Raw genomic sequence first — 144,179 nt, 5'->3', positions numbered from 1 at the left:
TGGTTTGGTGGCCTCAGGATTGGGTCTCTGCTCTTTGTAGATGATGTGGCTCTGTTGGCTTCATCGGATCGTGATTGCCAACTCAATCTGGAGAGAGTGTGAAGCGGCTGGGATGAGAATCAGCAGCTCCAAATCCAAGACCATGGTCCTCAGGATGCAGTGTTCTCTACAGGAATGAGGTCCTGCCCCAAGTGGAGGAGTTCAAGTACATCAGGTCTTGTTCACAAGTAAAGGAATAATGAAGCGGGAGATCAACAGGCGGGTCGGTGCGGCGTCTGCAATGATGTGGACTTTGAATTGGTCTGTTGTGGCAAAGAAGGAGCTGAGCCAAAAGACAAAGCTCTTGATTTACCAGTTGATCTACGTTCCTAACCTCACCTATGGTCACGAGCTGTGGGTAGTGACTGAAAGAACGAGATTGCAAAAACAAGCAACTGAAATGAGTTTTCTCCACATGGTGGCTGGGCTCTCTTAGAGATAGGGTGAGAAGCTTGTCATTCGAGAGCGGCTCAGAGTAGAGTCGCTGCTTAGTTTTTATCACCTTCGTCTTTAATCAAAAGTGAAATCTTTTTTATCTTTCAATCTTTTGAACAGGTTGTGCATTCTTGTATTTTTTCTTGTCTGGACTACTGCAACACTCTTTACTCAGGCATCTACAATTGTGCACTTTCCTGTTTGTGTCACAGTGTGGTGTAGATGAGGACCCAATAGCAGGACGAAGAGGCAGGAGGCAGACAGAATGCAGGAATGAGAGTTTTAATTACATCTCACGAAAAAGAACTCACAGGGATGAAACACAGGAGACCTGACGAGGAAACACGACAGACGATGACAGTGAACAACTGAAACCAAGGTGTATAGATTCACTGAGGTGAACTAACAAGAAAAAGGTGAAGCAAATTAAAACCAGGTGTACAAACAAACAGGAAGCAGAAAGCAAAACATAACACACAAAGGGAAAACTCAACAAAACAAAACAGGAAACGAGACAAGACAATGATCCCATAGTGGAGTAAAATTAAACCAAAAACACACAGACCATGACAGTTTGCAGTTAGTCCAGAACTCCGTGGCACAACTTTTAACCGTGGCTAGAAAATGTGAAGATACCACCCCGATTTTAGCTTCTTTGCACTGGCTGCCTGTTTGTTTTAAAATTTAATTTAAGCTGTTATTGTTTGTATTTAAAGCTTTAATTGGACTGCCCCCCCCCCCCCAGTACATTACCAACTGCCTCCAAAGTTACCCTCCAGCACATGCTCTCAGGTCTGAGTGCCAGTCCCAGGTTGTGGTGCCTAAGCGAAACTTAAAACTAGAGGGGGCGGGGCCTTCTCTGTAGTCGGCCCCAGACTCTGGAACGCTCTGCCCCTCCATGTCCAATCTGCCTGCACAGTGGAGTGCTTTAAGTCTTGTCTAAAGACCCACTTTTATTCTCTGTTTTTTAACACCGTGTGAGTTGTGTCGTCCTTTGTGTCTTTTTATTTATTTTATCTTTTTACTTCATTTACTTTATCTTTTTCCTTGTGGTGGAGCTAAACAGAGAAACACTTGGTTATTGTTTTTATTTTATTCATCGACATTGCTGAATTTTTATGTGCAGCACTTGGGAGACATGTCTTTGTTTTTAAAATGTGCTTTATAAATAAAGTGGATTAAACTGGAGTGCTCCTCCGCATCGAGAGGAGCCAGGTGAGGTGGCTCAGGCATCTGATAAAGATGCCTCCTGGACGCCTACCTGGTGAAGTATTCCCGGCACATCCCACTGGGAGGAGACCCTGGGGAAAACCCAGGACCTGCTGGAGGGACTACATCTCTTGGCTGGCCTGGGAACGCCTCAAGATCCCCCCGGATGACCTGGCAAATGTGGCCAGGGAGAGGCTGCTTATCGGGGGACCCGACCCTCATTGTTCATCAGTCATTGGCCTTGACTGAAACTGCTTGTTGACGGAAAGTAAACAATGGAGCAACAATAAAATTATACAGTCTGGGGGTTTCTGTTTTTACTTTGGCGTTCAAACCTAATACAGTTTTCACCAGAATCTGCACAGTATCAGCAGCAGGAGAGTCAGCAAGCTTTTTAGCATGTTGTCCTACATCACGTCTTCTCTTTGGTTCACTGGATGGTTTGTTTGCTTTGTCATTGTAAGCAAACCACACAGGGTTGACTTGCAAGTGAACTGAGACCCCCGGTTTTCAAGCGACCCAGAGTTTATTTGGTCCACACCAGAGTGCCAGTGAGCGTTCACACTACTACTCTAAACAAATTGGACTATCAGTGGAAGTGGACCAGGGTTTGTTTAAAGCAGGCCAAACTGTTCTAGTATGAATGCATCCTAAAGGTATAAGGTGTCTGCACCCATTTGACAAAGCATTTTTATTAGTCCTTTAACCTTTCTGCTCTGCTCTTCTTGGTAGAACTTACCTGCTAGGGTTAGAACAATATAATGATTATGTGTTAATACCTTATTCATAGATTGATGTTTTTGTTCATGTGACATTGATTCTCCCCTACGTAAGATTGCGGTCACTACTACATTTTTGGCATATAAACAAGTGTATGTATTGTTAGATGTGGAAACGCTCATGTTTGTTGTTTTTTTTTATTTAACTTTTGAGATTTAAGAGATTTAAAACCTTAAGTACAGTAACCAAGTTAACCATTTAGAAAAGTTAGCACATTCTGGTCTGCAGTGACTGGTCCAAACGTCTTCAGTTTTCCAAAATCTCCTCATTCACAGGGTCTCCAGTGGGTTCCCACAAAGATGGAAGTGAAAGAGCAGACACACACACACACAAACTCAACCATGCACTTAGTCTAATTTTTATAGACGGCAACATTCACATCATTGACCTGCTCACTCATTCACTCTCTCATGTGGCAAAAAGTGCACATACGAAAACACAAATACCTCTCCCTCTATGTACACACGCAATTATCCTCCTCTTCACATTTTTTACTCTGTGCTCATTTGGTGATGTTAATGCAAGTAGGCATGTACAGTGTGCTCTAACTGAGGAGGGAGGGAAGGGTGTGTGTGTGTGTGCGAGTGTGTATGTGCTTACATTTGTGTGTACTTACAGCTCTTAAAAACCAATTAACAGCTCACAGCAGCAGCCGCCCCCTCCTCCAAATGAAGAGGTGAATTAAACATCACCAGGACCAGATGGAAAGAAATCAGAGAGAGAAAGAGAGATGGATGAATAATTGAAGACAGAGGGATCATAAAAAAGGGGGAAATAAAACTGAAATAAGAGATGAAATGAAATGTAAGAAAGCAGAAGTCAATTAAGGAGGCTAAGAGAGAGCTGCAGGGGGAAGGAGATAGGAAGACAGGGTAGGGATTGCTGCCAGTGTGCCTGGATGTGTTTTTGTATGTGTTTTTGAGCTTGTGCAAGTGTGTGCATTCTGTATGTGTGTGTATGTGTTTCTAGTCTTTTCTGGAAACGAATCAAACTCTAACACAACCTAGTTGTTTTGAGGCAGAGCAGTATAATCAGGTTGGCTGCAGCAGTTATGATTAGACCCCTCACTCTTTGACTAAGCTGAACTTCAGCACAACTTTGATGCCATTTTGTATGTATGCATGACATGAGTGTGTGTGTGTGTGTGTGGGTGGGTGGATTTGTGTGCATGAGAGTGCAAGTGGAAGGCCAGGAGCCAGTTTTTTTTTTTCTTTAAAAAAAAGGAACTGTCACACAGACCACAATCTAGTGGCAAAGTCACATTTTGTTTGTTTTTTGTTTTTTATTGTTGTTTTTTTGTTTTTTTTTCATTGTTGCCAGAGTTTCAAAAGAAGTATTGTTGCTTTTGTAGACATAATGTTATTTCTGGCATTAAAAAAAATCATACTCAGATTTTTAGTTCCCTATCATGGCTGGGTGAAGGCTGTAAGAAGATTGTGGTTTCTGTTATCTTAGTCTGTAAAATGGTTGAACGGTGATGTGGTGGTTAGGTTCCTGGATGAATAGTTTGTAACCTAATTAAGAAATGACCTCAGTTAGAGCTTTTCTGTGTGGAGCTTGCATGTTCTTTCCATGCATGCGTCGGCTCTCTCCATGTACTCCGGCTTTCTCCAAAAACATACATGTTAAGATAACTTGTGCTTTTTAAGTCTTCCTAGAAGTGAGTGTGTGTGCTTGTGGGCCCTCAGTGCTTTCAGACAGATACTGTTCTGGTCCATTAAGGACTCTCAGAGCTTTGATGCTTTCTTGCAAACACCAGTTTAGCCATAACCAAAGTAGGACTTTACTCCATGAAAGTAATTGCAGAAGCATAATGGCAAATGGGGTTGTTATCTGCAAACTTTCAACCTGTAAGTCAACAACATATATGTTGTTGACTTACTGTTTTCTCCTGTTTTCATTTGTTGGAAGACCAAGGGGTGGGAGAAAGTAGTCAGTCTGCTTCTTTTTCAGTTGAGTGTGCTGTAGTGGTTGAATTCTGCACCCATGTTACCTGGTTTGCTGGTCGATGACCCATCACGCTGTCCAGCAGCTCGAAAGATGGACATGTAACTCCACGTCCGGCTCCACTTTTGCCCAAGTCTTTTTTTTTTTTTTTTCACCATTACAATATTTAGGCATGAACAATTTAGAAAAAAAAAATCTAACTGTGATTTTTTTTGGACAAATATTGCAATTTGGTTTGCAATTTAATATTTTAAATTCCAGCTTCAGTTCAGTGTTTACTTAATGTATCAGTGTTCGGATACATTTATAACACGAGATGAAGGATTACCATGAGATGGCATCAAATTATGAACTCCTCTAAGGTCTAAAGCAGTGTTTCTCAGTTCTGGTACAGTACAACTGCCCTTCATGTTTTAGATGTTTTTACTTTACCACCCCTGGCTGCATTGAAAGGCTGATCAGCAGGCTTGCAAAGAACTTGATAAAAGTGGATGGAAGTTCATTAATCTGAATCAGGTGGGTTGGAGAAGGAAAACATCTAGTGTAGTAGTACTGAGGACCAGTATTGAGAAACACTTTTCTTAGAAAAAGATGCAAAATTGAGATATAAATGGCTTCACGAACTGTAAGATGCGACCTGTAGCCAAAACACTAAAGTCTAAAGTTTTCATTTCCCCTAGAACAGGTTTATACTTTTGTCCTTGTAGTAAAAACTAAACAGTCTAATTACTTACACCATAACAAATCATTTCTCTTTCTACACACAGACATATTAGTGCACATACAGGTGAGCACACTCCAACCAGCAGACAGAGATCACATATATGTCACTTCAACCACCTGAAAATCTGAAAAAATAAGTGTTTTTAAGGTCTTCCACTGAGGTGGAGATGCAGCTGAACGAGTCATTTTAGTAATTTCTGAGTCACAAGTGGATTTGTTAAACCGTGGACTCTGCAGGTGTGAAACCTGGATCTGGTGCTGTAAAACATGAAAATTCATAGCACTGGTTGCAATCAGTTGCTTTGTTTTCAATTGTGATTTTCCTTCTTTATTTTTCCTTTTTTTTTTTTTTTGGTCTAAACATGCCTGCTCGTTCAAAATTTGGTTCAGAAATCCAGCACGGTTCCCTGCCAGTGTGAAAAACCTGTCTTGTGTTGGGCCTGTGGTGGACTGGTGTCCTGTCCAGGTACTCTGCCTCTCACCTCATAGCAGCTGGGATAGCTTCCAGTTTAGAAGTAAACTGACAGAGACAGTTAGTCCTATCAGAAGCACCTGTTTTACAACAAAACACAAGGAAGATTTGGTTTAGAGTGGTGGTGCTCTCTATAACTGTGTCTACAGCTGAGTAAAAATCACTGTCACTGAGTATCAGAGGAAGCATTACCTCTGTTAGGAGTTTGTAAATCAATTTAGATTTAAACCTGACACATTTTAGATCCAGTTTATGTCTAATAATGAAGAAGCAACATTTTTGGCCATATGGAGCAAAGGTGTGGCGAGAGGACCTCACCTACTGTTATTCATGGCAATGAACGGATCACACTTGCTTTTTAAAAATCCACATTGAATTACCTCTTGAGGTACAGCTGAGGGTTTTGCTATAGACCCCACAATCCCCTGATCTAAATGTCTCTCAAAAAAGCAATGAAGGCAAATAATCTCACAGAGCCATGAGGCTTTTCCAGAAAGAGAAGACATAAGTCCACCAAACATCCATTTCATTGCATCCTAAACATAATTCTTCTTAGGGCAAAGGAACATTATTTTCCCTTGCATGCAATTTTGTGAAATAGATTCAATATGCCTCTGATTTAGATTAGAGAAAATTAGCCAGAGTACCATTTATCTGCTGTAATTTGATGAGTCACATCGATTGCTTTTAGGATCCTATTATGTTAACAGACCTTTGTCGATAAATGTGTTTGTAATTTATGACCCTTAATACATGAAACTTGACTAGATGTGTGGATTATAGAAGTACAAGGGAAACAGATTTTGAACTTTTTTTTTAATTTTATTTTTACATCTTAGGTCATAGTGTCAGCCTAAATATCCGTCAGTTAAACAGTCATCAGCTTACTTACTTACATCTGAGGATATTGTTGCATCAACAAGGATGAAAAGACAATCCCTAGGTTAGTCAAATTTATTGCAGAAACATCACAGCTTACAGCTAACCTTCATGTTTTAACTTTTGTAGCTCTCGACATCATTTTTATGCAGTTGCTAAAACAGAATCTATTGTTCTTTTTTTTGTAATACCTCTAATTATCTTTAAAAATGACCTAAACTATTTCCACACATGCATGACTGATCACTTCATTTAAACAAATATTGCTCCATTATCACTTACATGATTATACTGGTCTAACTAAATATCAAAACATAAGTATATCATAGCGTATATGACGTTTTCTGTTAGTAAGGCATAGGAAGAGACAAAAGATGCCATTCAAAGAGACGGAGCATCATTATCCCATGTGATCTTTAAGATTTCAAGGGCAGGGGTTGATCTCTACATTTTTCATGTAAGGAAGCTATTTGTGTGTTATTGTCTTTAAACTAACATTATGAAAAAGAACAGCATCTTTGCATCCCTTCATGCTGTGAATTTCTGAGTGTAATTGAGTATATTTGTGTGTATACGTGTAACAAATATTTGAAAGAGAGTGCATTTAGTGAATGTGTAAACGTGCATTTACAGTTTAGTAAATTGTGCTTGCCTGAGCTTTAATATGCGTGTGTTTGCTTGTGAATATTGTATGCATAGCTTTTTACAATTTCTGTGTCAGAGGCTGTGTGTGTCTGCATCTGCACATTTGCAACATCCCCATGTGTTTGTGTTCGTGCATGTGTGTTTGTGTGAGATTTTTACAATAACTGCCTGGTTTGCTCAGCATATCCTCTGCGGTCGGCATTACGCAGCTCCAATGTGCTGCTGGAAGTGTTTGTGAGGAGAAATAAAAGCAGCATTGGGTGGTGAAGGGACTCTGGGAAATCACGAAGCCTCTGTTTACAACAAACACTGAGCGGACTGGGACACAGTGGCAAAGTTCTGATCGCTGTGAACATCTCCCTGTGTCGGTCACGCTCAATCCTGCTCGCTGTCTTGTATGTACATCTATGTTAGTTTAATGTTGGATGCTTTGGATGCATAAAAGGTGCATGAATAAACAAGGCAGGAGTAAACATGCCTTCCCACAGGAATGATGCAGTTGGCTGTCTTGGCCAGTAACAAACAGATGTTAACTGACTTTTGTTATGCGACTAGAGGGACACATGGTTCTGTAATGTGAGACAAAACTGTAAGTAACTTTGTGTGTCTACACACCACTGTATACATTTACTCACCACAGATTTCAAAGCATCTCTGTAAGGAAAAGAACAGTTTTCAAAAATCATGATAAGATGAAACGATGCATTTAGACGTTTATCCGTATGTGTATGTGCTGTGTCTGATTTTGCTTCAGGAATTCACCTCGCCTCTCGTTGCTGTCGTTTGGGGGTGTTTTTTCATGCCAGCACTTTCTTTTCACATTTTCCACTCAAACACCTTCAGCATTGTGGCCCAGTCTCAAAGCAAAATGTGCAGTAGTCACGATACGTGTGCAAATGGACACTAATGCTTTTGTTCCAAATGATGGGAGTTGGCAGCTGGTAATTTTGGAAAATATGTTTTGATGCATTATGTTATTGTTGTGCTTGTTGGAAGTCATGATGTTTTCCTAACTCAAAAAATGGAGTTGTTAAGGCCTCGTCGTAACAGTGCAGTTTATAATACATCAGCAGTAGTGTGTGAAATCCAAAAGTGATATATCAAAGTGAAGTTGCTTTAAAACATCAGTGGTTGGAGCTCTGGCATAAAATTTAAAAAAGAAAAAAAAAAAAACAAACAAAAAAAGAAACTGATTAAGATGTAGTTTCAATCAGGTCTGAAACAGGACTGACTGAGGCTTTAACTGTGAAGAAGATAGAGAACAATAAGGTGTCTTATGTTTGAAATGCACTGTTGTATTTACCGTTAACCTTCATACAGAGCTCTATAAGAAGTGTGATGAGTATAAGAACATATTTCGTTATCAGAAACAGTCAAAAAGTTATATACAGATGTTCCAATGTTTAAAAAAAAACAATGAAATAAAGAAAAGATAAAAATAGAATTTAAGTATGATGATAGAACAGAATTAAGCTGAGCTTCATTACAGCCGACCAGAGCAGAGGAAAATGATCATGACCATATTCTTTCCTTTCCAGCAACTTTACCAACAGGGCCAAGCAAAGCAAACACAAACCAACACAAAACAAATTAACTAATTAATTAACTAATTACTTGCAATTATCAACAGCATAGCTACCTCTGCCATCATCTGTCATCCTTTTCTCTCTTTAAACTCTCTCTAGCAGTTTATCTCTGTCTCTTCTCTGTACACTTCACATCTTCTTCCTCTCACAAAATTGTATTGTTGTTGGTGTGTGACATGGTACTGGTGTGGTGCCACGCTGGAAATGAAACTCCAGAACAGAGTGGTGACTTCAAAATGAGTCAGACAAACACTTATTTCTAGTGTTGCCTTAAATCTAATCAACTAGTTATTGAAATTACCACCATAATGCTGTTGCATTTATTACTTTTTTTTCCCAATTCAATCTCAGTAGTCTCTTAATTTGGGTAATTTGATCATATAGTCCCATTTAAGTAAGATATTGTTACTTCCCAATCTTTTATACTAGATGAAACTACCTTGCTTCCTTTCTAATGTGATGGAAACATCAATAAGAGGATACAACACTGATTAATGTATGGGAAATGGGCCACATGCATGAAATGAGGACTTCTGCTTTTGGTTTATTATGTATAATTTGATGTCAAATCTCTTATCCTTTTTGTAAGACAAAGAAATTAAGTAGTTATACTAGAATAAAAGTGCTATTGCTTCCCTCCAGTCACAGAATATTCCCTTCAGCATTTCATTAAATGAAAGTGAATAAAGTTTCCATTCACAGCTTAACTGATGTTAATTTCCCAGGAATTGTTGAGCGAGTTTACCAATCAGAAGGTTTTAACATGTCAGATAACAAAATATCTATATTGATATAGTTTATCATGGCATTTTTCTCTAGGCAATATTGCCCAGTACAGCAGCTTGTTGCATGTTGTTGCATTGCTCTGAGTTCTTTGTAAACCACCTTTATGTTTTTGTATTCACTTAGATCATGACAAAAAGTTAAGAAAAGAAAAAGCTATTTAAGTTTCTTTGTGTCTAGAACTGAGATAGTTTAATTATTTCTATGTGTTTTTCCATTTGCATTCAGCTTTATAAATACATCCGTAAACTGCAAAGGTCACAAACAAGCTCTCTGAGTTGTTTTTATTCTTAATTTTTTTCTTAATAAAGCACTTCATGTGTAAACACTTTCCCTCTCCTCCCTCTCTCTTGCAAACACCTTTTTTTTTATTCTACCATCCACAGTTTGCCCTTTGCTGCCTTTTCAGAAATAGCAAATGTATGCACGCAGCATATATGATACAAAACAGCAGATATGCATGCAGGCATGCGTGTAAACATGGACAAAGCTCTCATGTACGCACACAGACACAGCGTGGCCTCTCCTGCCTGATTGTGCTGTGTGGTTGATGAAATGGGAGCGAGCTGTCGCCCAGAGGCAGAGCTGGAGCATGAATACAAGGAGAGGGTCAGCATGGCAGTTATTTGGGGAGGGCAGGGGGGCGTTCAGAGGATGAAGGCTTCAGGCTTTGGAGGTCTGCAGTTTAGGGTTACAAACCTCACAAACTGACAGTTCATTTCCACATAGTTTTGGTTTGCCTGCAGGAAATTGTATTTGGCTCCTGGCAGCCATATTGAAGGTCTTGCTGAGAGGAAACAGTGTCTGCAGTCGGCTGAGTACTGTGACCATGTCTAACATGATGACAAGACATCCCACTTTGAAGTCCAGGCAGTTAAAATGTCAACCAACCGTCTTGCTTTACAACCATTTCCTTCCTTTTCATATTAGCTTGAATTTCAACTGGAACAATGTATAAGAGTTTGGAACTGATTTGAGTGAGACAACTACAATTTACCGGTTGCTGCTACTTTTCTAGATCCTCGACAACTCTACTTATGTTTCTAGTCAAAGGCTACACAATATATCAAAAAGTCATCCCACACAACATCAATGTCGAAAAAATAGATGTATTTTTGAGGGCTAGATTCCAAGCAGTTCTGCTCAGTAGTGTGATGCTTACCACTGTCACCTCACAGCAAGAAGGTTTCTGGTTTAAGACTCCACTGGTTCTTACTCTGTGGAGGTTGTATATTCTCCATTCTCAAGCATTTACTCCCTGGATACTCTATCTTCTTCCCACAGTCCAAAGACATGAACATTATGGTGATTGGTGGCTCTAAATCACTGATGTGGAGCAAAGAAACAGTAGGACCGTGGTCCTCCTGGACGGGATTTGGACATCCCTGGGCCTAATTGAGCAACTGACTGGTCATTTGTCTCCATGTTTTGCCCATGTGATGGACTACTGACCTGTCCAGGATTTGCCCTGCCTCCTCTCATATCAGCTGGGATAGATGCAACCCAATTTTTTTACTCAAGGAGCTCCCTCTATACAGGCTCCATTATTTTAGCAAAATTTTGACTTCAGTCTTTGACAGATATTCATTTTAATGATATATTTTTATTCTGAAATCAGAACAGGGCTCTAATATTTCTCTATATTGTAAAACTTGCAGCAGGGAAAATGCTGTTAACATCCAGTGTATGCCATATCTGAAGAAACACCTACAGTCTGCAGAGTTTTCAGCTTTAATGCCAACAAAGCTTGTATTGTGCATAACATTTTTTAAAAATTTCAACTAGAAATCATGTGCCAACACTGCATACATAAATTTATGTCCTGGATCATCAAATCTCAGTTTTTGAACATTTGCTATGATTAAACAGTCATATTTGCAGTTAAGCTTCCCTGCTGGATTCAACCCACACTTTTCTGAGATATGACTGTCACTGAATAATAACACTTCAGTGCATATATAATGCATAAGCAGAATTCTAGATATATCCTACTTAAGTATGAATTGATAGGCTTTGTTTGATAATAGCAGTATTAATGTTAAAGCTGAGCCTGAAGAGGGAAAAAAATGGATAAAATTTATTAAAGGTGTCTTTGCCCTCTGACTGTTATAGCAATGGATTCTTTTACACTGAGATAAAGAATGTCATCCCTCAGGTTAAGGTTACAGAGATGTAAAGGTGAAGTGAAGGAGGAAAAAGAGGAGGCTGAGAGAGACAGCTGCAGTTGGAAGAAGATGTTGCAAGAAGTGAGTAAAAGAAAAAAACAAGGACGACAGTAATGCAGAGAAATAATGAGTAGGATGCTGGAGAAGTAAAGGCTCAGTGAAGGGAAAGGGAAAGGAAATATAGACAGAAAAAAAAGAGCAACAATATCAAAACGGGAGAGGATGGTTAATGGATGAGAAAAGACAAAACTAAGATGTAGGATAAAGACTTTCAAAATGAAGTGGGATTGAAAAAAGCTGAAGACACAACATGTATGATAAAATAGAAAGGCAGAATGAAATATGAAAAAGAAAAACACAAAGACATTACAAAGCTGGAAACTAAGCAACTGGAAGTAGAGATAGATGAGGAGTTTGAAACTAGAGAAAAAAATGAAGGAGGGAGAGACACTAGTGTTTATGTGAATTTGTGTGTGTGCTACAGGAAGGAGGGGGTAAAAGGGGTGAGTATCCCGTAGGGTTAATTACATCTCTGTTCTCTGTCAGTGTGGCTCTCTCTTCTGCGATCTGAGTCCCTGCTGCAGGCTGACATACCATACACACACACACACACACACACACATAGATAGTCACATAAATGCACTCAAACATATATCCACACACTAATAAAAAAATACAACACAGAAACACACACATGAACGCTCAAATATCACAACAAACAAACAGAAATTTTCCCTGTCTCCTTGCTTTAGTCTGTCATGACTTCTCCCTCACACACACACAGCAAACACAGCGTGTCCCAGGAGAACACGCCGTGTTCTATGTGGAGTTATACACGGAGAAGAGGGCCCATACTTGTAATAGCTGTTAATTTTGCATAAATCATGCACAACGTGACCCACATGTAAATCACTCATGTCAGCAGGATATCACATCCCAGCAGCTCCTTCTTCTTCCTCTCAAAGGCGGAACAGGAGAAGATCCAGTTTTCTTTGTTTTGTCTCTGCTTTTCTGTTTGTCTTTATCTTTTGAAGATGAAAGACGTAAAGACATATACACAGTGAAATATTCTGTATTTCTGTAAGAATATAGATCACTGAGCAAATATCTTTAGCTCTCCCTCAAAGCTCCTCTTTAGATGTCGGCTGCCTTTTGTTCTGTTTTCTGTCCAGATGATCCCACGCTGCTTCAGTAATGTTGAGGTCCAGACTCTGAGGAGGATTCATCACTCCATAAGACCTGTTACCACTGATTTTCAGTCCAGTTCTTGTTGCCTTTTCCTCTTGTTTCCCTTCCTTATAAATAGCTTCCTGACAGTCAATCTGCCATTTAGGCAACTCTGATACAGCTTTAGTGAACAGTAGATGGATCAACTAAAGGTCAAGATGGAATTTTTTGCTGGAATTTTATCCTATTTCATATGGAAATTTCAGATATTGTTTTTTTCCTCTACACAGATAACGCTTGAGGAATCAAAAATACAAAATGCCATTTTATGTCTGTCACAATATGTTATTGTTGGCATTTTCTGTAGATGCAGCTAAAGACCTGGGAACAAATTATGTGTCTTGACAGGGTGCAAGTAGCAACGTGCCCCCAAAATAGTTTTAAATTGGTTCTTTGGTAAATTTTCTGTTATGTGTAAACACAACACTGGTTCATCCCTTAAATCATGTGCCTTTTTTTATGTCCTTTTCTGATGTCCTTCCTTTATATATGGATACATTCTGGATATCTTTCAGTTATCATGTTATCCTGTGTCAGTAATGTACAGACTCTGACTGGCTGAATTTATCTTGCTGTTGGATAATTTTTCTTTTAGAAAATAAAACGGGGTTGAAATGTGGGTGATAAATATGTCGAACAATATAATGATGAGAGTTTTGCTTATGAAATTCAACATTATACCATGTAAAATGACTTGTGGTTGAAGGTGCATAGCGTATCTTCTCCAGCAGATTACTGCCTATTTGCCCGTTAAGAGAATTTAAGGTCAAAAGCAGTCTTTTCACCTACTCAATACGCTCAGGTAAATAAACGTCCCTGCTCTGTGTGGAGCTGCCAAAAGAATATTTTCTCTTCTATGACCTGTTTTTATGGTCAGTTTTACCTTTAGTTGCTGCCAAAAGAAAAAGGCGCATACTTGATGGATGACATGCAATAAAGGGGTTTTCTAAATGGATTAAAGCTGCATCTTATCGTTCAGTCATAAATTAATTCTTGTTGAGTTTAATAGAGGTCTCTGCATGCATCAGTGTGATGAGTCGGTAAGCCCTGCACTTTTCAAAAGTTGAATCACAAAATGAAATGTTTAATAAAAAGGAGAGTAAAAAGCTTTAAAAAAGCATACTTGCTATTAAAGCTCAGAAGGAGTCGGGGCATGCAAGGAAAATAGGTTTTGAAAAGATTTTAAACTTTAAAATCTCAGTGAATGCAAAACCCTTTACATAATGCAAGGATTTGAGCCAACAAAAGGGAATCTTTATCATGAATGAGATTGTATCTGCATCAGAGAACAAATTTCAACAATATCTCATCAGCTTAAAGTTTATCTAGAGCCAAGCGACAGGCTTTACCAAGAGTGGAGCACTTTAAAGCAGATTTTCCCTTTAATTTCAAATGAATAACACGGCTATTAGCTTGCAGTGATTGCAGTTGTCTTCTGGAGTCAGGATTCATAATAAAAGATAAAGAAACATCAAAGCCCCTCTTGTCAAGTGTGAAGATTCCTGCCTCCTGTAAAGAAGCCCTCCACACAAATAACATGACAAGTGTAATCCTCCAGACAAATCAGTAAATCTCCCGGTTGTTTGCACCTTTGTGGTTGAATCCCGCTGAGATGTGTCCCTGAGAGCCACGGCCTGCTTTATTAAGGAGGTTTTGCCTTAATTAGCTAATAGGATTGTTTTAACCATGATCCAAGAACAGAATAGCCCACGGGAAGACAAACAGAAAGTATGTGTGCATGTGTGTGTGTCTGTGTGTGTGTGTGCGCTGAGTCTCAATGTTAGACGCAGTGCATTAGGAACTCTGTGAGATGTGTGTACATGTGCAAAAGTGCACACATTTGAAGTGAGTCAGTGTTGCAAGTGTATCTTCTGCTTGTGTTTGTATGTCGGCACGTGCACGTGCATGGGATAGACTCTCTCTGCCTTAATTAACGTGCTTTCTTGCAAGACTTTCTCTGGAATATGAAACAATTTTACCTGATGATGCAAACGGCTGAAAACAGTGCCGGGCTTGTGCCTCGCATCCTTACCTAACACTTTTCTTTTTATGCGAGAGCATTAATGGAAGCCAGGGTTAGACTTGTAGTTTTTATATCTGTGTATTTTAGTGGCGCTGCAATTGCCAAAAGGCTTATTTTGCTGCGGGAAATGTGTGTGTGTAAGCAAAATCCTTTGTACTGTGTGATGAAAAAGCTGTATCACAGCTTGGCAATGATGTTCCTGTGGCACAACAGCCCGCGTACATGAACACACACACACATGCACGCACGCTTCACCCACATGGAGACAGGCATAAGCCTCCACTGAGTCCAGGGAAAACCTTGAAAAAAGTGGGCAAGGGAAACACAAAGCAGAGGCAGAAGACACAGAGGAATGACAAATATGCAAATCTGAGCATCGGAGCTCCGAGTCAAACCAAAAATTCAAATGATTAGAAAGAATTTGTAACATAAAATCTCATGTGCCTTTCTCTTTAGCTAATATATGTGTGCATAAATGCAACAACTTCACTCTCCTGTTTTACAAATTTCATTCAAACAAGATTCATATGAAAATACACTCCCAATAAAAGACACATACTAAAAAAGGAAGACTATAAAAAACAGCATATACTCAATAAAACCATGCAACAAATTATCCCTACAGCCACCATATGGACAAGCATGAGTCAATAACAGCAGAGAAGGGCTGTGTGGCTCGATACAAAGCAATAAACGATGGCAGCCCATGGCCAGGTCACAACGAGAGAAACCTAAAATTGATTTCCCTCTTTGTCCTTCTGTTGCAGTGTGGTGTGTTCGTTTCTCCCAGGAGCCTGCCGACCAGTCCGTGGTGCTGGGGGAGCGAGTGGTGCTGTCCTGCGTGGTCTTCAACTACAGCGGCATCGTCCAGTGGACCAAAGATGGACTGGCCCTTGGCATCGGAGAGGGTCTTCGAGGTGAGGGTAGGAAGAGAAACCCTGTAGTGATAAAACAATAAAAATGTGCAGGTTCACCCAGCTGCAGGGATCAAAGTGAAGCAAAGAAGAGAAATAACTGATACAGTTTTGGTTCAGCTTTGACATAAGATTTCTGATAAAAGCTATTATGGTTCAAAAGTGTAGGAGTTTTTGTACATTAAGGAAATTAACGCTGTACCATGCAAGAGACAGTTAGGAGCCAAGAGGCCTGTGAGTAGCAATCTGGGCAAAAATGAGTCCTGTATATCATGCTAAATTAGAGAAAATCCCTCACAGTGCTGACAAAAGCAGGCACACATTCGTATTTACATTTTAAGCCGACACACACTTCTTGAATGACTTACTGAGAGTGCAACAGTACAATACGCCTCACTTCAGAGATGGAGAAAGCATCGCATGCAACCAAATGTATGAGAGTCAAAGGGTCAAAGCAACAGCATATAATGAAGAAAATGCATTTTTATTCTTTTCCCTGTTGTGTTGAATAATCAGAAGAAACTTAAGAGATGCAAAGCAAAAGAAGAAAAGGTCATGAAGAAAATAAGAAAACCACTAAACTGAACTCACCCCTATTATTTCCAAAATTATGTGCTAACAAGCTTTTGGCTGCTGTAGCTTAGAGAATACTAACACTGGTATCATAACTGCAGTTGCTGTCGGACACCATTCTGACCAAGATACAACCCAAATAAGAAAATATAAATATAATAAATAAAACTTATCTTTAATTTGATGGCAAAAAACACATCTTAGGAGTTTTGAGAGAGAATTGTTGCCCCACCTCTGCCTGATAAAAGATTCTACCTGCTCCTGGCAGTCCTGGCTTCTCTTTCTTGTATTTTGTGTTTCAAATTTGGGACAGGGCCATTTTTACCACTGTGTAGCATCCCCTAGACAGAGGTGAAATTGGCCTTCTCACAACTTTTTTCAGATGTGTTGCTACCATTAAAAACATATCTTTTTGTCAGAAAAGTTGTTAGATACCCATTACCTTCTTTTGTGTTGTGTAAACCATATTTCTGACACTTTCAACTATTAATAAAGTGCATTATCACAAATAATCGGATGAACCTTCTGTTGTTTTCTGTTTTTGAATATCTTTAAAAACTAATGTGAATCAGACCGTTAACATAACTATGACAAATAGACTTAACACAAAAAGTAATTAAATTTGTTTGGTGGGTTATTTCCTAGTAGTAACAAGGCTTCTCAGCAATAAATCTTATATTGTAGGAAAGTCTGTTTATTTCCCTTTTAGATGGAAACACATTTGTAAGGAAAATGCATTTGTGGGATGAGCAGCAAGGTTGAGTATGTGGGAGCTGCACCATTCAAAACTTACCAAATCTTCTCTGCTAATCCAAATAACTGATTACGGAGTATCTCGATGGTCAAAATATTCAAAATAAATAAAAAAAGAAATTTCATCTTCTTCTACTCAATTAGTAGCTATTGAGCACTTTGAAAGCCTCACGATTGTATTAAATGTTTCCAGTAATGTAAATACACAACTGATTGGATCACTTCATCCAACATCCATGTAAACATGTCAGCTAGAATCACCGATCAGATTGATTTCAATCGGCTAGATCAAATACAGTATTTGTCCTTGTGAATATAACTAGTGTCCCCAGCAATGGCTGAAAGTCTACCTCTGGTAATTGCCCTGATTTATATTTGCTAGCGGAAGAAGTGCGTGATAAAATAGAGTGTAATACAGAAAATTTTGATCATTGCTTTTTTTGTCAATATTACTGTTTTTGTGATTCTTTGGAGCCAAAATCGACATCAAAATTTAATATACAGTGGTCCCTCATTTATTGCGGGTTCATATTCTGAAATCCGTGAAATTATGACCTTATTAATTTTTCACAATTCAAATGTATGTTAAGGCCCTATTATCCCTCCTCAGAGTGTTTATAGACCTTTCCCAAACTATAATGAAAATTTTCAACATTCTCACACATTATACACTCTCAAAAACCTACATATATTTAACAACATGAATTTCTTAAAAATTACTCACCCCGTAAAATATATTACAGCTTCTGCTGCCAATCAAGACACAAAACACAGCTCATTGATGTTTACCGAACCAATTAAGAAACAAAACACAGTGGGCTGATTCCTCCAGTAAAATTTGGACATACAATGGTTGAAATAGGATTTACATATACTTAAATATGCAGTGCTGCATACAAAAAAAAAAAAAAAAAGAAACCACAGAAGATGAACCACAATATGGTGAGGGACCACTGTATTTCACAGCCCTACATGTATACAGATGTATATACTTACAAATGTGGAGTCAATCAAATCTTGAGTCTATAAAACAGAAATAATTAGTTTTCTAGTATTTACTTGTGGCTTCTGGAGCCTCCTGGTGAGCATGTGCAGCTGCAGTGATATTCATATTAAAATCTCATTTTAGAGTTGATTGAGAGATTTTTGGTTGTTTTTGGAAAACTTAAATGCAAATCAGAAAAGGAAAGCAGGTCTTTGCCCTGGCTGTGTTTTGAAAAGAGATGATAACTTTTGGCAGTGGAGAGAGCACACTGGGGAGCTCTTTAATCCCACCAGCACATCCTCTGTGAAGGGTGCAAAGCTTTAGAGGAAGTTAAGAAGTTCTTTAGTGATAAAAACACTTTGTCTGGATGGCATGCTCCCTGAGTTAGAGGCTGTGGACATTTATTGTAGTGTCACTGTGGTTGAAATGCTTTTTGTGACGTCTCATGGAGGTTGGGAGAGTGCTGAAAATGGCATGTCCTGTCATTTCAGGGAAGATTGCTGCTTCTCTCTGTTGAAAGGAGCCAGTTGAGGTGGTTTGGGGGATCTAAACTGTATGCGACCGGGTCAGCTTTCATTGTATGCTTTTTCAGCTAATTTTCCAACATAAATGAACTCAAGGTAGACCCAGGATAGGCAGATTACATTTTCCACCTTTCCTGTGACCAGTTCAGGGTCCCCCAAGGGCAGCTGGAATGCAGCAGAGGACCCCTCTAAGCTATTTTAAAAACATTTAAGAAGGTTTTTTTTCCCCCCCGTTAAACATTTTACACCGGCCTGTGACTCATTCAATCAATAGAAAGGCAACTAATGAACCAGTTTTGTGTCTATACAGTACATAAGACAACTTAGCAGAGAACCTGTTATAGATCTTATCATTGTTACTAGCAGACACATAATTTGTTCCCATTCCTTTAGCCACTTCAATGAAAAATATGAAAGATAACAGTTTGACAGAGATTAAATAGTATTTTTGTACCAGCACGATGATTCCTACAAAGCTAGCAGCTGAAAATGTGGCATTGGTCAACATGGTTTTCAGTGTCCTTCAGAAAAGAAACTGGACAAGTGGAAGAAAAAAAATGTGTCTAGCCTAAGAAGCTATCCACAACAAATGAACAGTATCTGGCAGTGATATCCTTAAGGAATGGGGAAAACAAAAATAGTAAAGACTTGACACAGGACTTAGAGATGCATCTGGACCTTCAGCTGATCCATCTACTGTTCACTAAAGTCTCATTAGAAATGTCTCTATGGAGGAGTGACTGTCAAGAAGCAATTCCTAAGGAAGGGAAAAAGGCAACAAGAACTGGACTGAAAATCAGAGGCAACAGGTCTTATGTTGTGATGAATCCTCTCCAGAGCCTGGACATCAACATTATTGAAGCAGTGTGGCATCATTTTCAACAGAACAAAAGGCAGCAAATATCCAAAGAAGAGCTTTGAAATGTCCTTCAAGAAGCCTGGAGAACTCTTCCTGAAGACAACTTAAAGAAATGAAAGGAAAGCTTGTCTAAGAGGGTTCAGACTGTGTTGAAGATTAAGCATAGTCATGACCAGTCCTGACTTTCAACTTTCTTAGAGTTGCACAATCCTTGTTTTTGCCAAACTGTATTTCCATTTATGCATGTGCATGTTTTAATAAATTATTGCACCTATTTTCTGTATTTCTTCTGGCAATTTAGGAAAAAAGCCATCATCGATAATTTTCTCTGCTTTACTTTTTCTTTTTTTTTTTTTACTGTGCTCAATAAAATGTGACAGAGAAAAACTTAAACATTAGCACCCACACTTATTGCATTAGCTCTCACATACTTTCAGCTCTAAAGCACTCATCACATTTCTCAAAACAGTGCAAATTCATCCACAGAGATACATGCTGTATGGCACACAAAAACATCACATACCCATCCACCCACACGCGCATACACACATCAGCACAACCCACCACCCACACACAGTCATGCAACACAGTCACACTTGTGATAATTAGACATGTGATATGAATCTTGTGTTCAACTCAATTCAATTCACAAGTTCAGTAAAGGTCACAACGACACTGTCTTTCTCCCTTTTCTTTCCTCCTCATTCGTCTTTTAAACTACACCTTCATCAACACTTGCTCGCGTCCCTCGTCTTCCATGTTGCTTTTTTATTTCTTTCCTTCCTTTGCCCTCTCTTCCTCCAATCTCTTTCTCCTCCTCCGCCTGCTCTCCGCCGGTCGGTAATGCTCTCTTTGTCCTTGTAGCCTTTTGCGCGACTGGTCCCACTGACAAACACATTTGATAAACATGCTGTCCTCTTTGTCTCTTTTTATCTGCTTTTCGGCCATCTTTCACCACCTTCTGTCCATTTTTTAGTCTCTGCTGCCATTCTTCCCTTCATCGCTGACATATGTTCTCTTCCATGGGAAAAGTCTGCAGTTTGTTAACATTTGGACCAGCAAATAAAACCAATTTACTGTGGTCTAATGAAGTGTTGCAGCTGTGTCATATACAACATGTAAGCGCTTTTTATTATGTGCCCTGCATGATGGCTGTTTTTGACATTGTAGGCGTGCAGATTGAGCTGTAAATTCTTACCTGCAGTGTGCTCACCCACTCACAGGGAGAAGATCAGCCTTCATTCACACACTGAAACAGTGGCTGCACATCACCCAGTTGTGCATGTAAATATGAAATAAATCAGTTTTGAATACTTTTAAGTGTACAGCAACATGTCTAGGCTACATGTGTCAGTCAATACCTAACACACATGCTCATCTCCTCAGCACCTGGAGGCATCAGTGGTGGCAGCTCATTGTTCTTCCTCAGCAGCCTCCTCCTCCTACCCCTTCTCCTTCTCCCTGGGGTGCTTTCACCTCTGTGGTTGCTATGCTGCGAGGTGCTGGAGTGGATGATGTAATCTCCACTAATACTTTTGCCCCCCCACCCACCTCACCCCACTCTCCTTCTTCCCTCTCTGCACCCCAACCGCCTGCCTCCTTGGCTGCCTTTGCCATCTGAATCCATGATGTCATGTGAGGATCAGGCACGGAGGATCAGTGAGTGCCCCCTAGTGGGCCGTCACGCTCAATTATGTCTTTGTCTGAGAGGCAAGGGTTCAAACACATGGGAGTGTGTGTGTGTGTGTGTGTAATTGGAAGAAGGCTGTCTGTAGTTCTGCAGTTTGTGAATCGCACAGGAAATGTGGCATTTTTGTATGAGCAGTGATGTTTGATCATTGTGTAAAAACCCTGCAGGTGTTTATTTCTGAGCTGCTAGTTGTGTGTGCTTATGCATGCACCATTACCTTTCACCTGTAATGTTTGTATAAAGGACACACCATTACAATCTCTAGATACTGCAGTAAATGTAAAAAGGTCTTCAATACATACGAAGCAAACACTAAATGTCACCTGTGTAGTATGATTTAAAAAAAGCACTGACATTTTCACATAAGGACACGTCTCATTTGCTTCTCTCCTCCTCTCATTCATACAATACACTCGTCATCCAGCATTCATCCATTTTCTAAGAGCTTTCATATTTGCTTTATGTTGTGAACAAATCAGACAGAAGTCATTTCCACAGTTAAGCAGTGGACAGAAATGAGTCATTGATACTGAGTAAGAGAAAATAACGTAGATGTGTAACTGTTTCTTTTACACTTTCTATCCCTTTTCTCATGTATTTCCTTTTCCATGTAACTTCTAATTTTACATACCCTTTCAGTCAAAAGTTTACACATACTTTCCCATTAAATCTAATGTGAAAGTGTGCTCAAATTTTTGACCCGTACTGTAGATGTTCAGTAAATATATTTTAGATGAATAGTTTCTTAAAAGTACTGAGATGAATATGCCTGTGTACACTCAGATGGTTTAATTTAATCTGCAGAGCTTTCTTTTATCTTTAAAAACTAGCTAAAGTTGTGTTTGTAGTTTTGTTCTACCAAAAATACAAGAAATGAGTCGATTCTATTAATCAATGAGATGAAATTACATCAATTAGTAAATGAATAAAAAAGAGCAACCAGCATCCCTTAGTTAGAAATGATCAGTACTCCTTGCCAAACAAAGTTGGAAATTCACTCCCAAGAGCAGAAATGAAGTTGTATTGACATTTAACGCGTAGGTCAAATGGTAGACATATTGTGGAATACATTTCTAAACCCAAACTTAAATTCTAAACCAAACTAAAGCTTATTTTCATGTTTTTGCTCATGCTTCAACTGTTCACCAAATTTAATTAAATTAAGCTTTGTATCTTTTGTGTAGTCTTGCTAACAAACACAGTAATTGGGTACCAATATTTCCTCTGAGGAATCAAATCAGGGTGTCAGTTCAGCGTTCTTCAACTGAACAAGGGAAAACACTTACTTCAGGTTCAAGGACTACAGATGAAAATGAGCTCATCTGCTAATTCTGGCACCTTTACATTTTAAATACAAATTGTAATGTCCATGTGCATTGTCCCTTTTAAATAAACTGAATGAATAAAAATAAAGTTTGTATTATTTTTGTGTTGCCTATTGATGTTATGTTTAAAAGCAAATGTGAACTCTAATCTTCTGACTGGGAACGGCACAGAAATAGACGGTGAGTGTCCTAGTTGGAAGCTCAGGTTCATCATATGTGTTGTGTCAGAGTTTTTAAGTGGAAGAGAGATGCAATTTCAAGTAGATGGTATTTAAAAACTGATTTCATGATTTATTGCCACTGGAAACTTGTTATTTTAGAAATCTAAATGTAATATTCAATGGGTCTTTTTTTTCACTCCAACAATTATTTTACAACAGAAAGTCATGCTTTCCAGCAAAAAAAGGAACACAAAGTGTGAATCACGACTCAAAATAGAGCTCAAACACAACTTCCTGCAAATAAAATAAATCACATTGAATTTGAATTGAGTTTTTGTTTTACTGGCTAATAAATTAATTGCATCCTCGGTGTGTGTCTCCTGCAGCCTGGCCCAGGTACCGTGTGCTGCGAGCGCTGGACATCGGCCAGTACAATTTGGAGATCTCCAATGCGGAGCTCTCTGATGACTCTCTTTATGAGTGTCAGGCCACAGAGGCCGCCCTGCGCTCCAGGAGGGCGAAGCTCAATGTACTCAGTAAGTGAGCTGCACCTTCAGATACAGGAATTTAATTTTCTCACTTTTTTTTTTAGTTCCCTTTAAGCCTTTTCACTCAAATGAAAGGTGAAGTATGTCAAGTCAAAGAATACTAGGCTGATACGTTTGTCCTTGTGAAGAGCAGATTTCCTTAGCTGAGAGAATGAGCTCTTTTGCAGTCTGAGATGACCTGTGTGGTTACAGTTGATGTTCAGACTCTGGATTATTTTTAACATTTGGCATATAATTTTCAAGACTTATAAAAGAAACACGAAAAGCATAAAATATGTGAAAATGCGGTGCCAAAATGTGCCACATATGATGTGATATTAATAAGCAGAGCCATGAGAACATGTTGACTGGGTAAAAACTAAAAACAGCAAGAAGGTTAAAAGTCACGATGTACAACCTCTGGAGGAAAATTCTTGGGGAGCTTTTTGGGATGCTGCAATATCAAACAAGACAACAGTGCATTTTGCTGCTAAATAGCAAAAAATACACCTTTAGAAAAAAATAGAGGTAAAAATTGGAAGAAAAAAGAAAACACTTCTTAAGTCAATTCAACATCTTTTGTGATGTTATTAATGGCTGCGGTTAAACCAAAATCATAGATATTTTTTTAAATATTTGGATAACTTGAACAGCATGTGTATAAAGCAGCTAGGGCCATCTTTTATTTTTAAACCTGAATGCCCTTGCATTTAATTCAGAGTTTGATTTTGTGTGTCTGTCCTCCAGTCCCCCCTGGGGACCCGGTGGTGGAGGGTACGCCGGAGCTCCTGCTAATGGCTGGGACTCCATACAACCTGACCTGCATGACCCGCGGGGCCAAGCCTGCAGCACACATCCAGTGGACCAAAGATGGAGTCCCTGTGGAAGGAGCCCACCATTCCACGGTGACTCATACACACCCATGAACACATGCAGAAAACAGCATCTACACGTGCAAGAGGGAAAAGCCACGCATCATAAAGCACACATAAAACCATGATGAGTTTATTACTAATTAAATTAGATCAGCACGATGTCTCCTAATGGCTTTAAAATACTTTGTGACACAAATTCTAATACCCACAATCTGCTGCTCAACATCTATTCTCTGTGTCTTTGCTTTGTTGGTTCCCTCTTGACAAAATGCTAACATCTTAGCAGATGGAGACCCTTTTCATCTAGAAATGTGCTAAAAGTTTGTAAATAGATTCAGAATTTTGTCCCTTTCAATCAGATACACAGAAGCCCGCACTCAGTTAACACACTTATTTCCTACGTTACATTGATGGGGCATAAACATAGGTGATTATCTAAATATTCCATCAAGACTAAACTAATTCAGAGTAGAAAATGTAAACTTCTCGCAATGAAATGCAATGAAAAGGGCACATACATTTAAGTATTTATTATTTATTTATTTACCACAAAATAAATGAGAAATAAATAAGCAACTAACCAGTTTACCATAATGTAATGTCTAATTGTATTAAAGTGGTCAGTAAATATAGGATTCATTTAGTTTTAGACCTTTGTGCATCTCAAAATGTGTTATTGTGGGAAATGTTTCTTTTGCCTTTTAGGAAACACGCATTATAAAAGGAGCATAATTATCAAGCAAAGCACATAGATCATCAGCAAACTAAAAAAAAGTCAGTGAATAATTTAAAATATGTACATGTGTAGATTTTTTATTGTAGTAATTTAAGTATCGTACATCTACATAACTACTAGTATTTTTCATCAACCTCTGCAGATTTTCCTCTTCACTGTGAAACAGTTTAAAAACTAGTTTATAACCTTTTGCATGAGAATAGATGAATAAACGTTTCACATTGTGCCTTTGTGATCTTTTGAAAAGGACTCTAGAGTTGTGGCCTTGAAGGAATCAAATTCTCTTTTTTGACACATTACAGTTTGTAACTACTCGGGAAAACATAAATATGTTGTATTCATAGACATTTGCTGACTCCACTGCGGCTGAACAAGGCCAGGGTTTGTTTAATTTAAGTCTCACATGGTCCTGTTTTTCACTCCTGTCTGTATTTCATCTGTAACATAAAGAAAAACAAAATGTTTAGCAGTTGCCAGGCAACAGATAAGGAACAAATTAGGAGCTACCTGTTTCTTAACTATTAGTAAATGAGTATATTGATACATCATTGAGTGGTTATCAGTTCGTTAATGTCTTTTGATTGATTATAGTGACTGTGTTCTTCTTCAGAAAACTTGTAATAAATATTATCTGTCCATATGTTTAAATGTCATAATCCATGATTGTTGATTGTCAGATGATAACGTATCTATAGGCTGTTGTTTTCAGTCAGGCAGTGTGATTATATGGAAATAATGGCTGATGAATAGTAGAATGTACTATGAATAAGCATGTAACTCTGTAACCATGCATGTACCAAGTTTTTTGTAACATGCAGACCACATCGCATACATGAAATGTGCAATGACTGTCAAAAGCAAACAGGACAAGTTCTCAACTGCTATCTTTTGCATGATGGTACAAGAATTAGTACTTTTCATCATCCACTATTCTTCTTTCCCAAAACACTGTTGTTGCCAGATGCACACTGGCAAAATGTGCAAAGACGATTTCATCATGTGCAGCACATGCAAATCATATATGCTGATTAACTGGAACTTAAGCTGCAGCTGTGTGGCGAGTAGAGGAAGGAAAATGTGGAAATGTTTACAATTTCTGAGCTGGCTTTTGTTATATGATGGTGTTAAGTGACAGGAAGTGCCACCAATGAGTACTAAATTGTGTACGCTGTGACATAGTATATTGTTCTCTAATCCTAATAACTGTTTTTTATTTATTTGTTTAATCTGCGGAAAAGATTGTGCAGAGATTCATTTAATCAACAATCTTTCACCTGGAAGATCAGAAGGTTTAAGCTAATTATTAGTGGCATCATGATGTTAAAAGCTTTAAAGTTGTCATGCTGGGACAGCAAAGGAAATGTTTTTAGTAACATGACAGAAGCTCTGTTGAAATGAAATTTAGCAACATTGCAATCGTGAAATTGCTACCAACATTTTAAAGTTTGTCATGAGATCCTTTTGGAAATTCAACATCAGGTTGAACAAGAGTTATCCAGGTAGAAAACATGGTAGAAATGACTGAATAACTTGTGTATAAAGGCACGTAAATGAAGGGATTCTTAGATAAAGAATGAAAGATAAGTAAGCCTGTCTTCAATAACATCTTTTTAAGACATTCTTCCAGTCGATCAGAAAAGGTTTTGTCTGCATTCATGAGTTAAAGTGTTGAAGCATTCTTGTCTCCAATGGAAACACAACATCCCACAGTCCTTCCAAAGAAGAGATAACACGACATCTCCACATTTGATACAAACGCTAATGGCTCCAATAAAATGTGCTTTATTCTTTCAAGGCTAAAATGAAAGATCTCTTAAAAAAAGAAATATGGGAAGTTATGAAAGGTTAATTTATCTCTATTCAGTCTTCAACTGCTTTTTACAATCACACAATAGTTTAACACATTAGCTAAATAGAAGAAGTAGTTAACTAGATGCACTTGTGGAATTTTATATACACAGATAAATAATACCTGCACACCTATCTCTTAACTACAAGTTATTATCTGCATGTGGTGTGTGTAAAAACACTTCTTCTTCAAGAAGTTTTGCACGGTAATTCATTTTATGTTTGAGGTTACAGAGCAAACATATTTCAGAAACTAGTTATTCTCCACACAACTTTGAAGACCCACAGTTCCACAGCATGTTTTAACCCCCAAAACACCTCTTTTTCTTAACTGACAGACACACACACACACAAACAGGCATGTTTTAACCCCCAAAACACCTCTTTTTCTTAACTGACAGACGCACACACACATACAGGCAGGAATTGTACATGCTGACACCTTCTTTAAAATCATATTTTACACTCTTTCTTCTGCATTCAGCCTCCACAGGATCCCATTTTCTCTCCTACACACATGAAATTATGCCTGCACAAACATGCACACACACAGGCACTCTTATGCTTTAGTATGCACACAGAATGAGCAGCAAACACTGACTCACACACTCAAACACAGATGTTTTTACATCTCTCACAGATAAACACACATGCTCATACATATTACATGCTGCTCTTATATTTCTGTGCTGCTGACTACACATTTCTATGACAAAGAAAGCTCTACACACTTTCCTGACACATTTGGTGGCTACATTTTCCAAACACTCTGCCTCCTCACTTTAAGAAAACAGGGTTCACATTGGGCAGGAGAGGATTTATAGCTACTTTTTTTTATGACCACAACAAAGGATTTCTTTTATTATTGACTCATCCATCATCCGTTTTCTTCTTTCGTTTTGTCCCGCAGAGTGTCACAAACTTTTTATATTTATGCATTAATAATTCATACATCCTATCTTTATGGCTCTACTTTCTTTTGTTTTCAGTTCACGCTTTTTGTATGTCCTTTTCATCCTTCATCTCCCCTTTTTTTTTCTTTTTCTTTGTCTCTGCTGGCTTACCACCCGAAGTCCAACACTTTACATCCTCTGCCCTCATAACACTTCCCCATCCTTTTTCTCTGTTGAACAGGAAGTGCTGCCAGACAGAAAGAGAGTAACAACCAGGAGCTACTTGCCCATCAATGCAGTCGACACTGACAGCGGCAGCAATTTCACCTGCGTGGCCAGCAATCCGGCGGTGCCGATGGGGAAACGAGCCACCGTCACCCTCAATGTTCACCGTATGTTGCCCCTCGTCTCTGTGAGACTGTTAGGATTCATTCATTTTTACAGCTTCCATGGGTTTGTTGTTTTAGCCCCAGTTTGAGATCTAACTTTCACATAAAGCAGTTCAGCAAGTCAGTTTTCCTCAACATCAAGGAAACCCTCAACTTTTTGTGTTGTGCAGCTGATGAAAATAAAATAAGAGATTGATGGCAAGGAAAACAATTTAATATTTAGTCAAGGAGATCAATGTGTGTTTTTAAAGAAACTGTAGCTTAAAGATTAAACATGGGGTCATTCTGTATAAAACCAACTGGAGGTTTTGTTCTCAGTTTATTTCTAGTTGACAATAAATCCAAATAATCACAAAATCCCAAATCTTATTAAAGAATCCCTTATCAGGTTACAGCTTATTTTAAATGGGTTTTAAAAGGGCTTCTTAGCAATGTTTACTGAAATCTTCATGTCCCAGAATAAGCTGTAATGCATCATTTAAATACAATTTTTATCCTTCTTCCCATTACAAACTTGTTCTGTGCAGTTTCAAGGCTACTGGTAGTTTAATCTGGTCTAAACAGACCCAAGCAGAGACTCTACAATGAAAATTAAAACATTGCATCTTGGGAGACAAAAAGTTTGCATGAACATTTAAATAGATAAAGAAATTAAGCATATCTACAAGTAAAAACAGCAGAATGTGTATAAACTTTCAGTTTTGTATAATAAAAAATAAAAAATAATAAGAGATAAAAGATTTAATTAAGCTGCAGGTACCATCAATACATATTATTAATCATGTTAACCTTAAAATAAACCCATGAACGTACAAGTTATTGTGTTCTGAAAAACAGAAAGCAAAATATAACGGTTAAAGAGAACATATAGTCATTTATTAATAAAATCTTTTGTTTTTCACAACATTAATTAAATAAACATACATTTATAACTAAATATTTTCTACTAAAGCTGAAGAAGACGTATTGTGGAAGCAAAAAGGCTCCAAATCTTAAAAATGTCCCTATAAATAATTCAATGCAATTCACTAGTGAACAAATAAAAAAAAATGTCCTTGATAAAAAGAGTCTAAAGGAAGAAAGCTAATTATTGTGTTAATACTGTTTTTGTGCAAAACTCTACCCCCATTGTGGCGTATCCAGACAAAAGACAACACACAATGAATCTGTTTCTATCCCTGCACAGACCCTCCCACGGTGACCCTGTCCATCGAGCCTCGTTCTGTCCTGGAGGGAGAGAGAGTCACCTTCACCTGCCAGGCCACGGCCAACCCTCCCATCATGGGCTACAGGTCTGAATTCATATCTGCATATATGGCTCTAAGTGCAGATCAAGATGTGGGGAAGGCTTTGATGCTGCTCCTGCAGTGCAACATTAGGAGCATGATCAGATGATCAATGCCAATGGGTTTTCTTTCATCTCTTCCAGTCTGCTCGTATCCAGCCTCTGGAGCTGCTCCTGAATTGTAATTTCTGCTTAGAGAACAGAATTGGTGAAGATATTGAACATTTGTGCAGTTAAGCGCTGACTTTTATCCTAAGCGACAGCTCTGAAGCACTGAAGCTGCAAAAATGCTGGTTCTAATCTGAAGTTTGAGACTCCATCAGAGGGTCCCAGTGTGGGAGTACTGCCAGGTACTTAGGCACTAAGGCTATTGAGTGTGAATTAAAATGTCATCTAATGGAGGATGTGCAATATGGTGATATTTTTATCTAGATATCCAGCAGGTCAGAGCATAGACGTTAATAGGCATTGAAGCCTGAAAGAACTTCAGTTATAACATAAAAACATGGCAATCTGACATTTAGATCTTCACAGACATAAAGATTTGTGGTGCTTTCTAACAGTGTTAAATGTCATTGTGTTTGTCTGTCAGGTGGGCTAAAGGTGGCGTGTTGCTGGAGGGGGCCAGAGAGAGTGTGTTTGTCACCACGGCTGATCACTCCTTCTTCACCGAGCCTGTTTCCTGTCAGGTGTTCAACGCTGTGGGAAACACAAACGTCAGCATCCTCGTAGACGTGCACTGTGAGTAGAGAGCAAACATTCCAGAGCTGAGTGGGATTGATAGTAGTTCTGCAGTCTTTTTGTCTAAGGAAGGGCAAAGCATTGAGATAGTTACTACACATGATACTGGATTTATGGCACTTGATGATCAAAAGCACTTAAATTATTTCAGCAATATGAATATTCATAGCAGGAGATAAAAAGAAAATGATGTCCATTAGATGGATTAAAGAATAACAAGCACTTTGAACACATTTCCTTTTGTGATAAGAGTTCTTGAACTAAACACTTTCATCAAGGAGAATATGAATGAATTTTACTCAGCAGTTTGTAGAGTTGATGATCATCGTATCTCTCAGTCTCAGTCCTCTCTGTCTTTCAGTTGGCCCGATACTGGTGGTGGAGCCAAGACCAGTTACAGTGGATGTGGACTCTGATGTCACTCTGCACTGCAAGTGGGCTGGAAACCCTCCTCTCACCCTCACCTGGACCAAAAAGGGCTCCAGCATGGTAAAAACAAACCCTCAAATCCAGTGCTGACATTTGTATTTCAACAGGAAAGCATGTCTCAAATCTGTTAAAACTGTTAATTTCAATAAAAGAAAATGCAATTTTTAAGAAGTTATACTGGAAAACCAACCCTTATGGAGCTGATCACATCCATAGAATTCAGCCAAACATGCTGTACATTAAATAACCACACTTCATAAATGTTTGCTTAGTTGTAAAGATGGCGATTAGTAGTGAGGCTCGTGAATCTTTAATCCATGCCTAACCAGGAAAGCTTGAGGAAAAAAGTAATGGATCCTGCTGAGTGAATCAAAATGTTTTATGAATTAAATATAGATCTTCCTCCCTCCACTCCCCTTTTTCACCATCTCCTCCATCCTGTATGTCACTAATCTTCACGTCACAAACCCTCCGTCTTGTTCTCTGTGCATAACTGCCTACTTGTTCATGTGTCCTGTATGTATGCGCAGGTGCTCAGCAACAACAATCAGCTGCATTTAAAGTCGGTGAGCCAGGCCGACGCGGGCCAGTATGTCTGCAAGGCCATCGTGCCTCGCATTGGAGTGGGAGAGACCGAGGTCATGCTCACTGTCAACGGTCAGTTCATTTCCACTTCTGCTTATTATAATAGTGCTGATACTGGTAGAAAAGATCTTCATACACAAAACGGTTTGAGTCCAACTTGAAGGACGAATACGAAACCACATGGCCTCCATAATGTGTTTTATTTTGTATCACTCTGTAAGCTCCTTTTTCATTTTCAAGGTTGGCTTCTTGTCAGATGCATGTTCAAGTCAGACTTGCTACTAGTTATCTCCTGAGTTTTATTACCAGAAAACATCTAAATTTGCTTATGTGTGAACGATGGATGAGAGTTCACAACGAGGGATGATGTGCATGCTGGTAACAGCTGCTTTCTACATACAAGGTATATGTTTGATGTTCGATATTGTTGGAAGTTGAGAATTGCATATGATCTTGCATACTAATGTCATTATCAAAAATAATATCTGAGAAACTAGTTCCGTTTGCTTTACCAGAAATATGGAATCCTGCATCTATTTGCCCATATTTACAGCATTTTTGTGTTTCTACTATAACAACATAAGACAAGCTCAAACATCCTGATGTTTACTGGTTTAATTATTTAGCCTCATTTTGTTGATATCTGCTGCAGTTAGATTAAATAAATGCAACCATTTATATGACCTTTTTTATCTTTTTAATGTAAATTGGAGTTTTAATTTTGAAGTATATCAGGTTTTGTACTTATGTATGTATGCTGACATGGCAGATACCTCCAAATACATGTACAGTTGGAAGCAAAATTATTCAACTCCAACTGATATTTGGTTTATTGGTAGAATATTATAAATTAAAAAAAGTTTCATTTTCTTTCCATTGCTTCATAAAACAGCATCCCCCAATCTTCCGTAGCTTTTCCAGATGGTTTCTGTGAATATTGGAGATGAATTGGATGTGTTTTTAGTCCAGCTGGGGTTTATGTTCTGGGAATCTGGTACCTTCAATGTGAAGTATTTTACTGTCAGCTGAAACCTCAGCTCACCAGCCCCACCGGGTTTTTCTACCAGTCTTTTGCAATGACTGAGAGGGTTTTATCCAGCTGTGTTCTGTGGGATCTTGTTGCATTTGTTGATTTTTTTTCTTTGTGCCACACACAGGTAGTATAGCAGCAGTCCCTTTGATCATGAACTTGCAATATGTGTCTTCTTTTTTATTTCTAGAAAGATTTAATTTAATTTAATATCTTTTTTGTGTCCTTTTGTTTGCTTGATTGAACCTAGACCCTTCTTTAAGACACATTTTTTATGTAGTGAAATATATAAATCCAGATCAGAAAATATTGTGGAACTATAAAATCACTACATCAAAAAGCTGAGAGGCTAATTATCATGGTTGGCCATGTTTCAAATTTGCACTTATGACAAGACTTTGCCATGAGGCTGAATAAGCTTCAACTAATGTAAATCAGTAAAATCTGCCAGGTGTGTTAAACTTGCAGAAAACAACGTTGATTTGGGATTTTATTTTCGTTGTATAAATCTTGAAAGTATTACATTTCTAACAATAGCCTTAATATGTCCCCATCTATAGTATTAATATCATTACACATATGTAGATAACCCTTTTAACCAAAGTCAGTTAGTTTTAAATTAAATACTGTGGTTTTTGTTTTACACTTTTTATACCATGTTTTGCCCCCTGTGAGCTCCATTCAAGCATCCTTATGAAATCTTTCTATCTGCCACAGTGAATATCCATCTTTCCAGTGCAGATGTAAATGGGCAACTATACAGAATCTGCAAGTGACTGACATTAAAAGCCACTTAATGTGCATCTAGACTAGACTTGTGCAGGAGCCTAGTTTCTGTTGACCTGGCCTGATTCATTCCAGCCCATGCCAGACCTAAACTAACTATTCAGCCAAAAACACAACAATGAGTTCACAAGTTCTTTTTAAATCTTCACCAAATGAAAAAGTCCTCTGTGAGACCCCAAAGGGAAACATCACAATTCATCAGCACTCTTTGCAAATTTAAAAACCAAAAGCTTGGTGACTTATCACTCGGGCACTACTTCGCTTGCAAAGCAATATTTTAACTTAATTATATCACAGTTTTTGCACCATCCACTCCTTTTTAAAAGACTGACTGAAACACATGATGCATCATCTTAGTTGAGCTATTTATACCTCAGCAGAGCAAACTATCATTGTATATAACATCAGTTGGCACAACACAGCTAATAGTGCATGACAGCTTTTGCTGGGTTGAAACATCATTTGACACTTGGTTAAACTCTGTCTGGCCATAAATACTTATGGCAAAGCTCTGAATTTATAGCTCAGCATCAGATTTCCCCTGCTGGTATTACTGCTGCAGCACTGCTCTCATGTATGCATGATCAGATCAGATCATGCTTTAATTATGCTCCACACAGCAGACTTACACGCATGTAACTTTTATTTAGGCTCGTCTAATCGCTGGATAGGACACTGCGGCCACACATTATCTGTGTTTACACTCCTTCATTCACTGTGATAAAGAGCGACAGAACTGCTGTAAGCAGGTTTTCACTGACTTTGCTGAATGTGTCAGTGAACTGCAGCACATTACAGAGTCACCCTTCAGATTGCTTGTTTTTAATTGTTTTGTCATCATCATCTTTGTCAGATATTTTAGGTCATCCTTACATCAAGGTAAGGTGCTAACATCTTTTCACTTTTCTGTCTTTTTTTTAAATCAGATTCTAAATTTTTTGCTAATTATGGCTCAAGCTAAAAGCTTCCTACACGTTGCTTTATTTGGGATTATCCCAATATAAGATGAAGACAAGTTCAGTCTGAAAGTCATAAATACACTGTAATGATCTGCTGTAAATTAAATGTAGGTTTACAACAATATCTTCTGTAATTACATTAACAGTCAGTGGTGATGACTGTAATTTATCAGCTTTAAAGATTATTTCATGTTAAGAACATACCTTCACATTTGATAAAGCCTTAACACATGAAAGCAGTGAGCTGCTGGATTGATGATGACCCTCATGTTAGCACAGTCGGCTAAATGTAAAGGGATGTGTAACCCCTGAGGAAATACTGTGAGAATCAGTAATTGACTCGCTGAGTAAGCCTCTTTCAGGGAATACTTATGCTCTGCCGGTGCCACACTGATGTGATGGGATGCAATGATAAGTGAATATCGTGCATCGGTTTGAGAAAGTGTTGCAGAATTAGTTTGTTTATCGATTGCTACATAAAATGATGGCATTAAAGTAATACATTGTTTTTCAGTCTCATTTTTGAGAATAAATATAAACAACTTAAATGCAAAGCTATCAGATTTTATTGTCTTTTGCTAATAAGCTGGTAGATGCATCCATTCTGTTGCAGTTATTGTTCTATTGTACAGTTATGTGAAAAAGAAAATACACCCCATGATTCGACAGCTTGTAGAAACACCTTTAGCTGCAATAACTTGAACTCATCATCATTTTCTGTATATGATGTTATAAGTCTCATATTTGTGTGGAGGAATGTTGGCCCACTCTTCTTTATAGTCTTTTCAGTTCATTGAGGTTTGCTGCTTTCATTCATGCACAGCTCTGTTAAGGTTCAACCACAGCATCTCAGGTCAGGTTGAGGCCTGGACTTTGACTGGGCCATTGCAACGACTTAATTATTTTATTTTTCAGTTATGCTGTTTTAGATGTTTTGATCACTGGCAATTTTTAGTCAAGCTTTAGCTGTCAGACAGATGGCCTCACATTTGAATCAAGGACTGCAAAGTGTTCAGGTCCTATGGCTCCAAAACAAGATCAAATCATCAGCCCTCCACCATCATGCTTGACAGCAGTTTGTGTCACCATCCATGGGCATTATAGTCATATATTTCCATTTTGGTGTCATCCTTCCTGCAAACATTGTTCCAGAAGTTTTTTTGGTTTGTTCATATGCAAACTTAAGCTGTGCTGCTCAGTTATTTTTAGAGAAAAGAGCCCTCTTCCTGAAACTCTCACAAACAAGACGGACTTGTTTAGTCTTTTTCTAATTGCACTGTCATTAAATTTAACATTTAACATGATAATGGAGGCTAAATGCAGTTTTCATTGTGGTTTTCATTTGAGATAGTATTCACATTTTAAGACTTGGTAAAGACCTGGGGTCTCATTTATAAAACTGTGCGTAGGATTCTTACTAAAAGTGTGCTTACGCCCAAAACCGGAAGTTGGCGTACGCCATAAAATATTCTGATTTATAAAACCGTGCGTACGCACAGGTGCAAGCAATTTCCCCTTTATAAATCACACTCGTCCTTGAAGTTTGCGCAGGTGAATTTGGCTCATGTTCCGCCCACTACACGCCCACTTTCCACCATAAATGGTCAATGCAAAGTAGCTCAGCGTGTATTAAAATGAGCCAGCTGATCCATGTTGTGATCCATGAACAACGGCAACCGCAGGGAAGCGAACCAAAAAACGCAACTTCACAGAGGCAGAAATCGATGCATTAGTGAGTGAGGTGGAGAGTCGAAAAATTATTTTGTTTGGTAGCCACAGTAGTGGCGTGACAAATAAGAGTAAGTGTCGTGAGTGGCAACACATAGTTACCTCAGTTAACTCTGTGAGCGGGACAGAGCGGACCATGGCGAGATCAAAAAGAAACCATCAATGAACTGAGGGAAATCAGAACAACACTGCATAATTTGTGTGACATTATGTTCGACATTTCAAACACATTAAAAGAGCTTGTGAAACAGTGAACCTTATTGTCTGCTTAATCGCTGCATGACCTCCTCACGGAGCCGTGCCCCGTGTTGGAACTCCCTGTGTCTGGGAGGGGGCTGTGGGTGAGGGTCGGCATTCCGAGGAGGGGGGAGGCCAGGAGGTAGTTGGATGCCGTGCCTCAGTGCCAGGTTGTGCAGCACGCCACACGCCCTCACGATCCTGCGCACCTTTTGGGGATGGTACAATACTCTACCCCCTGACGCATCCAGACACCGCCGGCATTTTAAAAGGCCGATGGCGCGCTCTACAGTTGAGCGCGCACGGGAGTGAGCGGTATTGAACAGGGTCTCCTCTGCGCTCTGGGGGTTTGGGAAGGGGGTCAGGAGCCAGCGCCGGAGGGGGTAGCCACTGTCCCCTGCATTTCAATGAAACAGTGCATCAGTGGTCTGCATCTGGCTAAGCTGGTTGTCAATATAAAGTTATTGTCTTACCAAGAAGCCAGCCATGACGTACAGCGCCTGCCTGCAGTCTCTTCCCTACACTGCTTTGCGCTAGGATGTAAGAGTCATGTGTAGAGCCAGGCCATCGTGCAACTACATTTGTCAACATCATGTTGGATTGACATATGACTTGAACACTGATAGTATGCACATGCTTCCTATTGACATACATGAATTCATCGACATATGGGGCCCTTATAGCAATATGAGTGCAGTCAATTGCGCCGATTACATTAGGAAAACCGGACATTGCTGCAAATTGCCTTTTAATGTCGGCCTGTTCTCCTGCAATATAGGGAAATTGGATGTGGAAGAGTGTAGCAGGACGCATAGACAGCGGAGACGGGTTATGAACTCTTGCCGGGTTGAAGTCATGCACGCTGACCAGTGAGCCGAAATCACATCTGCGGTCATACAGCCAGAGCGCAAAATTAATTGGAGACATGGTGACAGGACCCCACGCTGCCACAAGAGGACTCTGGATGCAGTGTGTTGTTAATTCCCCACCTCTCCATCTGTGTCGCCAATTCCCCCAGCCTCCAAAACCAGCGTACGCATGGGTCAGAGCTGCCGTGAAAGACCGCACATTTTCACGTCAAGTTTGTTTTTTATAAATCACAACCTTTGCGTGAAAAGAGGCGTACGCCAGTTTCAGGCCCCATTTTGTGCGTACGCAACGGTTATAAATGAGACCCCTGGGCCTTTTTAAAAAAAAAAAATGTAAGACTGCATGCTCTCTGTTTCCTCATGATGTATAGAAAACATTACACAGTCTAAGTTTTAAATAAATAACAGATGCAATGTAAATAACAGTGAATGCTGGTGTGTCATTTGCCTTTTTTTCAATATGAAATGCTTGTCCTGTCTCCCTCATAGGACCTCCCATCATCTCCAGTGATCCAGTTCAGTACGCAGTCAGAGGGGAAAGAGGAGAGATCAAGTGTTACATCGCCAGCACCCCCCCACCTGATAAGATTGTAAGTCCATCCCTGGAAGTTGTAATCTGTTTCAGAGTCTCTTGACCTTTTCAGATTGCATCAGCTTCTTGTCCATACGGAAAAAAACTTTCCCTCGTCGGCCTATGTCATTCAGACTAAAGGACAGGCAGGGGGCAACATTGTTCTTTAAGTGTGTTACGAGTATGTGAGAACAATCTGTTCGTCCTCTGTTGTGGAAGGTATGACTTATCAGGAACAGCTGCTGTAGTGTTTGGTTGAATTTAAAGAGGGGCCACGAAATCCTGTGAGATGCTGATGCAAGTGCAACGGATAAGATCCAAGGAATCATTCAGCACAGTTTCTATGGTTACTCAGACATGTTGTTTCTGACTGACTGATTAAAGAAAGTTAACTCAAAGGTGAACTCTCAAATGATTTGTATCACAAAAGTTTTGTCATGTAATCTGTGACAAATCTTTGCATTAAGTTACAGCCAGTTTGTTCCAGATCTTAACCCGGAGAGCTACATAGGAACATTTTTATCTAACAGTACCATTTCTGAAATCAATTCTTAAAATTTCTTATGACATTAGTAATTCAAAGTATTTTGCAATTCTGGCAATTAAAAAAAATCACATCACTAGCCTTGTTTTCAGGTTTTGATGACATTAGGTAATATTTTTTTAAAAAGTGACCTCTATTGGTTCCGTATAAAAGTGCATAATAATAGCACTAAGTAAATTAGTATTTGCCTTTTAGTGTTTGGATTTTTCTCCCTACACCTAATGACATCACAATAAAGATGTATTTATATTCCCAGACTGAAGTGACTCATCCAGTTTTTCCTCTGATGTGACTTATATCTGCTTTTCTTTCTTTTTATGTTGCTTCAGTACCAGTGCTTCAGTTTGTTCTCTTAAATGGGATCTATAACCCATATGTGGCTGTGCCACATGAGTGAGGGTGGTTAGTCTATGCAGCTGTTTGCTTGAATGCAAGACCATTGTGAGCATTGTTGTCAAAAACTTGCAACACTACATCACAGCTAGCAACAGCCATAAAGACTTCAAAAACCAGCCTTGTTTGTCTCAGTTGTTCTCTATACAACCAGAGAAAAGTTTTCTTTCCTATGAAGCTAAATACTTTCCACAACTACTGTTTCAGAATTTTAAATCTCTCATTATGTCATCTGTTTCTGTTGTTGAGATAAATGACGTGCAAAAAGGAATCTAATGCGTATCCATGATGATTCAGAGGGGAGTTGCATCTATATGTGATTCAGATGTGATAGACACTAGCTGTGATTGTAAACAATCAAATCTGATATTGCTAAATCTGAACTGAAGAAATATGGCTTATAATATGAACATAGCATACCTCTCATTCAGTTTGACCTGCTTAAAATTGCAATTGCAGTTGACCAATCAAAAAGTCAAAGCCGTAAAGAAGGACGCCTAAAATAGACAGGTTCTACAACAAAGCATTTTAGACATTAGTGGAGAACAAGTGCCTCCGAAATATTTATTGTGTAAACCTTTAACAATGAAATTCTGAACATCAAAACAATATGGCAGAAATATTGTCTCTTTAACTCTGGTGCATCATACACCTCTCAGCACCTCCTTTGCTGTGGTTTTCCTTTGAGATCAAGTGTAACTTTGTGTGTGATTTGGACTGTTTAAAGGCCAGCACACACACTATCTTCCCAGAAAGCTGTAATTGTATTTCCTGCTGAATCTTCTGTAATGGCTGCAGCGTGTGCAGTTTTTTTTTTTTTTTTTAATCCCTGTTTTGTCCCATAGTCTGACAGAAATGTTTGATAAAACAGCAATTAAATATAAAGTGAAGGTTATATAGGTTACAATACAAATATCACTGTATATGGTAGAAACCTTAAAGTTGAATGCTCTGCAATAACAAAAACAGCCCCAAAAAATTAGTAGAAATAAATCCATTAATGCCGTTTGAGTTTAAAGGGTAGAATGACTGAGAAGGAGTGTGGGGGGGCAGCAGATTGAAATGAGGGAGAGAAAATGGAGGGAGAGTAAAATTTTGTACCTTTCAGCGTCAATTATCCAATTGTGCAGCACCAACATGACAGAAATCAGAGCTTTTAGAGCGCCTCAGCCCCCCGCTGCACTGGCAGAGAGCTTGGAGCGTATAATGTGATACGACATTATAGTCTAGGCTTAATGCACAGACATGGGGACTTATAAAATATGGAGTATGATGCTGTGTGTACGTGTGTGTGGGTTTGTGCAATGAGGCAATAAGAGACTGGAAAAGAGAAAGAAATGCAGACAGAATTGGTGCAGCGTAATTATTGTAAGAAATAAGGAGATTTTAGGAGGAAGACTGTGGAAAGGGAAAATGACACATTACACAACAGGTTAAAAAAAAAAAAAACAATGAAAGGGGCTTTTATCACTTTGATCCTCACTGAGCCTAACTAACATTTAACATTTAACTCCTTCATTTTTCAAGACAAGTTAAAAGATACATTAGCCCAAAATATGGCTGTATGTATATTTGATGCCGCCATGATTCATATTTAATACCCTCAAAATTCCACCTCAGCAGATTTTAAGTGGCAAAACCTGCTTGAGTTTTTAACACCCGTGTACACTTGCTTCATGTGTTCTGATTTATTCATGAGTAATTTCTTTCTTTCCCGGCTTGAAAAGTTGCAGTGTAATTTTTAATTAAGCCTACACTGCAGTAGGTGTGAGAAAATCATTTGTTTTGCTTCAATTATCTTTCTTGCTTGGATTCGCTTTCATGTCTTTTAACCTTTTTTAACACCAGTTCATTGGTTTGCTAAATGTGCGTGTGTGTTCGTGTGCGTGTGTGTGTGACTGCTGTGGTTAACACTAATAAGATAAAGTGAAATTACCATTATTGATTACTGGGGATAAATTGGAAGATTGCAGCAGTAAAGAGTGCAGTTTAGATACAAGTCAGACAAATTAAACATATTGGTGACTGGGTTTTTGTCTCGTTAATACAGAACTCCTACGAACTTGAAGCAGCTTTGCTTATTAAGAACAGATTTAGAAACTTAATGTTTACATGCTCACACCGAGTTTTAATCTTTATTTAAAGCTCACCTGCTTTGCTGCTTTCTGCTTTTAAAGGTCTGGGCGTGGAAGGAGAACGTGTGGGAGAAGGAGAAAGGCACCCTGATGGAAAGGTACACTGTGGAGCAGAGTAAGCCTCCGTCACAGGGTGGGGCTGTCCTCTCCACCCTTACCATTAACAATGTCATGGAGTCTGACTTCCACTCCCCATACAACTGCACAGCCTGGAACTCCTTTGGACCTGGAACCATGATCATCACCCTGGAGGAGAAAGGTAGGCAAAGAAAGAGGAGCATACGTGAGCTGCCCCCCTTTTCTGCTCCTCATATACACAATTACTGGTTGCAGGAGATCCAGCTGCATCTACTGAACTTCTGAGGTACCCTTAAAACCAAATAATACATTAGTGTATTTCAGAAATCTTACCAAAGTGTGAAATAGAGTATGCAAAGACATATTGCACGTTTTATACAATTAAAGATTTTTTCTAATGCAGTTCAGTTCCAGTCCTCAAAGGCCTCATGGATTATTAAAAGGCTTGTGCAGAACGTGAGGTGTGGTGGAGCAGGGAAACCTAGAACCTGCAGGATAGGGGCCCTTGACCAGAATGGAAATCCCTGGTCTAATGCTCACCAAGGACTCAGTGTTGACTTAAGAGGTCAAGATAAATGTCACATTAAGTGAAGTAAATGTTCCTTTGAATATATCAGTGATATTATGACAGTGTTTCACACTGTGTCATTTTGAGGAAAGATGCCTTTTTCTATTAATCTTTACACCAACCCAACTACTCTGCAGTATAATCAATCCCAATTTTAAAACTTTACACCAATCAGCCACAACATAAAACCACTAACATGTAAAGTTAAAAAACGAGACCAGTCACAAACAGGATTCAGCTACAGCAGCAGCCCCCCCAGCAGAACTGCTGTGGGCCATCTGGACGCTGCTTAGGAGGGGCTCTTCAAAGAACATGATCTATAGAGCAGGGGTAGGCTAACTTTGGTCCTTGAGAGCTGCAGTCCTGCACGTTTTAGATATTTCCCTGTTGCTAAACATCTAATTTAAATGAATGAACGACTGAGCAGAACTTGATTAGCTGTTGGATCCTTTTCATTCGAATCAGTTGTGTTAGAGCAGGGAAACATCTGCAGGACTGCGGCTCTCGAGGACCGGCGTTGCCCACCCCTGAGCTAGAGTTTGAGGTATTTAACCAGCCTCCAAACTGTCTACATCTGATGGAAATCTGATGGATTGCATCTGTTGAAAGTGAGCCCAATCCACAGAGACCCCATATCAGAACCCAGAAGAACCTAAAAATTAATTGATCTATCGCTTATTCCAGAACACCATCAGATGTGAATCTCTGTTGGCAGCATGTCGATGATCTACTCAGTATCATCTTAATGTGATGGCTGATCAGTGTTTTTCCTTGCTTTCTTTGTAGTTAACCTTTCAAAACCCAAGGTCCCCCCCACCAGTTGGGGGATACTGAGAGCCAAACTTGCCAACCTGTGAACATTTTGGAGGCCTCGCCTGAACCTTCTGTACTAAAACCTCTCTAATTTCTGCTTCATGTTATCAGAGTTGAGCTTTGCAAAGATAATGTTCATAGAATCATAGAATGTTCGTTCTATGATTCAATAGAGGTTTAGAGCTACAGATGAATCATTCTACAGGTATAGTTTTTTAAGGCAAGCAGTTTGTACTATGTGCCATGTTCTTCTTTACCACTAACAAATATACTGATATTTACACATTTTCACAAGTGTTCCCTTTACTATGACTTCAAACAGACCTGCAGAGATATAGCCATTTCATTATGGGTCTGCAATTTCCAAGCAGAGGCCTAAGAAATAGGCACAGGGCTCAAAGGGTTAATACTGTACCTGTACGAGGATACACTAATACCTAAATGTACTGCACACATTCTTTCTGGCATTTCTTGCTACTTCGCTGTTTTACAGCTGGGTGGAAATAAACGCAGACAAGTGCCACCAAAAAGCAGGAACATGACAGAAAATACATGAAGCTGGTAAACATGGATTATATTGCAGGGGATTGTTTTCTGTTTTACGGGTCTGTTTTTAAAAGTACAAGAGATTAATGTCCTGTTTTATAACGTTACCATGACTTACTGATTATAAATAGATTGTACAGTCCTTTACTTTGCTGCAAGTCACAGATTATGAGTTACAAACGTTGTGATGAAGGCACAGGTTTTAAATTTTTAAATTTAAGTAATGGGTTTTTCACAATTTCCTGTAGTATTCCTGATCTCATGAGAGATTTCTGCATTCAGAATTTTCATGTCTGTGATGATCCTCTGCTCTTTCATGCAAACTGAAGTGCCCTTAAGCAAAGTCATCAAGCAGTGGCCTCATCTGGAAGATGCTGTTGTTAGTGTGTCCTGGGTGGCTGTTTTATTATGAGATCACATGGAAGTAAGAAAACTGGTTTCTCCGTGCTCTGTCAGTCTCATCCTCTCATCTCTCAGATTTCATAAGCTTAAGAAAGTTGACTAAAAACACCTTTGAAAGAGGGACAGAGTGTGGATTTGTCTTCACTGAAAGCATTTCCATCCCTCTTCTGACCAGCATGCCTTATCAACATAACCAGCCCTCAGAGATTCAGCATTAAGCAAGAACACAAGAGGATTTGCTCTTTAACATAGCAGGTTTCTGTAACAATGAGGCAGCAGCTGTCCCTCAACCTCGACCCTCCTTCTGCTTGTGTTTGTTTCAGATATTGTTCCAGTGGGAATTATCGCTGGTGGTACAGTGGGCTCCTCCATTCTGCTGCTGATGCTTCTGCTGGCACTTGCCTTCTTCCTCTACCGCCAACGCAAAGGCAGTGAGTGCACACAGTCAGTTTTGTGTGTGTGTGTGTGTGTGTGTGTGTTTGTGTGAGGGCATGCACACACTTACACTGTGTCTGTCAGTCTTCCTTTCACCCCCCTACCTCATCTGTCATTTTGCTGTTCCACGAAGAAAGTGACATATGCCAGCCGTATAGCATCTATTCAAATAAGATTAATGAATATTCATTTAATATGGCAAAATGCCTTTAATCGCCCACTGTGTGTTTTCATTTTCCTTCTACTGACATTGACTTTTATGTTTATATTTATTTATATGCCACTTGTGCACAAGATAAAGTAGCAACAAAAATGACAGATCTGAAAACAAAAGCATTTTAAGGTGAATAGTATTTAAATGATGAATTTCTATATGTCTTTCTAAAGCCTGCAGCAATCCAATTAGCATTTATGAAAACAAGCCACGCTTCCACAAACCAGAGATCTAAAAACATGCGGCGTCTTTTAGTTGGTTAATTTTGAGCTGCTCCACAGCAAATAAAGAATTGGGAAAGACAGTGAAGGTGACTGGCAGAGTCCCCGGAGGGATTTTCTGGGGATAAGAGTACATTCTCTGCTTCCTAGCTGATAAACACCGCTACAGAAAAGATATCGTTTGGAAATAGAAACTCAAACAAACACTGCTGTCTCTCCAGATAAACAGTCTCTCGACTTCACAGACTAAAGTCTGTTCTTTTAAAGTTCCTGGCTGTGGAAGAGGCTTGTTCATGTTGACAAATACTGACTGCTTCTTACTAAGAACATATAGGTTGAGCATTTCACAATGACAAGACAATGTTAAATACAAAGAAAACCTTTTTCGCTGTGCTAAAAGCTGCTGTTTTAGGTTTTATCTCAATAAAGGTGAAACCCACTGATTTAGTTCTTTATAGAGAGCCAGCCAGAGCCCATGTGGAGCCTCAGGTGAACTTTATTAACAGTCAACAAATATTAAACAGGTTTACATACACTAATAAATAAACCTGGCACAAAAAGTGGAATGGGATGCCATCACACAGCAGTGGAATCAAGCTGGTAACCAGGATGAGGAGGTGGTGCCAGGCTGTTGTGACTGTGTGGATCTTCCACATGCTGCTGTGGCCCCAGTTTGTTAAATAAATGTTAAATGTCAGTGTGTCTTTATTCTTCAGACTTCAGTCACCCAGTCCAATAAACACCAAACATGAGTCAGTAGCAGAAAAAGCTGTTTGGCATTGGCAGAAAAGATTTCACTAGAATTTCATCACACTCTGCTGCTCATCCCACACATGCACCGTCTGTACAAATGTGCCACATGAACAGGATTTCAATCAGTACGTTTGTTACTACAAAGGAATTAATGACCAAATAAAAGTTTTATCAATTTTTGTGCTAAGTTTAATTTAAAATTAGTCACTATAAATAAGCTTAAATCAACCAGCAATTAAATAAATATAATAAATTATCTTTAAAATAAAATATTTAAGAATATGAGAAAACAAATAAGAGAATATTTAGAGCAAATTAATACACTAGGCCATTAGATGTTTTATAAACAATTAGTAAAGAATTTTAGTGAAGTTTTAAATTGTAAAATCAAATAATAAATAAAATAAATAGGAGAAATCTAAAATAGACCTACAAATTTTCTGTTTTCATATCAACAGATTTGTGTTTTATTTGACATTTGCTGGCATGTAGAACAATTTAACATTAATGTGATTAATGTTATAAAGATTGGTACAAAGAATGAAATGTAAAACTGAATACCTGACAGTCAATAAATGATTTTAGAGGACAAAAAACATCTTTTTTAAGATGATTGTTATGTCTATTCAGCCAACATTTTCATATAAGACTTGGAAAACAACACAAACGTCATACAAGCTCTTGATGCTGAAAGAAAAATCATGTAAGGTAGAAAGCAACACACAGGCTAGCAACCTCCTTTAATATTTTATTTAGCTTATTTATGTACTTCCACTGACAGTGAGACTGTGAGAAAACAAGGTAGAAGGAACACAGATAACAGAACAGATGATGACCTTTGTCTCGATTTCACCTTATTCTCCATCTGTTACATACTTAGAATCTATTGGCTTTTTATCTCTTGATTTACACACAAATAAAGTTAGTTCAACTTCTTTATTAATACATGCAACCCCCAGATGGTGCCCTAGGAGACTGCCTATAATGTGAAACATTCATGTTATACATGTTGGAAATATTAGTTAAAACACGTTAGGAGTCAGTCTGGTTAAACATGTTAGCAAACTTTGCCTTCTTGCTTCGCCAGTATGACAGAAGGATGGGATAATCCATGGATAGAAATTGCTCTGACATAATAACAGTTCATATCTTAATGCAGTTTGATGTTAAATAGCACATAGTTTACACATAAAATAATGTATTTTGTCAGTATGTCACACATAATGTTACATACTGGTATTTAATTATAATTTAGCTGCTATCTTCACATGAAGATGCAGAAATCTGTGAAAAGGGGATTTATTTTTTCTTTAATTCATTCATCCATTCATTCATCCATTCATTCAGTCATTTATTTATTTTTTTTTTTTTTTATAATAAAGCTGTCTTTGTATTGACCAGTCACATTTTAGCCTGCCTTGCTTGCACACAGTCTGTGATGGACTGGGACCAAAAATAGACTCAGATGCAGAGATGCATGCAGAAAAAAAAAAAAAAAACTCAAGTAAAAATACAAAATCACAAGTTTATTTTACAAGATTTGGGTCAAACACAGAGATTCAGCCTGCAAGACAAGCTGAGCAGATGTAGAAGGCAGAAAGACATAATTCACTTTAATGGTCAGGAATGTCAAGAATATCAGGTTTTTGAGGCATCAAGCAAACACCAAAAATTAAAATAATTGTTTACTAAATTAATAATGAATTTGAAAATACAGAGCTATTTAATAATTAGCTTAATTGTAAATCTTAATGATTAATATCCACTAAGCTAACAAACAATTAGGAACGCTAACAACTAATTGCTAATTAGGCTAATATGATGGGTTATTACTATTATGAATCAGAACTTAAATAACAGAAATCTGTATAATTTTTTAATAAAGTAAATAACAATGGCATCCTGAAATTTACAGGGAGAGAGAACAGCTGAAAATCTCAGTCCTTCCCATAATTTTCAACCATAACAAACCATAATAAAGAAATGAATGTATTGTGAAGTTTTCTGACATCTTGTTTCATCATCATGAATGCAACAATCCTCAAGGTTGAAACTGCTACCTTCTTCTTCTCTGAGGCAGCCAGCCAACCAAATTTAGATTAGATTTAGATTAGACCTTTATTCATCCCTCATTGGAGAATTTGCAGTGCTGCAGACAGCTGGATGTGGTGCACACAGTGTACACAGGACACAAATTGCGTAATGCACCATAATCAACAGAGAGAAAACAGAAAAGGAAAATAATAGATCGGACAAGATGAAAAAAAAAGAAAAACATGAAATAGAATATAGGGCTGGATAGAGTTTCTTTTCTAAACTGATAATAAAATAAAAACTCTGATCCAAAATATAACATTGCTTGTTTTACTTTGTTTTTTTCCTTCAGGTCGGCGAGGTGTCACCCTTGGTAAACCAGACATCAAGGTAGAAACGGTCAACAAAGAGACCCACAGCCTGGAGGAGGAGGCGGCCAACGTCTCCACGGCAACCAGGATGGTGAAGGCCATGTACTCCGTAAGTAGACTCCCATCTGAGTCACGGAGGGGCTGCAGAAAGGAGGCGTACGGGTCATGGGCCTTTAATGTGAAAATCCACTGACAACATGGCAGGAAGGGCCCGCGGACATTTAAAGTACACACTCGCACCATGGGACTGTGGAGTGGACATCCATTCAGAAACTCTCACACAACACCGCATCAGTTTATATACTTTAAGACAGTGATCCCCAACCCTGGTCCTCAAGACCCATTAAAGACAACAAAAAGACATGAAAATACATTTTCACCCAGATACATTCCTGAGAACGTAACGCACACAAAAGGTGTACATGTAGTAGATCAACCAACACATACACACACGCATAAAACCAGAAACATTGTGCTCCTTTTTCGAAAGCCCCGGAAGTCCTGGAGAATCTAGTCGACGGCCCGCCTTTGACAAGGTTTTAAAGCCCGACGCAGAGCCGTTTTTCCGACAGCTAACCGTTTCTCGTCTTCTACTCTCTTGGGATGAAAAACCTGAAACTCTGTTTTCCTCTTCCCTCCCTTTCTTCCTTCTCCTTTCCTTTCTTCACCCTCCCTCTTTCCGTGTGTGTGTTTCGTTGTTTGATGGTTTAGTTTCTGCCCTCTGTTTCCCTCTCTCCCTCCACTCAGCCTTTCAAAGACGACATGGACCTGAAGCAGGACATCAGAAGCGAGAGCGACACGCGGGAGGAGTACGAGCTCAAGGTGAGGCTACTCAGCAAAGGTGTTTTTGCATGCTGACATCAGAGTTTTGAGAAAAAGGATGAATATACAGCATCTTGGACATTATATCCTGCATGGTGCACGGGCTTTATGATCATATTCATATCTCACTTCCTTCTCAAACATATTTTCACTTCAATTAAAAGCTGATTCTTTGCGACTGGAAAGGTCAGAATCCTGCTTTTAAAAACAAAGCTGTGCTGTAATGCTACCGCTCATATAACTGCATTTCTATAAAACTTCTACACTGATATAAAGAAAGAAAGAAAGAAAGAAAGAAAGAAAGAAAGAAAGACTGTACATCCAGAATTCTTGTTATTTTAGGCACACTTTTCGACCTGTCGTCTTTTGTAAGATGTTTGGTTGTTTCAACTTATTGAGGACATTTCCACATGGCTCACACATCTACTTATGTAGTCAAGGAATAATAGTCAAATTATGTAGACAGTGAAGCAGTGGATTAACTATTAGCCCTCAAGATAATGCAACATTCAATATCATGGCAGAATGATAATGCCTGATGTTTAGGGTGTTTATTTATTGGACATTTCACTCACAGCCCAGTAACCAATGTGCTGTATTGGCCCATCCACGTCCTGTTCATTGGGCATCCCTGAATTATAAAGTAAACTTGGTATTTCTTTGAGATGTAGTGGGAATTACTGCTTATAGTAGTTCACGTAATCATATTGTTGTTTAACTTGGAAAGAAAATAATTTGTCCAAAAATCCAGTATTTTTTTTTCTTTTATTAGTTCAAAATTTCATCATCTAAATATATTTTAAAAAATCTACTTTGATGTTTGTAAATAAGAATTTGTAATAGTCTAAATTATGTTTCACTTGCATAGTTTTCACACCAGTTGCTTGCTTAAAGTTTCTCTGTGTAAAAACCAAATGTTGTAACATCCTGACTGAGGTGGCTTTTTGTCGTGAACTAGTATTATAATCTGAATCAATTAAACTGAAGTGGATTTAACTGAAATAAAATAATTTACACCACTGCTCCATGAACTGTTTAACACCATTTAGGCTACACCTGGAAAATTTTCATATAAAAAGAAGACTAAAACTGTCTTACCTGGTGAAAACTTTCCAAATGAGAAAACTAAAGTTAACATATGAAATCAGACTGTTTGTTAGTCATAAACTGTTTGCTGCATCATTCATACATCTGCGTTTTTACATAGCATGGCACCAAAGCACACTGCCTGTATGATCAAATTAATCACTCTGAAGAACTTTTTATTGTTTTGATTTATATTGAAATTTTTATCTAATTTTTGATCCTTGTGTTTGTTGTGATTTTGTGAGTCTTAATTTAACTCTTATTTTCCCCACCGAGGGACTAATAAAAGTTTTCTTATTCTTATGTTTTTGTGGGTTTTCTTTTCTAATACAGAGACAACATTATAGAATCTTGTCTTTTAATTTATTGGTACCATAATAAAGTTTTGCAAAGTCAAGGCCTAAACAAATTAACACTAATTCAAACCAGATTTTTATAATAAAGGAGCACCTCTCTTATATATCTGAACATTTATGACTTTACTTCTCCTGCTCTACAACAGATATATTGGGATTAAAACATGAATATTTTCCTTTCTAATCACAGGATCCAACCAACGGCTACTACAATGTCCGAGCCACTACCCATGATGAAGCGCGCCCGCAGACCCGTGTCGTCCACTACCAGGGAGAGTTTCGCTCTCCTAACCCAAACAGCGGACCAGCTGGTGCCACCTCCAGCGGACCTTCAACTGCTGCCAGCGGTGCAGTTCCCCCCAGCTCAGTGCCAGGCTCAAGGGCAGGCTGCTATGATCCCCGTCCACCCTCAAGGATGTCGCATGCCACCTACGCCCAATTCAACACCTTCTCCAGGGCAGCACAGAGCCAGCAAGCACCTCCCAATCCAGCTCTTCCATCACCCGGAGACTACCCCGGGGGAGATTGCGGCCTGCTGGACAGCACAACCCAACTGCCATATGATAGCTACGGATACCCCTCCCAGTATGCCAGCTACCGAATGGGCTTTGCTCCACCTATAGAGGAAGGGCCAGCCTATGAGATGTATCCAACAGGACAAGGGACCGGGCCGGGGCCAGGACCGGGACAGCAAAGTCCTGAAACAGGCCTTGGAAAGTATGGAAGCTCCACTCGCTTCTCTTACTCGTCTCCACCCTCTGACTATTCCCACAGACATACACAACGGATGCAGACTCATGTGTGAGAAATAGTCTTGGACTTGCTTTTTACAGCAGCAAAGTAACACTTCTACAACACCAATACTTCCCATCCTGTAAAAATCCCACTCTTCTTCATAAAGCTTCAAGAATCTGTTTTCTGCTTCCTGAGTGGCCGCTGCATGAAATTAAATTAATTTTTGGAATCAATGAAACAACATAATAATGCCTCGCAGTTAGCAGCATTACATTAGAAACTGTTAGAAGCAATACATGCAAAGCAACACCCACACACATTTGGTCAGGCCTCCTGTCTGCAGTGTTTATTCTCCAACAGAAGCAAACGCGAGAGCCACAATCACAAGAAGAAGAGGAAGAAGAGCACTTTGAAGAAATGAAGAAGAAGCGCTTTAGGAGGTGCAATCCACATCCCTGCTCTTAGACTTGTAACCCTGCATCATGTGGTCCTCCCTCCCCATCTCTGTAAATAAGCAAAAATGGAAATTTGGGTCATTTTAAATTATATTTCTTGTATAAACCTATACGCTGAGATGCAGTACAGTGACCTCCAGCAAATCTCTGTGCAAGCCACACTTTTTGCATTTTCTGACTCTGACATATTAAACAGACACACACACAACAACACAAACACACAAATCTTTACAATCTTGCAGCAACGGGGCAGCTTGGACTACAAATGTATCTGGCACTTTTTGATCCTTACTAAAAACTTGCCTGATGGCTCTTTCTTACAAGATCTACCTTGATTTAAGTGAGACAAAGCTTCTCAAAGTGGTATAACCACAGTGCCAGCGCTTATGTGCCAACACAGAAAAAAAAAAAAAAAAAAAAAACTTGTCTTTTTTACAGCGTGGACAATGAGGTGCTCTGGATGAAGAGATTTTGTACATGCCTCATCTACCGAGAGAGGAGAGGAGCGGTAGCAAGCATCTCTGTGCTCCTGCACCTCCTCATATTTCCTTTTTAATCATCATCATGCATTTCTATTACACGCAAGGTCAATGCTGAAACAGTGTTTGTGAAACGAGGTGTGGTGGGAGTGCTTTTTCATTCTACGAATTTCTGCAATTTGTACAAAAAATACCTCCCCAACCCTCAAGTGTCAAAAAAGTATTTGTTTCTCTCACTTGCACAGTAGGATAGTTTTTTTTTCCATATTTATACAGAAACATATAAAAAATGACATTCTGAAACATTTGATAATATTTTTCTAAGGAGTTGTGGACCAAAGGTTCAACGTTTTGGGCGACTCTCACTTTTTAATGTGTATTTAGCAATGTGATTGTTGCTGGAAATGATCGGAGTTCCTCCAAAAGGAGAGATGGATGGTGTTTTTAATGTGGATGTTGTAGACTTAAATTAGAAAACGTGAAGAGCTTCACCTCAAAGTGATAAATATCCAGTTGGAGCTAAATCTCTTTGGTGGATATATTTGTTTGGTGTGAAGCTCTTTCTTTGACTTCCAGTCTTCTGACTGGACTGCCTTTTCAGATGTTGACGACATTCAAATGACGGATGGAGAACATGCAGCTGCTCACTTTGAGCGGTGCTGGAAACTTTTTAAGCAACGAGAAGGTTCAAATATAGTCCAACATATCAAAGTGGAGTCCAGAGGGTTCTATCTAGCTCATATGGTACTTTTACGAAGTTTGTGTAAGTATGCTGGTTTCCTCTCTGAAACAAATATTCGGTGGTGTTTTATGTCCGAACTGTTTCTGTTTTGTTTGTCAGCTTCTGGCGTGTGTGATTGGCCTTTAAAGCAGAACTTGGTAGCCTTGAAACAAAGGTAGAGATAGCTTGAAAATGTGAATGGATGAGACTTTTAGATCCTCACTTGTCCCTCTCTGCTGTGCTTCAGCTCCACCTCAAAAGCCCCTCACTACTGAGCAGGCTGTCATGGACATACACACACAAAAGCTGGTAACCATGGCAATGGTACTAGTTGCTGCCACTGAAACAAAAGAACAGCAAGTTATTTCTACTCAACTTGCCAGACTCTGCTTTACCCCTTCGGTTTAATAAACTAACATTTAGCCTCTGTTTTGTTTTGGGGTTTTTTAAGAAAATGAAAAGCAGTCGGGTTGTCAGCAAATAAGTTCCCACAAATTAAACTTATTTGTTTGCACATTTAGCTTAAATGGGATTTAATGGGATTTCTCCCTTCAACCAACTCAAAACTTCACCTTTAATGGTGACAATCATTTGTTGGTTATACAGCATTAATATCTGAAATATGCCTTCCAGTTATAAATAGATAATCCAGCTTTTAACCTTTTCTTTTTTTAATGCATTCACCAGAAGTAGCTTCAACATTTAATTTAATATGGTTCCTGAAGTTCACATCCTGCATGCTTTACTGAAAGCAATTAGGTGTTACCTGCTTGTATATCTTCATTCTACAATTTCGAGCAGTTAAAATGACTGTACTTTTAATAAAACCCCAAGCTGCAAAGGGTACAAGCCCCTCCAGAGGTAATCATTGAGTGTTTATTCTTATCAGCCACCTTATCAACTCTCTGTGGTATATTATGGTAATTGTGTGCAAAGGGGCTGTAAAAATGGATTTATTGCCTCTATTTTGTACAAACACTGAGAAAGGAAACCACACTGTTTCATATCAGATGCAACCTTGTAGCTCCAAGGTCACTATATAAACCATTTCAGTTGAGGCAGAATGGCAGATATAGCACAGTTTTAGATTTATATGGTTATCACAGCTGTGGTATTGCATACTATTACCTCTTTACAACCTTTTTACAGAGTTGTAGCTGCACTGTATTTTGCCTCTGACTTGCAGTGTCTTTATGATCTGGTGCAGAATGAGTGAGTTTGATACAGAAGAGGTTCTGAGGGCAAGGATACAGGTCCAGACCATCCAGGTACTTTTACATTACTGCTATTTACAGCTTGTTGATCGTGGGGATGTATAATTATGTAAAAGACACCACAGAGGCCAAAAATGCTAAACAGATGTTTCAGCTGTGAAGAATTTAAGAAGTGTTCACTAGTTCATGTCTTTTTTTCTTCTTTTCCATGTGTCATCACAGTGCTCTGACACTCTTTGTACTCTACTCTTTCCCGTGTGTCGTATTTAAAGTTACCTGCCAGCTTCCAAATTTCAAGGTTGAACCTGTCTTCATAACATGAAAGCTCATACCATCATTTAAAATGTTATGTTGTTGCTTATCCAGAATTTTCTTGAAGATTATATGTTATTGGGTATGTTTATTTAGCTAGCTTGCATACATTTCTGGATGTCCTTTTTTTATAGAATATATATATATATTTTCATGACATCTATCTGATGTTTATTTAATTCATGATCCTTTTTTTCTATAAATCATTATTTTAGATTTAATTTTATTTGTATTACTTTTTGTTACATCTGAAACGATTAGTTAAATGTGTTTCAACTTATAAAAACAGTGTCTTATGTTGGTTTTTTGTGCTTCAGATAAGGGTGGGATGACAAGGGGAGTCTAATCTAACTAATCAACCCTGTGAAACGAGAGGAGTTGTGAACATCTGTGGCCAAAATGACTGCTCAGCCAGGCCACAAATAGCCAAAACCCTGTCTCAACTAGGCCAGCCCAGGCTAGAACCAGGCCAGACCCACAGCTTACCGCTCTGTTCCATGCTGTGCTGTGCCGTCCACAGCCAAGAGTGACTGCAGTGGCTTAATGTCCATTTTTACTTTGTGGAGTTTTTAGTGAGTGCCAAAAAGACTGTGCAAAAAAACAAAAAAAACAACAAAAAAAAAGAAAAAAGAAAATGAACCAAGCAGACAAAAAAATGCAGCAGCTGTTTGTGTGTGTTGTGTTGTGGATGCTTGTGTGTGTGAATGTCTCTATACATGCACATGTGCTTTATGTGTCCATCTATGAAGATGCATGTGTGTGTTTGTTCGTCTGTTTGGCCAGCATCTAACCCAAATGTGCGTTTTCATGCTATAAGGAACCTTGTGGGACCACTGGGCTGCAGAAACTGGGGTTTGACTGATGTTTGAGGGATTTCAGCCAGTCATGTTTCCACCAGCTGGAATGATGGAGATGACTCCTGACCACAGCTATTAAACCTTAACTGATATTGAATTAGATTGCCTTTAAATCTTTAATATCTTACAGTTTGATCATCTTTTCTGTGAAAATATAATTGCATTAAAGGGAGAATTATTGCACCCTTCTTTAATAATCCTCATTTTCATCACCCATTTTAAATCTAAACTTTAATTTGAAGTTAATGAGTTTTATACGTGCCACAACTTTATATATATATATATATATATATATATACTATTTCTCTTTGTTAGAACAAAACAAAACTCAGCGTCAGGTTTGATTATTAACATAGAAATAAAGGAAATATAATGCTCAGTATCTAAAGAATCGAAGAAAGTGTCTTTCGAAGATGTTTATTTTCTGCCTTTCAAAAACTTAAAGAAAAAAAAAAATAAACAAGTGCAAGCTGCTGGGCTGCTCTAATGTCAGCCAAGGTTAGTTTGCCAGCTCCAGCAGCCCAACACAGCAGTCCTTCCAAGGTTGAGAAGGAGGGCAATTTCATTAACGGCTCTAACTACATTTTGTGGAGTTGGAAAAAAGTATTAGGCTGGATGCGTGTTGCTATATCAGCATTTAGGGCAAAGTACTTCTATTCTGCTTTTTTCTTGTAAGACATGTTCCAGCCAGCTGCCTAAAACTTGAACCCACTGTATCAAAAATACATCCAGTCTTAAGATGTAAATCTGACACTTTTAATAATTTAAGTTGTATGATGTGCATTGTTTAAACAGGAAATGGGAACTTTGTTCAGAGATCATATTAAAGAGCCCATATTGTACTCATTTAAACTTTCAGAGCTTTATTTTTTGTCGTATTGGAACAAATTTGCATCCATGAGTGTTGATTTCACCACCTGTCTCTTTAATGACCCCTTCCTAAAGGGCCCAGTCACTCTTTCTTTTATTTTTTTTTTCTTCTTTTTTTTTCTTGTTGCATGTTAACTAACTAGCTGGGCTACATGCAAATGTGTTACAGTGCAATTTCAATAGGTTGCTGCAGTACAAACCAACTCCAATCATGACATTTCAGCCAGTTTAGCGGCAGTGTTTTATGTGGGTCAGAGAAATTCTCTTTAGGATTGACTTTGTTTCTTTGCAGAAGTTTTACATAAATAAAAACTTCTGCAAACTTCTAAAAACTGAAGAAAGAAAATCCCCAAACACACAAGATGGAATCTTTAAACAAGGAAAATATATATAATATTATCAGTCAAACCCCAGTTGAAAGCTGAACAGCTGGTAGGACAGAGTGAGTTGTTAGGTCTTAGGTCATCCAGCTGCTGAGCCGGTCTGCTCTCTGAAACAGCTGCACGAGCAAAGAAGATAACGTTCTGCTCGATATGACGAGGAGGAATCCATATTGCACTTAAACTGTGTGAAGTGGAGTTGAGCATCATTATGAAGGGCGATAGTGTGTTCATTTAAGCATATATAACCTCCATACTCTTTATTTTTTATTTTTATCCCTGTATATTGTTGACAAGTGTATTAAGTTCTTGTTGAGTACTTGTATATTCCTTTTTGTTTAAAAGAAGTGTACAAAACATACTAGATATTATTAAAATGTTCTTTTATTTCCACTTTTTTTTTAATTCAATGTTATTTTTTCACAGTATCAGAGAAAATAAAGGATGACACGGTTTCATAAGAAAAGTGGTGTTTTCTATTCGAGCTGCAAGTTTGTAATGTGGCCGATACTTTGAATGCAGTTTATTTGGGTCATACCGACTGCATCCCAACTGTTGCTATGACACTTTCTGAAGTGAAGCAGCCTGAAGTAACAAGTGTGTTTCTATGTATAGCAGACAAGCATGAGGGCATGCAAAGTGTTTTCCTGAGTTTGTGGATTTCAGCTCCGTGAGACAAACATCTGCATTCTCAGTCTCTCCTCTCATTTAAAACCCATTTCAGCTCTGTCCTCCTCCACTTCCTCCTCTTCTCTGCCTCATTTTGTCAGCCTGTTTTTCCTTGTCTCATTATCATTTAAAAGCTTTTTCTCTTCCTCTGTCACCTTCGCTCTTCCTTCATCTCATCTCACCCCATGTCTGTCTTTCCTTTTTGCATCATTTTTTTGTCTCCTTGTTGTTTTTGACCTCTCTTTACCTTCCTTCCTTTTTTTCTTGCACTTTACTCAAATCTACATTTCCTTCTCTCATCTCTTTTCCGACCTTTCATCTCTCACTTTTCATCGTCGTCCCTCTTCGTCTCATTTCCCCTTCCTCTTTGCCACATCTCTCCATCTTTCTTTGCCTTTTCATTTGTTTGAAGAGCTCTAACCTACTTTTCTTCAGCATCTCTCCCGTCTTTTCCTCTCGTCATCTCTCCACACCAAATTTCTTCTTTTCAGTTTTTTCTCTTTTAAGTCATCTCCCTCTTTTCCTCCTCTCATCTCCCCTGTTTTCCCAGTTCATCCTTTCATCTCACCTCTCAGGTCTTTTCTTTACTCCCTCCTTTCACCTCTCTCCTCTTCTGTCTCTTATCTTTTTAAGTTCCTCCGTCTAGCCATTTCCTTCAGTTATCTCCTCCTTCTACTTCTTCTTTGAGCTGCTCTAACATTGTAACATTCATCCCTCCTCTCTTGTCTTTCCCTGCCTTGTCAGTCTTCCTCTCATCTCAGTTCATTTCCTCTTTTCCTCTCTCTTTTCTTCCCATCTTAATTTTCATCTTCATTCTCTCTCTTTCTCTTATTGCCTTGTCTCTGCTGTGACTTCTCACTCCTCCCCTCCCCTCACATTGTCACTTCCTTCCCCTCGTTTTCAACTTACTTCTTTCAAGCCTTCACTTTTTTAACTCAACCTTTCAGTCATTTCTCTTCCTCTGATCAGATTTCAGCTCCAACTTGTCATCTAACATTTCTGAACTGCAGGTTATTCTCCTCTTTTCACTTCTCTTTATTCTTCAACCCTATTTTTAACTTTTCTCATTTCCTCCGCTTACATTTTCATCATCACACTTTCACATCTCCTGTCATTACAGTCCTTTTCTTCCCATCCTCTCCTCTGCAGCTACTTTCTCTCCCGTCTTTGTCTCCACTGTCATCTTCACCATCAGTGAAAGGACAGACAGTGGTGGAAAAAATGAAAGAATGAAATGAGAGCTACAACAGGTAAAAAAAAAGACAAGGACAGGAAGAAACAGGGCTTTCCTCTACTTAGAGTGAATTAGTAATTATAATCCTTCTCTCCTCCTGTTCTCATTGAGGAATAATGTCTGGAATAACCTTCATCTCCTCACTCCTGACTGCACCCCCTTCTCTTCTTCTGCTAACATCCATTTCATCCTCTTGTTCACATTTGAAGCAGCCGTTGCAGGGATTATGGCCCCTCTCATGCTTGGCACTGCACTCAGTGCTTGAGATATATTATCATATTAGTGGAGAGTGATGCAATTCATTTCAAGACATTTGTCCTTCGCACACCCTCTGTCCCTCCGCAGATGATGTCACTGGCTTTGTGTCTGGTGGCAGGGAACTTAGTGAGCAGGTTGTGCAGGTTTTGCTTGAAGCTGTCACCATCTTGTGGTGGGAGAGCAGAATGAAGTGGTGAGAGGAGGAAAGGATGGGAAGTAAATTAGGATGTGGGCAATTATTTATGACAGAACTGGAGGATAATGTGGCTCATAATGGACGTCCTTGGTGTGACTGTGCAGATGTGGTCTGTTGGGTCAGAGACAGAAGGAATGAGACAGACACTTTGGATATGACTTGATTACAAATTAGGGTTTGACCGACTGTTTCCATCTGCCAAAGACAGAATTTCTATAAAAGAGTTGTTTACAGCACATATGTAATACTAATAATGCCCTTTTACTGGTTCATATTCTCATTAAAAAAATAAAATATCTTTGGACTTTATTTGGAATAATGCAAAAAAACCACAATATTCTCCTTTTCTGTTTTCATCCATATGACATAAACATGAAAATATTCATGGTAACAGAAATGTTGAAGAATAAAAATTATCTATAGAAAAAAATAATGATACCTAATAAATCTTAAAAAGAACCAGTATAAATGTTATGGAAATCATGGGAGACGTGTGGGACATTTACTAATCAAATATATCTGACGAGTTAGCACAGCTTACAATATACTTACATAATATTTGTTTTAACAAAAGAAAAATAGTATTCTTTATAAAATAAAATTAAGATTTTTAAACAATGACACAACTAAAGTTAAATAGTATAAAATTATTTGAAAAATTCTGTGCGGGATAAATATCTATAACAAGTGGCTGTAATATGTAATATTTGTGCATGGATGGATGGATGGATGGATGGATGGATGGAGGGAGGGAGGGAGGGAAAATTGATAGTAGTTAACCTGAAAGCCTCTATACTGTTTCACTCAACAGTTAATGAGGGCATTTTATGGAAAATCCCCTTTTCTGAGCTTGAGAGATGACATTTTTTTGGTTGAAGACATCACCACCTCAAAAACTCAGAAGGAACCCATTTTGTTTTGTGCCCCAAAGATTTGAAAAGGTGTCATTCAGTGAGTCATTCAGGTTTGCAGGAGTCACGCTCCCCTGTGTGTAAAGCAGAATAAATCTACATTCTTTTAAGTTTTCTCTTATATTTTCTCTTCCTAAGACCATTCTCTGTAAACCCAAGAAATCCTTGTGTGTGAAAATCCCAGCAGATCAGCAGTTTCTGAAATACTCAGACCAATAACCATCCCCACGTTCAGTCACTTAAATCTTTCTTTCTTCCTCGTGCTGATTCTCAGTTTAAACTTCAGCAAGGCGTCTTCATCATGTCTACATGGCTAAATGTAGGGAGGGAGCTTGTGATTGTAGTTTATGCACAATCCCTCTCTGCTCCACATGATCTTAAATACAACCAGCCTTCTTGTGTGTCATGAATTTTCTGCTTCTGCAAAAACCATATAATTGTGCAGAAATTTTTCCTTTTTATTTTAACATTCATTCAAGAAGTTATTTTAGTGCTCAATTTACATACAAAAATTCCCAAAAGGAATCATTTGAGAATGTAAAACTAAATATATCTATGTAATACAAGCATTTTTCTAATTATTTTAACAAGTATAAAATAAGTGTTCAGATGATGGATGGAGTAAAAATAATACTGCAGAATTAAGTCAAAAGTCAAAGTCAAAGATTTATTTATTTATTTACAGTGCATATTAACAACTGTAAACCTGTAATATGCCAGAATTAGCCAAGGGCTAGTTATCATCTGTAGTCCTGTTGGCCAGTTGTACAGTGGGACTCTAGGTTAAACATAAAATGGTACAAACAATAGACAACAATAAAATCCAACAGTAGTATTAAAGCCGTGTTAGAACATTACAGAGTAGTAGCAACAGCAGAGAAGCTATCTGAGACAAAGGGTTAAAGCTCAGTGAAATTATTAATGATAAGCAGCATAGTTATAAGCACATGCAGCAACAAAAAGGTTAGTAAAAATGTAAAAACAGCAATATGAGTATCATGCACAACAGTAAATCAGGTTAAAAAATGTGTTAGATGCAGAGTCAGAAGCATTAATATTATTAGCTTAAAACACACAATTACAGCTTACAAAGAAATACGAGGGGGGGGGGGGGGGTAATACACATGCACAATTCGAACACAAGATGGCAGCAGCAGAGGTTCAGTGTTGGCTGGTCTGATTAGTGATAAACCAGCGTTTTAAATGAGAGCAAAAGAGGTTATGTGTACTAATGTCTCGGATTGTTGTTGGAATGGTGTTGAAGACCTAACAGAGAAGGCTGACTGACTGAAGGCACTTTTTCTATGTGGATTGACACAGTCACCTCTGGAAACACCTCCAGTGACTTTGTGAGTGGATGTTCTGAGACTGATAAAATCACTAAGAGGTGGTGGGGCCATTCTGTGTAAGATTTTGTATATGACAAACATTTGTGAACTTAATAAGATTTTCCAAACTTAGAAAACTATATTTTGATAAAATGGTGCAGTGATAAAAATGCTTTGGTTTCTTGTCTAGTGCTTTGAGTGTCTGTATAGAAACTGTCGTGGTTTTAAAGTGGTGGAGTTAGTCTGGGACCATAAAATCTACAAAGTGTTTAATCTTACAGTACTGAGTTCAAATATAAGAGTGGCTCTTCTTTTATTGTCCTCACACATAAATCCACCTGTAGCTGCCAGTTTAGGACACTGATTGGTCCAAATGTTTATGTTTTTGGATCCTGGAGTCTGATTGAGTTAATCTTGTAAGAATGTGGCAGCTTCACAAGTCAAAAACCACCACAGATGTAGAATAAAGTCAGCGTTTGGCGTAATGCTTTTCAGAGGGGCTATAGTGACCACCTGTGCAGCCGTGTTGCAGGAACGGCTCCATTTCAGGCCGCAAGACCCTGCATTGCAAAGTGAAGATAGCTGAGGGGGTCATTGTTACGGCCCCTGCTTGTTGCAGGCAGCTGTAGCTGTTTATGCTGCTAATTAGGGACTGCAGAGCGCTGCCCGGAGTGGCTAAGGCCAGCGACTCTGCCCCGCCCCGTTTTGACTGGCATCCCTCTGGACCAGTAAGGCTGCAGCTCACGAGGAAGCTGAGGCTGAAAAGGCTGCAGCCGAGGCAGGTCTGGAGGGGGAGATGCCAGAATGGCTTCGGTCTCTCTCCCCCTCATGTTGTGCACCGGGTGTGTGTGTGTCGCGACCACCTCCTTTCCACAATAGGTGTTTAAGTGTTGAGTTAAGTTTACTTTGTGTTTGTGTTAGAGCTGGGCTAGGTTAGCGTTTTATTGTGTTGTGACGACGGTCACTTTAGTTTATGGGCCTGTTGCTTTTGTTTGGTTTTAGTTTCCTCACCGAGTTGCGGTTGTGTCTGTGCGTGCACTCGGTGAGTGTTTGGTATAGGTTTTGGTTTGTTTCTTTCTGCAGGTCCGCTAACCCCAGCTCATCTTTTGTTTTACAGGTTGTCCATCACTTATCACGGGAGTTGTAAATAAATGTGCTTTTATTTTGAAATACCATCTCTCTTCACCGTGTCTTTTGTTACGCCCGTCCCTACCCCTTAAGTCGGGTCGTAACAGTCATCAGAGTTCCTGTACCCTCTGTCTCAGACATACACACCACATGCTGCAGTCAAAAAGCCACAAGCACCATAAAAAGCCTTCACATCCTTCTCACACCAACTTCTCTTTCCTGCCATCTGGTTAAAGGTTCTGAACATACAGACTGTCACTGCTAGAAAGAGAAACCGCTACTTCCCCCAGACCATTAGACTATTAAATAACAACTGAACTGGACTGTCTCACTCTGTCTTTCTATGTCTCTCTCTGTCTGTCTTTCTCTCTCTCTGTCTTTCTCTCTCTCTGTCTTTCTATCTTCTTCTCTTACGCTCTCTCTCTCTCTGTCTTTCTCTCTCTCTCTCTCTGTCTGTCTGTCTTTCTCTGTGTGTGTGTGTGTGTCTTTCTCTCTCTCTGTCTTTCTACCTTTCTCTCTCTCTTTTTCTCTCTCCGTCTTTCTCTCTCTCTCTGTCTTTCTCTCTCTCCCTGTCTGTCTTTCTATCTTTCTCTCTCTCTCTTTCTCTCTCTCGGTCTTTCTCTCTCTCTGTCTGTCTTTCTATCTTTCTCTGTGTGTGTGTGTGTGTCTTTCTCTCTCTCTCTTTTTCTCTCACTGTTTTCATCTCTCTGTCTATCTTATTATCTTTCTCTCTCTCTTTTTCTCTCTGTCTTTCTCTCTATCTGTCTTTATTTCTTTGTGTTTCTTTTTCTTTCTCTTTCTCTCACTCTGTCTTTCTCTCTCTCTATGTCTCTCTCGCTCGCTCTCTCTCTCTCACACACACAGCTTGAAAGAAGTAGTATTAAAAACACATACACACAGATATGGATGATTTATTTTGCTATGTTAAACTGAACATTGGTCTGTTGCTGCTTCCTCCTGCTGTTTTTGCACTTCTGCATTTTTGCACATCCTATCTTCTTGCCAAAGCTTAGTATCAGAAGCAGTACTTTTCTCTCTGCCCAGAATTAGCACTGATCACAGTTAGTTGTCGGTTTGTTTGTTGAACTCTCTGTTCTGTTTTTCCGTGCTGTTGCATTGTCTGCTCTTTCTGCACTCTGTGTGTGTGTGTGTTTGTGGTATTGTGGGTTTTAGTGCTGCACCTTGGTCCAGGAGCAACGTTGACATGTTTCACAGTGTACAAGGTTGAAATGCTAATAAAAACCTACTTGACTTATCCATTAATAGGTTACACAAAACTCAATATTGCACCCTTCTTTGCAGTATAATGCCCTCGCAGGCCCTCACATTGTTTCTGTATTATATTTATCAAAGACTAATTTAGCTAAATGAAACATCTGACAACAAACTGTGCTTCCAATTTTGATCTTATGGCTCTGATTTATTTCTCAAATTAAATATTAAGTTATGAAATTAATTTAAAAAGACTAAGAATAGGGATGCCAAATCTGCAAGAAGATTTTCTGATTTCACTAGTGTGTATTCTCCAACAGACTGTAATAAAATGAGTTAAAGAAAAAAAAATAAAAAAAAAAGAGAAAACTGATCCTCAGTAAGCCTGGGGTGCCGGCAGCCCTGGAGCTCTGAGGCTCCGAGCCTTTGCCCGCTTCGCCTGCTTGGTAATTCAGCCTCGATGTAATCCCAGTATTGAATTTATATTGAGATAATGTTAGAAAAGTTCTGCCTTTTACTCATGAAGCCCTAAATCCTCAGTTATGTCACCTTGCAATAAATTATTAACAAGTGAATGAAGGTGCATGATGCATGCAAAGGGCACCAAGATAAAACTCAGGCAATTTCCATTCACGCCAATGACCATGTTAAACTTTTATTTGTTATGCTTCCATCTTCAAAATGCAGATATTTTTATTTGGGGATTTTTTTTCAAAATTAACCCTAAGGTCTTTTAAAACTTGAATGTCTCTCCTTCAGTCTCCTCCATATTAAAGGAGTTAAATAAGCCAACAGAATTTGAAGGATTCAAACCAACATTATATTCATTCTGATAAAACAGATTAATTTTGGTACTGAAAGTGATCACAAGTGGGCACTGTAGTTAAAAATAATCTTTTTTTAGTCAGTTTTCAATTTTCATCTGCATTTAAAAATGAAACTGTGTTGTGTTCACAGACTCCTGAACACCTGATAGAGGTGATTAACATACTTCTGTTACTGAAAGCAGCAAATAAAATCAAGTTATTCTGATATGAACATATTGATGTGTATTAAAGAGGACTCCCAGATTTACTGGGATCTTTGTTTTCCTGAGGCTAATGTACATATCTAATCAGAAATTTCCAATCCAAGTGCATTTAGAATGGGATCCAAGTGGCTTTTTCACTTTTCTTTTTGAGGCAAATCTTTCGGGTTGTGGTTTGAAAATTCGCTGAAACTGTTGGCCGGGTATTCTTCCTCTAATAATGCTGCTAAAGCCTCTTCTTTCAGAGGGTTGAAGGACACAGAGATGCATCTGATGAGGCTATAAACTGACCAAACTGTCAGAGAATCGCTCTGGCTAACATCCAGAACATTGGCTCTGGTTGCTGCTTAATTACAGTAGTTTGATCTTTTCATGCATCATATAGGCCCATGGATCTGAGAAGTCTGTGGACTATAAAGGATCATAAATTATTCATGTGTCATCAAACTCAGATGATTAATTGAAGAAAATTCTGTTATTAAATTTAGAAACCAAAGCTTTAATAACTTAGCACTGTGCTTTTAGAATGTAATGCAGCTACATGGAAATGTATGTATGTAAACATAAATAAAATGTGAGCCAAATATATAGTCCTCAAACTAATCGCTTCTCTGATTGGGTGGCATGAGATCATCACAAATGGATATCTTCAAAAGGTCTATTTAAACATATGTACGCTTGAATGCATGTCCAAATTGTTGAGGGCATTTGATGTGTTGCATTTTAGTCAATTGTCTATATGTATATCTTTAACCATGAATGAAGACACATATAGGACAGAAGTTAACACAACTGTCTATCAAAACACTGCTATGTCACATAAAAGGAAAATCAACCTTTCATAATCTGATGTTTTTATTCATCTTGATATTCAAGGTTGCATCCATTTTTTCCATTTTCTGCCACTTATCTGGAATTGGGTGGCAGGGGCAGCTGCCTAAGCAGGGAAACCCAGATGTCCCTCTCCCTGGCCACATTCACCAGCTCATCCAGAGGGATCCCGAGGTGTTCCCAGGCCAGCCGAGAGATGTAGTCCGTCCAGTGTGTCCTGGGTCTTCCCTGGGGCCACCAGGGAGGCGTCCAGGAGGCATTCTGACCAGATGCCCAAGCCACCTCATCTGGCTCCTCTCGATGCAGAGGAGCAGCAACTCTATTCTGAGCCCCTCCCAGATCACCGAGCTTCTCACCCTATCTCCATGGGCGAGCCCGGCCTCCCTGCGGAGAAAACTCATTCCGGCCGCTTGTATTTGCGATCTTGTTCTTTTGGTCACTACCCACAGCTTGTGACCATAGGTGAGGGTGGGAACGTAGATCGACTGGTAAATTGAGAGCTTTGCCTTTTGGCTCAGCTCCTTCTTCACCAAGACAGACCGACAGATCCGCCTATCGATCTCCCGCTCCATCCTTCCCTCATTGTGAACAAGACCCCAAGATACATGAACTCCTCCACTTGGGGCAGGATCCTTTTGCAGACCCGGAGAGAGCACTCCACCCTTTTCCGGCTGAGGACCATGGTCTCGGATTTGGAGGTGCTTATTCCCATCCCAGCCGCTTCACACTCGGCTGCGAATCACTCCAATGAGAGCTGAAGATCATGGCCTGATGAAGCCAACAGAACCACATCATCCACAAGCAGAGCAGAGCAGAGACCCAATCCTGAGGCCACCAAACCGAATCCCCGCAACACCTCAGCTGTGCCTAGAAATTCTGTCAATAAAAGTTATGAACACAATCGGTGACAAAGGGCCAACCCGCACTGGAAACGATTCTGATTTACTGCCAACAATGTGGACCAAGCTCTGACACCGGTCATACAGGGACCGGACAGCTCGTACAAGTGTGTCCGGCACTCCTTACTCCCGGAGTACCACCCACAGTACCCCCACTTCAAGGTTGCATCACAACTTAAAAACGTTTATATACGTGTATATATTTTTTAAAATGAACATTTCCAAGGAGACATAAAAGTTTTTAAGTTTTTTATAGTTTCTCCATTAGCTTCCCTTAGCATCACACCAGTCTTAAAATCACTGCATTGGCTCCCCGTGCGTTTTAGGATTGATTTTAAGGTTCTTTTAGTAGTTTATAAATGTCTTAATGGTCTTGGGCCATCTTCTTGTAAAGAGATTTCATTTGCTGATTTTACTTCTTTTGAATATCTTAGTTTTATTTTAAGGGCCATTCCTAAAATCCTATTTCTAATCATCTACAGACGTGTAAATTTTATTGATGAATTTTCTGAATTATTGTCGGTTATCTCTACTGATTTTAACCATTTCATCTTAACTGGAGATTTTAACATTCACATAGATAACATGACGGATGGTAATGTCAAGGAATTTTCGTCCATATTGGACATGTTTGGTTTGTGGCAACACGTAAAAGAACCGACCCACATTCGAGGTCACATTCTGTACCTCGTTATTTCAAAGGGTGTTGATATTTCTTCTGTTGTGGTCACTGACTTGGCCTTGTCTGACCATTTTTGTATTTTGTTTGATTTACTGATCACTCAGAATGTCCAACCAACCTGCTCCTCAGTTAGGAAGAGGTACATTAATGAAAGAACAAGTGCTAAGTTTGTGGAGGCCATAGCAATGTCACGAACAACCAGTGCAGAGTCAGTTGATGGACTCCTGGATCATTTCAATCTGAAAGTCTTGAATGTAATGGATGCTGTTGCACCGATAAGAATCAAGAGCACTTTGATCAAACAGAAAACTCCATGGAGAAACACTACTGTGGTCACCAGCCTAAAAAGAGAATGCAGAAAAACTGAGCGGAAATGGCGGAAAAATAAACTTCAAATTCACTATGAGCTGTACAAACAAAGCCTGCGTAACTATAACAATGAGCTGTGCAAGGCCAGAGAGCTGCATTTATCTGAAATGATTAACAGGAATATCAACAATTCTCGCACTCTGTTAGCTATGATTAAAAAACTTACAAATCCTCATAAGCTCAGAGCTTCTTTCCACTGAGAAATGTAACCAATTTGCCAACTTTTTTAGCCAAAAAATTAAAACAATTAGGCAAAATATAAATTCCACACAGTCACACAAGAAAACTAGTCTGTGTCTAAAACCTGGAAATAATTCTGATGTTATGTCGCAATTTAAAATGGTTGATTTAAAAATCCTACAAGAAACAGTTTGGCATTTGAAATCAACAACATGCACTCTGGACATGATACCATCCGACTTTTTAAAAACAGTTTTTACCTCAGTAGAAAGTGATCTCCTACTGTTAGTTAACAGCTCACTGGCATCAGGCATTTTTCCCAAGTCACTAAAGATAACTGCTATTAAGCCACTCCTAAAGAATAGGACTCTAGATGCCTCTATAATGAACAACTATAGACCTGCCTCTAACCTCTCTATAATTTCCAAGATTATTGAGAAAGTTGTATTTCACCAGCTTAATTACTTTTTAAATGAAAGTGGAAATCTTGATAAATTTCAGTCCGGCTTCCAACCTCATCAACTGAAACAGCTCTGGTCAAAGTGTTAAATGACATTAGGTTGAATACTGATTCTGGTCAAGTATCAGTCCTGGTTCTGTTGGATCTCAGTGCTGCGTTTGACACCGTAGATCACAGAATCCTGTTACACAGGCTGGAAAACTGGGTTGGACTTTCTGGGACGGTCCTTAACTGGTTCAGGTCCTATTTAGAAGGCCGGAGTTATTTTGTTACAATCGGCAGCTATGAATCCGAGCAAGTGGCCATGACTTGTGGAGTCTCCCAGGGGTCAGTCCTTGGACCTCTTCTGTTCAACTTGTATATGCTCCCTTTGGGTCAAATATTACAGAACTATAGCATTAATTATCAAAGTTATGTTGATAATACACAACTTTAGATGTCTCTGTCACCAGATGACTGCAGTCCAATAGACTTACTGTGTCCGTGTCTGGAGCAAATAAACACTTGGATGAAGGAGAATTTTCTACAATTAAATGAAGACAAAACTGAGATTATTCTGTTTGGGAGCAAAGAGAAGAGGGTCAGCAATGGCAAACATCTGGAGACTCGGGCTCTTAAAATCACTGACCAGAGCTCTTAGATCCAAAGACTCTGGTCAACTAGTCCAAACCAGAGTCCAGACTAAACATGGAGAAGCAGCATTTAGCTGTTTTGCTGCAAACAAGTGGAACAAACTGCCAGTGGAGATTAAACTTTCACCAAATCTAGACATTTTTAAATCCAGGTTAAAAACATTTTTTTCTCATGCGCCTATGCATGAAATCTGCATGTTAACTTTTTAACTTATCTTGCTTTTAATCATTTTAATGTAATTTATTATTTTATTGTGATTATGTGTTGATGACTTTTACTATTTCTAAATATCTGTAATGCCTTTGTTTTATGTAAAGCACTTTGAATTGTCCTGTACAAGAAATGTGCTATACAAATAAACTGCCTTGCCTTGCCTTGCCTTCTTTATCAGACCTTCTTTTAAGTCATGAACCCTGAGGTCCTCTGGTACTGGTCTTTTAGTTGTTCCAAGGGTGAGGACCAAGACATATGGCGAGGCCTCTTTCTATTGTTATGACCCTCGTCTTTGGAACAGTCTGCCAGAGGGCCTCAGGGCTGCAGAGAACGTTGATGTTTTTAAAAAGAAGCTTAAGACCTACCTTTTTAGCTTAGCTTTTAACAAAAATTTTTTTTATCTTAATTTATTTTACATAATTTTATTTCACATAATTTTATTTTAATTTTATTCAACTGTACTGCTTCTTATTTATTTATTCATTTACTTATTTATTCATTCATTCTTAGCTGTTCTTATTGCTACTTAAGGCTGTTTAATTTTAATTGTAACTTGCCGGGGGTTTTGCCTACTTGGTCTGGGGGCTGCTACCGCAGTGATTGCACCTATCGGGGTGGCTGGGGCCCTGCACTGCAGCCTTTTGGCTGAGGTGTGGGCCTGGTCTGTCCTGATGGGAGTGGTTGCCACTGTTAGACATGGGTGGACTGGCCCCTGGTGTGGATGGATCCCCATGACACTAATATTGTTTCCTCACAGCAGGATCAGGCCGGATGCTTATCACTTTTAGTATTTTAAAATAACATTCAGTTCAAGACAGAAATAAGAGAATCATATTTGTATAGAATGGGGAGGGGGTGCTGCTTTGTGTATGTGTGTACGTATGTGTGCGTCCGTGCGACTGTGTGAAATATTTTGGTGAGTGTTTGTATTTTTATGTATTTCAACTTTGTTTTGTTTTTATTATGCATAAATGTTTTTAATTGTGTAAAGCACTTGGTGTTGCCTGTGGCATGAAAGGTGCTTTATAAATAAAGTTTGATTTGATTTGATTTTAGAGAACCCAGAGGTGCTCAGAAACACTGCTCTTCTAGAAATTTCCAGATAAAAATAATTTGCTTTGTGCAACTACAATGCATTGCAGCTAGAAGCAAAGTGTGACTAATAGTGAAATAATGTGTTTTAAAACCCTGTAAAATGGAGACTTGTCAGTCAGTGTAAAGGAAAACATAACTTGTTTCATTCTGATGTCAAGAAACTCTAAACTACATGATAACGTTACCACTTCTCTACACAGTTCTGGTCAAGACTGACAACTTCTTGTTTTTCAGGAAGAAGGTTTTTCTTAGCATGAACTCACTTGACCACACAACTCATGTGTACATGTAACTGTACAGACAATACACACAGATCTTTAGACAAGCTCCCGTTTTATGATTTTGTTAGTATTTAACTAAATTCTGCAAATATTGCTTTACTCATTAAGTCCTTTGCTGAATAATTCCTGCAGAAGTGCATCCTTGATCAAATACTGGAGATGTTATTGTTACTTACTGTTTATTTTCCCCGATCTGCATATTAGCAGTGTGTTTTTAGCAACATGTTTATCTATCACATCTCATCAATGTATATTTAAAATCCCACTTTATCAATCCCAAACTTGTGTTAGTTTTGCATTTTTAACTCCATAAATACAACTTTCACTTTATTTCCCCACATATGATAATTAAAGGAGCAGTAGATACTGTTTAATGCTCCTCCAACCCATGCAGCGTTATAGGCTGTGTACACGCCGATAAACAGGACCCAAAGGAACATCGTCTACATTAGTGCCACAGCAGATGCCAGGAGATTAGTCACATCTTAGATCTAAAGTAGTTTTTCTGTCCCTGAGGTGAGATTTCTATACGTTCCAATGTGGAACAAGAGAAACAAGAGACACAGTGACGTAACAGCTGTACATTCACTTCCTTTCTTTTATTTCCCTCTTTTCTTTCTAACCAAACATTACAACCACTTGCTGAGAAGGAGGCAGCAACATTTCCTGGTAGGTTGAAGAGAAGATCATGGTTTCTGTTCGTTAAAGTCATCTTCCAACATGGCATTTTTGAGATTGACCTCATGATGCATCAGTGGGAAATTTGACATACATTTATCACATGAATGCTGGGAGGTTTGGAAACATCATAGCTGTTGACATGTTACTTAAACAAATGACCTGCAGTGGGGTTTTCTTTTGTTGCACATTTACATCATCGCTCAGATAAACGAGGACGGATGAAATAATGTGTGTTTTTTCATCCAACACAGGAGTGTTTGCAGGACTTTCTTGTTTGCAAACTGACACAGTGTTAAAGATTATCATTTAAAGAGTTTACAAAAACAGCAAAAGTAAAAGATGAATATTTTCTCTGGATAATAAAGAATCTGATGCTTAATGCAAATGACTTTATTACAAAATAGTTTGAAATAGTTTAAATTTAAATTTATGATTAAATGTTTATTCACCTGTCAGTTTAACACTGCCTCGTAACAAAAAGCTCATTTATTTTTAGTCTGTATAAGCAGTAAAATGTGCTTTGAGAGGGTAACTGGAATTAATGTGTTTGCTAACGTTTACTCAGGAAGTCTGTGTGGTTTCAGATGTGAAACAGCAGTTTCACGTCTGAAAGCAGTGAGAACTCTGAAACTCTGGTGTTCTTCATACTAACGTCTGTATTTTGATGTCAGTGAAGCAAAAGATTTTTAGCTGCTTAGAGACTCCACAATGTCTTTGTCTGTGAACCTGGTTCTGCTACTCTGCATTCAGACCCCAGGTAGGAGAGGAATCCTGTTTTATTACATGTTAATAGATAAATGAACAAAGAGGAGCGGAACTGACAAATGCTTCATAAAGTTGCTTTAGTTTCTATATTATAATTACAAAGCTTGTATATGAAGATATCATATTATATTTTTCATTAATAACAATGAGTGTTTAAAAAAATGAATCAAATATCAATAAAGGGATTTTAAGAGAAAAGTGTTTTATTGATAAAGTTTAATGTGATTTGATTTTAAAAAATGTGGAATAAATTAAATGCACTTAAATGTTTTCAGTACAATAGTTTCTTATTTCTTTTACATGGAAAACATAGATTAACTGACTATAAAGGGTTAAGAGAAAACTTTACTGACTGAATAGGGACCTGTTTCACTCCATTATGCGTCTTTTCTGTTTTACAGTGTCCTGTGCTGTGACTCCTGTGTTTGTGAAGAAGGGAGACGATGTTCTTCTGAATGTCACAGAAACTGATGTTCCTGAGGAATTTATAGCCTTCATGTGGAAATTCAGTACAAATGTCTTAGTGTCATTTGCTCCTGGTCAAAAGCCAAATATCAGGGCTAAATATGCTGGAAGAGTTGAGCTGGATGTGAACAAATACTCTGTTAAACTGAAGAATCTACAGAAGTCAGACAGTGGAGTTTATACTGCACAAATGACAGGGGATCAAGAAAAAAATATAGCTGCATACAACGTCACAGTTCAAGGTGGGTTTCTGAACATTTCAGTCTTACTTAGAAAACAGCAGCTGCTGTGTAACTAAAACTTAAAAGAAGTCTAAGCTCCAGCAATGGCTGTAGTTTACACATCAGCTTCATTTGACCAATGGCTGGTTATCAAGTTCTCCTGGAAATGTTATACAGATGGATGCTCTGCCCGTCACTGGGCCCATCAGGCCCAATGTAGAGATGCCTTTTTTTTGTCCAGCCTCCTCCCGTTATTCTCCCTTATGTTATCTTTTCCATCTGTGAAAATGGCGCGCTGCAAGGCGGCTGCTGCTTCAGTCTGCCTGATCCTGTTTGTTCATATGTTGTTGTTGTCTACTCTTGGATGGGTTTGTACTGGGAAAAAAATCGTTGCACCTGTTGCAATGATAATAAAGTTTCATTCAATGTGTTCTTTGGCTTGTGGCCTTTATCAGGACCATTATCAGGACCATCCATGAAGGCCACAGTTTGTTTAGTGATGAAGCTGCTATCTACACTAACAAATCTGATGGATGTTTTTACATTTTTTCATATTTTTCCAGTTTCTATTCACTTTGGAAGAAGTTAAATTGTTCCAGAGACATCTACTTTACTTACATCTTTATAAAACTTCTCCATTCTCTCTTTAGATCCAGTCTCTCCAGTCAGGTTGATGGTGGACTCTGTGTCCAGCAGATCAGACTCCTGTAACCTCACAGTGACCTGCAGCGCAGTGGACTCTGACTTCAGCCACACTTTTAGATGTGACAATAAAGTCTGCTATCAAGAGGGAGGAGAGATCACAAAATCTGATGCTTCTTTCCAAGTCTACCCACAGGATGAATCAATTATCTGTAACCATAGCAACCAGGTCAGCTGGACTAAACACATGATAAAGATTCAGGATCACTGCATACAACATGATGGTAAGTCTGAAGGACGTTCATGGAACTGGTGTTAAACCTTTTTAACAGTTGATAACGTTTAGAAGGTCTGTAATTTTAAAAGTCCAATAATGTTCCACCAAATTAGAATATCTTTTCCATTACAGGTCGCTGAAGAATTTCTATTCCAAATTATTTCTCTTAGAAATTAATTTTAAGCATTAAAAGTAGCGTGTTTGGTAAGGAAAACTTTGTTTTTTTTATTTGGTGAATGAGACAAAGCTGCAAACTGAACCTGTCAGTAACATATTCAGAAACAGTAATTCATTATCTACCACTTAGTCCATTACGGGTCGTTGGTAAGTTGGAGCTTATTCCAGGATTTTACCAGGTGAGAGGCAGGGTACACCCTGGACAGGTCACCAGTCCATTGCAGGGCCAACACAGACAGGGACAAACAACCATTCACACACTCACTCTTTGGGAGAATTTAGAGTCACCACCTAACCTAACATGCATGTCTTTGGACTGTAGAAGGTAGCCGGAAAACCCGGAGAGAACCCACGCATACACAGAGAACATGGAAACTCCACACAGAAAGGCCACCGCCCCCCAGGTTCAAACCTCCCCCCAGCTGAGGCTCGTACCAGCAACCTTCTTGCTGTGAGGCTGCGGTGCTCACACACCGTGCAGCTCACAGTGGTGTGATGTTCAGAAACAATGCTTTTTCATTGTTTTCCATGGAAATATATCAGCACCCACATTAAGATTTTTAATTGTAAGAGCAAAGCTTGATTAAGCTTTAAATTATTGTATTTAAACAATCAAAGTATAAGAAATCATAAAAATTCTACATATTTCATTTACTTTATATACAACAACTACTGGCTTTTTACCGTGTTTAAGTTGCCTGAACCTATTGTTTACAGAACAATTTAACTGATAAGTGTGTTTTGGTTTGTGGATTTTATCAGGGCTAAAGAAAATAGACAAAACAATTGGTGTTCCCCTAAATACAAAGATCCAGTTTCTCCAGTCAGGTTGATGGTGGACTCTGTGTCCTGCAGCTCAGACTCCTGTAACCTCACACTGACCTGCAGCACAGAGGACTCTCACATCAGCAGCACTTTAAGTTGTGATGCCTTGACCTGCTTTCAGGGGGGAGGAAACAGATCAGAGATCACAAAAACTGGAACTTCTTTTTTTTTTTTTTTTTTTTTTTTAGTTTGATTTTCATTGAGTATAATTGCATTATAATTGTTAGTATGTATCACTTACAAAAATAGAAAGTATATAAAAAAAACAAAAACAAAAAAACAAATCTGGAGCTTCTTTCCAGGTTTACCTGTCAAACAAATTAATCATCTGTATCCAAAGCAACCAGGTTTTTACTGTCAGTATGATGACGTACTGGTTAGTTATTTCTACTTTTGCTGTGTTGTGGTGTCAGAGTGGATCTTCAGTGTTCATTGTGTAATCAGCCTGCTTTGCTGTGCTGCAGGTTCAGAGACTCTCTTTGGCGTCTCCATCTGTTTGCTGAAGACAGTCGTGTTCTCGGTTGGTCTGATCATCATGGTGTCTGCTGTCATCAGTGTCCACCTCATGGAGAAGCTCAAGAAGCAAAAATAAATTCTTCTGTCTGAATAAACTGTCCATATAGCTCAACGTTAATCCAAATCTATTAAGTCCTTGATATCATTTTTATTTTGGGTTGTATAATAAATGATATTCACAAAGTCATGTATAAATGGACCAGCACACCAAATGGCATGAAGACCAGGAACCTGGAAAGCAGCAACAAGGAACAGTACATGTGATATGATCTGGCTCATTGTGCACCAAATTAACACAGAGACTGAAGACAAATGATAAAGAAAGTATATTTATCATTAAATAAAACTAGCAAGTGTTAAAATGCTTTGCAACACACACCTTCACAGGTGCAGCCAGTGACGCCAGCTAGAAGAGTTGAACCCACATACAAAGACTCCTGCTGTCAAGCCGAAGCCTCTTATTTACTGTGTGGCACTGTGTACATACTGTACATGGCTCTTTATGTTGCAGCATTTTAAGACTTGTTTTTGTTTTTTGTTTTTTTTGTCTTTTTTTTGGATACCAGTTAACAGATAAAGGAACCTCAAATGTGCTTAAACTGGAATAGTGTAAATATAATGTGACAAGAAAACAAGACATTATATCCATTTACTCTGCATGCCAACTATTATTATTATTTTCTGTAATGATAACTCTGTTTACTTTCTAAATAAATTTCTTCATGTTTATATGAAAATTATTTGATGATTCAATCTCTAAAAGAATGACAAGAGTGAAATAGTTGGTTTAAATACACCACAAACATGCTGTGTTCTGTTTCCAGTCAGGAATTACAGTACAGTCATTTCAGTGACTGGTACTAATGGGAGCGCTGTGGTTTGTGGGCCGAGCCAGCTTAAATGGGTGGGGAGATTCCAGCTGTGTGATTTTTCTTCATTTCACATTTACTTTTTTCAAAGGCGAAACATTGGAAAGACAAAAACACGTATTTGCACATCAACTTTGGAATTATGGGGGATGGGGACGCTCTATTTGCCTTATTGATCAGGCAGTATTGCAACAGTTTGTCTTTACATCAGCAAGAAAAAAAACATTTCTGTCTTCATGGAAACTTTACACTGTGTAGCTTATCTTAGGCATCTCACATGCTGAGGAAGCTTGCAGGAGGTGTTAAATATAAAGCTATGAAAGAGGAAGTTGTGTCACAGCGAGTGCAGTGAGCCACTGAAACAAGCTCTAGTACTGAATTAGCAAATGCACAAAAACAACCTCATTGTTTTAGCTCCCCCCACCCCCTTTATTGTACATTTAACAGAGAATGCCTATTTATTGCATGTAATAAATGTGATGGTATTGCGGTTATTTTTGCTCAGACATGCAAAGACCTTTCAGACGTTTGAACAGGAAACAAAACCATGACAAGGTTTAAACTGTGTTGCTGTTGTTGATGAAAACAGTCATGGTTGTATTTTGGCACCACTAAAACTAAAGCTTCTGCAGTGTTGGTGTCCACACAGATATAAATGTTTAATTACAGATGATTCATGAACTAATTACTAGTAAGGGACACACTGTATGATGGCTGCTTGAGTATTTAATGAAAGATAACGTAAAATGATTAATTTAGGTAAGGTATGACTTAATATTCATTTCATTTTAGAAATATGTAATTATATTGTTTTCAGGCATCAAATACACAATAATGTGAAGCTTCAGGAAGTTCGAGTTTGTTCCATTTATCTGAATTTTTATTTATCCTAATTGCTATATCCCCAAAATTTGTAGAAAATAATAAAATAAAACAAAAGAAAAATAGTATAAAAAAACAATCATTTGGAGTTTATTTCATCCATTTCTTTTTGTATTACAATATTTACACCTTTATACTTCTACCTACTTTTCATAAATATAAGGAGAAAGGAATGTAATCTTATATGTTGCATTAACTGTAACACCATGCCAAGATGACCTGTGATCGCGGGAAAATGAGACATTTGGAAAAGCAGAAAACTAGTTTACAGTTTACTCTGTAACCCACAAGATAATCAGCTCACTAAACAACTTTCCTCTATGCAGGCCTCCCCTTCTGCTTGGAACCACTTATATACATATCATGAGTCACCACCTACCAGTTCAAACTGGTCTATCACTGCAGAGCTCTGGAAAATTCATGACCAAAGTCAGTGACAAAACAGTATTATATTACATTTTCTGTTAAATTTTTACAGTTTATAGAATAAAATCCATTAATCCTTCCATATTCTATACCTGTTTCCTAACACACACTACTCAGTTTAACAATTTCATTTCCCTTGTCCCACAGTTTCACAATAACAGACTCTTCTACAAAAAACAATGAGAAGACCAGTGTTGGGGGTAACGCGTTACAGTAACGATATTACTTTTTTAGGTAACGAAGTAGTGCATTACACTTAAAATACTGGTAACGAAATTACTTTACTGGACTACAGCAACATGTTTTTCTGCATTACTTGAGCTGTGTTTGCTTATGTGTAAAGTTCTGATCTGTTTTAAGTGGTATGCGCATGCTGCTGCCGCTGACCCGCCTGAACAAGCTAAGCTTTTGTTCAATATTTCCAGGAGCCAGTAAGACAGACAAAACTTAACAAGCTAGTTGCTCCCCCTGTCGACTACTGAATCACCCAGGTTTAGAAAAATACTAGATAAAATGATTATGAGACAAGTGTGGCCATTTCTTCCCACAGACAGGGATGTTGGTCTTTGGTTTTAAAGCCATTTTGTTTACAATATACAGTAAACACTATGCAGACAGGCAGTGATGATTCGGCTATGATGTTTGTCCATGTCTACACAGTGAATTAAGAAATGGTAAAGTACTAAGTAGTGACGTTAAATGCAATAACGAGTAATTTCATTACAATTTGCAGAAGTAATGAGCAACTAGTAACTAATTACTTTTCTAGAGTAACTACCCCAACACTGGAGCAGACCAACATTTCTGCCTTTCAATACTGTAATAATAATAATAATAATAATAATAACAATAACCCTTCTGCAGGTGTCATTTAAAAACTTTAATATATTTTGAAACAGTCATATGTAAAACAAAAGTAACATTCTGTTTCTTTCATTCAGCATCATATTAAGCAGGCGCTGAAATATATATATAAAAAAACATGTTCTTTGGAAATAAGGAGGTACACAGTTGTGTTTATTAGCAGAAGCTGCCATTTTAAAGCTGCGGTTGCTAACGCACATTCATCAGATCTCCTAAATGCGGGAAAAAATAGCACATAAACTAGGTTTAAGAAATATAAATAATGATGATGTCACAATGTTATGTCCTCACAGTTTCTTGTATTTCATATATCATCCAAAACTCACTTCAGACTATTTTTTCCCAGAAACTGAAAATGAAACTTAGTTCTGAATTTCAATAGTTACAACTAAAAGATTTCTGTCTGTTACGTTCAGTATTGAGTTTAACTGGTTTCTAAACATTTGTAACTGTAAAATATGAGATACAGGCTCAATCCTGAGTACTAAAAGTAAGAAAACTTATTGATCTGTGTCAGATCCAAGAAAACCTTGCTAAGGAAATTATTTAGTCTCTCTTATTCTCATGAACAAAATTCAGACATTGTTCTGGCTACACTGCTGACATGCAGATACGATTATACTTCAGAAAATGACACTTAATACTTGTGAAATGTTGTTTTTTTTTAGTCAGTCATCTAGGTTTATGAAGGTTATCAGCTGTTAATGGGTCATACTTCTGATTGTCCTGTTGTAACTTTTACATAAATGTACAGTTTTATTAATCAACAAAGTACAGAAATGTTTAGGAAAAACTCCTAGGAAAATATACCAAGTTCAGTTCTAGCAGTTGTTCCTCAGGTCTTGCTGGGCTTTTGTACCTGTGCATACACGGTCTCTGGCTGAGGGTTTCTTTTAGTCTCAGTAGAATCCTTCCTATTGTGAAATCCCACCGTGCTGTAGGTGGTGGTTGGAGAAGGACCTGGTTCATCATGTGCTGAACTCTCACCATTAGTTTGGATAGTTTCAAGCTGCAAAATAAATTATAGAAATTTTTGGAAAAGGATTTTGTTACAGTGTGACTTGCCAACTACATGTTCACTGCATCTGCAGTTTAGAAAACTAGAAAACAGTTTGGGTGTTTGTGTCAGCTGCTTTTAAAACTAAACATTTCCTCTCAGAGGGATCAATATAATTAGACAAACACACTGTGTAAACAACCCAAACACAGATATTCAGCAGCTTGATAACACAGGCAAAAACATAAAGGAACACATTGAAGGAATTTTCAAAGAGGTTTGGATGATGCATAATGTGTCTGGAAATCTGAAAATGGTCCAATCAGTGATGTAAATGTGTTATTAGAGCAGCTAAAATTCACATTCACAGAAAAATGTAATTTCAAGTACTTGACTATATGGTTTCAATATAAAAAGCAAACTATTTTTCATGCTCTGTTTATTGTTTTAGAAATATTTTTCTTTTTTATTTTTATTTAACCTTTTTTTAACCAGGTAAAAAAATGTTTCAGAACCAGTTCTCATTTGCAAACATGACCTGGCCAAGAGGCCCCAGCAGGAATAAATAACGTACATACATACAAACGTACAACTGTGCATACACAAGAACCACAATACAACAATACAAAAAATACACCTAACAACGCAGAGCAAATAGAAATATATAAAAATGAAAGGGGGAAGGGAGTAGGTCTCAGTATTCTGCTTTGTGTTTTTTCAAACTTTACTGTTAAATTCTTTAGAATTAAAATGTCAGCGTTGGATTGTGGGGAGATTTTATTTGGATGTTTTTAAAAAAGAGAGATGCTTACCTCAGGAACAGTGTATATTGTGTTTTCAATCTTTTCTCTGTGATCTGCAGGAAAAAAAATGATATATTTTGTGATTTGCTTTGATTATATTTTTGCTGATTTTGATTTATCATGATTCTAAATTTTGCAGATTTAGCCTTTTATAAAATTTATAACACTTTATTGAACTTACATGTTCTTCTCCTTCGTAGATATATTAGAACAGCAGTAATTAGAAGGAAAGTAGCAAGGGCAACACCAATCCATATGAGAATATAATGATTGCGATTTTCTGAAGGATCAACAGAGTAAACCAAAAAACAGATGAGAAAATGCTCCTGTACTTAATCCAAGCAGCACAACTGGTATCCCATTTTACAGAACTAAGTTTTGTCCAAATTCCTTCTGAACGTTCATAGATTGTAACACTGTGGTGATGGATGTAAACAATTTCTGTAAATGTTTGTTAAAGCAAAAACATTTACAGTATGTCACACCTTATAGTCACCTGGTAGAGATGGTCAGATTGAATCGTCATGGATACTAGAATTTGTGTAGTTTGCATCCTCGGTTTAGTCTGTGCTTTAATTTAGGCAACGAAAACACTGGAAAAAGCCAGTAGTTGTTGTATGTAAAGTATATTCCAACCAGGTTAAACAAAATATGAAGAATGAAAAGATTTATTATGCTTCAATTGCTTAAACACAATAATCAAAACTTAATCAAGCTTTGCTACAGTTATATATCTAAATGTGAGAGTTGATTTATTTTGGTGGAAAACAATGAAAATGTTTCTGAATATGTTGCTGAGAGGTTCAGTTTGCAGCTTGTCAGATACACAAAATAACAAGGTTTTCCTTACCAAACATGCTACATTTAATACTTAAAATTAATTTCTAAGAGAAATAAATTGGAATACAAATTCTTCAGTGACCTCTGAAGGAAGAGATCATCTCATTGGATCAGACTTTGATATTTGGTGGAACATTATTGGACTTTTATAATTACAGACCTTCTAAAATTTATATGTAATCAGATTTTAATAGGGTTTAATGCCAGTTCCATGCACATCCTTCAGACTTACCACCATGTTGGATGCAGTGATCCTGAATCTTTATCATGTGTTTGGTCCAGCTGACATGGTTGCTATGGTTACAGATAATTGATTCATCCTGTGGGTAGACCTGGAAAGAAGTATCAGATTTTGTGATCTCTCCTCCCTCTTGATAGCAGGCTTTATTGTCACATCTAAAAATGTGGCTGAAGTCGGAGTCCACTGCGCTGCAGGTCACTGTGAGGTTACAGGAGTCTGATCTGCTGGACACAGAGTCCACCATCAACCTGACTGGAGAGACTGGATCTGAAGAAAGAATGGATAAGTTTTATAAACATGTAAGTAAAGAAGGTGTTTCTGGAACAATTTACCTTACCAATTACCAAAGTGAATAGAAAAGGAAAAAAGGAAAATAAAAATGTAAAAACATCCATCAGATTTGTCAATATAGAGAGCAGCTTCATCACTAAACAAACTAAGGCTAGTGGCCTTCATGGATGTAGATGGTCCTGATAAAGACCACAAGCCAAAGAACAGATTGGTCAAATAAAGCTGATCTGTAAACTATAGCCATAACTGGAGCTTAGACTTCTTTTAAGTTTTAGTTACATGGCAGCTGATGTCTCTAAGTAAGACTGAAATGTTCAGAAACCCACCTTGAACTGTGATGTTGTATGCAGCTAGTGTGTTATCTTGATCCACTGTCAGTCGTGCAGTATAAACTCCACTGTCTGACTTCTGTAGATTCTTCAGTTTAACAGAGTATTTGTTCTCCTCAGGCTCAACTCTTCCAGCATATTTAGCCCTGATAGTTGGATCTTGACCAGGAACAAATGACACTAAGACATTTGTACTGAATTTCCACATGAGGGCTATAAATTCCTCAGGAACATCAGTTTCTGTGACATTCAGAAGAACATCATCTCCCTTCTTCACAAACACAGGAGTCACAGCACAGGACACTGTAAAACAGAAAAGACATTAAATTAATCACAATATACAACAAATAAAACTGTAGTCTCATATTTCACATCTGACATGAATAAAGCACAGCTGATACTGGATGATAATTTGGTGCATTTTTTGTTTGAGATAAATGAGTTTAACAGGTAAAGCTGAGCCAAACTAATAGAAGTTTTTAACCAGATGTTTGAGTTTTTGTCTTTTCTTTGTCTAATCTCTCTCTTCCAAAAACAGGAGACTACTCTTCATCCATTTAACCTCTCTTTAGTAGTTGTTACATTTTCTTTTTCTTCATCATGGTCAGAACGGACAAAACTGACTAATAAATACACAATGATGACATAATAAAACATAAACTTACCACTGTTTTATTTCTCATATTTTGATGTGGGAACTACTTTCATAGCTAGTTGAAAAACTCTGTGTACATCATCAGTTACATTTATATTTTACTATTATTTTTTTCATATTTTTACATCCTGCATATTTAGTGTCATTTTCATTTTTGACTTTTAGCTGTTGTCAGTGAAAACATTTTAAAACTTTAACTCAGACTTTTCTGTCTTTCAGTCTAATGAACACATGTAATATATAACTCGGCATATAATCGGCATGTAATATATAACTATAACGGCATCAGTCTATTTGTCTTTCAGATAGGACGTAAACTCATCTCTATTAGAGACTTTATATATAACTTTAAAAACTGGTTTTACTTATTTTAAAGTGGTTTTCACTCCTCTTCGCACTGTTTTATAAATATTTTACTATTATCTCCAACTCATTCTGTTGATCGGTTTCATTATTTGTACCATTATGTGTTTATTTCCTTTTTAAATTCCACTTTGTGGTTTATTTTGGTCTGTTAGCACTTAAGTTTGTAATCTGTTTTAAAAAGCGCTGTATAAATTAAGATTGATTGATCTTTGTTGGTTGTGATTGTTTGGAGTCCCTAAGTCTCTAAGTGGTGTTTCCACCTTTTTATCCAACACCAACACTATATCTTTTATACAGTTTGTAGATCAACCCAATTGAAATTTTTGGGGGATTGTCAATCAAGCCAGGACTTATTTCTTTTCTTTGTTTTTACTAACTATAACTAAATAAAACAGACAATAACAGCAGAAATACATATTTAGACACTGATTTCTCCACAGCACAGCCGGAAAAGCCTTTAGACTTCAGGTTGTTATAAGCCATCTTATTTAAGATGTGATAATCACCAGAAGGTTTACAGTTGATAATCCACACATCACAAATGGTGTTCTTCTGAAACCGTTTGAAACAAAACAGCCACCAGCATCATCTGTTTGTCTAGCACGCCACCTATCCAGTATCTTCTTAAGGGAACCAGTTTAAAAGATATTCACACTGATCATAAAGCCAGTTACAGCAACAATATATTAATATAGTCATGTTTGTATAATTTTATGCAGTGTGCTGTCAGAAATGGAGCCAGGACTCATTTAAACTCAGTAAAAGAATGATACAGGAACTAAATAATCATCTTCAACTGGTGACCATGATATTCATACGTATACATTACATCTTGTTTGGATATTCCTGGTAATATAATATTTCTGTTGTATTGTGTAAAACATCAAATAAAAACAGCAGGACTATTTTTCTACTTACTTTCTATATCTCACATTCACTTGACTGCTTCCACTATTGTGGAACACACACACACACACACATACAAAAAAAAACACTCTAGTGCTAATGTAAAACAGGTTTATGTAATAAAATTGATCAAAATCTGAAATGCTGAAAGAAAAAATTGTTTTTTTTACCTTGATTAAGGCATAAATTCACAAGAACGGCCCATAAAAATGGTAGATGTTCCATTCTTACACGAGGACGTCTGAAACTTCCTCTATAGAGAGATTTCAGGAAGTGTTCATTTTTTTTTTTTTTTTTTTTTTTTTTTTAATGTGGTTGGCCCCAAAACTGTCAAAAAAGATATATGTACAGCAAACATGTAAACATTGTTAAAGAGAAATGTTACAAGAAAGAGAAAATTCTATAATACATGTAAAACAAAAGTGTGTTGATGTTAAACAATGAGTGATTAGAATTATTAATCTAAAAACAGAAATAGAGGGCTTTTACTAAAATCTGCATAAAATGATTTAAAAAAAAAAAAAAGCCTTATATAAAATTTCTCATGTTCTTTCATCTACAGTTATTTTATTTTAGTTTTTGCATTGGTTCTGTTTTTGTACCACTAGGGGTTACCCTACTCTCTGTCTCTTCATTTACCTATTCTTTGTTCATTACCAGCTTCATTACCAGTTTTGCCCTCATCATTACCAGATTGCCGGTTTTACTTATTTTTCTCTGTTTTGTTTCTTTGTCTTGTCTCAACTCAGTCATGCTGCCTTGCCTTTTTTTCTACATACATTTGCTAGATCGTTTTCATCAACCAAAGTCTGGTTTCACCTCACTCTAGCATGCAAGTTTGTCACAGTCAAGGCTTGTTTTTCAGTTTGACTGGCAAATTGAGTTTTTCTTTAAGTGAAATAAATCTTTAAATGCTTACCTGAGAAATGCAGTTCCTTCTATTTTCATTGCTTTCCTTTTCCCTGTGGACAAACATAAAAATAACCTATAATAATAAACCTGCTCCAGCTTATGACCTAACAACTTATATTTCCAATAACAGTGGATGGAGTTTTTACCAAAATTATTTTAACTTTGTTTTTGTTATTTCAGTTTATGCAGATTTTATTTTTTTTATCCAGTTAATTTAGTTATTTTATTTAAAGTCTTTCAATCCAAACATCAGGTGCTACAAAGTGCCGCTCATAGGCTGCAAAACAGAATATAGACTGAATGCAGACTTTTGAAAGGTTTTCTGTGGGAAAAGACAGTACAAGTTGCAGCCAGAGCCAGAAACACTGATGATGCTACTGTCCTCATCATGGTCTCATGGCTCCACTGGAAACAGCTAAATGATCTGTTAAGATATAAAAATAATTTTATCATAAATGTTGATAGTCTGAAAATTTCTGAAATGACCAAATGTGTAAGAGAAAAACTGAATGATAGTGGTATAAAAAGTACTCATGAGAGAGTATAAACATACTCTCACAACTTTGCTGCTTCACAGTAGAAATGGTCTTTGTGGTGTGACGATACACCAAATCCATCAAAAAACACTTTATCCTCCTTGCTTATGAAGTTTGTGAGCGTGTTCAAGCCTTACATGTAGAATTCTTACAGTTGTGTTACTAAAGTTATTGGTGCAATTTTAAAAATCTGAATTTAGCATCAGGGCCAGCTCTATCTCTTTGGCTGCCATAGCTGACATTTTCGTTTTCGTTTCGAGGTTGAGGTGCCTGCAGGTGGCAGAGTACTAGCAGAGCATGACGTGATTGTTGCTCCTCCACCTGAAGGCAAATACATACATGCAAAATTGATGCTGGTGTACAAGAAAAAAATGCAATAACAAATGTGAAAATGTATAATTTGATTTGTGTCCATGAAATTCTCTTATTTGCTTGTATTGATTTCTAAGGTTCATCAATATTCATAAATTACAACATAGTATAAATACTGCAAAAATGTACATTATAACTTCACTGTGATTAAGCTATTTTAGACTTTGCTTACACTAAACATTACTATACTACATCTAATATATACCAGCCTATAGAGCATAATAGACCAGCAGTGTTTCAGAAAAATTAATGAAGAGTGTCAACTTGGTTTGATGAGAAAACAAGTCACTGAGGTTTTTAATTATGGTTTAATAGATAGTATTCAAGGAGCTTACTTCGTCCAGGTTGGGTTCCAACATTACGTCAGGCAGGCAAACTACTGTTTGGTGTTTGTCAAGCTCATGTCATTGATCGTCAAAATAAAGAGTTGGTCGAAATCCTCTGGTGCACAAGGACAGAAACGGAGAAAAGAAAGCCCACTATAGAGGTAAGCCATCTTATTCATTATACTGTCAAATGTTTAATAGTTTTTTGTATTACAGAATAAAATTTTAATGCTGCCACTCAGCTATTGCTGCTAGCTACTATCGATTGTTACTTTGTTGGCTTGCTAATCCTTTTGCTATCTAATGTAACAGTGTTGTTTATTTTGTGAACACAGGTGATGTGACAAAAATACTTTCAGGTAAAAAGAAGAGCTCCGGACATCAGCTTGATGTATAAAAAATGATGGTTTATTACAAAAAGTGACACCTTAAACAGATATGCATCTCTGTGAGGTCTCTGGCCAATTTTGAGAATCCCTCTGAAAACATGTGTAAGGCATCCTTATATACATTTCAAAGACACTCCTGAAGTCCTAAAGTGACCAATCCTGTAAAAACACATATGTTTACACACATGGTGTTATGCTAAGTCCAGTCTTCAGGGCACCTAAGACCCTAAGCACCTTATATGGTAAAACCTCTGTGTGCTTTACATCAGCCTGTCTGCTTAAACTGTATCCCAGAATTATCCTAATCTATGTCATTTTAATTATGTCTAACTATAAAAAGCTGAGAATAAGATACTTCAAAAGGACAGGTGCTGCTAGGGAAGAGACAGACGTTACTCTGAGTCCTTTGAAGTAATGGTATACTCGAGTATTTGTACTGAGTCAAGTTTGAATGACTAACTCACCAAGGTGAATCAGGTTTTTGAGTCATTTAGGTCATTTGAGTCAGTTAGGCAGAGAGTACATTGAAATCTACATGTGCACACAAGCTTCACCTGCTCCCATTCTCTCAAGAATATGCACTTACAAGAAACTAAAGGGTCCTACATGATAACTTTACTGCTTCTCTATACAGTTCTGGTCAAGTCTGTCAATTTCCTGTTTATAAAGAAGGTTTTTCTTAGCGTGAACTCACTTGACCACACAACTCGTGTGTACGTGTAGTTGTACAGACAATACACACAAATCTATAGACAAGCTCCAGTTTTATGATTTTGTTGGCTTTTATCTAAATTCAGCAAATATTGCTTTCCTCGTTAAGTCCCTAGCTGCATAATTCCTGCAGAAGTGCATCCTTGATCAAATACTGGAGATGTTATTGTTACTTACTGTTTATTTCCCCCCACCTGTGTATTAGCAGTGAGTTTTTAGCAACATCTTTGTCCATCACATCTCATCATTTTATATTTAAAATCCCACTTTATCAATCCCAAACCTATGGTAGTTTGCATTTTTAACTCCATAAATACAACTTTTCACTTTATTTCCCCACATATGACATTAATAGAGTAGTTGCCCTGCCTGGGCTCATCAGCTGATTCAGATCACCTGGGCTTAATTGCCACTCTGCCTCTGCCTCTGTTCCTGCTCTGACAGGCTACCAGCCTAATTCAACCCACCTGGTTTTTCCCTGATTGCTGCTTGGTTTCTCTGCACTACTTAATCCCTCTTCAGTCTCTCCTTCTCTTCCAGATTATCATCGCCAGCACCTTGTCAAGTTGATATCCAGCATTCAGTTGTCTCCAGATTGCCTACTACTTTCACCCTTGGATTTCCCCTCTTCCCTTGCCATTGTCGGATACCTCTTGTCTGGTTTCTTGGATTTCTGGATTCTGACCCATGCTTTGTTTTGGACCCCGAGCTTCGCCTGACGTCTTGGATAAGTACCCAGCTGTCTGTGTTTTGATCATTGCCTGCCTACTGACCCTGATTTTGGATTTTTCAGCATTCCTCCTTCCACCGGCCTCGACCGCTTCTTTCAGCCTTGCCAGACTCTTACCCCTTTGCTTAATAAATCTGTTTTTTACACATTCCATCTGCTGTGTGTGGTTGAATTTCCGGGTCCTCAGTCACCCATTACAGTAGTAGATACTGTTTAATGCTCCTCCAACCCATGCAGCGTTATAGGTTGTGTACACACTGTTAAACAGGACCCAAAGGAACATCGTCTACATTAATGCCACAGCAGATGCCAGAGGATTAGTCACATCTCAGCTCTAAACTAGCATACGTAGTTCTGTCACTGAGGTGAGATTTCTATATGTTCCAATGTGGAACAAGAGACTTTATTTTGACACAATGACATAACAGCTGTACTTTCACTTCCTTTCTTCCATTACAACCATTTGCTTAGAATGAGGTAGCACAGTTTCCTGGTAGATTGAAGAGAAGATCATTGTTGTGGCTTGGTAAAGTAATTTTCCAACATGGCATTTTTTAATATTTGACCTCATGATGACTCAGTGGGAAATTTGACATTTATCGCATGAATGCTGGGAGGTTTTGAAATGTCATAGTAGGTGACCTGTCGGCAAGCCTCGACAACCCTGTTTGGAGCTGAACCCTTGGTGAGGTCATGTAACACCGCTGTTCTCTCCGAAAACTGCGGGATAAATTTCCGGTACTAGTGCGATGAAGCCTCTCACCTTCTTTTTCATGGTGGGAACAGGAAAAGACTGAATGGCCTCCATCTTCCACACCTGAGGCTTGATCTTTCCAAAACTGCTGATTTTTTATTCAGCGGGAGACCTCGGTCCGAACTGTGAGGAAGCGCTATCTAACCTCTGAAGTGGCTGCAAATTTTATCAAAGTTCTAGATAAATGTCCTCCTGTGATTTTTATCTGCACCCTGTGATTTTATTGTTGAACACTTTAACAGTAAACTGAAGACAAGCCTCGACTCTGTTGCTCCACTCACTACGAAAAAGATTTACCCAAAACTTATATCTCCCTGGAGGAATGAGGTCAAAAAACTCAAAAAAAATGGCAGGGTGGCAGAAAGGAGATGGAGGAAAAATAAAATGACAATAAATTATCAGATATTTTGTGAGCAACTTAAAATTTACAATAACGCACTAAGGAACTCAAGAAACATATACTTCGCAAAAATAATCAGTAACAATAAAAATAATCCCAAGGTTCTTTTTTCCACCATCGATCACCTATGTAACCCTGATTTTAACAGCTCCCAGCGAACCCCAACAGACTCTCTCTGTGAGCAGTTTGCAGACCACTTCAGAGGTAAAATCAGTGCCATCAGATGTATTTTATGCAACTAGAACATGAACACTGAGTGCTTGGTTTTACCTGAGGAAACACTGGACAGTTTTGTCCTGGTTAATGCTGAGATCCTTGATAAAGTTTTCTCCACAGTAAAACCCACCATGTTTTTTAGACCCAATTCCCACTTCACTTTTTAAATCATTTTATGGATTTTTTAAAGACGAGCTTTTATGCATGATAAATTGCTCTCTTCAGATGGGCGTCTTCCCTGCGGCCTTTAAAACGGCGGTGGTGAGGCCCCTTCTGAAGAAGAGCAATTTGGATTGTAATGATTTTAATAACTATAGACCTGTATCCAACTTACCATTTTTAAGTAAAATTTTAGAAAAACTGTTTTTTATTCAGCTTAATGATTTTTTAAATAGTAGAAATATCCTTGAGGTATATCAGTCTGGATTTAGGGTGAACCACAGCACAGAGACTGCTCTCCTGAAGGTTTTAAATGATTTTAGGATTAACTGTGACTCACAGAACCTCTCAGTCTTGGTGCTACTGGATCTTAGCGCAGCATTTGACACAGTAGACCACACTATTCTTTTAAACAGACTGAAACACCCGGTGGGTCTTTCTGGTGCTGTTCACAACTGGTTCACTTCCTATCTCACAGACAGAACTTATATGGTAAGTTTGGATACATGCTCCTCTAAGATCCATAAAATGACATGTGGTGTGCCTCAAGGGTCAGTTTTAGGCTCTGTTCTTTTTAATTTGTATATGCTCCCTCTTGGCAGCGTCATCAGGAGGCATGGAGTAAACTTCCACAGTTATGCTGATAATACTTAGCTGTACATATCCATGTCTCCTGATGACACGAGACCAATGGATGCCCTTTTCAACTGTACTTTAGATATCAAATCCTGGATGGCAGAAAACGTTTTTACAGCTTAACCAGGACAAGACTGAAGTTTTAATCATTGGTCCTGAGGCTCAGAGAGAGAAACTCTTAGCTAAATTACAGGCATCCGCGTTAAACCCATCATCACAAGTAAAAAACCTGGGCGTTATTTTTGACTCTGAGCTTGGTTTTATTCCACATATTAAACATGTTACTAAAATAGGATTTTATCATCTAAAAAACATAGCCAGAGTCCGTCCCATTCTTTCTCGGGCCAACACGGAGATGCTGATGCATGCTTTTATCACCAGTCGTATTGACTACTGTAATGCACTGCTCTCTGGTCTTCCCAAAAAGAGTATTGCACCTCTACAACTTCTACAGAACTCGTGTGCTGACAAAGACCAGAGGGCGGGCCCACATTACACCGGTTTTAGAATCACTGCATTGGCTCCCCGTGTGTTTCAGGATCAATTTTAAGGTTCTCTTATTGGTTTTTAAATGTCTTAATGGTCTTGGGCCTTCTTATCTTTTAGATTTGCTTTTACCTTATGAACCCTCGCGGCCCCTGAGGTCTTCCGGTACTGGCCTCCTGACTGTACCTAAAGTCAGGACACATACTCACGGAGAGGCAGCTTTCCAGTGGTATGGTCCTCGTCTGTGGAAAAGCCTGCCGGAGGAGCTCAGGGCTGCAGAGAATGTTAATGTTTTTAAGAGCAGGCTCTTATTGTTTTAACCATGGAAAGCACTTTGTGTTGCATTTATGTATGAAAAGTGCTCTATAAATAAAGACTGATTGATTGATTGATGAAGCCCAAGTACTCCACTTCCCTCTGTGCTATGGCGCACTTGTGAGGATTGATTGTCAACCTGGTTGCTCTGATGCATTGCAGTACCTGCTGAAGATGCACAACATGCTCCTCCCAGGTCTGGCTGAACACCACATCATTCAGATAGGCTGCAGAAATGTCTGACACATCCCTCTGAACATCAGCCATTGAAATATTGCTGGTGCCCTCTGAAGGCCGAAAGGCATAACTTTAAAACTGGTACATACCAAAAGGTGTCTTAAAGGCCGTCAGTTCTCTTGCCTCCGGTCCAATGTAGTGATGTAGCTTGCTCTGTCCACTCTCTCCAGCAAGTCACCCACCCTAGGCATTGGATATGGATCAAAGTTTGAGATATCATTTAAGTACCATAAGTCTATACAAAACCTGAGTGAGCCGTCCTTCTTTGGCACCAACACGATTGGGCTACACCACTCAGTACATGAGAGTTCAATGATCCCCAGCTCCAGCATCAATTGAATTTCCTTATGGAGCACTGGCACCAACCGCTCTGGTATCCGATAGCTGCTCTGTCGAACTGGAGCATCCACCTTGATCCTTATTTTGTGCTGCACCAGGGATGTAAACCCTGGACTCTCTCAGAAGAGGTCGAAGTCCAATAAGGGTTTAATGTCCTCCTGTTTCCTAGATCAACTGACACACACTCTGTACTGCTGGTTGGAAAGAACTTTTCCATTACCTCCTCATCCAACAGCCCAGACAAACTACTGCTGTAAAGGAGGCTCTTCACGACTCTTAAATTGGAATTTATGATTAAAAGTTTATTCAGCTGTCAGTTTAACATTGCCTTGTAACAAAAAACTGATTTATTTTTAGTCTTTATTGTATATTCTAAGCAGTAAAATGTGCTTTGAGAGGTAACTGGAATTAATTTGTTTGCTTGCGTTCACTCAGGAAGTCTGTGTGGTTTCAGACATGAAACAGCACAACTGCGAACTGTGAAAACTCTGAAACTCTGGTGTTCTTCATACTAATGTGTGTATTTTGATGTCAGTGAAGCAAAATATTTTTAGCTGTTTAGACACTTCACAATGTCTTTGTCTGTGAAATTGGTTCTGCTACTCTGCATTCAGACCCCAGGTAAGAGAGGAATCCTTTTTTATTACATGTTAACAGATATATGAACAAACAAGAGCAGAACAGACAAGTGCTTCATAAAGTTGCTTTATTTTCTATATTATAACAATTACAAAACTTGTAGATGAAGATTTTATATGACATTTTTCATTCATAACAATGAGAAGTGTTTATAAAAATTAATCAAATATTTATGAAGTGATTTTAGGAGAAAAATGTTTTATAGGCAAGGCATTTATATTTGTATAGCACATTTCATGTACAAGACAATTCAAAGTGCTTTACATAAAACATTACAGCAGGGTGCAGAAAGCAATACAAGTTCATTAAAAAAAAGATTAAAATAAATAAAATTAATAAAAATAAAAACAGAAAGAAAAGGCTAAAATAAAATAGATAAAATGCAAGAAATAAAGCTCCAGTGTGGGAAAAGACATTATTAAAACATGATCAAGTTTAAAGATTTTGATGGGTATTTTTCTATCATAAAATAAGACACAAAGAACTCAGAGTGAAGTCAGCTTCAACGCGATGGGGAGAGACTGTGGTTCAGCACTCAGAGAGTGTCTGGTGTCAACTCCGAAGTCTCAACCCCAGTGCAGCCTTTTTATTGAGCAGCTATCACACTTCAGTAGAGCAAGCAAAGTTCTCGCAAACTTCAAACAGGGAAACACATCAGCATACAACACTTTATGACCCTTATCACACAGAGTTGTGACCACCACATCCTGTCCTCTGCAGGGTGGGTGAGACCGCAAATCATTACCCATCCTTAAGGGAGAAACTTTAAACTGTTAACTTTAAACTGTCAACTTCTTACTCTAACAGATTTCAGCTTAAAAGTACCAGATGCAGATCTGGACTTCTAAATAAAAGCTAGTGAAATGCAGCAAAGAACATGTGGGTCTTTAACCTGGATTTAAATAAACCGAGTATTTCAGCTGATCTGGGGCTTTCTGGGAGTTTGTTTCAGACATGTGGAGCATAGAAGCTGAAAGCAGCTTCTCCATGTCTGGTTCTGACTCTGGGAACTAATAAGAAACATGAACCAGATGACCCGAGGGTTCTGGCAGGTTCATACTGGGTCAAGAGGTCACTGATGTATTTTGGTCCTAAACCATTCAGAGCTTTATAGACCAGCAGTAGAACTTTAAAGTCTTTCCTCTAATGAATAGAAAGCCAGTGTAAAGACCTCAGAACTGGACTGATATGGTCCACTTCCTTGGTCTTATAGAGGACTCGAGCAGCAGAGTTCTGAATAAGCTGCAGGTGTCTAATTTATTTTTTTAGGTAGAACCTGTAAAAACACTGTTACAATAATCAAGCCGACTAAAGAGGAAAGCATGGACTAGTTTATCTAGTCCTTGCTGACACATCAGACATTTTACCCTTGATATATTCTTAAGGTGATAGAAGGCTGATTACAGCTGTTTGTAGATGTTCAGGGAAGACGCCGGAAATTAAAGACAAGTTCACAATTTGTAACAGATCTGGCTCCAGAGTCTTTCAGACCTTTTTGAGAAAAACCTGTGGGCAGGATTTCCAAACAGCGAACAGAAGAGTTCAGCTGACATAAGATGCCGCCCAGATCTTTGCTGTGAATGGGATTAAACTGTGTCATGGTGTTTAAACTGGTTTTCAATGGACACAGTATGTCTGTAGAACCTGCTGTCGATGAACCAACTACTTGTCTGATATTCTGGATTTTTTTCGTGAAGAATTTGGCAAACTTATTGCAGGCCTTATAAATAAAGTATATTTGACAAATCAAACAAACAAATGATGTCTTAGTGTCATTTCTTCCTGGTCTAGAACAAATATCGGGGATAAATATGCTGGAAGAGTTGAGCCTGATGTGAACAAATTCTCTGTTAAACTAAAGAATCTACAAAAGTCAGACAGTGGAGTTTATGCTGCACGTATGATAGCGGATCGAGAAAGAATAGTAGCTGAATACAACATCACAGTTCAAAGTGGGTTTCTGAACATTTCAGTCATACTTAGCAAACAACCACTGCCATGTAACTCAAAGTTAAAAGAAGTCCAGCAATATTTGCAGTTTACAGAATAACTTCATTGACCAGTGTGTTTTGGCTTTTGGATTTTATCAGGGGTAACGATGACAGACAAAACAACTACTGCTCTCTTTACTAAAAATTCTGCTGGACTTTTGATCTGTTTTCACATTTTTCCCTTTTCTGTTCACCTTAAAAAAAGCTAAACCTGTGCCAGAACTCACCACATTGCTAAAGTGTTTCTAAAACTTTCCCTCTGTCCCCTCAGATCCAGTCTCTCCAGTCAGGTTGATGGTGGACTCTGTGTCCTGCAGCTCAGACTCCTGTAACCTCACACTGACCTGCAGCACAGAGGACTCTCACATCAGCAGCACTTTAAGTTGACCTTGACGTGCTTTCAGGAGGGAGGAAACAGATCAGAGATCACAAAAACTGGAGCTTCTTTCCAGGTTTACCTGTCAAACAAATTAATCTGTAACCACAGCAACCAGTCGTTCTGCCCCCCACATGTTGGTAAGACTAAACAACTTTTTACATACAGTTTGGCTTTAGACCAGATGAAAAAGTGCTAAATGTAATGTTTTTGATCCAATTATCAGAAAGAATAATTTAGAAATATTTCTTTCATATTTCCCACAGATTGAATGTAACAGCTGTTGTGGTTGCTGCTGTTCTAAAACACTGAAGAGATCATTTAAAACTTTTAAATAATGTTTTTCAGTGTCAGTATGATGACGTACTGGTTAGTTATTTCTACTTTTGCTGTGTTGTGGTGTCAGAGTGGATCTTCAGTGTTCATTGTGTAATCAGCCTGCTTTGCTGTGCTGCAGGTTCAGAGACTCTCTTTGGCGTCTCCATCTGTTTGCTGAAGACAGTCGTGTTCTCGGTTGGTCTGATCATCATGGTGTGTGCTGTCATCAGTGTCCACCTCATGGAGAAGCTCAAGAAGCAAAAATAAATTCTTCTGTCTGAATAAACTGTCCATATAGCTCAATGCTAATCCAAAAAAAACCTTAAATGGAACATTAAACCTAATGGCATGAAGACCAGGAACCGGGAAAGCAGCAACAAGAAACAGTACATGTGATATGATCTGGTGCACTGAGCACCAAAATAACAGAGAGACTGAAGACAAATGATAAAGAAAGTATATTTATTATTAAATAAAACTAGCTAGTGTTAAAATGCTTTGCAACACACAACAAACAGCAGGTGTGGTGACGTCTCTGCAAGCCACACCAGGCGGGCCTTGTGCTCTCCTTCACAGGTGCAGCCAATGAAGCCAGTTAGAAGAATTGACCCCACACACAAAGACTCCTGCTCTGTCACTGTAAGGCCAGGATGGGTGTAATAAGTCTTCAGCCTCCCATCATTTCTTATTAAATAAAGGAAATGGGTATAGTGATACACTGAAATGTATGTACAAGCAGACTTTGCACAATTTTAACAAGCTTGAAAGTCAATATTTGTTATGACAACTTTCATCCTTTAAGTCAGCCTGACGTGTAGCACCGTGTACACGGCTCATTATCTCACGGAATATTAGGATTTATATTTTTAATTTATTTTTTGAGTACAATTAAACAGATAAAAGAACCTCAAATGTGCTTAACAGGAGTAATATAAATATAAATATAACTTGGAAAGAAAACATGATATAAGTATATACTGTGCATGGCAACTGTTATTGAATATATGTATGTAATAATAACTCTGGTTACTTTTTTTTAATGAAACCTATTTGGTGATTTAATCTTTACAAGAATTGAAAGAGTGAAATAGTTGGTTTAAATACATCATAAACATGCTGTGTTCTGTTTCCAGTCAGGAATTAGAGCACAGTCATTTCAGTGACTGGTACTAATGGGAGCGCTGTGGTCTGTGGGGAGATTCCAGCTTAGTGATTTTTCTTCATTCCATAGTTATACTGGAAAGACAAAGGTACATATTTATACATCACCTTTGAAATTATCTGGGATGGGGACGCTTTATTTACCTTATTGATCAGGCAGTATTGCAACAGTTTGCCTTTACATCGGCAAGAAAAAAAACATTTGTCTTCATGGAAACTTTACACTGTGTAGCTTATCTTAGGCATCTCACGTGTTGAGGAAGCTTGCAGGAGGTGTTGAATATAAGAAATATGAAAAGAGGAAGTTGTGTCTGAGCAAGTGCAGTGAGCCACTGAAACAAGTCCTAGTACTGAATTAGCAAATGCACAAAAACAACCTCATTGTATTAGTTCCCCCCATCCCCTTTATTGTACGTTTAACAGAGAATGCCTATTTATTGAATGTATTAAATGTGATGGTATTGCGGTTATTTTTGCTCAGACATGCAAAGACCTTTCAGACGTTTGAACAGGAAACAAAACCATGACAAGGTTTAAACTGTGTTGCTGAAAACAGTTCACATGGTTTCATTTTGGCACCACTAAAACTAAAGCTTCTACAGTGTTGGTGTCCACTCAAACATCAGATATAAATGTTTAATTACAATATAATTCATGAACTAAATACTAGTAAGGGACACATTGTATTATGGCTGCTTGAGTATTTAATGAAAGATAACGTAAAATGATGAATTTAGGTAAGGTATACCTTAATATTAATTTCATTTTAGAAATATGTAATTATATTGTTTTCAGGCATCAAATACACAATAATGTGAAGCTTTAGAAAGTTTGAGTTTGTTCCATTTATCTGCATTTTTGTTATTAGTCCTAACTGCTACATCTCCAAAATTAGTGGAAAATAAAATAAAACAAAAGAAAAATAGTATAAAAAAAAACAATGATAGGTGGTTTATTTTATGCATTTATTTTTATATTACAAAACATACATTTATATTTCTACCTACTCTTTTCATAAATATGAGAAAGGAATGTAATCTTATATGTTGCATTAACTGTAACACCATGCCAAGATGACCTGTGATCGCAGGGAAAATGAGACATTTGGAAAAGCAGAAAACTAGTTTACAGTTTACTCTGTAACCCACAAAATAATCAGTAAACATGGCAACTTTCCTCTATGCAGGCCTCCCCTTCTGCTTGGAACCACTTATATACATATCAAGAGTCACCACCTACCAGTTCAAACTGGTCTATCACTGCAGAGCTCTGGAAAAAATTAACAAAGTCATTAGCAAAAAATGATTATATTACAATATTTTCTTTTTAGTTTTTACAGCTCATAGATGCAGCCATCAATACATCTATTTTCTATACCTGCTTCCATTTAAACAACTTACTCTCTTTAACAATTTCACTTCCATTCTCTCATAATTTCACTATAACAGATTTATCCACAAAACAAAGAACAGAATAATTTTTCTGTCTTTGAACACTGTCAAACTGTTTTTTTTACATTCATTTACAAGTGACTTTTATAAATGTTAATACATTTTGAAACAGGCATATGTAAAAATTAAAAAGCTTACAATTCACACAAAAAGTCTCAGACATCATAACCCCTAAATGTAAAATAGTACTTATATTAGATTTAAGAAATATTAACACTGCTGTAATGCCACAATATTATCTCCACACAGTTCCTTATATTTCTTTGTCATATATCGTCCAAAACTTTGTTTTCTTTCAGTTACTTCAGATTATTTTTATCCCAGAAACTGAAGATAAAACTTAGATCTAAATTTCAATGGTTACAGCTAAAATATTTCTTTCTGTTTCATTCAATATTGAGTTTAACTAGTATGTAAAATTTTTTTCTGTAAAATATGAGATACGGGCTCAATCCCGATTTCCTTTCTAACTTATTGATCTGAATCAGAACCAAGCAAACTGATTCTATAGGAAAATATTTACTCTTATTCTCCAGAAGAAAATTCAGACATTATTCTGGCTGCACTGCTGACATGAAGATACGATAATACTTCAGAAAATGACACTTCCTATATGTGAAATTATTTTGGTCAGTCATCTACAATGTAACATGTTTATCAAGGTTATCCACTGAGTTCAGTAATCCCAGGTTTTCTGATTTTAAATTAGTATGTTTATTATGAAAAACTAGCAGTGCAGCTGACCAATCAGAAGCATGAATCTAGATCAGCCAAAGCTGAATAAAAGCTTAAGAACTGACTGTAAATATGTAAGCTGACAGTACTTATGATAGTAACTATAATTCTTGGCTAAACACTGGCTACACTGATGACAAGATGACACAATGACAAGAAGGTCATTGTGTAAAAGTCAACAAAACAAAAGTAAACAATGCCCTCTTCTAGCAGTTGTTCCTCAGGTCTTGCTGGGTTTTTGTACCTGAGCATACACGGGCTCTGGCTGATTGTTTCCTTTAGTCTCTGTAAAGTCCATCCTAGTGGGAAATCCCACCTGTGCTGTAAGTGGAGAATGAAGAAGGACCTGGTTCATCATGTGCTGAACTCTCACCATTAGTTTGGATAGTTTCACACTGCAAAATAAATTACAGACAACATTTTAGGAAAAAGGTTTTGTTTCAGTTTGACTTATACCTGTTCACATTTAAATCAACATGTTGTCTGTTTACTTAAGAAAAAACACTTCTCTGTATCTGTCACGTGCGTCGGGCGGAGGTGAGGACCCAAATGCAGGCAGTCAAGGCAGGAGGCAGAATTGGTGCAGATGACGAGGTTTATTTCCCAAAACGAAGACAGGGAACCACACACGACAGGGATAAATCCAGTGAACAAAAAAAAAAAAAAGTACAAAACAAGACAGGCCCACCGACAAAGTTCAGGGGGGGGTACCTGGAGGCTGAACAGACGGCAGGATCAGGTCAGGAGGCCGGCCAGGGGGCCGGACGGACCGGGGCAGAACCTCCGGCGGACGACCCAGAGGCTGTGCAGACAGCTGAATCTCAGGCAGACGGGCAGGCTTGGACCAGAGCTCTGGAGGACAGGCAGGCTGGATCACCGGAGGCTGAGCAGGCTTGGACCAGAGCTCTGGAGGACGGGCAGGCAGACTGGATCTCTGGCGGCGGACGGGCAGACTGGATCTCTGGGTCGGGCACCAGTAGCGGGTAAGGGGCGTCTCGACCCGAGACCCCTCGGGAACAGGAACTCGAGCAGGGTGAGGAGCGTCTCGACCCGAGACCCCCTCGGGAACAGGAACTCGAGCAGGGTGAGGAGCGTCTCGACCCGAGACCCCCTCGGGAACAGGAACTCGAGCAGGGTGAGGAGCGTCTCGACCCGAGACCCCCTCGGGAACAGGAACTCGAGCTGTGGACAACCATGGTACCGACACAGAGGAAGAAGACCTGGACACCGTCGTGGGACGCTGAAGAGCTGGGCAGGACCTCGGAACCGGCGTGGGACGCTGCGGCGCAGGGCAGGACCTCGGAGCCGGCGCGGGACGCTGCGGCGCAGGGCAGGACCTCGGAGCCGGCGCGGGACGCTGCGGCGCAGGGCAGGACCTCGGAGACGGCGCGGGACGCTGCGGCGCAGGGCAGGACCTCGGAGCCGGCGCGGGACGCTGCGGCGCAGGGCAGGACCTCGGAGCCGGCGCGGGACGCTGCGGCGCAGGGCAGGACCTCGGAGCAGGCGTCGGACGCTGCGGCGCAGGGCAGGACCTCGGAGCAGGCGTCGGACGCGGCGACGCAGGGCAGGACCTCGGAGCAGGCGTGGGGTGCTGAGGCACTGGAGCTGGAGGCGAAACTGGAGATGTAGGCCTGGGAGCTGGTGGCGGCAACCGGGACAGTGCAGCTGACGGCGTCACCCGAGACGTGGACCGTGGAGCTGGTGTTGACCTCCGAGATGCAGCCCGCCCCAGTGGTTTGGGGCTAGTCTGGTTCCCCAAAATGGCGACCGCTCTGGATAATCCTGCAGCTCCCACTCCGTCTCCAGTCCCAGGAGCATTCCCACCAGTTCACTTGATGTCATGAACTCGAGGGGCCGCCGCCTCTGGTGCCTGGACATCCTCCTTCTCCTGGACCTTGTGGGAGGAGGATCAGGAAACCACATGTCTGGCTCCTCCACCATAGGGAACCAGTCAGCAACCTCAGAACCGTAACACTGAAACCAAGCCATCAAACCTGCTGGGTCCAGTTGTGGTCAGATCCTTCTGTCACGTGCAGCAGGCGGAGGTGAGGACCCAACTGAAGGCAGTCAAGGCAGGAGGCAGAATTGGTGCAGATGACGAGGTTTATTTCCCAAAACGAAGACAGGGAACCACACACGACAGGGATAAATCCAGTGGACAAAAAAACCACACATGACCAAATGAGGATCTGACAATGAATGACCGAAAACCAGGAGTACTTATACACAGAGGGAGTAACAAGACACAGGTGAAGTGGATTACTAATCAGGCCAGGTGATCTAATGAGGCAGAACAGAAATCACAGGAAAACAAGAGGGAAAAACCAAACATGACAAAACTGAAAGCTAAAGCATGAACATAACTATAAACCAAGAACACCGAACTAAACATGACAAAAAAACCAAAATCCTAAAACATGATCAAAACACCCACCAAAACCCAGAAACCGTGACAGTATCTCTGGCTGCACAAGTCAGAGAGCTGTTTTATACTCGGCTAAAAACATGAAGATAAACTTATCTATTTTAACTTTAGTCTATTTTCAGGACTGCAAATGCATATGAAAAAAATGCATTTGTAGTCCTGAAAACTAGAGAACAGTTTAGGTGTTTGTATAAAAAAAAAAAAAAAAGTGTATCAAACCTAAAGACATATTCGGCAGTTAGATACCACAGACACAAAATAAATGTACACACTGCAGGTACTTGGTGAGGTTTAGATGGCACATGATATCTGGAAATCTGAAAGACTGAATCCAAAGCAAAACAGCCAAATGGGCTTTGTCTTTTTCTCAAAATTCACTTATTAAATCATTTAAAATCAAACCTTTATCTGTCAGGTTATGGAGAAATTTTAGACGGATGTTTTAAGAGGTAGATGCTTACCTGATGACTACTGTACTCCATGTTTTCAGTTACTTTTATGTTACCTACAAGACAGAAAAATGACATTCTTTGTGATTTGCTTTAATAATTATCTTCACATACTTTCATTTACTATTACTAAAACTTAACTGCATTTCTGTCCCTTTACATTATGTGTTTTGCTTTAATGTACTATGTACATCTTTATTACTTATTTATTTAGTTTTCAGGTAGCTGGGTTTAATTGTACTTTTTAAAGTGGTCTTGGGGAATAGATCTGGGGGCATTCTCAAGTGTTTTAAAAGTTTTTCATTTGGAAATTGGCTGCTTTTCACTCATTTCAAGGGATAAATTAATATTGTGTCTCCACATACAGTGGGGCAAAAAAGTATTTAGTCAGCCACCAATTGTACAAGTTCTCCCACTTTCATCCTAGTACTGGTATACACATTAAAGCCTTAGTATGTAGAATTAGATCTTTTCCTTAAATGTTGCCTTGGTACACATCAAGCAAACAAATCCTCCTTTCTCCTATATGTGGTAAAACATTTCAGAGATTATACTTTTTTATTTTAGGCTGTATGCATACATGTATAAATTACACTGTTCAACTTACATTTCCTTTTCTTTGTTAGATAAAATACTAGACCAGCAAAAACAACAACACCAACAACACCAACAACAACAATCCTAATGGAAATGTTATTGTTGTGTTCTTCTAGACCTGCAAAGAAAACAAGACAACAGTTAAGAAAATTATGTCTCATTTGAGTCATGCAGAATAACTGGTAAGACACTGTGGAGACCTGAGCTGTAATAAACATCTTGACATGGTAGTGATGAATCTAAACACTAACTTGATTTATTAGAGGAAAACATTTTTGTTCAAACCCACATTTATAGTATGTAACAGTAAAATGTGAAAGATGGTTGTACAAAGTGAAGGACACCAGAGTCGCTGCAGAGTTTGCATCTTTAAAGAACATGTTCAATCTTCTAAAATTTGCTGATTTAGAAACAATATAAACATATTTTCTAATTATTTCATCTGGTCTAAAAACAAACTGTCCGTAGCTTGTTGTCTCACCAGGTTGGGAGCAGCGATCCAGAATCCTTGTCTCATTTTCGGCTCGGCTGACCTGGTTGCTGTGCTTGCAGGTGACTGATATGTTTGACAGGTAAACCTGAAAAGAAGCTCCAGCTTTTGTGATCTCCGATCTGTTTCCTCCCTCCTGATAGCAGGTTGTGGTGTCACATATAAAAGTGCTGCTGATGTGAGAGTCGTCTGTGCTGCAGGTCACTGGGATGTTGCAGAAGTCTGAACTGTTGTGGACCACTGTCAGCCTGACTGGAGAGACTGGATCTGAGGGGAGAGGTTTTAGAAACATGTCAGTTGGGTAGGGATTTCTGGAATCACTGAACCTTCTTCCAAGGTGAATAAAAAAGTAAAAAGTGTCCCAAGAGGTCAAAAGTCCAGAATGAGTTTTAGTATGGAGAACAGTTTTATAGTTAGACAAATTATATGGATGTAGATTATCCCTGATAAAATCCACAAGTTAGAACACGCTGGTCAAATGAAGTTATTCTGTAAACTACAAATGTTTCTGGACTTCTTATAAAGTTTATTTACAGGACAGCAGTTGTTTTCTAATGATGACTGAAATATTCAGAAACCCACCTTGAACTGTGACGTTGTATTCAGCTACTATTTTTTCTCGAGCCGCTATCAGTCGTGCAGCATAAACTCCACTGTCTGACTTTTGTAGATTCTTCAGTTTAACAGAGAATTTGTTCACATCAGGCTCAACTCTTCCAGCGTATTTATCCCTGATTTTTGGTTGTGGACCAGAATCAAATGACACTAAGACATCATCTGTACTGAATCTCCATGTGAGGAGTGAAAAATCCTCAGGCACATCAGTTTCTGTGACATTCAGAACAACATCATCTCCCTTCTTCACAAACACATGAGTCAGAGCACAAGACACTGTAAAACAGAAAAGACATTAAATTAATCACAATATACAACAAATAAAACTGAAATCTTGAATTTCACATCTGACATGAATAAAGCACAGCTGATACTGGCTGATAATTTGGTGTATTTAAAACTGAGCCGAACTAATAGAAGTTTTAACCAGATGTTAGAGTTTTATGTTTGTTTTTGTCTTTTCTTTGTCTAATCTCTCTCTTCCCCCCAAAAAAAAAACAAAAAAAAATTTCATCAATTTAACTTTTGTTTAGTAGTGATAATATTTTCTTTTTTCTGTTGACATATCATTATAGTCAGAATGGACAAAACTTCTCACAAATAAATACACAATGAGATAATAAAACATAAACTTTACCACTATTTTATTTCTCTTATTTTAATGTGGGAAGTACTTTCATAGCTGAAAGGCTCTGTATACGTCATCACTGTTACATTCGTATTTTACTTTTTTTTTTTACATATTTTTACATCCTGCATGTTAGTCCTATTTTCAATTGAGACTTTTATCTTTTGTCAGTAAACATGTCCTAAAAAATTTATCGCAGACATTTTTTGTATTTCAGTCAAATGAACACAAACGAGACAGACAAAACTGAAGTTACAAACTAAAAGCATGCATTTATTTCCAGTTACAAATGGGAAATGAAGTGAGGATTATGTGGTGTGGAAAAAGTGGCAAGTCCTCCAACTGAAATAGTCTGAATGAAGAATGAATATTCATCTCTTTAAATACTACTCATTATTACATAATGTAAATTGCCACTCATACGAGCACAAACTTAAAGATAGGATTTACTGAGGTAGAAATTTGGGGTATTTATATTTTACTGAAGTAACTATTTTTCTGACGACTTTTTACTTCTTAAATTATCACATTATTTTCTGTACTTTCTATTGACTATATTTTAAAAATAGCCTCATTCATTTTGGCTTGTTTTTATTCTGGATTGTCATGAAAAAAACAAAACAAACAAACAAAAAAAAACCATATGTGATCCATTGCATATGTGCATGATAGAAATCACGTTACAGTCCAGCAAGGACATGGCAGATATAGGTAGCCTACTAAGATGTACATGGCAGAAACTCAAGAGAATGGGTAGTCTAAAGCATCCCAAAATTTTCAACATTACCATTTTTATATAAAATTATAGTGATTATAGCCTTCAAAATAATGTTTTTGGAGGAGTTAGGGTAGTGAACTATAGGTCTCTGTGGCACTGCCTGCACCTTTCTCCGTGATGACATTTATTTTCCTTTACATTACTTTTATACTTTAAGTTGTTTTGAAACCAGTACTTTTACACTTTTTACACTTGAGTAAAAAATTAAGATGATACTTCAACTTCTCCAGAAGTCTTTGTAAACCCTATTTGTGCCTCTACCTGAGTAATGAATGTGAATTCTTTTGACATCTCTGTGGTTAACCGTAACTCCCTCCTCTGCTGTGGAACCAGCAGTCAGTTTGTGACATAAACGGCAGCTTCTCTGTCTTAAAGCTGGACTTAAAACTCATCTCAGTGAGAGAGTGTGTATATGTTGGCAAACTGTTTTTTACTTTTTCTTGTCCTCTGTCTAAATTGGTTTTCACTCCTCTTTATTACGGTTGTATTTAAATATTTTACTCTTATTCCAGACATGAAAAAAACTGTTTTTTGGACCAAATTCTGGTTGTAAAACCTGAGATGAGATCATTTTCCTCTAATAAAACATCTCAAATAAAAACAGCAGAATTATTTTTCAACCTACTTTCTGTTAATCATATTCACTGATTCTTCAATGCGTTTCATTTGTTCTACATTTTACACAAAAACATTTTAGTGCTACTGCAGAACAAGAGTTTTTAGTAATAAATGATAAATAATAAACAGTAATCTTTACCTTGATTTAGACATAAATATATGAGAAAAGCAGTCATACGTTCCATTATTAACGGCACATGAGAAAGTCTGAGAGAAACTTTCTATATTTGTATGAACCCATGTCAGGAAGTAGGGGGTGGGGTGGTTAAGGTTCAGTGTTATTTCAACCTCATAAGATGAATGTACATTAAAGTGGCAATAAGTGGAAATTAATCATTTCTAGATCGAAGGGATTAAAAATGGCCATGTGAAGAACTAGAGGTGTAATTTCTAGATTAGTAGTTGTTACATTTTCTTTTTCTTCATCATAGTCAGAACGGATAAAACTGACAAATAAATACACAATGATGAGATAATAAAACATAAACTTTTCCTCTATTTTATTTCTCTTATTTTAATGTGGAAACTACTTTCATAGCTAGTTGAAAAACTCTGTAGACGTCATTACTTTTACATTTTACTTTTTTTTTTACATATATTGACATGCTAGTGCCATTTTTCATTTTTTACTTTTAGCTGTTGTCAGTGAAAACGTTTATAATTCAGCTCACACTTTTTTGTCTATCAGTCTAATAAACACATTTACATAACTCAAAGTTTCAAACTAAAAACACGCATTTATTGCCAGTTATGAAGGGGAAATAAAGGTGTATGAAGATTATAAGTGGTGTGGATGATCCTTCTGTTTTCTTTAAGTGTTTATGATTTAACATAATTTATCTGCTTTGGAACCAGCAGCCATGTCTGCTGAAGGCCGTCAGCCTCTTTATCATTCAGACTGGATGTAAACTCACCTCTATGAGAGAATATATATAATTTAGAAAAATCTTTTGTTCTATTTTACTTATTTCTAAAATGGTTTTCACTTCTCTTCTTACTCTTTAATAAATATTTGACTATTATCCCCAACTTGTTCTGTTGATTGGTTTCATTGTTTCTACTATTATGTGTTTATTTCCTTTTTTTTTTCCACTTTGTGTTTTATTTTGGTCTGTTAAGCTCTTTGGTTTGTAATCTGCTTTAAAAAGTGCTGTATACATATTGATTGATCTTTCTTGGTCCTGAATGTTAGGAGTTTCTAAACTTACAGCTGGAAGTTACAATAACCAGGACTTGTTTTTACTGTAAAAGAACTTTACAGGAACTAAATTATCATCTTCAACTGGTGACCATGTTCATACATATATATTAGTAGTTACGTTTTTGTTTAGATATTATTTTTTGGAACACAAAAAAACTTCCAGCGCTAATGTAAAACAAGTTTTAGAAATAATAGATGATCAAAATCCAAAATATATATATATTTTTTTAACTCGATTAAGACAAAAATTCACGAGAAGAACAACCTGTAAAGAGGGTAGTATACACAAATTCAGGAGAAGATCCAGAAAAAAAATACCGAGTGAGACATCGGCTTCTAATCCTATCTCTGCTGAGAGTTGTACAATGCACATGCGCAGAGAGGGGAAAAAATACAGAGTAAGACATCGTCTTCTTTTTTAATCTCTGCTGAGAGTTGCACATGGCCAGTGAAGTCCGCCAGGGGAAAAATATGGTGGCGGACTAAGGCAGAAAACGGCGGCGGAGAACGTTAAAAGTCTGGGATAACTTCACCTTAAACTTACAAAATAAAATAAATACATGTGAGATTTGTAAAGCGGACCTTGAGTACCACGGAAGTACGTCTGCAATGCTCGAACATTTAAAGAGGAGGCATGTCAGACTTAACAACCTTATGCAAAATTTCAAAGCTGAAAGGGCGTACTTCTGCGTCGGCTTGCCATATGGAAGAGGTGCGCGTGGGGGTTCCGCGGAGCTGCACAGAGCCGGTCACGCAGACACTGCGCGAGTATAAATCCGCCATTACATCTGAGAGAAACTTTCTGATCACAGAAAGTGTTTTTTGTACGTACAGCAAATATATAAACATTGTTAGAAATGTTACAAGAAAGAGAAAACTCTACAATGAATGTACAACAAACGTGAATGGATTTTAAACATTGAGTGATTATAATTATTAATATAATAACCAAAATAGAGGGCTTTCACTAAAATCTGCATTTAGTTGATTCAAACAAGCCTTGTATAAATTTTCTCATGTTCTTTCTTTTAAAGTGAGTATATTTTAGTTGTTTAGATTTGACTTTGCATTGGTTCTGTTTTTTCTTCTTTTCTACCCACTAGAGGTCACCCTGTACCTGTTCTCTCTCTGTCTCTTCATTTGCCTGTTCTCTGCTCATTACTAGAACACCAGCTACCACCGATGTAGCAAGAAGGAGCAGATACCTCGTCCATGGGGAGCCTAGCATTAATTAATAGATAACAGAGTAGACCTGCAGTAGAACAGCCAAATATAGTAATAACCTAAACAATGCTGAGGATCCAATACTACATGTCATAACAGCAGAGCCATAAAATTATTCTTTTGAGCTTCATGGTTACAGACTGGATAGTGATTTAAAAAGTCTGGTTTTCTGTTCCTATTGAAGTAAAACTGATTTTCTTTTGCAGTGAGTTTACACCTTCAAAGTTTCTCACAGTCAAGATTTGTTCCTCAGTTTGATGGCAAATTGAGTTTTTCTTTAAGTGAAATAAATCTTTAAATGCTTGCATGAGAAATGTAATTTCCTCTATTTTCATTGCTTTCCTTTTCCCTGTGGGACAGACATAAAAATAACCTATAATAATAAACCTGCTCCAGCTTATGTCCTAACAGTGGATGGAGTTTTTAACCAAAATTATATTAACTTTTTTTGTTATTTCAGTTTATGCAGATTTTTATTTTTATCCAGTTAATTTAGTTATTTTATTTAAAGTCTTTCAATCCAAACATCAGGTGCTACAAAGTGCCGCTCATAGGCTGCAAAACAGAATATAGACTGAATTCAGATTTTGAAAGGAAAGATATTCACTTGAATGGACAGGATGACATTAGTTAAAATCTAGGGAGACTAAATACAACAAAAACATTAGCATGATGAGCTGTGGCAGCAAGAATACTGAATTATAACTACTGTACATGCAACCTAAGCAAACAAAAGCTCAACCCAAAGATCCTTCCACTGCAGAAATTAGGGTACATGATTTCTGGGCTTCTAGCACCTGATGCAGCCATGAACACTAAATGAATCAATCACATATTACAGAAACTACAGACAAAGAGAGCCAAAGATAATCACTGATGCAGATTTGGTGAAAAGCTCAGTACGACTCAGGTTTTTGTGACAGTACAAGTTGCAGCCAAAGCCAGAAACACTGACGATGCTACTGTCCTCATCATAGTCTCATGGCTCCACTGGAAACAGCTAAATGATCTGTTAAGATATAAAAACAATTTTATTAGGAATGTTGACAGTCTGAACATTTCTGTGATGACTAAATGTAAAAAAAAAAAAAAAAAAAAAAAAAATGATAGTGGTAAAAAGTACTCGTGAGAGAGTATAAACATCCTCCCACAGCTTTGCTGCTTCACAGTAGAAATGGTCTCTGTGGTGTGACGATATACCGAATCCATAAAAATAAAAAAAAAACTTTATCCTCCTTATTTATGAAGTTTGTGACAATGTTCAAGTTTTACATGTAGAATTCTTATAATCGTGTTACCAGAAACAAAGTTACTGGAACCATTTTAAAAATCAGAATTTAGCATCATCTCATAGAGAGAAGCTGATTCTGGACGTGTAGGTGCCTTGTCACAGTGGTGGATCAAATCCACCAAAAACCACTTTATCCTCCTTATTTATGAAGATTCTGACACTTTTCAAGTACACATTAAAGTATTGACGTGTGTGTGTGTGTGTGTGTGTGTGTGTGAGAGAGAGAGAGAGAGAGAGAGAGAGAGAGATGACCACAAACCTTCTTAAACGTCTCATAATGACACAGAAGCAGGTGTGATGAGTGTAAAAACAGTTATTCCACACCTTTGTCTGTGAGACACAACAATGAGGTTATGATGAAGCAAATTAAAGAGGAGGAAGAGGACAGGTGCTGCTGGTGCTCCAGCCAGGTGATATCACGCATAGACATAATATACATAGAAGCCTCATTACATGCTGGAGCATGATGCAGCGTCACCACCATACTGGATGGGTCTCTGCATTCCAGGCTAGCTTCAGGTACTCTCAGGTACTATCAAGTACTATCAAGTACTGACAGGAGGAGTAAATGTGTAGTACTGTCACGGGTTTTGGGGAAGTGATTTACATCTGTCTTCTGTTGGTTTAAGCCTTTTGGTTACCTTGAGTCTTAAAACTAAGGCTTCCAGTTTTGTTTTTGTACATTAATAAATATGAAAAAGTCATAAATGTTACCATAAAATATCTGCATGCATACAGCTTGGAGTAATCCGTCCCTGAGATCACTTCACTTCCACAGGCCTAGATTCAGTCAGGTAAGATTACCTGCAGCATAAATCATGACTTATCCCAGATTTCATTCAGTCCTTTGAATAAAACAGCCACTGTGCGGTTATTTATTTTGACTTATGGTTGAATAGATAATTGTAAATGTAGGGATAAACAGATGCAGAGGTGTATGAGCCTGTGTTGTTTAAAACAAACTGACTGGTCCCATTCCACCCAGTGTAGCTACTGACCACAGAGAGATGTTTAGTTATTCCAGAGGCATCTATAAGGTCCATTTAACATCAAAGAAAACATCAGAATTACACTCTCACTATAGATGTGTGTATTTTTGAATAAATTACATTTTCTTTTTATTTGTGTACTTGATGAAAAGCGTTTCATTGGGTCAAATCTAAAATTAACTCAGGAAAACTGAGGAAAGTGTAGAAAACTACTAGAAATATCTTGATATTGATGCCCTGTGGATGAAGAGACAGGTGGGGAGACGGGAAGTAGAAGACAGCAAAGAGAAGAGGACAGAGTAGATGGAGGACAGAGACAAGAGGACGCAAGAGTGAAGGAAGGGTTTGTGTAAAGCGTAAGTAGTTTCCATTTTAGGTTAAATTTTGGTCTGTTGAGATGTGTGAGTGATAACTGTCTTTTTCTATCACTCTGTGTGTTTCAGCTTCTGCACCTGCCCTTTCACAGCCCTTTCCTAAAGGGAGGTATGAAGACATAAAAACTATTTTCTTTAGACAATGTTTTTGTAATCTGGTGCATTAATACAGGAAAGTATACTTTCAATATCTTTTTTGTTTCACAATAAAAACTACAGGATTGTAAGTAGTGAACAGATGTTTCGTTTATCCAGTTTACTCCATGTCACAGACGATGCCCCCCACCCCCTACATGAGAATGTTAGAGCCCTGGAAAGCACCATCAGCAGCAGGCTTCTTCACCCACAGACAGATGTTCCTGGATGAAGTTTATGATTAATTTTAAAGTCTGCTTTTTGCAAGGCTATTTAAAAAACATCTATATAAAGAAAGGGAAATAAAGCCTACCTGTGATGCTGAAGGTACAGCCCGCTCCGTCCTTCTCTCGTACTCCGAGCTCCTTCAGCAGTTACCCTGGCAACGGCGTCTCGCACAGACTTTTGTTTTCCAAACGAGGTCTCGTTACGTCATCAGCGCGTATCGAGCAGCACGCGGGATCTTCGAAGGGACCTGTCTTGTCAACCTCTCAATGAGAGATTCCAAACGCTGAGGAGATCGCGGGTTGTTGAGAGGATGAGATTCTGCTAGCGATTGTGCACATTACATTTTGACAACAAATTTAGGGGATGCATCACATCAGCATTAGCTTATATTGGATTACACTTAGCTTTTAGAGATTTTGGAAAACAAAAGTCTGCGCGAGACGCCGTTGCCAGGGTAACTGCTGAAGGAGCTCGGAGTATGAGATAAGGACGGATCGGGCGGTACCTTCAACATCACAGGTAAACTTTATTTCCTTCTCCTTATATAAATGTTTTTAATAGCCTTGCAAAAAGCAGTTTTTAAAATTAATCAAACTTCAACCAGAAGCATCAGAGGAAACGTCTCGGTCTGAAGCTGCATAGGAAAAACCACCACCTGCAGGACCTTAGACACCAAGCTGCTTTCTGATCATCATCAGCAGAGAATTTTAACCGTTTAAGTTGGTTAATTATAATTTTGTTCTTGTGTTTCTTTCAGGTGCAGCCTCTTCAAAGTTGGAGAGGTAGTCTGCTAGAAGGGGAGCAGACTGAAGCCTGACATTGAGAAAATACATTTTTAAATAAAAATTTGACACAAAGTTGCCAAAGCATTTTTCTCATAATACATTTCAAGATTCAAAGTGTTTGTCATTTGCACAGTAAGGAAACAAGTTTCCCTGAACAATGAAAATCTTACTTTGCCGTCCACACGGAATGCCAAAAAACAAAAACTATATAGAACACAAAAAAAAAAAAAAAAAAAAAACCTCAGAGTAAATAATGTAGCCTATATAAATGTGCAGTGTGCCACATTCAACAACAATCAGCTATGCAAAAAAAGAAAAAAACAAACTCATGAGGTAGACGATAACACGCATTTGCAATATTATAAGACACATAAAACAGTAAACAATTTTACTACAACTGTCTAAAATCACTAACACAATCACTATCCCTGTTGCACAAGCACCCTTCCCTCAGTTCCCGCTGTGACTATTGTTAAGTTACACCACAATTCTGTTACCTTAACTAATCTCACCTAATAACCCCTCTTCATAATTTATGAAGAACAGAAAATAAATATTCACTCAGACGGTAGATTACGTATCGTTTATTGAACACGTATTCCAAGTTAAGATAGGGATGACAGATGTGAGGGTCAACGCTGTCCTTCTGATGCATCAGACGCCCACAGCCAGCAGATGGAGCTCTTTGATTTGGTCAAAAGATTCAGAACAGCAAGAGATTTTCATGCATTTGGGTCAAAGTTGGCTCAATGATTCATGAGGCCTCAGTTTTACCACCCCTAGGTGTAGGAAATGACCGCAAAATCAGCGGCTTACTATGATCCAGTGGTAGTATGACAGTGGAGGGGTAAAGCCAGGGAAGGATCTCCAGTTGCGGTGAGAGAGTTAGGTGGCAGGCAGGGCGAGCAGGCAGGCACAAACTTTAGGTGGTGAGCTGGTGGAAAGAGAAGTCCTGGTCCAGAGCTGCTAGTCAGTTCCAAGGCATAAATATCAAAGTGCTGAGGAGTAGAGATAACAAGGTCAGGTTTAAATGCAAAGCGGTACGAGAAAATCACCAAGGCTGGACTGATTACCACACAGTAATGAGAGACAATCTGGCAAAGACTGGAGCTCCTGCTTGTCCCTAAATAGCAGGGAGTTGAGCAGGATAACGAGCCGGATGATGAGCTGCAGGTGGTGTCAATTGTAGCTCCAGACTCCGCCCTGAGTCCCCATGGCAACCTGCTCAGCCCTACCTGCAAACTCAGACACACAGACAGAGCACAACCATGACAATGGCAAAGTAAGAATTTCATTGTTCAGGAAAACTTGTTTCCTTACTGGGCAAATGATCTTTGAATCTTGAATCTTTGAATTGTAAAGAAAAACATAACTAGTTTCATTTTGATGTCAAGAAACTGTTTAAACAGAAATGTGTCATGTTTCCCAGGATGATAAGAATCTGCACCCACGGGAAACTAAAGAATCCTACATGATAACTTCTCTACACAGTTCTGGTCAAGTCTGTCAGCTTCTTGTTAAGAAAGTTTTTCTTAGCACGAACTCACTTGACCACACAACTCATGTGTACGTGTAGTTGTACAGACAATACACACAAATCTATAGACAAGACTTTCCCTTTCTTTCCCCACATATGACAATTAAAGGAGCAGTAGATACTGTTTAATGCTCCTCCAACCCATGCAGCGTTATAGGTTGTGTACACGCCGATAAACAGGACCCAAAGGAACATCGTCTACATTAGTGCCACAGCAGATGCCAGGAGATTAGTCACATCTCAGATCTAAACTAGCATATAAGTAGTTTTTCTGTCCCTGAGGTGAGATTTCTGTATGTTCCAATGTGGAACAAGAGAAACAAGAGATTTTATTTTGACACAATGAAGTAACAGCTGTACATTCACTTCATTTTTTTTAATTCCCTCTTTTCTTTCAGCCTAACCATTACAACCACTTGCTTAGAATGAGGTAGCACCGTTTCCTGGTAGGTTGAAGAGAAGATCATGGTTTCTAATCGTTAAAGTCATCTTCCATTTTTGAGATTGACCTCATGATACATTAGTGGGAAATTTGACATTTATCACATGAATGCTGGGAGGTTTTAAAACATCATAGTTGTTGACATGTCATCAAGCCTCGAGTTCTTTTTAAAACAGTTGTTTCTATTTTTAATCCAAGTCCTTCCTCTTTACTGGAGTTTACAAATAAAACCTGTGAAAAATTTCTCTCCTTTTTTAATGACAAGGTTGCTGCTATTAGGGACAATATATCTCCTTCTTTATTGTGTGGTTCAGAGGTCACTGAGTGCTCTGCTGTGTCAGTTTCAGCTGGTGCCACTTTCTGACCTTACAGGAATGGTAAACAAACTTAAACCCTCCTTCTGTCCCACAGACCTTGTCCCTCCTCGATTTTTTTTAAAGAGGTCTAGGACACCATTGGCTCTTTTAACAAGAGTTTGATTTCTAAGAACTGTTCTCACTTTTTGTAAAAAAGCTGTTGTTGAACCTCTGATGATAATATCTGGCCTTGCCCTGTGGTTTTAGCAAATCATCGGCCCATTTCTAAATTACCACTAGTGTATGAGATCACGGAGAAATGTGTGCTTGCTCAATTGCAACCGCTTTTAGACACAAATGGCACATTAGACCCGTTCCAGTCAGGCTACAAAGCGTTTCACAGCACTGAGTCTACTTCTTAAGGTTTTTAATGACCTGCTTTTAATGACTGATTCTGGTAGCTCTGCCATTTTAGTTCTCTCAGACCTGACCGCTGCTCTCGACAAAGTAGACCATGCAACTCTTTTATCTTGTTTAGAAAATTGTGTAGCCCTATTTTAACTTCTTTGCACTGGCTGCCTGTATGTTTTAGATTTGATTTTAAGATTTTATTGTTTGTATTTAAAGCTTTAAATGGACTGACCCCCAAATACATTACCTACTACCTCCAAATTTATATTGATTTGATTGTTGATGTGCAGCACTTTGGAGACTTGTCTGGTTTTAAACTGTGCTTTATAAATAAAGTGGACTGAATTAGATTGGATTGGATTGAATTGAGGACCAATTTGGGGTTTTCTGTTGTTACACATTTACATCATCTCTCAGATAAACGAGGACGGATGAAATAATGTGTGTTGTTTCATCCAACACAGGAGTGTTTGCAGGACTTTCTTGTTTGCAAACTGACACCGTGTTAAAGATTATCATTTAAAGAGTTTAAAAAAACAGCAAAAGTAAAAGATGAATATTTTCTGTGGATAATAAAGAATCTGATGCTTAATGCAAATGACTTTATTACAAAATAGTTGTAATAGTTTAAATTGGAATTTATGATTAAAAGTTTATTCACCTGTCAGTTTAACACTGTATCGTAACAAAAAGCTCATTTATTTTTAGTCTGTATAAGCAGTAAAATGTGCTTTGAGAGATAACTGGAATTAATGTGTTTGCTAACGTTTACTCAGGAAGTCTGTGTGGTTTCAGACATGAAAAAGCAGTTTCACGTGTAAAACCAGTGTGAACTCTGAAACTCTGGTGTTCTTCATACTAACGTCTGTATTTTGATGTCAGTGAAGCAAAAGATTTTTAGCTGCTTAGAGACTCCACAATGTCTTTGTCTGTGAACCTGGTTCTGCTACTCTGCATTCAGACCCTAGGAAGGAGAGGAATCCTGTTTTATTACATGTTAACAGATAAACGAACAAAGAGGAACGGAACTGAGAAGTGCTTCATAAAGTTGCTTTAGTTTCTATATTATAACAATTACAAAACTTGTAGATGAAGATGTTATATTTTTCATTCATAACAATGAGAAGTGTTTATAATAATTGATCAAATATTTATGAAGTAATTTTAAGTGAAAAGTGTTTTATAGGCAAGGCAAATTTATTTGTATAGCACATTTCATGTACAAGACAACTCAAAGGGCTTTATTTAAAACATTACAATTCAAGCGCATAAAAAAACAAAGATTAAAACAAATAAATTTATTCAATAAAAGCAGAAAGAAAAGGCTAAAATAAAATAGATAAAATGCAAGAAATAAAGCTCCAGTGTGGGAAAAGACAGTATTAAAACATGATCAAGTTTAAAGATTTCAGCTTATAAGAACCAGATGCAGATCTGGACTTCTAAATAAAAGCTAGTGAAATGCAGTAGAGAACATGTGGGTCTATAACCTGGATTTAAATAAACTGAGTGTTTCAGCTGATCTGAGGCTTTCTGGGAGTTTGTTCTTAGTGAGGACTCGAGCAGCAGAGATCTGAATAAGCTGCAGGTGTCTAATTGATTTTTAGGTAGAACCTGTAAAAACACTGTTACAATAATCAAGCCGACTAAAGATGAAAGCATGGACTAGTTTATCCATGTCCTGCTGACACATCAGACATTTTACCCTTGATATATTCTTAAGGTGATAGAAGGCTGATTACAGCTGTTTGTAGATGTTCTGGGAAGACGCCGGAGTTCAGCTGACATAAGATGTTGCCCAGATCTTTGCTGTGAATGGGATTAAACTGTGTCATGGTGTTTAAACTGGTTTTCAATGGACACATTATGTCTGTAGAACCTGCTGTCGATGAACCAACTGCTTGTCTGATATTCTGGATTTTTTCCGTGAAGAATTTGGCAAACTCATTGCAGGCCTTATAAAAAAAGTTTGATTTGATTGAAAACAATCTGGAATAAATGAAATGCTCTTACGTGTTTTTATTACAATAAATTATTTTTATTGCATGGAAAACATCGATTAACTGACTGTAAAGGGTTAAAGAAAAACTTTACTGACTAAATAAGAAAACTGATTCACTCCATTATGTGTCTTTTCTGTTTTACAGTGTCCTGTGCTGTGACTCCTGTGTTTGTGAAGAAGGGAGATGATGTTCTTCTGAATGTCACAGAAACTGATGTTCCTGAGAAATTTACAGTCCTCATTTGGAAATTCAGTACAAATGATGTCTTAGTGTCATTTCTTCCTGGTCTAGATCCAAAGATCGCAGATAAATATGCTGGAAAAGTTGAGCCTGATGTGAACAAATTCTCTGTTAAACTGAAGAATCTATAAAAGTCAGACAGTGGAGTTTATGCTGCACGTATGATAGCGGCTCGAGAAAGAATAGTAGCTGAATACAACGTCACAGTTCAAAGTGGGTTTCTGAACATTTCAATCATACTTAGCAAACAACCGCTGCCATGTAACTTAAACTTAAAAGAAGTCCAGCAACATTTGCAGTTTACAGAACAACTTCATTGACCGGTGTGTTTTGGCTTTTGGATTTTATCAGGGTTAACGATGACAGACAAAACAACTACTGCTCTCTTTACTAAAAATTCTGCTGGACTTTTGATCTGTTTTCACATTTTTCCCTTTTCTGTTCACCTTAAAAAAAGCTAAACCTGTGCCAGAACTCACCACATTGCTAAAGTGTTTCTAAAACTTTCCCTCTGTCCCCTCAGATCCAGTCTCTCCAGTCAGGTTGATGGTGGACTCTGTGTCCTGCAGCTCAGACTCCTGTAACCTCACACTGACCTGCAGCACAGAGGACTCTCATATCAGCAGCACTTTAAGTTGACCTTGACCTGCTTTCAGGAGGGAGGAAACAGATCAGAGATCACAAAAACTGGAGCTTCTTTCCAGGTTTACCTGTCAAACAAATGAATCTGTAACCATAGCAACCAGTCGTTCTGCCCCCCACATGTTGGTAAGACTAAATAACTTTTTACATACAGTTTGGCTTTAGACCAGATGAAAAAGTGCTAAACATAATGTTTCTAATCCAATTATCAGAAAGAATAATTTAGAAATATTTCTTTCATATTTCCCACAGACTGAATGTAACAGCTGTTGTGGTTGCTGCTGTTCTAAAACACTGAAGAGATCATTTAAAACTTTTAAATAATGTTTTTCAGTGTCAGTATGATGACGTACTGGTTAGTTATTTCTAATTTTGCTGTGTTGTGGTGTCAGAGTGGATCTTCTGTGTTCATTGTCTAATCAGCCTGCTTTGTTGTGCTGCAGGTTCAGAGACTCTCTTTGGCGTCTCCATCTGTTTGCTGAAGACAGTCGTGTTCTCGGTTGGTCTGATCATCATGGTGTCTTCTGTCATCAGTGTCTACCTCATGGAGAAGCTCAAGAAACAAAAATAAATTCTTCTGTCTGAATAAACTGTCCATATAGCTCAATGTTAATCCAAAAAAAACCCTTAAATGGGCTCTGTCACTGTAAGGCCAGGATGGGTGTAATACGTCTTTAGCCTCCATCATTTCTTATTAAATAAAGGAAATGGGTATAGTGATGCACTGAAATGTATGTACAAGCAGACTTTGCACAATTTTAACAAGCTTGAAAGTCAATATTTGGTATGACAACTTTCATCCTTTAAGTCAGCCTGACGTGTAGCACCGTGTACACGGCTCATTATCTTACGGAATATTAGGATTTATATTTTTACTTTATTTTATATTATTTTATTTTTTGAGTAAGAGTAAACAGATAAAAGAACCTCGAATGTGCTTAACAGGAGTAATGTAAATATAAATGTAACTTGACAACAAAACAAGATATAAGTATATACTGTGCATGGCAACTGTTATTGATTATATGTATGTAATAATAACTCTGGTTACTTTTTTTTATTAAAATTTCTTCCTGCTCATGTGAAACTTATTTGGTGATTTAATCTTTACAAGAATTGAAAGAGTGAAATAGTTGGTTTAAATACACCATAAACATGCTGTGTTCTGTTTCCAGTCAGGAATTACAGCACAGTCATTTCAGTGACTGGTACTAATGGGAGCGCTGTGGTCTGTGGGAAGATTCCAGCTTAGTGATTTTTCTTCATTCCACAGTTACATTGGAAAGACAAATGTACATATTTATACCTCACCTTTGGAATTATGGGAGATGGGGACGCTCTATTTGCCTTATTGATCAGGCAGTATTGCAACAGTTTGCCTTTACATCGGCAAGAAAAAAAACATTTCTGTCTTCATGGAAACTTTACACTGTGTAGCTTATCTTAGGCATCTCACATGCTGAGGAAGCTTGGAGGAGGTGTTGAATATAAAGCTATGAAAGAGGAAGTTGTGTCTCAGCAAGTGCAGTGAGCCACTGAAACAAGTCCTAGTACTGAATTATCAAATGCACAAAAACAACCTCATTTTATTAGCTCCCCCCACCCCCTTTATTGTACGTTTAACAGAGAATGCCTGTTTATTGAATGTATTAAATGTGATGGTACTTGTTAGAGTAAGCAGAAGTTGACAGTTTAAAGTTGACAGTTTAAAGTCTCACCTGCCCTGCAGAGGACAGGATGTGGTGGTCACTGCTCTGTGCGATAAGGGTCATGAAGTGATGTATGCTGATGTGTTTCCCTGTTTGAAATTTGCTTGCTCTACTGAAGTGCGATATTTGCTCAATAAAGAGGCTGTGCTGGGGTTGAGACTTCGGAGTTGACACCAGACACTCTCTGAGTGCTAAACCACCGTCTCTCCCCATCATGATGAAGCTGACTTCTCTCTGAGTTCTTTGTGTCTTATTTTATGATAGAAATATACCCACCAGTACTGCAGTTATTTCAGACCTTTTCAGAAGTTTGAACAGGAAACAAAACTATCACAAGGTTTAAACTGTGTTGCTGTTGTTGATGAAAACAGTTCACATGGTTTTATTTTGGCACCACTAAAACTAAAGCTTCTACAGTGTTGGTGTCCACTCAAACATCAGATATAAATGTTTAATTACAATATAATTCATGAACTAAATACTAGTAAGGGACACATTGTATTATGGCTGCTTGAGTATTTAATGAAAGATAACGTAAAATGATGAATTTAGGTAAGGTATACCTTAATATTAATTTCATTTTAGAAATATATAATTATATTGTTTTCAGGCATCAAATACACAATAATGTGAAGCTTTAGAAAGTTTGAGTTTGTTCCATTTATCTGCATTTTTGTTATTAGTCCTAACTGCTACATCTCCAAAATTAGTGTAATAAAAGAAAACAAAAGAAAAATAGTATAAAAAACAGTGATAGGTGGTTTATTTTATGCATTTATTTTTATAATACAAAACTTACACATTTATATTTCTACCTACTCTTTTCATAAATATGAGAAAGGAATGTAATCTTATATGTTGCATTAACTGTAACACCATGCCAAGATGACCTGTGATCGCGGGGAAAATGAGACATTTGGAAAAGCAGAAAACTAGTTTACAGTTTACTCTGTAACCCACAAAATAATCAGTAAACATGGCAACTTTCCTCTATGCAGGCCTCCCCTTCTGCTTGGAACCACTTATATTCATATCAAGAGTCACCACCTACCAGTTCAAACTGGTCTATCACTGCAGAGCTCTGGAAAATTTATCAGCTAAGTCATTAACAAAAAATGATTATATTACAATATTTTCTTTTTAGTTTTTCCAGCTCATAGATGCAGCCATCAATACATCTATTTTCTATACCTGCTTCCATTTAAACAACTTACTCTCTTTAACAATTTCACTTCCATTCTCTCATAATTTCACTATAACAGATTTATCCACAAAACAAAGAACAGAATAATTTTTCTGTCTTTGAACACTGTCAAACTGTTTTTTTACATTCATTTACAAGTGACTTTTATAAATGTTAATACATTTTGAAACAGGCATACGTAAAAATTAAAAAGCTTACAATTCACACAAAAAGTCACAGACATCATAACTCCTAAATGTAAAATAGTACTTATATTAGATTTAAGAAATATTAATAACACTGCTATAATGCCACAATATTATCTCCACACAGTTCCTTGTATTTCTTTGATAAAACAGAATTTCAAATATCGTCCAAAACAGCAGCCAAAGCTGAATAAATGCTTAAGAATTGACTGTGTAAATATGTAAGCTGACAGTACTTATGATAGTAACTATAATTCTTAGCCAAACAACAGACATTTTTTGGGTTTGATATATTGTTTTTGTCAAATGAACTGTCTATGATTGTGAGGAAGTTGTACTCAGGCAAAGAAGAAGAAGGTCATTGTGTAAAACAAAAGTACGCAATGCCCTCTTCTAGCAGCTGTTTCTCAGATCTTGCTGGGTTTTTGTACCTGAGCATACACGGTCTCTGGCTTGTTTCCTTTAGTCTCTGTAGAGTCCATCCAAGTGAAATCCCACCATGCTGTAGGTGGTGGATGAAGAAGGACCTGGTTCATCATGTGCTGAACTCTCATCATTAGTTTGGAAAGGTTCACACTGCAAAATAAATTACAGACAACATTTTTGGAAAATGTTTTTTTTTCAGTTTGACTTACCAACTACCTGTTCACATTTAAATTAACATGTTCTCTGTTTACTTAAAAGAAAAAAAACACTTCTCTGTATCTCTGGCTGTTTTATGCTTAAAATATGAAGATAAGCTTTTTTTGTTGTAAACATTTGTATCTGTAAAATATAAGAAACAGACTCAATCCTGAGTACTAAAAGTTAGATTCCCTTTCTAACTTATTGATCTGAATCAGAACCAAGCAAACAGTGATTATACCACAAGGAAATATTTAGTCTCTCTTATTCTCCAGAACAAAATTCAGACATTATTCTGGCTACTGATGACATGAAGATACGATAATACTTCAGAAAATGACACTTCCTATATGTGAAATGATTTTGGTCAGTCATCTACAATGTAACACGTTTATCAAGTTTATCCACTGAGTTCAGTAATCCCAGGTTTTCTGATTTTAAATTAGTATGTTTATTATGCAAAACTAGCAGTGCAGCTGACCAATCAGAAGCATGAATCTAGATCAGCAGCCAAAGCTGAATAAAAGCTTAAGAACTGACCGTGTAAATATGTAAGCTGACAGTACTTATGATAGTAACTATAATTCTTGGCCAAACAACAGACAATTTTTGGGTTTGATATACTGTTTTTGTCAAATGTACTGTATGATTGTGAGGAAGTTGTACTCAGGCAAAGAAGAAGAAGGTCATTGTGTAAAAATCAACAAAACAAAAGTACACAATGCCCTCTTCTAGCAGCTGTTCCTCAGGTCTTGCTGGGTTTTTGTACCTGAGCATACACGGGCTCTGGCTGATTATTTCCTTTAGTCTCTGTAAAGTCCATCCTAGTGTGAAATCCCACCGTGCTGTAGGTGGTGGTTGGAGAAGGACCTGGTTCATCATGTGCTGAACTCTCACCATTAGTTTGGATAGTTTCACACTGCAAAATAAATTACAGACAACATTTTAGGAAAAAGGTTTTGTTTTAGTTTGACTTATTAACTACCTGTTCACATTTAAATTAACATGTTATCTGTTTACTTAAAAGAAAAAACACTTCTCTGTATCTCTGGCTGCACAAGTCAGAGAGCTGTTTTATACTCGGCTAAAAACATGAAGATAAACTTATCTATTTTAACTTTAGTCTATTTTCAGGACTGCAAATGCATATGAAAAAAATGCATTTGTAGTCCTGAAAACTAGAGAACAGTTTAGGTGTTTGTATAAAAAAAAAAAAAAAAAAAAAGTGTATCAAACCTAAAGACATATTCGGCAGTTAGATACCACAGACACAAAATAAATGTACACACTGCAGGTACTTGGTGAGGTTTAGATGGCACATGATGTCTGGAAATCCGAAAGACTGAATCCAAAGCAAAACAGCCAAATGGGCTTTGTCTTTTTCTCAAAATTCACTTATTAAATCATTTAAAATCAAACCTTTATCTGTCAGGTTATGGAGAAATTTTAGACGGATGTTTTAAGAGGTAGATGCTTACCTGATGACTACTGTACTCCGTGTTTTCAGTTACTTTTATGTTACCTACAAGACAGAAAAATGACATTCTTTGTGATTTGCTTTAATAATTATCTCCACATACTTTCATTTACTATTACTAAAACTTAACTGCATTTCAGTCCCTTTACATTATGTGTTTTGCTTTAATGTACTATGTACATCTTTATTACTTATTTTTTTAGCTTTCAGGTAGCTGGGCTTTATTGTACTTTTTAAAGTGGTCTTGGGGAATAGATCTGGGGACATTCTCAAGTGTTTTAAAAGTTTTTCATTTGGAAATTGGCTGCTTTTCACTCATTTCAAGGGATAAATCAATATTGTGTCTCCACATACAGTGGGGCAAAAAAGTATTTAGTCAGCCACCAATTGTGCAAGTTCTCCCACTTTCATCCTAGTACTGGTATACACATTAAAGCCTTAGTATGTAGAATTAGAGCTTTTTCTTTAATGTTGCCTTGGTACACATCAAGCAAACAAATCCTCCTTTCTCCTATATGTGGTAAAACATTTCAGAGATTATACTTTTTTATTTTAGGCTGTATGCATACATGTATAAATTATACTGTTCAACTTACATTTCCTTCTCTTTTTTAGATAAAATAGACCAGCAAAAACAACAACAACAACAACAACAATCCCAATGTAAATGTTATTGTTGCGTACTTCTAGACCTGCAAAGAAAACAAGACAACAGTTAAGAAAATTATGTCTCATTTAAGTCATGCAGAATAACTGGTAAGACACTGTGGAGACCTGAGCTGTAATAAACATCTTGACATGGTAGTGATGAATCTAAACACTAACTTGATTTATTAGAGGAAAACATTTTTGTTCAAACCCACATTTATAGTATGTAACAGTAAAATGTGAAAGATGGTTGTACAAAGTGAAGGACACCAGAGTCGCTGCAGAGTTTGCATCTTTAAAGAACATGTTCAATCTTCTAAAATTTGCTGATTTAGAAACAATATAAACATATTTTCTAATTATTTCATCTGGTCTAAAAACAAACTGTCCGTAGCTTGTTGTCTCACCAGGTTGGGAGCAGCGATCCAGAATCCTTGTCTCGGTTTCGGCTCGGCTGACCTGGTTGCTGTGCTTGCAGGTGATTGATTTGTTTGAAAGGTAAACCTGGAAAGAAGCTCCAGCTTTTGTGATCTCTGATCTGTTTCCTCCCTCCTGATAGCAGGTTGTGGTGTCACATATAAAAGTGCTGCTGATGTGAGAGTCGTCTGTGCTGCAGGTCACTGTGATGTTGCAGAAGTCTGAACTGTTGTGGACCACTGTCAGCCTGACTGGAGAGACTGGATCTGAGGGGAGAGGTTTTAGAAACATGTCAGTTGGGTAGGGATTTCTGGTATCACTGAACCTTATTCCAAGGTGAATAAAAAAGTAAAAAGTGTTCCATGAGATCAAAAGTCCAGCATGAGTTTTAATATGGAGAACAGTTTTATAGTTAGACAAATTATATGGATGTAGATTATCCCTGATAAAATCCACAAGTTAGAACACGCTGGTCAAATGAAGTTATTCTGTAAACTACAAATGTTTCTGGACTTCTTATAAAGTTTATTTACAGGACAGCAGTTGTTTTCTAATGATGACTGAAATATTCAGAAACCCACCTTGAACTGTGACGTTGTATTCAGCTACTATTTTTTCTCGAGACCCTGTCAGTCGTGCAGCATAAACTCCACTGTCTGACTTTTGTAGATTCTTCAGTTTAACAGAGAATTTGTTCACATCAGGCTCAACTCTTCCAGCATATTCATCCTCGATCTTTGGATGTGGACCAGAAACAAATGACACTAAGACATCATCTGTACTGAATTTCCATGTGAGGAGTGTAAATTTCTCAGGAACATCAGTTTCTGTGACATTCAGAAGAACATCATCTCCCTTCTTCACAAACACAGGAGTCACAGCACAGGACACTGTAAAACAGAAAAGACATTAAATTAATCACAATATACGACTAACAAATAAAACTGAAATCTTGAATTTCACATCTGACATGGATAAAGCACAGCTGATACTGGCTGATAATTTGGTGTATTTTCTTTTATCAATGCACCTTGTCTGAGATAAATGAGTTTAACAGGTAAAACTGAGCCGAACTAATAACAGTTTTAAACAGATGTTTGAGTTTTATGTTTGTTTTTGTCTTTTCTTTTCTTTGTCTAATCTCTTTTCAACAAACAGAAGACTACTCGTTATCCATTTAACTTTTGTTTAGTAGTGATAATATTTTCTTTTTTCTGTTGACATGTCTTCATAGTCAGAATGGACAAAACTTCTGACAAATAAATACACAATGAGATAATAAAACATAAACTTTACCACTATTTTATTTCTCTTATTTTAATGTGGGAAGTACTTTCATAGCTGAAAGGCTCTGTATACGTCATCACTGTTACATTAGTATTTTACTTTTTTTTTTTACATATTTTTACATCCTGCATGTTAGTCCTATTTTCAATTGAGACTTTTATCTTTTGTCAGTAAGCATGTCCTAAAAATTAATCGCAGATTGTATTTCAGTCAAATGAACACAAACGAGACAGACAAAACTGAAGTTACAAACTAAAAGCATGCATTTATTTCCAGTTACAAATGGGAAATGAAGTGAGGATTATGTGGTGTGGAAAAAGTGGCAAGTCCTCCAACTGAAATAGTCTGAATGAAGAATGAATATTCATCTCTTTAAATACTACTCATTATTACATAATGTAAATTGCCACTCATACGAGCACAAACTTAAAGATAGGATTTACTGAGGTAGAAATTTGGGGTATTTATATTTTACTGAAGTAACTATTTTTCTGACGACTTTTTACTTCTTAAATTATCACATTATTTTCTGTACTTTCTATTGACTATATTTTAAAAATAGCCTCATTCATTTTGGCTTGTTTTTATTCTGGATTGTCATGAAAAAAACAAACAAACAAACAAAAAAAAACCATATGTGATCCATTGCATATGTGCATGATAGAAATCACGTTACAGTCCAGCAAGGACATGGCAGATGTAGGTAGCCTACTAAGATGTACATGGCAGAAACTCAAGAGAATGGGTAGTGTAAAGCATCCCAAAACTTTCAACATTACTATTTTTATATAAAATTATAGTGATTACAGCCTTCAGAATAATGTTTATGGAGGAGTTAGGGTAGTGAGCTACAGGTCTCTGTGGCACTGCCTGCACCTTTCTCCGTGATGACATTTATTTTCCTTTACATTACTTTTATACTTTAAGTTGTTTTGAAACCAGTATTTTTATACTTTATACACTTGAGTAAAAAATTAAGATGATACTTCAACTTCTTCAGAAGTCTTTGTAAACCCTATTTGTGCCTCTACCTGAGTAATGAATGTGAATTCTTTTGACATCTCTGTGGTTAACCGTAACTCCCTCCTCTGCTGTGGAACCAGCAGTCAGTTTGTGAAATAAACAGCAGCCTCTCTGTCTTTAAAGCTGGACTTAAAACTCATTTCAGTGAGAGAGTGTGTATATGCTGGCAAACTGTTTTTTACTTTTTCTTGTCCTCTGTCTAAATTGGTTTTCACTCCTCTTTATTACGGTTGTATTAAAATATTTTACTCTTATTCCAGACATGAAAAAAACTGTTTTGTGGACCAAATTCTGGTTGTAGAACCTGAGATGAGATCATTTTCCTCTAATAAAACATCTCAAATAAAAACAGCAGAATTATTTTTCAACCTACTTTCTGTTAATCATATTCACTGATTCTTCAATGCGTTTCATTTGTTCTACATTTTACACAAAAACATTTTAGTGCTACTGCAGAACAAGAGTTTTTTAGTAATAAATGATAAATAATAAACAAAAGTCTTTACCTTGATTTAGACATAAATATATGAGAAAAGCAGTCATACGTTCCATTATTAATGGCGCACGACAAGTGTCTGAGAGAAACTTCCTATATTTGTATGAACCCATGTCAGGAAGTTGGGGGGTGCGGTGGTTAAGGTTCAGCGTTATTTCAACCTCAGGTTTTGGTCTCATAAGGTGAAGGCACATTGAAGTGGTAATAAGCGGAATTTAATCATTTCTAGATTGAAGGGACTAAAAAATGGCCATTTGAAGAACTACAGGTGTAATTTCTAGACTATAACATGGCGTCACACACCGTCTCTCTGTATTGATTACCAGCCTTGTGTTTATCAGCCGGTCTTCCCTTTTTTTAATGTACGTTCATGTGAATCTTCGCTTCCTCTCTTCTCAGAGCCCTCTCTCCCTATAAAAGGCTTCAGCCAGCGAGCAATGGTAAGTAACATAAATTTTAGAAGTTAATTCAACATCTTCCATAAAATGGTGATGTTGTATCGCTGACTGTGTTTGTGCATTCATTTAAGAGCTGGGGTGTCCACAGTCAGTTCATGAGGGCCTGCATGTTTTCAATATATTCCTGCTCCAACACACCTGACTCGAATTAAATAGAACCATCAGCCTATGAATTTCTCCATAATTAGATATTAATTTGAGTCAGGTGTGTTGGAGCAGAGATACATTGAAACCTGACCGTGGCCCTCAAGGACCAGGACGAGGGGCCTCATTTATATAACTGTGCTTAGCAAAGCAAATTACAGGTGGTGTATGTAGGGAAAAAAGGAAATGTGACGCACAAAAACTTTCAGATTTATAAAAGTATGCACACGCACATCCCACACCTGTTTCAATTTATAAATCAGAAACAACTCTAAATTTGGCACATTTGAGGGAACGCTTTGCCACGCCGTTATGGTGACCATAAAAGGTAAATATTCATCATTTCATTTCCATGATGGTTTAGGAGAGGAAAGAGGGAAGAAGCGAATTTTTTTGGAATGTGAGACGGAGATCCTGATGGACCACGCTGTAAAACGTAAAAAGGTTTTATTTGGTGTGGGTATTTCCACTGTCAGAAAGGCAGAGGAGGGCAGCAGGGGGCAGATGCTCTCGACACCTTGTCAGAAACAATACATGCCAGTGGCACTGGATGGTGTGGATGGATCTCTCAGTTGGCAGGGCATCCGTCTCCCATGAGGGAGACCAAAGTACGAATCCCACAGGGGTGAATGTTAACCCCTTCCAGTTGGGCCTGTCGGCAAGACCCTTAACAGTACAGCCCATGGTAGGTCGCTTTGGAGAATGACAGTAATGAGGCCGGTAATGTAGTCCTTTGTTTTAATGTATAAAATAGATATGTACAGACACATCTGAGATTGGTAGCAGTTTATTTAGTGTTAAATCATATTTGAACATGTGAACATAAAGTCTATAACTGACCACATTTACAGGCAGGAATTACTGTGTGTGTGTGAGGGGGGGAATTTTGTTGGTGGCAGTGTGGGTTGTGCACGTGGCAGTGTCCGTGTCTTTAAATGCCAAATGTGATGTAAACATTTTCGTACTTTCTCAGCACCTCAAGGAGACTAGTTCTCCCTCACAGTTTAAACATATCCTGGAGGAAACCCTGGTGTTACGTTAACACACTGGACACATATTCTGCCTGTTGTTCTGTGTGCTGTTGTGTAGTTGATAACTTGCCTTTCCAGACTAAATTTTAGTTCTTGGTCTTGGATTTGTAAAATTAATTTCTAAATAAATGCGACTTACAGTATAGTCCATTGCAACTTACATATGTTTTTTTTTCCTCTTTTTGACGGAGTTTATGACAGACTTGTACTCCAGAGTGAAAAAACAGTAAATATTGAAGCGTGTTCTTGTTTTCATCTTTTGGCTCAGATTGGTCCTGGAACCTGTGCGTATAACATCTCTGTGTGTGGTTTCATCTGGCTGGGTCTATTTAGTCTCAGCAGAGTTTCAGGGTCCGGTGTGAAACTGGACCAAGGCATAAATGGATGTGGGATGAAGACCAGAACTATCTTCTGCAGAATTCTGATGTACATTTTGTCTCGTTTCCATTTCCTAGGGATAAATCAGAAATATTTTTGTAATATTTTTCATCATTAACTTATCCTATACAGTATGTGTTGCTTTGTAAGAACCCAGACAGCAAGTGTGAACAGCTTCTGTGGTTCTTTTGGTTCACAGCAGCACATTTAAACAAAACAGTACAAACAGAAATTTAATATGAGCAGCAGGAACATCAGCAGACTGAGAAGAGCAGGTGAAGTAGTACAGAGTTTAGTGTTGTTCAGAAATACAGCTGAGTCATGACAGGATTTTTCTGAGTTATATAGAGTGAACACCGAATGAAGGACTGTTTTCTGTTCCTATTGAAGGAAAAGTGATTTTTTGTTTTGTTTTTTTTTTCTCAGTTTAAATGTTTCTCACAGTTAATATCTGCTCTTCAACTTGACAGGAAAATTGTCAAGTTTTTTTTTTCTTTCAATAACTTATTAAATAACTGCTTACCTCTGAAACATTCCCTGTATTGTCTTTGCTTCTTTTTTTACCTGTTACCAAAAGTGAGAAGAAACACAGTTATCCAGAATATTATCAACCAATAAACTTTATTTCTATACAAATAAATATACAAGGACACATACACACATTCTCATGTCACACACACAACCGGTGTAAAATTATGTTTCTTTTTAAACTACATAATCACACAATCTATCATGTAATTGATGTAAAAACTGCTCTAACAGACAGTCTAACAACTTGTTTTTCCAAAAACAGAGTCAAGAATTTTGGACAAAGTAATCCTTGCTGGATGGATGGATGGATGGATGTGTTTCATATATAAAACATACAGTGATGATTTGCTGAAATCTTACTTACATTTTCTGTAGATAAAGGCAAAAACCACAGCCAGACACACTGTAGATACAACTGTTCCTATCACAATTGTGCTCACTACATCAGCTGATGAACCTATAAAAAGGATTAAAATGATCAAATCAGGACAAACAACTAACAAAAACTTTTGCATGTCCTTGAGAATGCCAGTAGTAAATTTATTTGGGAGAAACCAGCAACTCTGCTTGGAAAAAAATAACCCAACCAAACCTTTAATTAGTTTTTAACCAACGGGTACTGAGTGTATGTGACATCCAATATTTCGGATAAAAAATAAAAAAAAAAGTTAAAACTTTTAATTCTGATATATCGTCACTCAGTGTGGCTAAACTCTCAGTTGCTGCCTTAATGATTCTGTGATTTTACATTTACCTGATCCTGTCTCACAGTAAGATTTGAGCTCCTTATTATCATGTTTCCAGTTCACTTGGTTGCTATGGTTGCAGATGATGTAGTCTTGCTCCAAGTAGAAATAGAGAGAGGAAGACTGGATTGTGGATGCCAAGCTTGTTTCTTTCACCAGAGAGCAGATCTGGTTGTCACAGTGGACAGTTGTGCTGATGCTAGAGTCCTCTGTGGTGCAGGTCACAGTGAGGTTACAGGAAGAGGAGGAGGAGGAGATGGTGGTCACTGTCACGTTAACTGAAGACACTTCATCTGAGGAATAACAACAGGTGTAAATGGCTGATTAAAATCTGGTGTAAAATCTGATTTAAAAAATTTGAGCAAAGATAATAATAAAAATAATCACCTTGGATTGTGACTTTGTATTCAGCCACTGTTTTGTCTGTCTCCCCACTAATTAGTGCCTTATAATTTCCACTGTTGTTATGTTGTGGATTTTTTACTAGCAGAGAGCAATTCCCTTCTAAAAAGTCAACACTTTCTTTGTATGTGGGAAAGATTGTTGTTTTGTTGTCAGGAGTCAATTTAACTATTTTAATTTCGCCAAATTTCCATAAAAAATCACTTCCTTCTGTGAGTTCAACAGATGTCTTTACATCCAGACGTAGGTCGTTTCCACGCAGCACAAACACTTCAGAACCTGAGGACAGATAATGAAAACAGATGTCATGTTAATTGGATTTCTTAAAATAAAAATAAAAGATTAAAAGAAAATTGCTTTGTAGTTTTCCTGAAAGCAGCTGGGGTCGGTCCAACCCCCCCTGCGACTCTGAATTAAATAGAGCAGGTAAAGAAAATGAATGGATATTTATTGTCATCTGTGGTGCAGTGGTCAACATCTGCATCCTGACAGAAAGAAGATTTAGATCAATTTTACCAACACACCAAGCATCAGTATGTAACAAGATGGGAATGATCTGTAGGACAAAGGATCCTCGTTAGTTCCTCAGTGTTTCCAGACTGAAGATAAGATACTAGCCAACGGTGAACATGGACACAGAAATTATGCTGCCACTGTCATATCTAGATCTGAAGATTTTCTGCCCCAGATCAGCCTTTTGCTTTGCAGCATACTGTATTTTTCATGGTGACCACCTCTGGATGATGCGCATTAGCTCTTTTGTGGAGGGAGATGTGGGGCACTGCCCTCACAAGGTGTTGAGTGGATTAGCTAGCGCTGTAGTACAGGAGCTGTATACAATCAGTTTCATCAAATCTTACTGGGCAAGATGTGGGGTCACCTGAGCAGCCCTCCAACGTACATCACGTCCTGCAGGAAAGACTCAGTTCCTGCACGCAGGGGCGCTGCTAGAGATTTTGGACCCCATGAAAAGAAACTGAGTGGGCCCCCCTTGAAAATTTTAATAGTGTAATACATCAAATTGGCAATTTTAATGCTATTTTGACCATCAAAATGGCATTAAAAGAAATTAAATTAAAAGAAATTAAAAGAAAAACATGACAGGCTAGTTGGCAGGGGAAGCACTAAAACTACAAGGAAGTGAATTTAGATTCAACTATTTGCTGCAAGATGGATACTTTATATTTAAAAACCCATCTATCTTTTTTTAAATACTTAATTATCTCATGATAATTACAAAACAAATTACAAATACAAAACTTTAATACAAAATAACCTCATTCATGAAAATGAAATGCATTTATAATCTGTGGAGAAATAAATCAAATCTCAGCTAAAACACCATCAAAAACAAAATGGCCACTCAATTTTTGTGATTTATTGTATTGCGAGCATTATCATCATTAAATCAGAAGCCAATAATAAAAAAATTAGGTAGGCTCAGAAACAAAACATAGCAGGACCTTACATGGTTTATTGTATTATATGAACTAAATGTAATACGGTCACAAGCAAACCACTGTGGAGATTTACAGCCAAACAATGGCTGGGAGCGTCTTTAAAGTTAAATAATCACATTTTAAAAGGTAGAACTTTGTGTAATAAGATATCAAGGAGTGGTAAAGGTGCACTATTGCTGAGTCAAGCTCTTGCATTCTTATTCACAATCACTGTCCTTGCTCAGCCTTTTTCAGCAAGAACCCAATGTGGAGCTTTCTCTGAGGAAAATCACTTATCAAGTCCCAAAGTCCAACTTTCTATTCTATCCAGCTGTTCTATCATATAATATCTCCAATTGTGTAATGTCATGTGTAATAGCATCACAATCATTATTTCTGGTGGTCTGACACTATTTTGTTTTACTTAAAGGTGCTTTCAGTGATTTCACCAACAATGTCAAGGGAAATTGATTTGACTACTAATCCTCCACGTCATTGTTCCTCTCATGCAGCAACACAAAGTCTAATTTATCTCCAGATCTGTAGACTCACCGGTGAAGCATTAGATTAGTGGGGGAACATATATGATGCTATATGGTTGTTGCTAGTTAATCTTCAGATATCTAGAAAATATAAATATTTCTCTGATTGGATTGAAAGCAGTCTGCTGCACTACAAATGTCTCTGTTCCTACTGCAAAGAAGGAGGATGAGTCCCAAACTACTGACCTGACCTAACATTACAGTGATAGCTGAGAACATAAATGCAAACTCTTTTTATTTAATATTAATAATTCAGAACTTTTTTTCTGTTATATAATGTTTTTCGCCAAAATAATCAACCAATTCAATACTCAGCTGCTCACCTCGTTCCTCAGGGGCCACCTGGACATGTTCAGGTGGGCGGGGAGGGGAGGGGGGGGTCTGGCAGCATCTGCTTCGGCTGCTCTTGTTTCTGTTCGGACATGCATGATGTTTTAGCAGAGCAGCTTGCTAATCGTTTGCCTGCCTTGATAATTTGATTAAAACAAAAGTGAAATTAAATAAAATCCAGAGTTTTCTTCAGAAATATGAGCTAATATGGGAGTAAAGTAAGCTTGCTTATATGAACAAAGTTTAGGAGAGACAACAAGCTGATGTTCCACAACTTTCCATCAGACTGACCACCTCGCCTCTAAAAGAACTGGGTGACGTACTGTCCACCCCTCTGTTCTCTCTCCAGTCTCAGCTTTTTTTCTTTTTAAACTTCCCTATTTTGGGGGCATCCTGCCATCTTTGCATCAGGTGGACTGAACCATTTAAGTGAAACATAGAGGGGGGGTGGGTGTTCAGAAATGTTTCCAAAACAAAGAAACTTAGTGATACCATTGCATTGTAACTAAAATGTTTGCGTAATTGTAGGTTTATCATTGAGTATTAGATACTTTTGTTAGTATTACAATTGCATTGAGGGCCATTCTGGGCCCCCTGTCAGTCATGGGCCCAGAGAATCCTTCCTCTTTACCCCCCCTTTTCGGCGCCCCAGCCTGCAGTCTTTATAACACATATAGGGATACTTAAGATTCACTGAGGTACACTGCCAGATATCACACCTAAAGAATTCAAGATGTTCTTGTTAGTTAGTTAGTTAGTTAGTTAGTTAGTTAGTTAGTTAGTTAGTTAGTTAGTTAGTTAGTTAGTTAGTTAGTTAGTTAGTTTAAAGATCCTCAATCCACACATTTGCGGTATGATCTTAAGAAATAACCACAATCATTCATTCCCTCTCATCCACAGACTCCATTATTTCCCACCCCCACCAGGAGTTACATCCCCACTTACGATGATGTTTAACTAAATCTTATTACAGTGCTACAGAACAATAAAACACTAATTAAAAGAAAAAAAGGACATTTTTACCTTGTGCTTGAAGTGAATTCAGTAAAAAGGCAGTCAGAAGAAAAACAGCACCAGCAGCCATGTTAATGTCAGCCGTCTTCTACCAAGAAGAAGTAAAACTGAGGAGTTTTGTCCTTTCAGCATCTGTTCATTTCCTCTTATAAGTAATTATTGCGCAATGCTTTTGACTTCTGTTTCCAACAAATTAGGGGTAATTTATTGTAACTTCATACTTTTACTTTTACTTTGGGAGCTTATTAACAGTTGCAATTACCCAGTACTTTTTGAAAGTACTTTTAAAATAGTTTGTTTATTTGCTTTATCAGTAATTGAAATGAGACGTAAAGGTTTCCAAGTAAAAAATGATTTTTTTCACTTAGTTCATCTTTTTGTTTCTAACTGTGATGAATAACACTAAGTTATTTAGAAATAATTACATAAAATGTTCCTTGCGTGAGGAAACCAGTTTTCAGCTAAACAGACAGAAAAAATCATTTTAGGTCACCATATTGATCACATATCAGCAATAATCCACCTCTAACCTGTTTCAGTGTAGACAACAGTTACTTGTTATCATGTTGATTAATGGTGAAAATTAATATTTTAAATAAATTTTGATAGTGTCAGGTGACTGTTCAAAAACAATTTTAGTCCATGGTGTGACGTTAGCTAAGCAAACGTCATCGCTACTGTTACGGCCCCTGGCCTATTGGCCTGAAGATGACCATGAGAGGACTGTTAATCTGGTGCGTCATAATGGCACTGTCATGGTTGCTGCTCTGCTGGGCCTCCAGTCCCTCATCACGCTCATCTGCTCCACCTGTGGCAATCCTGATTGCTCACTCTCTTCACCTGCTCCCCTCCCTACTTAAGCTCACTCCAGTGCTTGCATCCCTGCCAGATGGTCAGCATTGTTTTCCCTTGTTGATGTCCAGCATTTACTCTTGTTTCCAGATTCCTGTGTTTGACCCAGTTACGGTCCTTGGACTTCTCTTGCCTCATTCCCTGTAGGACTGCTCCTGCCTTGTGCTCTCCTGGATTTTGACCTGTTTTGGAACGACCCCGGATATTCGCCTGCCCCAGCTAAGTAGTCTGCCTCTTACCCCTGTTTATGACTCTTGGCTTCCTAATTCTCTGCTCATTTGGATTGTGGATCCTCCTGATTGTTTCTGGAGTCCTTTCAGGATATTGTACCCTGCATTACCTGAGGAAGTCGCCACCACTTCCTACTGGACCAAACCCTGCTCATCTCCTCCATTACCCTGTCTCAATAAATTACATTTTAGGAATCTATCACTGTGTGTGTGGCTGAATTTCTGGGTCCTCAGGGAGACATTATTACAGGCTGGGGGACCGACGTTTGAACTCCCTCCTCGTTCATCTGGATTGGTTGACAAGGGTTTCGGACTCACCGAGCTGACCATACAGACGAACTGCTCGCCCTTAAGTACCTGTGATCACTGTTATTTGAGGCAGCTGTGTTCCTTAGGCACACAGTTCGCCATCTGGGTTGTTTGGTCTCTGTGGGAATTAGCTTTGGTGTTACACTATGTGGGAATTGGTATTGGCTGTGAGTAAAAGAGTTTTCCTGTGAACGGATATTGGTGTGAAACGAAGATCTTGACAAACTCTTAGTGTTTGCTTTAATATTGTTTGTGGTTTATTGTGGAAGCCCAGATTTTCATCTAGTATATCTTTATTTTCTTTATCTTGGAGAGACATTTTGCTGTAGAAGGACACCTTAAGTCAAGTTTCCTTTGTTTTTCCTTTGTACCTGATTCAGGACACCTTTTTGTTAGGATTTATTAAGCGAGTTTTGTTCTGCCGGGAGAGGTATTTATTCCTGTTATAGGACACTTTATGTTTGAGTTCATGTGGATTTTGTGGCTTTTAAATTCCTTTACGTACCCAGAGTGCATACATTCTGTTTTAGTCCGGCTTGCTTTGTTACTAACCCCCCCGATCCTCCAGACTAGCGGGATTGTAACAGCTCCAAAGAACACTGTGGCTGTAGATGATTTAAAACATTTCTTTACATAAATACTACTAAATTCTTTTGGTCAGTGGAAACAACTTACTTTTGTAGATTCAATTTATTTGAAATCAAGAGAATTGAATTGGTAAAAAGTGAGTGAATTACGTTTATCCAAGTTAATCTTAAGTTATTTCAACCCACCAGTTGGCTGATTAAAATGATTACCAAATATGCAAAAAACTGCAAAGACTCATAGGAAAAGCAATTTCAGCAGGAATTAACCTTTTTGGATTGTTACTGTATTAACTTGATATGCCTCATTTCCTGTGTTATATTTAGACAGTGTTTGAATGTTGACACCATGAGTGTGAAGAACAAACCAGAGGATACACCCACCTCTTACTAATAAATGAGTTGTACCAGCAGCTGAAATGAAGACATTTATTTAAATTTAACTTGAATCTTTAAGCTGATGTTTAAGTTGTGTCAGAGTGATTCAGATTCTTTACTGGAAAGAAACTAAATGATCTGAGTACATGTGACTCAAAACAGTAAAGTTAATCAAACTTCAGTTGGATGAATTTTATTTAATCACTTTTTAACAACTGAAAGAATTAGTTTAGTTTCAAGCTCATCAATTACTTTAGGTTGAACATAAATCATCATGCATGTTGAAAATAAATTCATCTAGAATTTATCACATTGCGTTTCTTTCACAACTTTGTTGTGCATACGGAGATTTGTCATATTCATAATCATTCCAGCTAATTATACTCAGTCACTCAGTTTAGTCTCTTTTATTTTTTACAAAATGAATAACCTCGCATTCATGTTTGGTGACTCTGTGTTTCTAAATCCTCCCTAGAAGTGCATGTGATTGTCAGCTCTTGTCTGACTCTGTATTGGCTCAGTGATGGACTGATCACTGTGTTCCAGTCAGTCACAGAATAGATTTTTTACAAATAGATCGTTTACAAATCCCAGAATGTCCCAGAATCCATCTGTGATATGTACAGAGAATATAAACCTAGCAGAGCTCTTAGATCCAAAGACTCTGGTCAACAAGTCCAGACCAGAGTCCAGACTAAACATGGAGGAGACATTTTTTAATCCAAGTTAAAAACATTTTTTTCTCATGCGTCTATGCATGAAATCTGCATGTTAACTTTTTAAATGATCTTGCTTTTAATAATTTTAATGTAATTTATGATTTTATTGTGATTTTTGCCATTTGTTGCTGCCTACTATTAATATCTGTAATGCTTTTGTTTTATGTAAAGCACTTTGAATTGTCCTGTACTTGTCTTGCCTCTCATCTGACAGCAGCCAGGATAGGAACCAGCTCATGACATCGTTTGACTGTTTAACACAAGACAGCTGAAGAAATTTTCTTTGACCAAATAAAGAAAATCTACGACAATTTAAACACAGACTAATTAAACTGGTGGTGCTGTGTGTTGGTTTACGAGTCCACAAATGCTACAAATGATCAAAACCAGTTCTCATCCTTCGTACTGGTTATGTATCAAAAACTAAACTCTTAAACTGCATCAATGAGGTAATTCTGGTTAAAAAACCTGAGATGTTATGACAGTATTGACTTAATCCACCATTCCACTTTTTTTTCCCCCTACACCTTATACAAAGGCATTTCAGCGCTATTGTTAAAAAAAAAAAAAGAAGAAAAAAGTTGAAACAGAAAGGCCCGTTTTTTGGTGGTAAAGAAATGGCAATATGTTTTAAACAAGCATCAGCAAGACTGGAATGAACAGGTTAGTGTACAGTAACACAAGCAAAGAAAATTTAACATATGTGATGGATCCACTTTGAATTAATTAAAAGCTCAGATTTTCTAATACAATATTTTACTATACTGAAGTAAAAGACATTGCAGTCGTTTGTGTTTCAGGAGACAGGTGCTTATTTAAAATTCTGTTATATAACACATGGGATCAAGTTCTACTTCAGTCATTTCATTATACTGTTTTCAGTGCCTAAGCAATAAATATATTAACCCTTCAGAAGGTCCAGTCTACTACATGACACCAACAGAAAACCATAAATTTGCAATGTTTCTATTCAATATTTACATGTTAAATCTTGTAAATTCATCATATTTGTGTTTCTCATCTTTCTGGTTGTGACAGCTCTTTGAACCGGCATGTACACCGACTCTGGTGAGGATGTGTTTGGTTTCAGCAGAGGTCTGACGGGAAACTACAGGCGTAAGTGGATCTGGGATGAATACCTCAAGCATCACCTGCAAAATTCTCATATACGTTTTGGTCCAGTTCAATTTCCTAGAAATAAGCAAAAAAGATTTTTTTTTTAAAAATATTTAAACAGTTTTTCTTTATATTAAATAAATAATGTCTTACCTCAGAAATTACATTCACTGTATTTATATTGCTGTTTCTTTTCCCTGTGGGACAAACATAGAAAATAAAGATTTTATGGCTAAAGGTGAACATACTGTCAGTTTACTGTCAGAGCTGTTCCTACAGGGAAGTAAAATAATACATTAAAAGTTTAACAATGACTCCACATGCTGTTTGTCCAAACATCTTTAAGTAAAAACTTAGTTCATAATAAATAGTTTGGTCATAGCCCAGTTTGTTAGTATACAGTAAACTGAGCAGGAAGATGTAATAACTCATCCCTTTTTCCAATCATTTTGCTTTTCTTCCAATTTACTTCCTTTAAGGAAATTTGTATCAGCAGGCACCGAAGCAGTGGGACCCCAATCATGGGGACTCCACCCTGTGGAGTGAAGGAGGAGTAAGATCAGATGCATACCAACCAAAGGGTCGGTGGATCAATTGCTGGCTTCCCCTGATAGTTGAAGGGGCCTCAGGCAACACGCTAAACCCTATAATACCTCCAAATGTGCCCATCAGGGTTTAAATGCTGTGTGATAGTTAAAACACTACTGAGTATAAAATCCATAGAAGTGTGGCATGACTGTAAGTGTGGTTGGGTGAATGTGGTGTGTAGAGTTAAAGCGCTTTGAATGGCAGCCCATTTACTGTGGCACAACAATCAGACTCAAACAGAGCTCCTAACCAGAGGCTGTTAAACTGGTGAACTCTATGCCCCATTAATAAACCTTTCATCCAGTCTGCTTACTTTCTAACTACGGTTCTGAACATGTTGGTTAGTTTTTGATTTTTGCTCTACTGTATTTATTTGTATTTATTTTTTTATTATTTATTATCGTTTTTATTTTTTTTATTTGTTTTTATTCTACTTGGTTAGATTAACTATTCATTGCTGGACCTGAGTATGATCTTTTCCTAAGGGTAAACATACAAATCACAACAAAACAAACCTTGACCCTTAAATACTGGACCTAAAGATAAGTATCCATAGATATAGACTATTACAGATGTTGTACATACTATACTGTACACAGATAATTTGTAATGTGGGAACAAGACTTCCTGTTGAACTGAAAATGGAAGTATGCAGTTTACCTTGGGAACAGCTCAATCACACTAAATCACAATAAAACTGTTGAAGAGATCAGTCCACTAAATAATTCAGATTGTTCTATAAATACAACATATGGTGGTGAAAAGCTCACAGAGACTTACATGTTATGAAGAAAATGACAGTCAAAGCCATCAGAGCTAGAAACACTGATGATGATGCAATTATCCTAATCATAGGTCTGGTGGCTAAGTGACCTATAAAGACATGAAAATGATTAAATCATACATTTCAAAGGAGTCCAAATATTTCAGGACTTCATGATTACAATGTGAAAAGTAGAATAAATAAAATCTGTGTAAGTTTAAATGTTTCTTACAAAATATCTTTTCACAGCTCTGCTCAGGGTAGATTTGTTGATCTGTATGATGAGCAAAAAAATGCAAGAGGACACAGGAGGGAGAAAGGAAAAGAAAGAGAGAAAGAGGCAAAGCAAAAATTAAGACATGAGTCAACACTGGACTGACTTTTACTGGCTGGAGAGAGCTCAGAGTACAGGTAGGATGAAAGATGCTGAATTAGCCATTATTAGGGGGTTCCACAGTGTCTCTTTAAAAAGTCATTAAATACTTTTATACAAGCTAAATATGTCCTTATCTTGTCATTGATCAGATGTAAGAATTCTTAGACAAAATGGTAAATTGTAGATTAACTGAATATGTACACAAGATTGAGGTCATTATCTTTATTTTTTTATCTTTATGTTGTCCCAACTCCATGATTTGTCTGATTTTAAGGATTTTATTTTTAAAACATTTGCTCAAATAATTAGCTATCTCTTTTGGTTTAGTAAATTCCATCAGCCTCTAATGATGTCATATTTTCTGTAGTTTTTGTCTTCCCATAACTTCATTCGATGTACTCCATACTTTTGCACTATCCATTCCAGCATCTTTAATTTTATTCTGATAGCAAATTCGTTTTTTTACATTTATTCATTTTAGTTACATAGTTTCTTAATTTACGATAGTTATTCCACTGAGCCACATCATTGTGTTTAATTGCTTCTGCCGTATCTTGATTCCTTCACCTCACATAATCTTTGAACTCTTGATCCAGCCATGGATGTGGTTTAAGCTCTCAGTTTCTGCCTGTATGATGTTGTGATTATAAATCTTACCTGATTCTGTCTCACAGTAAGATTTGAGCTCCTTATTATCATGTTTCCAGCTCACTTGGTTGCTATGATTGCAGATGATGTAGTCTTGCTGCAAGTGAAACTTGAGAGAGGAAGACGGGATTGTGGGTGCCAAGCTTGTTTCTTTCACCAGAGAGCAGCTCTGGTTGTCACAGTGGAGAGTTATGCTGATGTTAGAGTCCACTGTGCTGCAGGTCACAGTAAGGTTACAGGAGGAGGACGAGGAGTAGATGGTGGTCGCTGTCAGGTTTACTGAAGACACTTCATCTGAGGAATAACATCCAGTGTGAACGGTTTGGAAGCACAATGCAATGAAATATGCAGCTGCAACTTTTTTGCCTTTGTTGGTCTATGGAAATGTACTTTACATAAATGCCCCTGCAACCTCATTACATGTGCTGAACAACTGTGTATCATGCTGCTTTGAGATTTATTTCTGGGTATAAAACACAAACACATCACCTTATATTGGAAGCTAAGGTTGGCTGGCTATCCCTGTCCACTCGCAGACTTCTTCACTGTCCATAGAGTCTTCCATACCTCTGCTTTTATCTTGTGTTTAAAAACAACTCACAGCACATTCTATGATCCCAGTTCTGTCTTTTTGCCTCAGTGCCCAGAACACTGAGTTTGGGAAGAGGGTGTTCATGTATTCTGCTCCCTTTACTTGGAACAGAATTAAAAAAAAACATTTAAGCTTCAGGCCCTTGTTAGCATCCCTCAATTTAAAACTCTTGCCACAGACATGTTGATGGGAAATGTGGAATTGTGCCTTTGCTTTGCCATGCTGTGACATGGTGAATTTTCTTTTGTTTTAATATTTCTTTAATGTTCTAATGTGTTTTAAAATATTGTTAAGTACTGTAAAATGTATACTGTATAAAAGAAAGTCGCTGGTTCAAATCTCGGCTGGAGGGAGGTTCGAACCTTGAGGGCAGTGGCCTTTCTGTGTGGAGTTTGCATGTTCTCCCCGTGTATGCTTGGGTTCTCTCCAGGTACTCCGGCTTCCTCCCACCATCCAAAGACATGCATGTTAGGTTAATTGATGACTCTAAAATTCTCCCTTTGAATGAGTGCAAGTGTGAATGGTTGTTTGTCCCCTATGTGTTGGTCCTGCGATGGACTGGTGACCTGTCCAGGGTGTACCCTGCCTCTCACTTGTTAATGCTGGGATAAGCTCCAGCTTACCCGCGACCCGTAATGGACCAAGCAGTACAGATAATGAATGAATGAATGAATATATATATATATATATATATATATATATATATATGTGTGTGTGTGTGTATTAAGAAAAGACACAAAGAGAAACGTACCTTGGATTATGACTTTGTATTCAGCTACCGTTTTGTCTTCTTCGTGACTCAGTATTGCTCTATAAGTTCCACTGTCGTTGGGTTGTACATTTTTTAGTAGCAGAGAGTAGTTTCCTTCATGAAAGTCCACCCTTCCTTTATACTTGTTATAAAAAAATTTCCTTCTATCGTCAGTAAATCTAAGTATGTAAGCATTAACAAATGTCCAAAAAAAATCTGTGTCTTTTGTGATTTTAATGGGTTTCTTGACTTCCAAATGTAGGTCTTTTCCATGCAGTACAAACAGTTCAGAACCTAAAAGGAAAATAAGAATTATATATGTTAAATTGTAGATCCAGCAAACGTCTTGTCGCTGAAGATACCTTTGCACCTCTAACATGAAAATCACCTGAGTGGTGTATATACAGCTTTGGAAAAAAAAAAAAATAAGGCACCACTGCCAGATTATCAGGGTTTTTTTTTTATATAAGATTGGCAAAATGAGTGAACTGAACAATTTTGTCCCTTTTTTGTGAACTGCTGACAAATTACAGTATCTCTATATTCCCAAATCAAACTTCAAGCAAATAAATTTAGATTCAAGTAACAGGATGATGCAGTGTTTGCAGAACATGATAAATTCAAAGTATACAAATCTTTTTTTTTTTTTGCATATAAACTAAATGGTAACAATATTTCAAGTGAAGATCATTCAGAAATCAGTATTTAGTAAAACAATTCAGATTTAGCAATTTAAGTTTTCTTGGTTTTTGCTCTGCTCTTCTCCAATTTTTTACATCACTCTTGAGTAACTAAATCAAACATCTGAGCTTATATATATATATATATATATATATATATATATATATATATATATATATATATATATATATATATATATATACATATAGTTTCTGACCATCCATCTTCCTCTTGATGTCATTCCAGATGTTTTCAGTAGGGTGCAATCTGGAGATGGAGCAGGCCATGACAAGCTCTAGGTGAGGAAATCCTCTATCCAGACCTTGATTCTCCTGGCTATGTGGCATAGAGAAGTGGCTTGTTGGAAATACTAATCTACAGGGAACATACTGTAGTCTTGGCATAAGGATGATATGTTTTAGGATGACCTTTTATGTGGCTTTATTAACCTCTATTATCCTTAAAAAAATGCACCTGTGATTTCAGCCTTGCTGAAGCACCCCATGATCATTACTGATCCTCCTCCACTTTTAACACTTGTTCTGAGACAATGTGGGTTGTCGGCCTCTCCAAGTCTCTATCCAACCATAAAACAACTAACTGCTGGGTAAAGCTGACAATTGGATTAAACAGAGATGACCTTACTCCAGTTTTCTGCAGTTCATTTCGTGAGTATTGGAGAGCCCATCATGGGAGAGAATGTGTCTTGTGTCACATTAAAACCTGCACGGACATTGTCACAGTAGACAAGCTCATCCGAGTCTACTCTAACCAGAAGCCCTGGATGACCCGGGAAGTTCAACGACTGCTTAGGGAGAGGAACACTGCTTTTAGGTCTAGCGACGGCGGTCTTTACAGCACAGTCCGAGCCAACTTGAAGAAAGGCTTCAGAGAGGCTAAGGCTAAGGTTGACTACAGGAGGAGGCTCGAGGAACACCTGAACAGCAACAATAGGCAAGTGTGGCAGGTGTCCAGAGTCTTACAAAATACAGAACCAATGCTGGTGCTGCTAAAGGGGATGCTTCCATGGCAACGGAGTTGAACCTCTCCTTTGTCCATTTTGAAGTGGACCCACCTGAGTCAGAGATACAAACCTAAGCAGCACGCAGCAGCTTCATATTCATAGTGGAAGAGAATAAGGGGGGTGCTCGCTGCAGGCCAATACAATCCTTCCCCACAGACTGGTGGCTGAGCTGATGGACCTTGGACGTCAACCCTCCACCTGCCTTTGGATCAACAGCTTTTTGTCAGATTGCATACAAAGGGTGAGGGTACCACCTTGGAGGGTCTTATCTCAGGGGTAGATGAATCTGTCAACAGGTCTGAGGTAGAGCAGCTGACGATGTGGTGCGGGGAAAACAACTTGTTCCTCAATGTAGCCAAAGCCAAAGAGCTACTGGTGGACTTCAGAAAAAATAAAACAAACATTATACCAATCATCATCGGTGAGGACAGTGTAGAGATAGTGGCAGACTTCTGTTTGCTGGGAGTCTAAATCAAGGAGAACCTGACCTGGGGAGCAAACACCTCTGTGCTGTCCTAATGCTATTCCTCAGATGAAGTGTCTTTAGTAAACCTGACAGTGACCCCCAACAACTCTTCCTCCTCCTGTAACCTGACTGTGATGTGACCTGCAGCACAGAGGACTCTAGCATCAGCAGGACCTTCCAGTGTGACAAATAGAACTGCTCTCTGATGAAAAAAACCAAACTTGAAATCTCCAGTCCAAACTTCCTCTATCATTGTCTACTTGCAGCAAGACTACATCATCTGTAACCATAGCAACCAAGTGAGCTGGAAACAACAATGAGCTCAAATCCTACTGCAAGACAGAACCAGGTAAATGTAAAATTATAACATCATACAAGCAGTAAACCGAGAGCTTTTTTTAAAAAAAGTTTTTATCTGCTCTTTTTAACTGATTGTTCGATGTCATGTAAACTCTCTACCAGTTGCTAAAAACAAATAAAAAGTTTTGTTGGGAATTGCAGTTTTCTCCAAATAAATGTCCTACTGGTATCTATCTATCTATCTCTCTATCTCTCTATCTCTCTATCTCTCTATCTATCTATCTATCTATCTATCTTTAGAGCATTCTTGTTGTGAGTAATACAACAACAGCAAAATATTGTCATGTCTGAATAATTACATCTAGGGTGGTGTCTAACACAGAGCCGGGGCTAGATTCTACATCACCTTCATCTTCATTCTTTTTTTTTTCTGACTTACAAAGACATTTTAGTGCTACTGTAAAGCAAGATAGTACAAATAAAGTGATCAAAATTTAAAATGTTAAAGGAAATTAGATTTTACCTTGATTTTGATGAGAGCATACAAGAAAAATAGCCAATAAAAATGAGATGTTCATTTGTACAAGCATGAGGAAGTCTTTATGAGGAAATCAGAAAATAGACAGTAGCTCGATTCAAGGAAGTGTTTTTTTTTTTTTTAATAGATGTGAGAACAAAGTTTTAGTCTTATAAGATGTGCAGTAAATATCTGAAGAGAGATCTCTCATGCTATAATGGTGTTAAAGGGTCAGATACTACAACTGCTCTAGATAATCCTCCTTATATAGTACAAAGTACTGTAGTACTGGAACATGGCCATGATTTTTTTTATACATATACACTACACATAGGCCCTGATCTATTAACGCTTTGCGTGTACTAAAACAGGTGCAGACGGCTTTGCTCCGCTAAAATCGGCCCAAGCTTATCTATCAAAGCCGCAAACATGGAACTGCGTCAGTTATCCTGGCAAAACTGCGCCGCTCTCCACTTTGCGTTTCTGAAGCTACTGCATATGCATTATGGGCGTTCCGGCCAGAAAGTGCACATTAGTGGGAGGAGACTATGCAAATAAATCTGGTTTGCGCAGCAGTGGGATTCATGTAGCCCGCAAATAGTTTGCGGTGTTTATGTTTGCTCTAAAAATAGCGTTTCTGAAAAGCAGGTGCTAATTGGCACAACAGTATACGCGCAATGGCTGCAGTAATAATTTTAAGGAGGAGGCACAGACACCATGAAAGGCGACTAAGATAATGCATTTTTTTCTATTATATTAATATATTTAGAATGCCAGAGAAGAGGATTGTGGAGACGATCCAGCGTTGCAATATTAGAATTGCTGGATAAGTTTAAAGACTTTATCATGCCTGTCTTTTATTATTATTATTATTATTATTATTATTATTATTATTTCTTTATAGCTTTTAAACCTTTATTATTTCTTATTTGTTCCTTGCATGTTTTTATATGTACAATACCTTGGTTCCTAAAGGTTGTTGTTAGTGTGCCTTATAAATAAATTGAACTTGAATATGAAACTATATTGCAGCATTTCTGGTGACATTTAGATTTTTTTCCTCGACTTCCGCAATATTTTTATTTGTCTCCTTTATTTGTCTCAACTTCTATCGGATAAAAGTTAATTTTGCGTTTGCGGTTTCCTTGCTCTCCAGAACCTTACATGACAGAGCAAACAGCGCCGCTAAATCCTCATTTAAATACTGCTGTTTGCTCCGCAAATGATAACAGGAGCAGTCTTAATAGATCAGGCGCTAATCGTAGAAACATAACCAGAGCAAAACTGCGCAGCAAATGTTAAATAGCGCAGCAGTTTTGCCCTCGTCATAACTCAGCCCCATAGTGTAGTGTAGTGACTGGTGGTTGCGGGTTCTTTTTGGTTTCCCATGGTGCGGGGCCGGGCTGCTCGGCGATGGGGGTGGCTCTGGGTCTGGCCCTGTCGGGGGCTGTGGGGCCAGCGGTTGGAGTCGCCTCGTGGTGGGGAGTGAGGCCACTGGTGACGCCTGGGTTGGTGGGCGTCGGTTCTGGGCCGGGCGGCCGGGCTATTCCGGGGAGGGCTGGGCGGGGGTTCTGGGCTCTGGTGCCTGGGGGTGGTCCTCCTCCCTCTGGGGTGGTGGGGTCCGTATGGGCCGGGGGTCTGGGACCGCCCGGATATGCTGCCGTGGTGTGGGTTGGTGCATGCCCTGGTGTCTGGTTGTTGCCCTGGGACCCAGGGTATGGCCCGGGGGCAGGAGGGGTGTAAGGGTTGAAGGAGGGCTGAGTGGGATTCGGGGGATTATGGGGGGAGGTGCTGGGGTGTGAGACAGGGATGCTTGTATGTTGTGTGTGTGTCTATACTTTGGATGATGTTTGTGTAGGTGTGGGGGTATGTTTGTGTGCGTATGCATGTGCTAGGATGAGTGGGGTGTGTCTGGGGAGTGAGAGTGGGAGGGTTGGATGCTGTGTGAGTGTTTATATTGTGTGGGTGGGGCTGAGAAGGCATGTATGTGTTAGGATGAGCGGGAGTGTGCAAGAGAATAGGTGTGTGCATGTGTGTGGTTGGGGCAGGGTTAAGTGCAATTGTGGGGGGGCCTGAGCGGGCCTGGGGGTGGTGTGCCGTGGGTCTGCCACTGTCCCCATCCTCTCATTCCCCATTAGGGATGTGGGAGGGTGGGTACTTTCTGGGGTTGGTGACGGCTCACTGGCTGTGGTCCCTGAATGGCTCGGTCGTGGGGGCGGCCTCTCCTGGCCTGTCTTGCCTTGGGGGGCCTCCTGGGTAGCAGGGGATGCCTAATGCCACTAATTTAATTGCACCAAGACACCAAAACACAAGAAACACAACACACAAACAGCACCTGGGGGGCATGGCATGCGGTGCATGTTGGGCGGGGCCACTTAGGTGGCCCGGCTCCCGGCTCATTGCAGTCACTACCCCTCAATGTTAATTGCACACAACACACACTACATAAACAGTCAGGAGCAGGGAGGGAGTGGGTATTGGGGACCTCTCACACCCCTGTTCCCCCTGTGTGTGGCCGGGGGGGGGGGGGGCTGCTGGCTCTGTGGGTGTTGGGTCAAGGGGGGGTGCTTGGGGCTCGCTGTCCTCTGGTCCGCCTGGGGTTTCCCCCCAACGGGGCATGGTGGGTGGGTTATGTGTGACGTGACTGTGTGATGGTGAGTGCTTGTGGGTACGGCACAGGGGAGGGTGTGAGTGTGGGGTTATATGGGGTGCAGATTGGAGTAGGTGGGGAGTGGGGGGAGGGGGTCGATGGCGCCCTGGTTCCCGGGGTGTGCAGCTGGAACATCGGAGTGTGTGCTGGCCTACGCCGGGTGGCTGTCTGGGGGAGCCTGGTCCTCTAGGCATGTTGCGGGCCCTCTGCCTTTGGGGGGTGGGGCGGCCACCTCTGGGCTCCTGGGGCCCTGGGCCGGCGGCTGCTGATCTTGGCCCACTGGGACCTGTACCCCAAGACCCTGGGGGGCTCTTGCTGGGGCTCTCCTCTGCCGCCCTTC

General features: G+C 38.3%; 5 protein-coding genes and 1 long non-coding RNA gene across 7 annotated transcripts in view; 3 read left to right on the top strand and 3 right to left on the bottom strand.

Annotated features, from left to right (window-relative positions):
* The window catches only part of kirrel1b (kirre like nephrin family adhesion molecule 1b), a 96,242-nt gene extending 42,074 nt beyond the window's left edge, over positions 1 to 54,168 (top strand). Inside the window, exons 2-15 of one of the 2 annotated variants that reach the window (XM_041991977.1) lie at positions 15,681 to 15,830; positions 23,084 to 23,233; positions 23,972 to 24,129; positions 27,818 to 27,968; positions 29,152 to 29,257; positions 29,843 to 29,991; positions 30,353 to 30,480; positions 30,951 to 31,077; positions 37,104 to 37,204; positions 40,300 to 40,516; positions 42,988 to 43,095; positions 46,674 to 46,801; positions 47,440 to 47,514; positions 49,147 to 54,168. In XM_041991977.1, coding sequence (XP_041847911.1) covers positions 15,681 to 15,830; positions 23,084 to 23,233; positions 23,972 to 24,129; positions 27,818 to 27,968; positions 29,152 to 29,257; positions 29,843 to 29,991; positions 30,353 to 30,480; positions 30,951 to 31,077; positions 37,104 to 37,204; positions 40,300 to 40,516; positions 42,988 to 43,095; positions 46,674 to 46,801; positions 47,440 to 47,514; positions 49,147 to 49,761 — 2,363 coding nt within the window. In that variant the 3' untranslated portion in view covers positions 49,762 to 54,168. Of the gene's footprint in view, positions 1 to 15,680; positions 15,831 to 23,083; positions 23,234 to 23,971; positions 24,130 to 27,817; positions 27,969 to 29,151; positions 29,258 to 29,842; positions 29,992 to 30,352; positions 30,481 to 30,950; positions 31,078 to 37,103; positions 37,205 to 40,299; positions 40,517 to 42,987; positions 43,096 to 46,673; positions 46,802 to 47,403; positions 47,515 to 49,146 lie in introns of both variants that reach the window. The other variant, XM_041991976.1, reaches the window with a different exon arrangement.
* Positions 54,169 to 69,869: 15,701 nt separating this feature from the next.
* Positions 69,870 to 73,467, top strand: LOC121644293 (SLAM family member 9-like). The gene is made up of 4 exons (XM_041992146.1): positions 69,870 to 70,023; positions 70,433 to 70,738; positions 71,368 to 71,643; positions 73,103 to 73,467. Exons 1-4 carry the CDS (start codon positions 69,975 to 69,977, stop codon positions 73,228 to 73,230), a joined length of 759 nt encoding a protein of 252 aa, XP_041848080.1. The 5' UTR covers positions 69,870 to 69,974; the 3' UTR covers positions 73,231 to 73,467.
* A 2,729-nt stretch (positions 73,468 to 76,196) lies between these two features.
* LOC121644291 lies at positions 76,197 to 102,694 on the bottom strand. The gene is made up of 7 exons (XM_041992143.1): positions 102,552 to 102,694; positions 100,356 to 100,664; positions 79,694 to 79,999; positions 79,068 to 79,343; positions 78,177 to 78,275; positions 78,005 to 78,048; positions 76,197 to 77,204 (listed from the first exon to the last, which is right to left on the bottom strand). Exons 1-7 carry the CDS (start codon positions 102,595 to 102,597, stop codon positions 77,031 to 77,033), a joined length of 1,254 nt encoding a protein of 417 aa, XP_041848077.1. The 5' UTR covers positions 102,598 to 102,694; the 3' UTR covers positions 76,197 to 77,030.
* On the top strand, positions 89,676 to 113,613 carry LOC121644294. Its single transcript, XR_006011251.1, has 2 exons — positions 89,676 to 89,762; positions 113,473 to 113,613. It is a non-coding gene; the product is annotated as an uncharacterized LOC121644294 (long non-coding RNA).
* A 3,072-nt stretch (positions 113,614 to 116,685) lies between these two features.
* Positions 116,686 to 123,369, bottom strand: LOC121644292. The gene is made up of 7 exons (XM_041992144.1): positions 123,291 to 123,369; positions 121,056 to 121,364; positions 120,465 to 120,740; positions 120,006 to 120,101; positions 119,411 to 119,454; positions 118,702 to 118,851; positions 116,686 to 117,884 (listed from the first exon to the last, which is right to left on the bottom strand). Exons 1-7 carry the CDS (start codon positions 123,334 to 123,336, stop codon positions 117,771 to 117,773), a joined length of 1,035 nt encoding a protein of 344 aa, XP_041848078.1. The 5' UTR covers positions 123,337 to 123,369; the 3' UTR covers positions 116,686 to 117,770.
* Positions 123,370 to 133,983: 10,614 nt separating this feature from the next.
* LOC121644985 (SLAM family member 9-like) lies at positions 133,984 to 139,229 on the bottom strand. The gene is made up of 7 exons (XM_041993258.1): positions 139,100 to 139,229; positions 138,202 to 138,495; positions 136,868 to 137,152; positions 136,067 to 136,108; positions 135,852 to 135,944; positions 134,637 to 134,680; positions 133,984 to 134,558 (listed from the first exon to the last, which is right to left on the bottom strand). Exons 1-7 carry the CDS (start codon positions 139,227 to 139,229, stop codon positions 134,508 to 134,510), a joined length of 939 nt encoding a protein of 312 aa, XP_041849192.1. The 3' UTR covers positions 133,984 to 134,507.
* Between the last annotated feature and the right edge of the window lie 4,950 nt (positions 139,230 to 144,179).

Source organism: Melanotaenia boesemani, chromosome 8 (genome assembly GCF_017639745.1).
Source record: "Melanotaenia boesemani isolate fMelBoe1 chromosome 8, fMelBoe1.pri, whole genome shotgun sequence".
In the NCBI taxonomy this organism is placed as follows: Eukaryota; Metazoa; Chordata; class Actinopteri; order Atheriniformes; family Melanotaeniidae; genus Melanotaenia; species Melanotaenia boesemani.
This window is presented reverse-complemented; position numbering and strand designations above follow the sequence as displayed.

Bases quoted from the DNA above. Each gene is read 5' to 3' on its own strand.
- LOC121644293 (XM_041992146.1), top strand. From the start codon at position 69,975: ATGTCTTTGTCTGTGAACCTGGTTCTGCTACTCTGCATTCAGACCCCA. The intron at 70,024-70,432 runs GTAGGAGAGGAA...TCTGTTTTACAG, and splicing joins ACTCTGCATTCAGACCCCAG to TGTCCTGTGCTGTGACTCCT. The intron at 70,739-71,367 runs GTGGGTTTCTGA...TTCTCTCTTTAG, and splicing joins ATACAACGTCACAGTTCAAG to ATCCAGTCTCTCCAGTCAGG.
- LOC121644291 (XM_041992143.1), bottom strand. From the start codon at position 102,597: ATGGAACGTATGACTGCTTTTCTCATATATTTATGTCTAAATCAAG. The intron at 78,276-79,067 runs GTAAGTCTGAAG...TTGATCCTTCAG, and splicing joins TCACTGCATCCAACATGGTG to AAAATCGCAATCATTATATT. The intron at 78,049-78,176 runs GTAAGTTCAATA...TTTTTCCTGCAG, and splicing joins TCTACGAAGGAGAAGAACAT to ATCACAGAGAAAAGATTGAA.
- LOC121644292 (XM_041992144.1), bottom strand. From the start codon at position 123,336: ATGGAACGTATGACTGCTTTTCTCATATATTTATGTCTAAATCAAG. The intron at 120,741-121,055 runs GTGGGTTTCTGA...CTCTCCCCTCAG, and splicing joins ATACAACGTCACAGTTCAAG to ATCCAGTCTCTCCAGTCAGG. The intron at 117,885-118,701 runs GTACAAAAACCC...TTTATTTTGCAG, and splicing joins CAGAGCCCGTGTATGCTCAG to TGTGAACCTTTCCAAACTAA.
- LOC121644985 (XM_041993258.1), bottom strand. From the start codon at position 139,229: ATGCCACATAGCCAGGAGAATCAAGGTCTGGATAGAGGATTTCCTCAC. The intron at 137,153-138,201 runs GTACGTTTCTCT...GTTATTCCTCAG, and splicing joins ATACAAAGTCATAATCCAAG to ATGAAGTGTCTTCAGTAAAC. The intron at 134,559-134,636 runs GTAAGACATTAT...GCTTATTTCTAG, and splicing joins CAGTGAATGTAATTTCTGAG to GAAATTGAACTGGACCAAAA.